The sequence below is a fragment of the Bufo gargarizans genome, chromosome 10, assembly GCF_014858855.1.
Source record: "Bufo gargarizans isolate SCDJY-AF-19 chromosome 10, ASM1485885v1, whole genome shotgun sequence".
Taxonomy (NCBI): domain Eukaryota; kingdom Metazoa; phylum Chordata; class Amphibia; order Anura; family Bufonidae; genus Bufo; species Bufo gargarizans.
Window position 1 is genome coordinate 128,575,643 of NC_058089.1, and position 112,283 is coordinate 128,687,925.

A 112,283-nucleotide genomic window follows, 5' to 3' on the forward strand; every position below is an offset into this window, starting at 1 on the left:
CACTATTTTAAATATAATAATAAAGTTTCTTTCTAAAGGGTTTCTACCACTTTGATTTCCCATAATTAGGTGTCAGACACTAGTGATCCGCTTGTGTCTGCTCTGCCCAACCATCCTAATATAATAGCTTTTGGGGCAGCCGTTTACCTAAAAAAAGAACTTATATAGATATGCTAATGACCCTCTAGGTGCTATGGGGGCGTCATTAGCACCTAGAGGCTCGGTCTACCTTCACAAGATGCCGCCGCCCAGCGCATCCCTCCAGCCCGCCCATCTCCTCCGGAATGCGATCAAACCGACGACTTCACGCGCATGTGCCGTGCGCGGCTGTATTCGGCGCATGCGCAGTGAATGTCCGACCGCTTCCCTGCTCAGACATCTCCACTGCGCCGATGGAGCACTATGACGTCATCGGCGCAGGCGCAGTGGAGATGTCTGAGCAGGGAAGCGGTCGGACATTCACTGCGCATGCGCCGAATACAGCCGCGCACGGCACATGCGCGTGAAGTCGTCCGTTTGATCGCATTCCGGAGGAGATGGGCGGGCTGGAGGGACGCGCTGGGCGGCGGCATCTTGTGAAGGTAGACCGATCCTCTAGGTGCTAATGACGCCCCCATAGCACCTAGAGGGTCATTAGCATATCTATATAAGTTCTTTTTTTAGGTAAACGGCTGCCCCAAAAGCTATTATATTAGGATTGTTTGGCACAGCAGACACTAGCGGATCGCTAGTGTCTGACACCTAATTATGTGAAATCAAAGTGGTAGAAACCCTTTAAGCGTTTATTCAGGCAGTAAAACTACTAACAATATAATACGCAAAATCATCCCTATAGTTAAAACTAACATACCCATCATCCCCTATACATTAGTTGTTGCAGCTCTGGATGTGAATGGAGTAATTATTATTGGTGATTGATGGTGTGAGCCTCATTGTCCATGTGTTGGGTGGAGTAGTCCGGATGTGGGTGGTGATGGATTCATTGTGCATGTGTCACTCCTGGTATGCGCTGTGTCTGATGGACCTGGGGCATCCAGTGACTGTGGACAATAATGTGGACTCCTCTGGGTAGTCAGATTCCTGGCAGTAACATATTCAGGGCATCAGTCATCGATACAGCTGAGACACTGTGACGACCCTGCGCTGTGCCAGGACCTCTGATCATCACCCTGCTAGGAAATGTGACTCTGTCTGCTGATGACTCCTGTGCTACTCACTGGGAGCTCAGCTTCTGGTCATCATGTAAGTGTGTACCCTGGGGAAGAACGACGCTCACCATCATGTAAGAGTGTGCCCTGGGGTGTATTACCATCACCATTATGTAAGTGTGTGCCTCTGGGGTGTACAATGGTCATCACCATCATGTAAGAGTGTGCCCTGGGGTGTATTACCATCACCATTATGTAAGTGTGTGCCTCTGGGGTGTACAATGGTCATCACCATCATGTAAGAGTGTGCCCTGGGGTGTATTACCATCACCATTATGTAAGTGTGTGGCACGGGGAAGAACTTCACTCACCTTCATGTAAGTGTGCCCTAGGGGTGTATGACAGTCACTATCATGTAAGAGTGTGCCTCTGGGGTGTATTACTGTCACCATCATGTAAGAGTGTGCCTCTGGGGTGTATTACTGTCACCATCATGTAAGAGTGTGCCTCTGGGGTGTATTACTGTCACCATCATGTAAGAGTGTGCACTGGGGAACAATGACGCTCACCATCATGTAAGTGGACCCCGGGGGTGTATGACAGTCACCATCATGTAAGGGCTCTTTCATACGAGCGGATCCCGTGCAGGTAATCCGCTGCGTGAAAGAGATCCTTTATCTCACTGTGATTTTGTAGTAAAAAGATCACAGAGAGGCTCGGAGCATTATCGTTAATTTCTAACGATAATTTGTTTTCCCTTAGTCCTAACAGCAGCACAGTTGGGGTATTACTGCCCCTGTGGACAATCAGGACAGGTGGAACTTTTATTAATTAAATCAAAATAAAGTGATAATTAACCAATTAGGCCCCTATAAAGGCCTCCCCAAACACACACACCGTGCGAAATGGTAAGTAATAAACCCACAATAAATTAGAGGGAGGGATATATACGTGTGCTGCTGTTAGGACTAAGGGAAAACAAATTATCGTTAGAAATTAACGATTCCCTTACGTCCCAACAGCAGCACAAGTGGGGACTTAGCCAGAAGAGAACCTATAAGGGAGGGTCCTCCAGCTGAACTGAATTCAAGACCGACCTGCCAAAGGCAGTGTGTTCTGAACTCCTTAACGGCTTACAAATGTAGAGTGGGAACTCCCCGAGGCCGCAGCACAAATGTGCTCCAAAGGTATTGGGCTCCTCTCAGCCGCAGAGGCAGCTACCGCTCGGGTAGACTGAGCCTGGACAAAAGCCGGGGGCGCCAATCCCTGAGCGACAAAAGCTTCTCTGACGGCTTCTTTGATCCAACGGCTTAATGTCGGTTTGGAAGTTTTAAGACCTTTGTTCCCTCCGGCAAAAAGAATGAAAAAATTCTCGGATCTTCGAAAGTCTTTAGTTCTTTCTAGGTATATTCTCATACTCCTGGCAACGTCTAGGGTCTGTAGGACCTGCTCTTCTTCCGACACTGGAGACGGATAGAAAACAGGTAAAGAAATGACCTGGTTTAAATTGCGGAAAGAAGGAACCTTAGGAACAAAGGTTGGGAGAAACCGCAGGAGGACTCTATCCGGTAAGAATAGAGCACATGGCGCCACAGCAGCCAAGGCCTGCAATCCTCCGATTCTCTTTGCTGCAGTAATGGGCAGCAAAAAACAGGTTTTATAAGATAAGAATTTTAAATCCACACTCTGAAGGGGCTCAAAGGGGGAGAGCATAACCCACTGAGCACGACTGACAGATCCCACTGAGGTATAGGGATCAGGATGTCTTTTGGCTCCTTTAACCCCTTAAGGACTCAGCCTTATTTCACCTTCAGGACCCGGACATTTTTTGCAAATCTGACCAGTGTCACTTTTAGTGCTGATAACTTTAAAACACTTTCACTTATCCAGGCCATTTTGAGATTGTTTTCTCGTCACATATTTAACTTCATGACACTGGCAATATTTTTTTTCCAGTAACAAAGCAAGGGTTAACAGCCAAACAAAACTCAATATTTATGGCCCTGATTCTGTAGTTTACAGAAACACCCCATATGTGGTTGTAAACAGCTGTACGGGCACACGGCAGGGCGCAGAAGGAAAGGAGCGCCGAATGGTTTTTGGAAGGCAGATTGTGCTGGACTGGTTTTTTGACACCATGTCCCATTTGAAGCCCCCTGATGCACCCCTAGAGTAGAAACCCCATAAAAGTGACCCAATTTTAGAAACTACGGGATAGGGTGCAAGTTTTGTTGGTACTAATTTAGGGTACATATTTGGTTGCTCTATATTACACTTTTTGTGAGGCAAGGTAACAAGAAATAGCTGTTTTGGCACCATTTTTTTTGTTATTTACAACATTCATCTGACAGATTAGATCATGTGGTATTTTTATAGAGCAGGTTGTCACGGACGCGGCAATACCTAATATGTATAATGTTTTTTTATTTATTCAAGTTTTACACAATGATTTCATTTTTGAAACAAAAAAAATCATGTTTTAGTGTCTCCATAGTCTGAGAGCCATAGTTTTTTCAGTTTTTGGGCAATTATCCTAGGTAGGGTCTCATTTTTTGCGGGGTGAGATGACTGTTTGATTGGCACTGATTTGGGGTGCATATGACTTTTTGATCGCTTGCTATTACACTTTTTGTGATGTAAGATGACAAAAAATTGCTTTTTTTACATTGTTTTATTTTTTTACGGTGTTCATCTGAGGGGTTAGGCTATGTGATATTTTTATAGAGCCGGTCGATATGGACGCGGCGATACCTAATATGTATACTTTTTTTAATTTACTTAAGTTTTACACAATAACAACTTTTTTAAAACAAAAAAAAATGATGTTTTAGTGTCTCCATATTCTGAGCAATAGTTTATGTATTTTTTGGGCGATTGTCTTAGGTAGGGGCTAATTTTTTGCGGGATGAGGTGACTGTTAGATTGGTACTATTTTGGTGGGTATACACCTTTTTGATCACTTACTGTTGTACTTTTTGTGATGTAAGGTGACAAATGGTTTATTTAGCAGTTTTTATTTTTTCCGGTGTTCATCTGAGGGGTTAGGTCATGTGATATGTTTATAGAGCCAGTCGATACAGATGCGGCGATACCTAATATGTCAACTTATTTTTTTTCCCTTATTTTTTCTTTTTTACTTTATTTGGAGAAAATGACGTTTTTGTTTATTTTTACTTGAAACTTTTAATTTTTGTGGGGGGGGGGGGACTTAATTTTTTCAACTTTTTTTACTTTATTTTTTGTCCCACTTTGGGACTTAAACTTTTGGGGGTCTAATCCCTTTTACAATGCATTCCAATACTTCTGTATTGGAATGCATTGGCTGTATGAGTAATACACAGTGTATTCCCTTACGTCCTACCAGCAGCACAGATGGGGTTAACTGCCCCCCGTGGACTGGTAGGACCGGCGGAATGTTTAATGAGCCCAAAGAATAAACCAATAAAAGAACTCCAGCTCCCTTAAAGGGAGGGGTTCATCCCCCAGCCCACCGTGTTTTTTTCTGTCCTTTGGACAGGTGGACTGGCGAGTTTTACTCTCTCCTTGTTGAGAATTGGGGACGTTTTTTGACTCTTTGAGCCATGAGTGTTCCCCTTTTTTTCCAGTTTGTTAGTGCGCTTATATTTGCGCCTCATTTTCTGCAAGTGGATTAGTTCTACTTGCCTCGGTCTCCCCCTGTGAGTCGGCAGCGCTCCGCTGCATGGCTGGTATGGGCGCCGCCATGACCGGAAGTGACGCGGGCCTAGCCGCGGCGTCACTTCCGGTCCCTCGGCCGGCCGTTCGGTCCTGACTGCAGAAATTCAGGATAAAGATTACCGGCCGGTTTTTTTCTTCTCCAGGGGGGATGGAGGTGTGGTGGTGATCACCACTTATTCATTAACCTTCTCTTTTAGGGAAGGCTACAGCTGATGAATGGCAGTATCGTTAGGGGGAGGATTATTTTAACAAAGACCACTCCCCTGGGCGGAGCTACTCTATTTAAGCTCCCTGCTTCCATTCAGTCGGTCTCTGGCTGCGCTGCTCTTACAAGCAAGCTCCAGAGTCTCCTGCATTTCTGTGATATTTCTCTATCCAGACGGGATTTTTTTGCCTTTCAGAGCCTATTACTGACTCCTCTGGTTCGTGCTCCTAAAATCATGGAGGGTTTTTTCCCTTATTTCTTTTAGGATGTTTTGATGTTTTAATTGTTTTCCCTTTCTATTTTCAGCTATGGCCTCTCCCCAAGAGCCCAATCAGCTACGGAAAACAGCTACCAAGAGGAAACACCTGGCTTGCTATGATTGCAATACGCCTCTTGATGAGAGCTGCCCTTTCTCCAGGTGTGACAGTTGTCGTTCCACCACTGCTACTGAGCCTTCGATGCAGGACATGTACCAGTGGGCCAAAACTTATGTTGACGATTCCATTCAAGGGGTCGTACGTCTCCTTAATGAGAGGCTACCTGTTCCCTCCCAAGCTCCTATGGAGGTGAGCGGGGGCCCCGATAGGCCTTTACCCCTTTCTGTGGGGTCATCTTCTTCTGAGGAAGAAGAATCGACTTCTGGCTTTTTTCCACCGGAAAAGACTCAGAAGCTTCTGAGGTCCATCAGGTCGGGGGACCATGATGTTGACGTAGGGGAGTCCTCCGATCCCGCCTACCGGACCCAGCGGGTCTTTAGGGCAGATGAGACCCTTCTCTCTGTGATGCGCACAGAGTGGAAAAAGCCGGAAAAAGGCCCAGTCCTTACCAGGAAATTCAAACAAATGTTCCCAATGGCTAAACCCTTAGTGGAATCGTGGGGTTCCATTCCTAAGGTGGACATGGCAATTGCCAAGTTGTCCAGGCGCACTCTGGTTCCTGCGGACGATGGGTCTAGCCTGCAGGACCCTCTAGATAGAAGGACAGAGTGCACCCTTAGACGAGGTTACTCGGCTGCCGCCGCTTCCGCCTCGACTTCCATTGCTGCCACAGAGGTCTCGTCCTTCCTCAGAGCCAGGTTGAATCAGATCCAGACGGATGGTCCTCAGATGGGGGATGCCATAGGAGTATCTCATGGCAACCGAGTTCAACGCCAAGGTACAGAGGTTTTGTTCCCTAGACAGGGAGGTCAACCCCCTGGCGATAGGCGCTCTGACAACACCGTGGAGGTTCAGGCTGGCGTACATCTTCCCTCCCCTTTCCATGATTCCGAGGGTATTGATGAAAATCCGTCAGGATCAGGCCTCGGTAATAGCCATCATACCATTTTGGCCCAAGAGATCCTGGTTTTCCCAGCTCATTCAGATGAGTCGGGGACAATATTGGAGACTCCCCCCGGAGCAGACCCTGGTGTCATGGGACACGCATCTCTGCCCAGATCTGCACAGACTCAACCTGACAGCCTGGAGGTTGATCAGTCCCTTCCCAGAGTGGATGGGCTCTCTGAGTCGGTCCTGAGAACTTTATCGCATTCCAGAGCAGAGTCTACTAAAAAGGCCTACTCCCGGATCATGAGGATCTTCACCTCTTGGTGTAGCTCCAACCAGGTGGCGTTTGCAGATCCGCCCCTCGCAGCGATCTTACAGTTCCTTCAGGATGGGATGGACAGAGGTCTCGCCCCATCTACCCTAAAGGTCCAAGTGTTTGCCATCTCGGCCTGTCTTAACAGACCATATTCTCGGGACCCTCTCATCAAGCGCTTCCTTAAAGGAGCGGAAAGATTGAAGCCTACAATACTGAAACCCGTCCCTCAATGGGATTTGTCAGTTGTTCTCAGGGGGCTAGCATCCCCCCCCTTTGAACCCTTGGAGGAGGCAAGTTTTAAATTTTTAACACTTAAGATGGTCTTTCTTCTGGCCATAACTTCGGCCAAAAGAATTTCGGAGCTACAAGCTTTCTCCGCGTTATACCCATATACCATGTTTCTACAGGATAGGGTCCTTTTAAAATTTCTACCTTACTTTAGACCTAAGGTTTCAACCTTTCAGAATATTAATCAGGTAGTCTCTCTACCTGTATTACTCTCTGCCTCCTCCTCTGATGTCCCAGTGCGACATCCACTGGATATATCTAGATGCCTTCAGATCTATGTGGATAGATCCAAAGAATTCAGGTTGGATGAAAATCTCTTTATCCTGTTTGCCGGTAAGTCTAAAGGCCGTAAGGCGTCTAAAACGACTATTAGTCGCTGGGTCAAGGAAGCTATCAGGGAAGCTTTCACCTCTCAATCCTTAGATCCTCCGGAGTTTGTGAGGGCCCATTCTACAAGGGCCGTAGCTACCTCTGTTGCGGAGAGAAGTCTTCTCCCCCTAGAGTTGATCTGTAAGGCAGCTTCCTGGAGCTCTGAATCAACCTTCATCTCCCATTATAGGATTGATGCTAGGGTATCAGAGTTTTCGGCCTTTGGGCAGACAGTTCTTGCTTCTGCCGAGCATGAGGACCCTCCCTAGGGGATTCTTCTTGCTATCTCCCCATCTGTGCTGCTGGTAGGACGTAAGGGAATCGTTAATTTCTAACGATAATTTGTTTTCCCTTAGTCCTAACAGCAGCACACAAATTTCCCGCCCTAAAGCATTTTTTTCTTGTGATATACACGGTGGGCTGGGGGATGAACCCCTCCCTTTAAGGGAGCTGGAGTTCTTTTATTGGTTTATTCTTTGGGCTCATTAAACATTCCGCCGGTCCTACCAGTCCACGGGGGGCAGTTAACCCCATCTGTGCTGCTGTTAGGACTAAGGGAAAACAAATTATCGTTAGAAATTAACGATTACTCATACAGATTCCAGCCTGAGAGATCCGGGGGGCTGCATCTCACAGGCTTGTCACCAGAAGGCATCACACTGCCTTCCATGGCATCGGGTCCCCCCTACAGCCGCGGGGGGACCCGATGACACCGGTGCCCGCCGCCGCTGCACCATTAAAAATCAGCAAACCGCAGGTCCGAATTGACCTGCGGTTTGCGGCGATCGCAGACACGGGACCCCCCCCCTCACATTTAGCCAAGGTGCCTGCTCAAATTTAAGTTTAAGCCAGTACTTCCGGTCCGGCACCGAACGGAAGTTCGTCAGTTCCCTGATCCCCACGCCGACCGGAGAAAGGCAGAGACGCCAGGATGGTGGCGGTGGAGCATTGTAGGTTTAAAAAAAAAAAACGCTACCTAAACTGCTGTACACAAGGTAAAGATAAGACCCAGCCTGCGTCAGGAACGGAGGACAGCTTAAGGTACAAGGGACCGTCGCCCCCAGCGGAAACCGCACGCCGGTCCTCACGGCTGAAACTGTAACAGAAATAGAATTAAAATACATATAGAACAAATTGGTCTCCAAGAGACGACCACCTGTCATACGGTGTGTGTTTGGGGAGGTCTTTATAGAGGTCTAATTGGTTAATTATCACTTTATTTTGATTTAATTAATAAAAGTTCCACCTGTCCTGATTGTCCACAGGGCAGTGATACCCCAGCTGTGCTGCTGTTGGGACGTAAGGGAATCAATCATGGTAATGCTTCGTGTCTCCGCTCTCCGGAATGGGGCTTGGCTCTCTTTCACGCAGCGGATTACCCGCACGGCATCCGCTCGCATGAAAGAGCCCTAAGAGTGTGCCTTTGGGGTGTACAACAGTGACCATCATGTAAGTGGTGGTTATAAGGGAAAATAATAGCATTCTTAATACAGAATGCATAGTACAATAGTGGTGGAGTGCTGGCCTCACCCGTTGGGGCACCGAAGCCCTCTTTTGCATAAAGAATAAACATCTATTTTTTTGAGAATGCCACAACTTATTTTTACAAAGGGGCATCATTGTAATCTAGCCGGTAGTGCGCCTGGTGTGATGGGGTGGATCCTGCTGACAGACGCTCTTTGTCCTAAGTCTGGTCTTTCATGTATCAGAAGAGATGGCAACCTTGGCACTGAATCTCAGCCCGCTCCACCATCCAGACCTTTTTAGGGGCTCTGGCATCTCTTTCTCCCCTCTCTGGACCTCCACCTGCCTTAAAATTGACTTCAGGGACCCCCAAGGTTCTAGATCAGGGATGGCCAACCTGCGGCTCTCCAGCTGTTGTAAAACTACAACTCCCACCATGCCCTGCTGTAGGCTGTCTGGGCATGCTGGGAGTTGTAGTTTTGCAGCAGCTGGAGAGCCTCAGGTTGGCCAGCCCTGTTCTAGAATAACCTGAAGGAAGTGATTCATATCAGACAAGGTGTCCATCATCTGCTGGACACCTACCCCACACCGGTTGTACCTGGTTAACATATTTGTTTGATTCTGCCAGGTTCTAATCCTGCAAGTGCTCAGGAGATGGCGCTTCACAGCCGAAAGCTGGACTGTCACCTAAACCGAGATTTACTGGTGACATCTCCTGGGGTGACATGAGGAGCCACCCGCTCACATTACACGTGAAGGGTCTGTCTGGTATGTACCCCAGCAGTGGCGGGTGCACTGTTTAATTGGAAGGAATGCAGAACAAGCAGATGTGCATCACACGCAGCTGCTCGTCTCTGGACAAGGTTTATCTTCCTCTAAACTCTTACTGGTCCCAGTTACAGGCGGCAGCCACAGTTTGTTATTGGAAACAGTCAGCAAGCCTTCACAAGACAACCTACTAACAGCTGAGCTGAAGGAACATAAGGGTCAGATGCCTAACCTACAGCAAAGTGGGTAAAAACACTTCCCAAAATGCAACTCACCTAGTGCAGGTCTCAGCAGACACTGAGCGAGTTTAGCTCTGAAGCTGCAGAATAGCAAGTGCAGCTCTGGAGTATAATACAGGATGTAACTCAGGATTAGTACAGGATAAGTAATGTATGTACACAGTGACTGCACCAGCAGAATAGGGAGTGCAGCTCCGGAGTATAATACAGGATGTAACTCAGGATCAGTACAGGATAAGTAATGTATGTGCACAGTGACTGCACCAGCAGAATAGTGAGTGCAGCTCTGGAGTATAATACAGCATGTAACTCAGGATCAGTACAGGATAAGTAATGTATGTACACAGTGACTGCACCAGCAGAATAGTGAGTGCAGCTCTGGAGTATAATACAGGATGTAACTCAGGATCAGTACAGGATAAGTAATGTATGTACACAGTGACTGCACCAGCAGAATAGTGAGTGCAGCTCTGGAGTATAATACAGGGTGTAACTGAGGATCAGTACAGGATAAGTAATGTATGTACACAGTGACTGCACCAGCAGAATAGTGAGTGCAGCTCTGGAGTATAATACAGGATGCAATTCAGGATCAGTACAGGATAAGTAATGTATGTACAGTGACTGCACCAGCAGAATAGCGAGTACAGCTCTGGAGTATACAGTGAGAGGACAGCATATTATACCACAAGAGTGACATACAATTAGTTTACAGAGTAGGGAGTGACTGGTTCCCTTTAAGGACAAATCTGCCCAATTCCATCCAGTGACTCCCATCCCACTGGGGAACTGGTCAGATCTGTGGTGGAGAAAAGCTGGGTGAGAACCCACTGAGCGATGTCACTCCGCTGTAGAACAGGTGACTGCAGGGTTAATGTATGGCTGCGCACAGAGTGTCCGTCTATGGAGCGTCCTATACGCTGCGCCCTTCAGCTGGAACAGGAATATATTTAACTGCAGCTTGAGATGAACATTCCCCTGGTGTAGGGAGCAGATCATATGATCGCCATAAAGGAAAGGGGACTTAAGGCTCCTGTTCACAAATAACAGCAGGACGAGTATTTATAACGGCGGCTGGATTTCATCACTCTGCTGCCTCACATACACCCGCAGCCACGCACGAGAGGCAATCGCCCAAGTAACAGTCTCCTAAATAATGCCATCACCAGGAAGGTCCAGTAACCTGTCCTGACAATGTAACAAACCCTCTGCTGTGTGAGCAGGTCTTTAACTGGCAGTGGTTTAAACAAAGTATATTAGAAGGTTAACCCCCAGTAAATGCTGGAAAGTGCACAAAAAACGTACACAATACATAGAAAATCTCATTTATTGCGCCCATCACAGGGCTCACTGACGAACATTCTGCCAAACGACCATTAAAAAAAAAAAATCATTTTACAAAACTATGTACAAAGCCGGACGTGGGATCTAAAGTGAAACTGCAAGTTTAAAATCGGGTGGGCTTCACTGGTTAGGCGAGATGAAGGCGAGACACGTCCCCTCCCCAGGATCCATCAGGTGCCGATGCGGCAGGAAGCCCTGGGGGCGCGAATCCAGCGGCCTCACTAGAAGGCGTATCGTGTACGGATGTCTTCCAGCTTCTTCGAGACCTCGGGTGGCGTCCTGTCCAGCTCCTCAGCCACGCTCTTCTGCTTGATTGGCTCCATGGAGTTGAATTGTTCACACAAGTCTCCATCAATCACATTCTGAAAAATGAAGCAGGGACGGCCAAGGTTAGCGGTCAGGAAGGCCATGCTTCCTATGCCGAGCAATGCGTCTCCATGGTTACAGATGACAAGCCCATTCCCTCTGCTGGTGGCTCCCCGATAATCACCAACCGTCCTGTTTTTAGTCAGCAGCCCAGTCCTGTGCCCTGGACGTACATTTACATGACCTACCTTAACAGGGAAGTAATAGGAGCGGAAGCTGAGGTGGTCTCGCCCACAGATGGGGGGGTGCTCGGAGCGCATGTGCATCTCTACGTGCTGGAAGAAATCATGATCCTGTGGGGAGAGGTGGGAAAGAACCCATCAGTAACCCTGCAAGATAGTCACAGACCCAAGTACCGCTGCTCATCAGGGGGCGTCATTCACACCAGCCGCCTGGTATTTCTGCTAGTTTACACGGAAGTGCAGCACCCAGACTGATCGTCTAGCAGAGCTTCTCAACAATGCTCATGCACTGCTCTGAAAACACGAGGGGTCCTCTGCCCGGTAGCCAGGAAGAGGGGTCCTCTGCCCGGTAGCCAGGAAGAGGGGTCCTCTGCCCGGTAGCCAGGAAGAGGGGTCCTCTGCCCGGTAGCCAGGAAGAGGGGTCCTCTGCCCGGTAGCCAGGAAGAGGGGTCCTCTGCCCGGTAGCCAGGAAGAGGGGTCCTCTGCCCGGTAGCCAGGAAGAGGGGTCCTCTGCCCGGTAGCCAGGAAGAGGGGTCCTCTGCCCGGTAGCCAGGAAGAGGGGTCCTCTGCCCGGTAGCCAGGAAGAGGGGTCCTCTGCCCGGTAGCCAGGAAGAGGGGTCCTCTGCCCGGTAGCCAGTCCTGACACAGAGCACCATGATGACATCATTGCACCCATCTGTAGCACTGTTAAGCAGACACTAGGCTCGGAGCTGCACATAAAGCCTCTTCTCTATCCTTGAATCAATGGTGGTCGTAGAGCCGAGCATGCCCAATCTGTCGTGGTCCCACAGAACCCTGGATGGGAAGCACTGGCACTCACCCTCTAGGGTACCACAGGTCGAGACCCCTAGATTGAGCTACGTAAGCACATCCATACCTCATGGGAAGTAAATGGGACAAGGATGCCAATGCCTCCAGATAAAGTAGTGTAGACCAGAGACTCGGAGCCCCCGGGGATAAGCGTCGTCTTCTGCAGCGACAGCACCGTCTCTCCTACGTGATAGTTCACAATCACCTCTGCCTGCAGGAGAAAAATATGGGTAAGAGCCAGATTCACAGATACAAGAAGCACGGCGGCAGCCCCCCCCCCCCCCCGATATACAGCACCTTCTGAGAGGCTCCGTTCAGCAGCCCTCGGTCCCACAAAGCCTTGTTACCAGTTGGATCTTCATCAACATCATCATTTATATTCTGAGGCAGCCGGATCTGCAGAAAAGACATTAGGTTGTCAGGAAGCTGCAGTCTGCACGGACCAACCACGGGGAAAGATACAGAAAGGACTGCGAGTCCATGTCCCATATCTACCGGGATGCCGGCTGTAGGGTAGAGTCATTGGGCAGATTTACTAATCCAAAAACAGTGTAACCTTGATTGGCCTATTCGTATATGTGCAAAATGCTGCATATTAGGCCACACCCTTTCCTGCTAAGCCACACCCCTTAGTGAGGTAGCCGCAGCTAATGTTTCTGAACCTAGCCGCACCTTCGGGCTGATACAAGGTCTAGGTGCGGTCACATTAGACGATCAGTGGTGGACGGCATTCACACCGACTACGGACTCACCACACAGATGTTCCCAAACTTGTCAGCGCCGGCCACGGTCTCGTAGTCCAGCAGGGAGGAGTGTGTGACCCAGCGAGGATACGTATCATCGGCGAATATGACCAGCTGGTTCTCGTTGCGTTTGTAGCGCACCCATATGAAGCTTTCCTGTACATCGGAGACGATGATGCGCTGCCCGATGGTCTGTATGCCCACAATGAAGTTTGCAATGTGCTGTGAAATGGAACAGATGAGCAGATTAATTAACCCCGGAGGAGCCGGCAAGCTGCTGCCTGGACTGCAGGATGGCGCACAACACCCACCTTGTTTTCACATTTCCTCAGAAGCTTCTTCTTCCCCAGATCGTAAACTCTCAGCAGTTTGCCGACTCCTATCAAGATTCGACCTTGGAAAGGAGCAATTGCAGCGGGGACTTCCTCCACAGGGGTCTGCGGGGATAAAAACGCACAGTTACGGGGTGACTGCCACATACCGCGCAGGTACCGGGCAGATGAGACGCCTGTACAAACCTTGTGCACAAACTCCAGCTTCTCTCCATTGTTCACCAGCTTGTAAGTGTAGACCAGTCCTCCGGCCACAGAGCGGGGGTTCAGGATCAGGTCTTTGGCAACGCCAACCAAGACGTACCAGTCGTCTCCAGTGTTGCTGAACCGACAGACCGCCACACTGCGCAGGGACAACAAGACATTAATTTCACACAGAAGCATAAAGGCCATGTCCACGAACAGGGAAGTCAACGTCAGCTCACCTAAAGGCTGCCTCATTCTGCTCCAACTGTACCAGGTCCAGGGTGGTCCCCTGGATTGGATTCATCACCCGGATGACGGACGCCCACTGCCCATTTCCAGCTTTTGGGGCTCCAAAAATGGACTCTGGCAGGTTCTCATTGAGGAATGCAGCTGCCATTTCTGCAGCCAGCTCTCGCTCATCTTCTCCTGCAGCTTCAACCATTTCCTGCAAGAATCCATTGGGATAAGGGGTTACCATGAGTTTCCTTCACCGAGGGCTCTGAAGATATGGGCTACACACCACAGTTGGGCAACGGTCCATTGCCGGCTGCTGCCCACCGCCTACCTCTGCCATCTGCTGCTTGCGCTGAGCCTTGGTGGCCTCTGTATAAGCATTGTGGTCTGTTTCAATGATAATCAAGTTATTACTTTCCGGATGGATCACAAACTTTCGTGGTGTGTACTGGAGAGGGAAAGCCACTTGGTTAAACACCGCACCCAACTTCTCCAGAGCCAAAATTCTGTCCGGAGAGAAAGAAATTTTATCTAGCTGACGCCTCGCCCATCTTCCAGCACAATTCTATAACAATCCAGCAAATGACTGACCTCAGGGTATTGGTGGAAATGGCCACTATGCCTTCTGGACACTGTTCTGAAGCGAAGCCGGACGCATACTCCAGAGTCTCGTACGATAGGGGAGTCAGGTGGAAACGAGACTGGTAGGAATAGCTGAGCCAGGAACGACTGGACATGGCCAGTACCTGAAACAGAAGCCAAGCGCTGACTACAACCCACAGACAGCACAGATCTTAGACATGCATCCCTCCACAAAGAGAGCCTTGTACTTACTGCCTCTTGACCCTGCATCCTCACACGAAACAACTTGACTGGCCTGGACCCTAGATAGCGAGTTCTGGTGTCAGACAGGTCACCGGTTACAGGATCCAGCACAGTTCTGAGCAGCACACCATTCTGTAGAAAGATTGCGCCTTAGTGGGGGGGGGGGGGGGGGGGGGTCGTCACCCCTGGACATTTATGGCATATTGATAGGATATGCTATAAATTTCCAATCTGGGATCCTCTCCTATCACAAGAATAGCGCCCCATCATGAACAGAGAGGGTCCCATTGATGTGTAAATGAGTACACCACAGCAACGTACGGATGTGCAGCCATTTCTCACCTGAAGTCCAATGTTGAGATAGAGAAAACCAATGGAGCCTCTCTCCCCAAGCTCATCCTGCCTCTCTGCACCTCCCATCTCCACGATACACAGGGCCTCCGGCTGTGCGGGGAGCGCCTGCATACTGAGTGGCTGCAGACAGTCCTACGGGAAAGGAGGGAGGCGATTATAAGAACATCAAGTGCAAGGTGCAGGAATATTACATGACATTTCCCGCTGCCGGCTTCAGAAAACCTGAGACAAGCAGACACTTACAGATGGGTCCAGAGAGATGATTCTGACAGTATTGTCCACCAGCCCAACTGCCAGGAAGCGTGATCGCTGCTCCCCTGGCGGCACGTTGGCCAGGCTCATGCACACGACATCTGCGGACATTTCCTTCCTCTCCGTGTACTCGTTTAGCTGCCCTGACTGGGGGAATACATGAACAACTGGTAAGATGCTGACTGCAGATAACACAAACTGACGTGAAGAGAGCAGGAACTTACAGGGTCCATCTCAAAGTAGACCAGCTCACCCCCGGTCAGAGCGATCACCACCTGCCGCTGGTTCACAGCACACTTCACTATTATCTTCTTCCCCGGTGTCTTCCACTCATTGACTCTCTTGTCTGCTCGAATGTGCCGGATTCCATCAGGATAGACCTAAGGAAGAAGGGGCATGAATAGATGGGCAGCAATGTCCCACACGTCCCTACTGTGAGTCGTCATTAGGACCTACCTGGACCAAGGCGTCTTCTCCCAACAGAGAACAGGACAGGGTTGGGGTTGTCCCCAGAAACCCAGAATCTGTCACTTCTTCTACAGTCTCACCAATAGAAAGTACCAGGGTGGCGTTCACGAAGGACACGATGATGTACGAGTCATACTCCTCTGCAAGAAGGACGGTTACCAGGATTGGTCAGTGCAGAATACGGAGACACGTCTCTATGAGCCGCATTGCACGGGCCATTAACCCCCCCCCCCACCCACTCCCCCCATGAGATGGTTGGAGTCAGCGAGAGCAAAGCAAAGTTACATACAGCCATAAAAACGGGCGATGCTACAAGACCCCACTCTGAGGAAACTGGTTCTCAGACAAGTCTGCTGCATGTGAATTCGCCCTGTTCTCTGTAGGTAAAGTCCCTCCCCATTTTCTGTCAGTAAACGGAAAGGCTATCTACACCCTGAGGCCGAGCCATGTCAGCTGGACGGGATCAGGAAGGGGTTCAGCCCCTGGATGTAAAGAATGCTAGCATTCACTGGCAGCAACCAGAGATCTTACAAAGGAAATGTCTGATAAAAGATTTTTCTCCTAGGAGTAAGGCCAAATGCACACGGATGTGAGCGGTCCGTGGTATCCCGGCCTGGCATCCTGCTGACAGCAGGAGCGCACGGCGTCATTGATTGCTATGACGCTGTGCGCTTCGTGTCGCCGCTGCACTACAGTAATCACTCGTATAGATCGTACCAGTATTACTGTAGTGTAGCGGCTGCGTGAAGCGCACGGCGTCATAGCAACCAATGACTCCCTGCGCTCCTGCTCTGAGGATGCCAGGCCGGGATACCACGGACCGCTAACGTCAGTGTTCCACAGCCGTGTGCATTCGGCCGAGCCCCTCTGCTGCCCTTGAATTAATACCCCCAAAGTAGAGTAGAAAATTCAGTTAAAGGGAACCTGTCACCTCAAAAGCACATATAAAACCGCCAGCGTTACCTTATAGAAGCCCCCAGTCTGTTCATAATTCGTGTTGAGCGAACTTGTTTCAAGTTCAGCGTCTAAAGTTCGGGTTATCGAAGTATCCAGTTATGGATTCTAAATTCCGTTATAGTCCGTGGTAGCGGAATCCATAACACGATTCTTCGATAACCCGAACTTTAGACACAAGTTCGCTCAACACTATTCATAATCAAATGTTTGATCCGGTAATCTGATGCTCGTTTGCTTAAAAAAAAAAAAATCCGATATTTTAAGCGCCATATGCGCTATCTTGCTGGTCAGCTTCAAGTCAAGGGGGCAGCGGCTTCCCCTAACAGTCCCCTCTCGTTTAAATGACAGCCAGAAGTCTCGCACATGCGCGGTGTGCTCCTTGGTAAGGCGCGATCCCGTCTCCGGCTGCCGCTGTTAGCCGGCTTTCAGCAGCGCACCGCGCATGCTTGAGACTTCTGCGATCCCGGACGCACTTCAGGCTGCCAATCAAACAAGAGAGGGGACGGTTATGGGGCGTGCTTACCTCGACTTGAAGCTGACTGGCAAGATAGCGCTTAAAATATAGTTTTTTTTTTTAAGCAAATGAGCATCAGACTAGCGGATCAAACATGATTATGTATAGACTGGGGGCTACTATAAGGCAACGCTGGCGGTTTTATATGCGTTTTTGAGGTGACAGGTTCCCTTTAAGATGTGAAAGTGGAAGCACATTCGGCCTCACATTTGCCAGTCTGTGGCACTGCTCACACCGGGTACATGTGTATTCACAGACTGTGCCCAGAGCGGCAGAGGCCGCAACCAACAAGAAGCACACATCTGATCAAAGGGACAGCCCTGCACCCACAATCCCAGACGACTCCGGCCACGCGTCTGTGTGTGATTTCATGTGGTTTGAAGCATGGTGGCGATTCTGATGTTTGTGCAGCCCCAGGGCTGAGGCCGGCTTCAGGAAATATTAAACTGGTTTCCATAGGCATGGCCGCCACAAATAGCAAGGAGACAGGACATCAGCAGATAGGACTGATACACACCTGCGTGTGTGGAGGGGGGTTATAGCAGCACCACCTCCACCAGCAGCCACCTGTGGAAGAAAAACAGAGGCTTGGTATTGGGAGTGTATCACCAAGTACCAGCCAGCGTTAGTATGAGCCGCCATAGATGACAAGAAAAATAAAAAAAAGGAAGCCGGGGCCCGTCAGGGAGGAGGCAGCTGGGGGCCCACTACAGAGGACACTCACCATTTGCCGGCACAATGCTGGGCGCTACCAGTGCCCTGAAAAAACAATCCAACACCCCGGCTACAGGAGAGGATGGAGAACGGCCACAGCACATGGGGCTTCCAGTAAATTCCTGCAAAGACCGCCATTATGGTGACTGGACCCAGGGTGTCATTAATGGGATTCTAATGTCCCGCCTCGTTCAGGCAGCTATAACCCCACACTCATCTACCACTGTTACTGCATATGGCGAGTGCAGGAGACGGGCTTTCATGAGCCTAGCACATTAAGTTTAGGACTGGGACTGTGGCTAAAGAGTGGGTGGGCCGGTCATGAACCCCAATAGGAGGGAACGATGATGCAGGCTACAATAGAAGGGAACGATGATGCAGGCTACAATGGAGTCAGTAGTGATCCACGAGCCGCATCGCTACAGACAACGCAGAGTCTATAGTGCTGAGGAGCTATGACTGCCCCCCGAACCCCCCACAGAGAGGGCACTACCAACCTTCAATGTGTCGCCTCACGGTCCACACAGCATTGGGGTTACCGGGCAGCTCTGAGACAGCCATTTCAGAGACCTGAGAAAAAGAAACAGTGGATCAACATCCAGGAAGGATGTGCCTCCTTCTCCGCATGCTACATGACAGCAACTGTCAGAATTCAATATCTTCTCCAAGATGGAGGTCAGAGAAGAGACATGAGAAATCATCATCACAGCGCACAAAAAGAAGAAGTCAGACAAGGTCACATCTCACCTCGAGCCCGTGCCTCAGGACCCTGAGAGAAGAGCGGGGACCCCGGCCAGAAGCCACGTACAACTGAGGAGTGTCTTCATTGGCCAAGTCAGCAATCTAAAGTATGGACAGAGCAGAGGTTTAGACCCGGGTCACCTCAGAAGGAGTCACTATACGCTTCAAACCAGAGATCTTACCTGGCAGGACATGATGGGGGACAGACTGTCCTGCTCATCCACCAGCACCAGGTTCTTTAGAGGACGAGGCTGAAAGAAGAACGTATCTCCTTCCTCTAGGGGCATGGCGGAGGAGAACTCAGGCTCCTCATCATCATCACCCAGATGAGCAATCTGATACAGGTAACTGTGGAAGAGAAAAAACATCAATGCCCCAATCACATCAGAATGTACCCCTTGACCATATCAGGGGGACACTTACTGGTTCCCAAACTCTGAAGCCACAAAGAGGAAGCCAGTCTTCAAGACGCTCATTGCCGTGGCCACTGGGACAGTATCAAAGTACTTCAGGCGGATTTCAGTAACCTGAGGAGGGAGGTGCAGACGGTCAGGAGACAGCATTACAATGCCTCACTTTGGGCAGGTTACAAGTAAAGCCGCAGTCCTCACCATGTCCTCGTCCGTCTCCAGCGTGATCTTGAAGATGTCGCCCTGCTCCGTCTGGGCCAGGAAGAAAAACATGGATTTGGTTTTATGTGTAGCTGAGCAGACGAATATCATCCCTCGCTCTGGGTCGTCCAGGTCGTTCTGTGTAGAGAAAAGGGGTTCAGAATCAGATGTTTTACCCCCCAAACAAACCCCACAATGAGCCCCGACAGCAGAGAATCAGATCTTCAGTCTTCTCCACGACATAGTCAGAGAAGAGACATGAGATGTCATCAGTAAATCCTGCTGAATATCAAGGGTGGCACATGTGCCCACTCACCCTCCGCCTCGGGATGGGACAGCGGATGTCCGGCTGATCGCCAAAGTTCTTGTATGTAATGTAGTTTTCTGAACAAATCAGCACCCCGCTGGGGCCATCCGAGCCTCCGGGAACTGGAAGGAAGAGACGATGAGAACATGGGGCAGTGATGTAGGACTACCCGCACAATACTGAGCAGACCCCGTGTCTGGGTGACTACAACACACCACCATTAAAGGGGTTGTGCAAAGCATTAGTTATCTGTGATGGGACTTCAGGAACGCTGCGCTGGACTCTGCTACCTCCAGTCCTATATATAATGAATGGAGCGGTAGTGCTCAGGCTCCACATGATGGCTGTCAGAACAGAGAACTGGGACTCTTCCTGAATTTGGTAGCGGCCAAGTGACTGGAACCCCAACAATCAGTCTTCCCCTGCGCTGTGAAAAGGTAAGACCTTTAATACTTGGCACAACCTCTTGAGATCCTCAGGGGTGCTCACCCAGCTTTCCCGGTTACTTACAGGTCAGATTTGCAGCAATATGTCACCTGTAATTAAGAAGTTGCCGTGCTCCTCCAAGGGTTCACTGTACTTGCGAACGACGTGGTTCAGACCGAGGTCCAGCTCGTAGAAGGTCAGTGTCTGCTGGGTGTTAGCAGCCGCTTCCCCGGTAGGATCATTATCAGCTTCCTACAAAAAAAAAAAAAAAAAAAAAAATAATCCTATCAGGAACCGGAACCAGATCCCAGCCCACAAGGAGAAGCCCCAGAAGGCAGCTCAACGTCAGAAACACAACTCTCTCCAGCCACAGAGTCAGAGAAGAGACATGAAGCTTCATCACAGTGAGCGCAGACCTGGACCACAACTCCCAACATCATCCTCACCTCATAATCCATCTCCAGGCAAGCAAACATGGGGTTCTCAAAGCCTACGTCCACCCCCACCACGTGGTACACCAGGGTGTTGGCCTTGTGAGCCTCCAGTGGTGAGGAGATGGTGAGCCGGGCAGCAGCATCTCTGTTCAGGATGTACACCAGCTTCTGCTTCTCTATGGCACCTGTGAATACAGAAACCGTGGGTGAGGAGAATCCACTGCATAGAACTGAGGGCCCCGCAGGCCAGTTGTCACAGAATCCACAGCCCGCCAGGTGAGGAGCCAACGAGGAGGAGATTCCACTGGATACAACCAGCTGAGGGGCCACACATGCATTCAGCCAGCCATAACTACTCACTTATCATCACAGCTCTGCCCTTGGGGTCTACAGCCAAGAACTGCCCGGGCACAATCCTGCGGCAGCCACTCTTTCCAAATGTCTCCTGATGGATCTTCTCAAACATGTTCTTGGATGGGTGGTACTCCAGGATGATGATGCGGCCGGAGTCGCTGCCCACCACAATGTAATCCTTGGTGCCACCAGTCAGACGGAAAGCCATCAGGGAGCGGATAATGCCAAACACCTCCACCGTCAGTAGCGTGTGCACTTTACCCGTGTTGGCATCAGGGCGCAGCAGCTCCAAGATCTTCCCTCGGGAAACAACAATCTCCTGGAGTTTCGTTCCTTTTTAAACAAGAGAATAAAATAAGCAGAAAACATGAGGAGATGCGGATCTGAGAGGGAGAGACAGAGTTGCCCCCAAGACCATCCAGGAGACAAAGGGGGGGGGGGGGGGGGAATAAAATAATTACCTGAGAAGTTTCCATGGATGGCAAAGCTGATGCCAGTGGCCCTCTGCAGGGTGATGTTGTAGAGAAACATGGCGGCTCAATATCAGCAGGACTGGAAGACAGAAAAGAAGCGTCAGAACCGGCGCCACCAGATCATGTGACCGCGGACCCGTCCTCCTCAGAGATTAACGTTCTCCAGAGACTGCGTCAGAGAAGAGACATGAGGACTCATCATTGGAGGGAGAAACCCGAGAAGCCCAATGTGGACTCCTAGTCACCCCACCACATCAGACCCTAAATCTCAATAATAGATTTAGGACCTAACCTGGGCAAGGTTAATAACAACTTTATTTACAAATGCCTGCTCGGGCAATAACAACCTATCTTGGCCCAAGTGCAAATTTAATACTTCACTTTTATTGTTTAGTTCATTAAAAAGTGTCACTGATATATGTGATTCACATGTGATGAGACACAGACACATGAACAGAATAGCCTACTAAAGTGTTAAAAACACAGTCACACGACCCACTGTGAGAGACGATGGATGTGGCCGATAAGAGGCGATGCATATAATCGCTTGCTCCAAAATAAGTGAAGAGCAAAGGAGAATGTAGTGCCACCAAGTCCCGCATATATTGTACCAGTGAAATTCTACTGGACTGTCGGTCCAAAAACCATGGTGGGAGAGTAATGCCTCAATCCCACTAGGTAGATCAAGAAAAATATGTTAAACCCACCCCTGTTTATTAATGCCAGGGTGTGTTTGCCACGTCCGCAGGTGCTGGTGACCTATCTGACTATCCAAATTGTTACCCTTTATTTGTAAAGGAAAGGGGGGGGGGGGGATTTGTTTCATCACCCCACTACTTAAATGGAAGTGCTATTTGGCACCAGTACTTTAATACAGACAGTGGCTTCACTATTAACCACCTAGAATGGTGGTACATTCAGGGTTAACATTAGTGTTTTCCTCTTAAATGGTACAGCCTGTTTGACATGCCAGGCACGTACCTATGGTACTGAGGGGACTGGTGACACTGCTCTCCCACTAAGTGCATCGCCTCTTATCGGCCACATCCATCGTCTCTCACAGTGGGTCGTGTGACTGTGTTTTTAACACTTTAGTAGGCTATTCTGTTCGTGTGTCTGTGTCTCATCACATGTGAATCACATATATCAGTGACACTTTTTAATGAACTAAACAATAAAAGTGAAGTATTAAATTTGCACTTGGGCCAAGATAGGTTGTTATTGCCCGAGCAGGCATTTGTAAATAAAGACCCTAAATCTCTACACACTCCCCAAAACCAAGCGACTACCTCAAGTCTAGACATACAAGTTCAGCGAGCGTCGATCCTGTCCACAAACGGAGCCAACAGGACCAGGTCCACACTAGTGAGAAGAGCGGCATCAGTTCGGAGGGGGTCCCCACTGTACAGGCGGCAGTTGGGGTTCGGAGGGGGTCCCTGCTGTACGGGCTTCGGAAGGGGGGGTCCCCACTGTACAGGCGGTTGGGCTTTGGAGGGGGGTCCCCACTGTACTGACATCTGGAAGGTTAGAGGTGACCACCAGTGAGGACCCCCCTCGTCAGTCCGCGCCGTCCCCTCCAATCCCTCGCTCTTCTATGTTCCTGTTAGAAGAGTCAATTCTCTGATCCCCGGAAATCTCCGCAGATTCCAGTCACTGAAATACTCACATTAAAGAAACGCTGGACGCAGACCTTCCGGGGCACGGTCAGCGAGTCCACCCCCCTATAGAGGAGAACCCAGTGGACGCCATTCTCTGGGACTCCATTTAACACATGTTCTTAGTGAGTGGGAAAATACAGAGGAGCCTCCGTCCTGCGCCTACAGGGTCTCCCTCACACCCCGGCGTGTGGCCTCTGCAGCTCCCCCTGCGCTCCAACCTTCCAGGTGGAAGAACCAACCGCCGGTAGTCAGGACGCCAGCTGTAGGCACCCATCCCCGTAACCTAGGCCCGGCACACGGCGGCTCCCCCACCACCACCACCACCTCGGCCCGGCACACGGCGGCTCCCCCACCACCTCGGCCCCGCACACGGCGGCTCCCCCACTACCACCTCAGCCCCGCACACGGCCGCTCCCCCACTACCACATAGGTCCCACCACCACCTCAGCCCCGCACACGGCAGCTCCCCCACCACCACCTAGGCCCGACACCTCGGCTCCCCCAGCACCTCGGCCCCGCACACGGCGGCTCCCCCCACCAGCACCTCGGCCCCGCACACGGCGGCTCCCCCACCACCACCTCGGCCCCGCACACGGCGGCTCCAGGCCTATGAGGCGGGACTCTCACCCACCCTGTGTCCGGCTCCGGGCCTCTGGAGGGGCAGATGGCGGAGATTACAGCCGGATTGCAGCGCGGATCACTCGGCCGCCATTTCGCGCCGACCACGAATAAACGAAAGGTCCCCGCAGCTGCCTGACACCCGCCTGAAACCAACCGACACTTCAGTGACCTCACCTGCCGCCTAATCAGCTCCTGTCCGTACAAGTCCTCGGAGCCCCGACCCCCGAGCCGACACCCTACCCGCGCTAGGTAAACTTCGTTATACCGGCACCGCTGCGGACAGCCCCGCTCACAAGTCCCAGGAAGTAATGCAGTGCCAAGGGGCCGGAAGTGACGTAGCCTATCAACATGGCCGACTCTGCGAGTTACCAAGGAAACGGGTGCTCAGCTTTGAGCATGGAGTATATTCGCTCCCTCACCGACCTGCAGGAGCTGGAGGAGGCCTATGCGCGACTGTGCGCCGAGGAGGTGAGCGGGGCTGACACTGTGACGACGCCGACCCTTTAGACGGCCACGAGACAGCGCCCCTAGCGACGGTGCGCACCATGACAGCTCGGGGGCCAGTGGACTGTCCCTCCAAATGACAGGACCCCACAGCCAGGGGCGTAGCTATAGGGGGTGCAGAGGTAGCAGTCGCTACCGGGCCAAGGAGCCTGAAGGGGCCCAAAGACACTTGTGCCGCATAAGAAGACACACAAAGCACTGAGGGAAGGGGGGTCCAAGCTGAACTCTTGCGCCGGGGCCCCTGAGCCTTTAGTTACGCCCCTGCCCACAGCCCATGTCTGGGCCCTGACTTGTTGCTGTTGCCTGGGGCCCTTCCAGCTGCCTGGTACCTGAGTAACGCAGACATGGCGGCAGTAGGGCTTCCCTCAGAGAACAGTGCCGCCACCTCACCACTCTCACGGAGAAGCCGCAGAATAAGTGTCCTCCGTGACATGTATTACGAGGCGCAGTCACGGAGGGCGATGCGGACAGGTATTACGAGGCGCAGGTCACGGGGGGCGATGCGGACAGGTATTACGAGGCGCAGGTCACGGAGGGCGATGCGGACAGGTATTACGAGGCGCAGGTCACGGAGGGCGATGCGGACAGGTATTACGAGGCGCAGGTCACGGAGGGCGATGCGGACGGGTATTACGAGGCGCAGGTCACGGAGGGCGATGCGGACGGGTATTACGAGGCGCTGTCTGCAGCTTTCAGTTATAAGTTACTCTGGTTTTGTAAATTGTATTGGCCTGTGGTGGCTCCATTCACTTTTAATCAAGTGTGGTAAAATAACAAATATTTGGAGTATAACCCCCATTATCTTTGTTTTCCAGATAGAGGTGGAGACGGAGCTGGAGGAGCTGTTGGGACAGCAGGGGTCGGTAGAGAAAAAGATGTTGGCCTTACAGCGGATGGGGTATGTATACATGGGCCGTGCTTTGTATATTGGGGTAAGGAGGGGGGGCTCTGCTATGTATATTGGGGTGAGGAGGGGGGTTGTGCTCTGTATATTGGGGTGAGGAGGGGGGGGGTTGTGCTCTGTATATTGGGGTGAGGAGGGGGGGGGGTTGTGCTCTGTATATTGGGGTGAGGAGGGGGGGGGTTGTGCTCTGTATATTGGGGTGAGGAGGGGGGGGGTTGTGCTCTGTATATTGGGGTGAGGAGGGGGGGGGGTTGTGCTCTGTATATTGGGGTGAGGAGGGGGGGGGGTTGTGCTCTGTATATTGGGGTGAGGAGGGGGGGGGGTTGTGCTCTGTATATTGGGGTGAGGAGGGGGGGGGGTTGTGCTCTGTATATTGGGGTGAGGAGGGGGGGGGGTTGTGCTCTGTATATTGGGGTGAGGAGGGGGGGGGGTTGTGCTCTGTATATTGGGGTGAGGAGGGGGGGGGGTTGTGCTCTGTATATTGGGGTGAGGAGGGGGGGTTGTGCTCTGTATATTGGGGTGAGGAGGGGGGGTTGTGCTCTGTATATTGGGGTGAGGAGGAGGGGGGGGGTTGTGCTCTGTATATTGGGGTGAGGAGGGGGGGGGGTTGTGCATGCTCTGGATGTGGGGGGGCTGTGCATGCTCTGGATGTGGGGGGGCTGTGCATGCTTTGTATGTGTCTGTATAACATATAATGCAACAGCTCTCTGCGAACCAAATAAAGTACAAAAACATACTATAATGCTTATGCTAATAAATTAGAGATGCTTGGCAGATACATTTTGTACAAAATTATTTGAGCCCGTCTGCCGCACGTCAAGGCGATCTCTGTAAGACCCGAACCCAACGCTAAGTTCTACCTGTTAAGTGCCATGACAGCGACCATGAAATTCAGGGGGTGTAGGTTCCACATGCATGCTCGGTCCCCTTTGGTTTTTATCAAAGCATGCATGTGGAACCTACACCCCCTGAATTTCATGGTCGCTGTCATGGCACTTAACAGGTAGAACTTAGCGTTGGGTTCGGGTCTTACAGAGATCGCCTTGACGTGCGGCAGACGGGCTCAAATAATTTTGTACAAAATGTATCTGCCAAGCATCTCTAATTTATTAGCATAAGCATTATAGTATGTTTTTGTACTTTATTTGGTTCGCAGAGAGCTGTTGCATTATATGTTGTGGTGTTTTAGGTTTCCAGTCATAGCAGCGTGCACCTGCGCATTGGGATGTGCTGACCAACCCCTTTTGTGTTTCCATTGTATGTGTCTGTATGCTATGTAACCCTTAGAGGTCTGGAATGTATTCTATAACACTGACATAATGCTGTCAGTGTTATCCAATACATTCCAGAACTAAAAGGGTTACATAGCATCATAAATCACTATAATGCTATGCGCCCCCCCCGGCAGCTCTGGGAGGTCAGGACGGGAGCTGCGGCATACTCGCAGTCTGGCGCGTGGGACTCGCTCGTGTGAACTGGGCCTTACATGGGGGAGCCTGTATGCACTGTGTATGGAGGGGGAGCTGTGCTCTATGAAGACTCGCATGTCACACGCATGACAATCCTTCCTTTCAGGCCGAACCTGCAGCTGATAGAAGGAGACGCTCAGCAGTTGTCGGGGATGATAACCTTCACCTGTAACCTGGCCGAGAACGTCAGCAGTAAGGTCCGACAACTGGACCTCGCCAAGGTAAGTCCTCACCGGAGGGTGAACATCTCCACTGCTTCTGCTGCAGCACCCACGAGCCAGAACATTAAAACTGGTTATGTGGGGGGTGGTCAGGCAGCGAGGAGTTGATGTATTGGAAGCAAAGAAATGTAAAGATCAGAGCATTGAGGGCCAAAATGTAGACGCCGGCTAAGATACGTGTTGTGGGGTGTTCCCGGTAGGTAGGGGTCAGTACCTACCCATGTGCTTCCACCCAGTGTAAGAGAGATCCATTGTGTGAAGCCTGAGGATGGAGCCGATCTCTGAGTGGATCCAAAGTTGCATTGTAATCGCCCATAATGATAAAGGGAGTTGCTGAAAACATTGCGATTTTGCTCAAAATGGAATCAAGAAGTTCCCTACAGATTGGGGATGGTGTATACAGGTGAAACTCGAAAAATTACAATATCGTGCAAAGTTCATTTATTTCAGTAATGCAACTTGAAAGGTGAAACTAACATGTGAGACTCATTACAGGCAAAGCGAGATATTCCGAGCCTTTGTTATAATCTGGATGATTATGGCTACAGCTTATCAAACCCCAACGTCACAATCTCAGGTCCCGGATTAATTCGCCGACTAGAGTCTGACACCTTGAGCCGAGAATATTCAACCTTTTCACAATATTCTAATTTCAAGCTGCATTACTGAAATAAATGAACTTTTGCACGATATTCAAATTTTTGGAGTTTCTCCTGTATATACCTATAATCACGAACTGTAGCCCTCTGACACTGTAATAACACTCATCTTCCAGAGACTTCTATTTGAACTGACATTCGCTGGAAAGGAGGCTTTTAGCAATTCAATGAGGCGAGGGGAGTTTCTAGTTTGAGTATACCGCATGATAAGTGGATCCCACCCATGGGCGTTTAGGAGCCAAGACTTTCTGACCTCGTAGATGTAGTACGACTATATCAGGGCTATTAAAGACCATTGAACCTTTGACCTTGTCGTTAAGACCCCTGACATTCCAGGACATCAACTTAACTGACGCCATACAACCACCAGAAAAATGGAGCTGCGTCCTTAAGTCCCGTGGAGGAGCAAACATTCATTCCCCCCACACACCGACACGAACTAACAGAAACCCACAACCACCCACCCCGCCCTGTCCGCCCTGTCCGCCCTTACATGGGTGAGCCTGAACCCTTAACTAAAACCACTTGGGTAAACTGCTGACCCTAGCAAACTAGGCGCATATTCACATCATACGCAGCATCCAGACACAATAGTGACAACACAATATCTCCACTGTGCTCCTGTCTAAGCGCCGTCACCCAGAAACCTATATGTGTAAACTGTCCCCATTGGCAGACCGGAGCAGAAAGTAGAAAATGCACTTAAGGGAAATAAGGAGTTAAAAACAAAAAAAAACACATATCTACTCCGATAACCATAACGTATCAGCGGCGAGGTCTCGCATCTGGACGCCTATCAAGCCAGTCCGCTGCTGCCTCCGAGGTTTCAAAGAAACAAACTGTCTCGCCATCTTGCGCTCGGAGCCGAGAGGGGAATATCATTGCATATTTTATATTCCGGAGCCGAGCTCGGACATCATTGAACTGCCTCCTTCTCTTTTGGACCTCCGATTGTGAAATTCGGGTAAAAAGATAACCGAACGTTCTCGTAGGTGATGTTGCCTTTCTGTCGGGCAGCCAGCAGGATGGCGTCTCTATCTCGGTAATTCAAGACCTTCATAATAAACGGTCTGTCAGGGGGTCATGCAGGCAGAGGCTTGGAAGGGACCCTATGCGCCCCCTCAATAACGAAGCAATTGGATAGGACAATAGGCTGCAAAACGTCCCTGATCAGTTGTTCCGCAAAGATCTCTGGGGTAAACCCCTCATCTCGCCCTGTTACGGTTCTCATCGTCTTCAGCTCTGGCTTGGCTGCTGCAGTTGTCTAGTGTCAGTCTCACCAGCTCGGGTCATATCTTCCACATCACTTAATCTGCGCTCTACTTCGGTGGTTCTTTCACGTATTTTATCAAAATCATGCCGCAGGCAACTAAGGTCGGACTGAATATGGTCGGTTTGTGCAGTGAGAGCGGCTTGACGTGTGGCTATTGCCTTCGTAATTTGGGATGCCTCTGTTGAGGGTTCCGAAGGATGAGGCTCTCCGTCTCCCTGCTCTGTTTGACTCGTGGCATCCAGAGGGAGCAACAGACATATAAAAGCCCACAGCTGCCGCCGCAATGGAGTGTAGGCAGAGACGGCACTTGTAGTGCAGCAAGCAATCTTTATAGGATAGTCCCCAGAGTGTTACCAACAGAAAGCGTACAGTCTATCTGCAGTAGGTGATACAAGAGAAGCCAGACGTATAAGGAGATATAGTGGTGGATTCAGCAGGAACAGTCCCTGAGGTCTGGGGTTCTATTCAGAAGTAAGGTTGGCCACATAAATGCAGACCTGGATGTTTTGCTCACAGTGGCCAGGAGAATAAGCCCCCTTCAACATACAGTATCTATATCCAAAAGTCCCCTACTGGGGAGATGCTTTCCTGGGACCCTCCTCACCTCGCTTCCACACAGCTGCTTTCCTTTCCTGACTGCTCACAGCAGCGGGCCCGGCGCGCAGCTCCCTGCATCCAAGATGGCGCCCGCCACGTGTCTCCCCTACCGCCTTCACCTCCGTCCCCTCTGTCCTGCGATCTGCCGGCAGGCGGTGCCACTCAACAGGTAACCCGGGCAGGCCAGGGAGCTATATATGTAGCTATGTATAGAGTTTGCTGGCTTTTTCCCCCGGCAGCGCAGCTCCCGCTCAGGCGCCACACTGCTCTGTCCCACTTCCCTGCGTGATGGCAGGATAAACGTAGGATGCCGACGGCGCTCTTCACAGTTGCTTCCTCACGCCATGTGAGCTAGGCCACGGCCCCCCAGGGTCAGAACTCTGCTTCAGGAGACAAATTGATTCACTCCTCTATAATTCTGCATCTTGGGCTTTCCTTACCTTGTGCTCATCCAGGGTTACGCCATGTCTTATACTCCAGTCACATCCAGAGCTGCAGGAGCTGTTCTGCTTTCTTGAGAGGCATTAGCTTAGTAAATCTCCCCGTTGGGCTGAGAGGGCTTGCTGTCCGCACCTGATGCCTGGAGACTTGTTCTCTTCTCCAGAGCCGGCTCTATCAAGCCATACAGCGAGCGGATGACATACTGGATCTGAAGTTCTGTATGGACGGTGTGCAGGGTGCGCTGAAGAACGAGGAGTACGAGCAGGCAGCAGCGCACATACACCGCTACCTGTGCCTGGACAAATCCGTCATCGAGCTCAGCCGGCAGGGACAAGAAGGTGACGTCTTAGAGCTGTGGGGTATGGCGGCAGTGTGTGTGTGTGTGTGTGTGTGTGTGTGTGTACTGTGAGCTGTGGGGTATGGCGGCAGTGTGTGTGTGTACTGTGTGCTGTGGGGTATGCCGGCAGTGTGTGTGTGTGTACTGTGTGCTGTGGGGTATGCCGGCAGTGTGTGTGTGTACTGTGAGCTGTGGGGTATGGCGGCAGTGTGTATGTGTGTGCTGTGGGGTATGGCGGCAGTGTGTGTACTGTGAGCTGTGGGGTATGGCGGCAGTGTGTGTGTGTACTGTGGGGTATGGCGGCAGTGTGTGTGTGTACTGTGAGCTGTGGGGTATGGCGGCAGTGTGTATGTGTGTGCTGTGGGGTATGGCGGCAGTGTGTGTACTGTGAGCTGTGGGGTATGGCGGCAGTGTGTGTGTGTACTGTGAGCTGTGGGGTATGGCGGCAGTGTGTGTACTGTGAGCTGTGGGGTATGGCGGCAGTGTGTGTGTGTACTGTGGGGTATGGCGGCAGTGTGTGTACTGTGAGCTGTGGGGTATGGCGGCAGTGTGTGTGTGTACTGTGAGCTGTGGGGTATGGCGGCAGTGTGTGTGTGTACTGTGAGCTGTGGGGTATGGCGGCTGTGTGTGTGTACTGTGAGCTGTGGGGTATGGCGGCAGTGTGTGTGTACTGTGCGCTGTGGGGTATGGCGGCAGTGTGTGTGTGTACTGTGGGGTATGGCGGCAGTGTGTGTGTACTGTGCGCTGTGGGGTATGGCGGCAGTGTGTGTGTGTGTGTGTGTGTGTGTACTGTGAGCTGTGGGGTATGGCGGCAGTGTGTGTGTGTGTGTGTGTACTGTGGGGTATGGCGGCAGTGTGTGTGTACTGTGAGCTGTGGGGTATGGCGGCAGTGTGTGTGTGTGTGTACTGTGAGCTGTGGGGTATGGCGGCAGTGTGTGTGTGTGTACTGTGGGGTATGGCGGCAGTGTTTGTGTGTACTGTGGGGTATGGCGGCAGTGTTTGTGTGTACTGTGGGGTATGGCGGCAGTGTTTGTGTGTACTGTGGGGTATGGCGGCAGTGTTTGTGTGTACTGTGGGGTATGGCGGCAGTGTTTGTGTGTACTGTGGGGTATGGCGGCAGTGTTTGTGTGTACTGTGGGGTATGGCGGCAGTGTTTGTGTGTACTGTGGGGTATGGCGGCAGTGTTTGTGTGTACTGTGGGGTATGGCGGCAGTGTTTGTGTGTACTGTGGGGTATGGCGGCAGTGTGTGTGTGTACTGTGGGGTATGGCGGCAGTGTGTGTGTGTACTGTGGGGTATGGCGGCAGTGTGTGTGTGTACTGTGGGGTATGGCGGCAGTGTGTGTGTGTACTGTGAGCTGTGGGGTATGGCGGCAGTGTGTGTGTGTGTACTGTGAGCTGTGGGGTATGGCGGCAGTGTGTGTGTACTGTGAGCTGTGGGGTATGGCGGCAGTGTGTGTGTGTGTGTGTGTGTGTACTGTGGGGTATGGCGGCAGTGTGTGTGTGTACTGTGGGGTATGGCGGCAGTGTGTGTGTGTGTACTGTGGGGTATGGCGGCAGTGTGTGTGTGTACTGTGCGCCGTGGGGTATGGCGGCAGTGTGTGTGTGTGTACTGTGAGCTGTGGGGTATGGCGGCAGTGTGTGTGTGTCTGTACTGTGGGGTATGGCGGTAGTGTGTGTGTGTACTGTGGGGTATGGCGGCAGTGTTTGTGTGTACTGTGGGGTATGGCGGCAGTGTGTGTGTGTGTACTGTGGGGTATGGCGGCAGTGTGTGTGTGTGTACTGTGGGGTATGGCGGCAGTGTGTGTGTGTGTACTGTGGGGTATGGCGGCAGTGTGTGTGTGTACTGTGCGCCGTGGGGTATGGCGGCAGTGTGTGTGTGTGTGTGTACTGTGCGCCGTGGGGTATGGCGGCAGTGTGTGTGTGTGTACTGTGAGCTGTGGGGTATGGCGGCAGTGTGTGTGTGTGTGTACTGTGAGCTGTGGGGTATGGCGGCAGTGTGTGTGTGTGTGTACTGTGAGCTGTGGGGTATGGCGGCAGTGTGTGTGTGTGTGTACTGTGAGCTGTGGGGTATGGCGGCAGTGTGTGTGTGTGTGTACTGTGAGCTGTGGGGTATGGCGGCAGTGTGTGTGTGTGTGTGTGTACTGTGAGCTGTGGGGTATGGCGGCAGTGTGTGTGTGTGTGTACTGTGGGGTATGGCGGCAGTGTGTGTGTGTACTGTGCGCCGTGGGGTATGGCGGCAGTGTGTGTGTGTACTGTGAGCTGTGGGGTATGGCGGCATTGTGTGTGTGTATATACTGTGGGGTATGGCGGCATTGTGTGTGTGTATATACTGTGAGCTGTGGGGTATGGCGGCAGTGTGTGTGTGTATATACTGTGAGCTGTGGGGTATGGCGGCATTGTGTGTGTGAATATACTGTGAGCTGTGGGGTATGGCGGCAGTGTGTGTGTGTGTGTGTACTGTGGGGTATGGCGGCAGTGTGTGTGTGTGTGCTGTGGGGTATGGCGGCAGTGTGTGTGTGTGTACTGTGGGGTATGGCGGCAGTGTGTGTGTGTACTGTGGGGTATGGCGGCAGTGTGTGTGTGTACTGTGGGGTATGGCGGCAGTGTGTGTGTGTGTGTACTGTGGGGTATGGCGGCAGTGTGTGTGTGTGTGTACTGTGGGGTATGGCGGCAGTGTGTGTGTGTGTGTACTGTGGGGTATGGCGGCAGTGTGTGTGTGTGTGTACTGTGGGGTATGGCGGCATTGTGTGTGTGTGTGTATATACTGTGGGGTATGGCGGCAGTGTGTGTGTGTGTACTGTGGGGTATGGCGGCAGTGTGTGTGTGTGTACTGTGGGGTATGGCGGCAGTGTGTGTGTGTGTACTGTGGGGTATGGCGGCAGTGTGTGTGTGTGTACTGTAAGCTGTGGGGTATGGCGGCAGTGTGTGTATATACTGTGAGTCTCATGGTCTCTTCCTTGTGTTCCAGGCAGCATGATTGATGCCAACCTACAGCACCTGCAGGAGGCCGAGAAGCAGCTGAAGGTCCTTGTAAGTGAGAAGTTTGATGCAGCAACTACATCCGGAGACTTGCCGCAGGTGGAGCGATTCTTCAAGATCTTCCCACTGCTGGGGCTGCACGAAGAGGGCATCAGCAAGTTCTCTGCATACCTGTGTCAGCAGGTGAGAGGATCATGCTTTTCTTTATTGCCTCCCTCACTGCTCCTGCACCTCTCTTCTGCCTCCCTTGCCGCTCCCACTCCTCTCTTCCAATCCCCCCTACCCCCTTTGTGGCTCTTGTTCCTCTTTCCACCCCTCTCACCACTCCCTCACCTCTCTTCTGGCCCACTCTCCGTTCCGGAACCTCTCTTCTGGCCCACTCTCCGTTCCGGAACCTCTCTTCTGGCCCCCTCTCCGTTCCGGAACCTCTCTTCTGGCCCCCTCTCCGTTCCGGAACCTCTCTTCTGGCCCCCTCTCCGTTCCGGAACCTCTCTTATGGCCCCCTCTCTGTTCCGGAACCTCTCTTCTGGCCCCCTCTCCGTTCCGGAACCTCTCTTCTGGCCCCCTCTCCGTTCCGGAACCTCTCTTCTGGCCCCCTCTCCGTTCCGGAACCTCTCTTCTGGCCCCCTCTCCGTTCCGGAACCTCTCTTCTGGCCCCCTCTCCGTTCCGAAACCTCTCTTTTGGCCACCCTCGCCGTTCCGGAACCTCTCTTTTGGCCCCCCTCGCGGTTCCGGCACCTCTCTTTCTTTTGGCCCCCCTCGCGGTTCCGGCACCTCTCTTTCTTTTGGCCCCCCTCGCCGTTCCGGCACCTCTCTTTTTTTGGCCCCCCTCGCCGTTCCGGCACCTCTCTTTCTTTTGGCCCCCCTCGCCGTTCCGGCACCTCTCTTTCTTTTGGCCCCCCTCGCCGTTCCGGCACCTCTCTTTCTTTTGGCGCCCCTCGCCGTTCCGGCCCTCTCTTCTGGCCCCCTCTCCGTTCCGGGACCTCTCTTTTGGCTCGTGCACCCTGGCTGATTTTGGCCTCTGTTTGCAGTTGGCTAAGAAGGCTGAAGAGAACCTGGCGATGGCTCTGGAGTCAGAGGGCAGTGAGCGTCGGGCAACTCTCTTATTTGCAGATACACTTACCCTGCTTTTTGAAGGTGAGTGCAGACAGTGATTCTCCGTTGGGCACCCCCCAGCTGTCGAGGCAGTTCTGACAGAAGTGTTGCTGCACAGACTGCGGCTGCTCCAGTCTCTGCTTTAGTGCCAGGATATCCAGGAGTTGATAATGAAGTCCTGTCCCCAGTATAAGTCATCATTATCAGGTTGGCAAGGATCTGAGTCCCGACACCCCCGCCGATCAGCCACTTCAGGGAGCCACCTCGCTCACCGGAGCTCTGGGGAGTGCAGCCGGCTCCCGCAGCTTTCCGAGCACAGCGCCGTACATTGTAGAGTGGCTGTGCTTAGTATTGCAGCTCAGCCCCATTGACTTGAATGGTGCTAAGCTGCGGCCATGTGACTATGTAGGGTGGCGTCACATGGCCTAGGAAGAGGCCACAGTGCTCACGGAGGATAGGTCAGGGATCAGCAGCCTCCAAATGCTGTGCAACTACAACTCCTGGCATGCATAGTTACTTGGCTGTTCTTGTAACTCCCATAGAAGTAACAGGAGGATTCTGGGAGTTGTAGTTTCAGAACAGCTGGCGTGCCGAAGGTTGCTGATCCCTGACCTATCCTCCATGAGCCCTGTGGTCTCTTCCTTGGCTATGTGATGTCACCGTGCATGGTCACATAGCCGCAGCTTAGCACCGTTCAAGTCAATGGGGCAGAGCTGCAATACCAAGCACAGCCGCTATAAATTCCGGGGTAACCCCTTTAATGATATTCTGGGTCCAGACATAAGTGGAACATGCGACCTCAGCAGAAGTGACGGGGCACAGCGCCGTGGGTAAGTACTGTGTAGTCATGTGATCCCTATTTCAGGTATCGCCCGAATAGTGGAGACTCATCAGCCCATTCTAGAGACGTACTACGGGCCGGGCCGACTCTACATGCTGATCAAACACCTCCAGGCCGAGTGTGACCGCCAGGTGGAAAAAGTGGTGGACAAGTTTACACAGCAGAGAGACTATCAGAGGAAGGTGAGGTGCCGCTGTAGCACGGGCGGGATCCAGATTACTAGGGATTAGGATGTGTACTTGTATATCATACATGCTGTGATGTCATTTCCTGCAGTTTCAGCGGGTGCAGAGCTGCATGATCCGAGCGTCTACCTCTGACAAGATTGAGCCCAGGTGAGCGTCCTGCTCCACACAGCCTCAGAGGAGGACGTCCTGCCTGTCAGACCCCTGAAGCCGCAGACTTCAATGATGAGAGCCGCGAGCATTCCCAGTACCTCACCATGGGGTCGCCATCTTAGCTTCAGGGTCAGGAGACCCCATTTTCTTAGTAGCTGGAGCTTCCATTTATCAAAAATGTGTTGTGTATCCAGTGGACTTCACATACATCACTGAAGCGGTCATTTGGCTTTGGAGCTTATGTCAGGTGCCCATAAAGAATGAGGGGGACAGAGCGCTCACAGGGGCCATTATAATGGGGTAGTCCTATTGTAAATGATGAGGGTGGCAGTGCAGAGCGCTCACAGGGGCCATGATAATGGGGTAGTCTTGTTGTCTTGAACATTCTTCATGCTGTTTAGGGACCTGGACCCTATACTGGCCGAGGTGACTTTGATGAGCGCCCGGACTGAGCTTTACCTCCGCTTTATCAAACGGCGCATCACGTCGGACCTTGAGATTGGAGACTCGATGGCAGCAGAAGAAGTGACCCAAGGTAATCTCGCCCTCACTATTGAGGGATGTTCGTGTAAGCCGCTTTCACACTGCCGTCTGCAGCCTCTGTTGTGGGTTCTGTCATGGTGTTCTTGCTGTCAAAACTATAGAAAGCCTGATGTCAGCCCGGTAGTCGGTGGATCCATCAGTGGCCCAAGTACAGCATCATGGGATACCTTGACTCCCGTGTGAACAGAGACCATCTAAGGGATGGTGCTGACATCCCTGGACCTCTGTACGGGCGCTGTGAGGTCATCATGTGTATCATAACTCCCATCATCCTACTCCTGGATTATCTGTTCTAGAACATCAGCAGAATCTGGACAAGCTCCTGAAACACTGTCTACTGAGTCGCTCCATGCAGGAGCTGATCGGCTACTACATCACCATGGAGGAATACTACATGAGGGAGTCCGTCAACAAGGTGACCGTGGGAAGGAACGGCTGCGCTACAGATATAGGGGGACCGGGCAGCCATTCCAGATATCACACAGTAACGTTCTCTCCTCTGCAGGCTGTGGCCATGGACACGTGTGAGCGGGGGCAGCTCATATCCAGCATGGTGGATGACGTGTTCTACATAGTGAAGAAATGTATTGGGCGTGCTCTGTCCAGCTCCAGTATTGACTGTCTCTGCGCCATGATCAACCTGTCGACAACCATGATGGAGTCTGACTTCAGGTGATATTACTGTTGGAGCAGAATGTATTACCAGATGCTGGCATCACGAGGTCCCTCCGATTCATTGCACCCTTTATTACAGGGAGGTTCTGTGTAACAAGCTGAGGATGGGTTTCCCGGCCACTACACTACAGGACATCCAGCGCGGCGTCACCAGTGCGGTCAGCATCATGCACAGCAGTCTGCAGCAGGGCAAGTTTGATACCAAGGGCATCGAGAGTAATGACGAGGCCAAGATGTCGTACCTGGTAAGATGCAGGATCTGGGGTGAAGGGAAACGAGCGCAGTCACCACCACTCACACACTGCTCCTTTCCAGGTCTGTCTGAACAATGTGGAGGTGTGCAGCGAGAACATCATGACCCTGAAGAAAAATCTGGAGGTAGGAGGGCAGTTTATACACGAGTGTCCAAAACGGCCAGTAGACCCCCGCTCCCAATGTAGGGTCTCCTTCGGCTGTAGCCCAGTGTTGTGGGCCTCGGCTGCAGCGCTGCTACTCTAAGATGCACACCTGTGCAATATTCATGCTGTCCTATCAGCACCTTGCTGTGCCACACCTGTGGGGGGGGGGGGGGATTATCTCGGCAAAGGAGAAGCGCTCACTGACACAGATCTAGACAGCTTTGTGAACAATATTTCAGAGTAACGGGTCTTTTGTGTCTGTAGAAAATGTTTCAGATCTTTGAGTTCAGCTCATGCAAAATGAGAGCAAAACCGAAAGTGTTGCCTTTATATTTTTGTTCAGTGTATGTATGTAACATAACATTAGGTGTAATAAATCCAAAAAAGAGCAAATTCCAGCTTCTTAATAAAAACAAAGGTCTTTATTAAAAACTCCCATGGAAAAAAACACTTATCTGCGCGCTTCAGATTAGAACATCAGAATCCTTACTCACGCTTTGGTCATGAGTACGGAGTCTGATGTTCTAATCCGAAACGCGTAGATAAGTGTTTTTTCAATGGATTGTTTTTATCGCTTGTTTAATAAAGACCTTCGTTTTTATTGGAAAGCTGGAATTTGCTCCTCTTTGGGCTGTTTCACACGAGCGGGTGCCGTGCGTGACATCCGCTTCGTGAATGACAGCCAAGACCCGATGCAGACTGCAGAGGCACGGAGCATTAACATGATTGATAACGCTCCGTGCCTCTCTGTGACCTCTTTACTACGAAATCACAGTGACAACTTTATCTAACTGTGATTTCGTAGTAAAGAGGTCACAGAGCGTTATCAATCATGTTACTGCTCCGTGCTTCTGCTGTCCGCATCGGGTCTTGGCTGTCATTCACGGAGCGGATGTCACGCACGGCACCGGCTCGTGTGAAACGGCCCTTTTTTTTTTTATTTACCTTTGCCGTGTTCCAAGCACCTTCATGCCTTCCAAACGATGAGCAGGTGAGGGCTGTGCTAATATTTTACACAGGTGTGATAAATCTATTGTAACATTTAGTATTTTATATTTATATAGATGTTCTGGATATGGCTCCATAGTGGCATGTGTTTAGAGAAGACATGGAAGTTTGTGAATTATAAGTATAGGTATATTTTGTGTGTAAGAGACTTTTGAGATTTTCGGGAACTACGGTATTAACGCCTCCCCTAAAGGAGCGCTGGAGTAACGCCGAGAGTCTTTTAGCCAGGAAATTGCCTATTTTTGGTAGTAGTTTTATGATATTAGAATGTTGCGGTCTGTAGTGTCAGAGCGTAGCGAGCGATATTATCGCTTAGTGTTTTGTAAAGTTGGCTCTTTTAGCCGTTGCTCGGTAAGTAATCCGTGTGCGACCATGTTCGATGCACCTGTGAAAAATGGAGCATTCTCTTCTAGATATAGTAAACGCCGCGCCTCCGTCAGTTTAATCTTGGGTTTCTAAATTTGTCTCTTGTAAGAGAGTAATATCTGGAAAAAAACATTTAGGTGATGTAAAACTTGTTATCTTTTATTTGGTGATTTTTACATTCCATGAAATTATTTTTGTGTTATTTATATATTTTTTGTTTGTATCTCATTATGTGCGAGAGAATATTTATAATCTGTAAGAATGGTCTAGAGTTTTCAATTTTAAGTTCTGTATTTTTCACCCTATAAGACGCACCTAGGATTTAGAGGAGCAACATAACAAAACAATATTTTTCATTAGACGTCAGATCAGAACCCCAGTGTTAATAAAACCCCCAATCAATCCTCGGCTCCGACCTCCAATGTGAATAAGACTCTCATCAAGACCTCAGATCAGAACCACAATGTGAAAAAGTTCCTCCTTTCAGGCCTCAGATCAGACCCCCATGTTAATCAGAGCTCAAAGCAAAAAATAAAGAAAAAAAATGACCTTACCTCTCCTGCTCTGGACGCCGCTGCTCCTGCTAGCGCTCTTCCTGCCGTGCCCCGACGTCACAGAGCGCACCGACATCCTCAAACTGTGCGCATTCACAGCACAGCGAGCGCAGCCCTGCAGGAGAAGACCAGGAGGCGGTGAGTACAGCGCCCGAGGAGCGCGGCATTCACCACCCCCCGGTCCTCCTGTACTAATGAGGGTCTCCATAATGGTAGTCTTACAAGGCGTACATCGTTTCTTCTACCGTGTTTCCCCGAAAATAAGACTGGGTCTTATATTAATTTTAGTCCAAAAAAACACACTAGGGCTTATTTTCAGGGTAGGGCTTATTTTCTTTTCTTAAAAACCTGTTAAAATCTAGGGTAAAAATTCTGTGTCCCGAGCCCCCCCTTATCAGGTCAGGAGTTCGTTTTTTATATCATTAGGTATTTCTGGTACTGTAAAAATACCTGTTTAACAGCGTTTACAGTACGGTACTCTTCTCTGAGGTGATGATTGGTCCCTGTACAGAGAGGTGCGTCAGCCAGCTCCGTGCAAAAAGGGTGGGGGGGGGGGGGCGCAGACGTCAGCGGGAGGAGGGGAGGAAAATGAAGAGCCGAGATTGCCGCTGACGTCAGCGCGCCGAAGACGGCTTCTGGAGGGAGGAGATCCACGGCTGACGTCAGCGGCAATGAAACAGGGAAGCAGCAGCAGACATCAGCCAGGAGGAGAGAAGAGAACCTCCGGCGGGACAGCAGTGAGCGAAAACTTCTTTTTTTTAAATATACGGTAGCAGCAAACGGAGACACTAGGCAACATTTACAAAGTGTTTTTAAGGAGATTTACTAGGTCTTATTTTCGGGGTAGGGCTTATATTACAGCCCGTCCTGATAATTGAGATAGGGCTTATTTTCGGGGTAGGGCTTACTTTCGGGGAAACACGGTAGATCAGGTTTTAAGATCTTCTAATTTATTGTTATTTTTTTTATTTTCTTGTTGGAGTTTCATTTGTTAAAGGTGTACATTGTGTAAGTTGTCAGTTTGAGACGCACTTGTCTCTACTTCCGATATTTTTATTTCTTGTAGGGTTATGAGGGTGGAGTGTTCTGCATCTTCCAATGTTTTTTCAATATCTGGGTTAATGCGTAAGGCAACGTCAACTGCTAGGCCTTTATAGTCTAGGATCTTTTCAGTATTTTGTCTGTAGTTGTGTCTTGAAATGTTTCGTCCATGGATGAGGCCGATCTATGGTATTTCTTTGGTTAGAATTGGTGGACGAGTTGATCTCTCTTCCTGTTTTTCATTGCAGGATTTTTTTCCCCCCCACTTTTTTCAGTTATTATACATATTACTTCTCCTTTTATATTATGTAGCTGCCTAATTACAATTTTCTGTTATTTATCATAAGATAGTTGTTACTTTTCCATGTATTTCCCGCACATATAAGGGTGCATTCACACGACCGTATAAATGGATCCGCATCCACTCCACAGTTTTGCAGAAGGGGTGCGGACCCGTTCATTTCAATGGGGCTGCAAAAGATACGGACAGCACACCGTGCGCTGTCCACATCCGTTGTTACGTTCCGCGGCCCTGCAAAAAATATGGAGCATGTCCTATTCTTGTCCGCGGTCGCGGCATTCTCTATTCTCGTGGGTGGATGTTATATTTTTCTCTCTTGTTCCTTTTATATTAGTTTGCTATATGTTTATCTTAGATTTAGTTTCTCTTTTTTTTATTTCATTTGGTACTCTGTTTGGATCTGTCTTATTTTACGGTCGCCGTATATGAGCTCGTCTGTTTAGAACTGCGTCGGCGGTCTCGTCGGCAGTTACTTAGCGTTTCTTCTTCTTGTAGATCGCGCTGTCTTTATTGCTCCCTCTGGTCTCTTCTGTCATTACCTGGATGTCTTTTCTAGTCTTCTGTTTCTTATTACCTTTCTCCTTATCCTCTTCTTCGGAGTTTCTTCCTTCTCGTTATTTTTTGTCTCTTCTCCATTCTCCCTTCCCGGTTTTCTCTTTTGGTCGGCCTCCTCCTCCGTCATGGCTGCGCCCGTTCTCCCTGACACCCGCGGCTGGTGATGGCGTCCTCTGTTGCCTTCTTCTGCCTTCACCTCCTGCTCGCTCTTAGGTCGTCATCTCTTACAATATGTTTTTTATCTTTGTGGGTGATTTATTGCTGGTCTATGGGGATGTGTATCGGGAGCTCTTCTCTTAAGCTGGATTTACAAGGCATGATTATTGGGAACGGACGATCCTACAAACACTCGTTCCTGATAATCTGCCTATCTAGAGGTGCCGCAGATGACCCGATGAATGAGTGCAACGCTCGTCTATTGGGTGCAATGATCGGAGGTGCGGACGCCTCAATCATAGTTTCCGGACAGCAGATTGTGCCATCTAAACAGCCTCCACTGTCCTGGAGCAATGGTTTTGTATGGGGATGAGCGCTAGCAGCGGCGGTGATCGCTCCTCCTCATATCTGCGTCTGATATGCAGTTTTCAACTCTAGGTTTGAATCTCTTTTACACCTGTTTCCCAGCGTAAATGGCTGATGGCCCAACCTCCACCTTTCCTCCGTGGCAAGGATGGCACAAAAACTACCTTGTCACAGGGGGATATAAAAAGTCTGAAAAGGGAGTCTTGCGACATTTGCTATGCCAAAAACTGGGGTAGCCGTCTTAGTAAATGACCCCCATTGTGTAAATCCCGCTTATGGGTACAACCACGCGGAACGGAACACAAAGCAACTAAATCCACTGCGGATCCAATGCAAAAACGCATGAATCTGATGCAGCTATTGCCATAGTGTGAACATACCCTAAGGCCTCGTTCACACTTCAGTGTTTGGTCAGTGATTTCCATCAGTGATTTGTGAGCCAAAACCAGGTGCTGCTCTAAACACAGAACAGGAGCAGATATTTCCCTTCTACCTCATGTCTGTGGAGGCTCCACTTCTGGTTTTGGCTCACAAATCACTGATGGAAATCACTGACCAAACACTGAAGTGTGAATAAGGCCTAAGTGTTGTATCATTTGTTCCAGAATGACTGCAAGAAGATGTTCAATCAGGACTTTGGAGGAGACCAAGCAAAGGCCAAGATTGACAGCTGTCTCTCAGATATGGCCTCGGTTTCAAACAAATTCCGAGACCTCCTCCAGGTGAGTCCGGGGGTCCCGACTGCTCTCTGTACGGACGGTTAACGCTGGGGGCGCAGTGACCTTTCTTTGTGTCTCTCCGGGCAGGAAGGTCTGGGGGAGCTGAACAGTATGGCCATTAAACCTCAAGTCAAGCCGTGGATTAACCTCTTCCTGTCTGTGTCGCACAATATTGAGGAGGTGAGGGCTACGTGCCTGGGGGGGCTCTGGCGGTTTGTTTAATTACAGGTCTAAATGATTTCATCTCCTTATTTGTCCCAGGAGGAATTCAATGACTACGAGGCCAACGACCCCTGGGCACAGCAGTTTATAGTGAACCTGGAGCAGCTGATGGCCGAGTTTAAGGTGCGCGCTGATCGCCGTGTCCACTCGCGCGGCCTGTCCCTGCGCGCACGCTGTTTAAATCACTGTTATCTATCGGTGTGTCTCTCTACAGTCCGGCCTCTCCCCCATCATCTATGAGAACCTCACCAGTCTGCTCACCAGTCTTATCGCTATGGAACTGGAGAAGGTGGTTTTGAAATCCACATTCAGCAGGGTAAGATGAAAGATTGGCCACCAGGTGGCGTCGTCGAACCATCACACGGAAGAAGAGACCACGGCGCTGGTCTGAAGTGAATAAGCAATAAACGTGCTCCACACATTACAGAAAAACCGCCAACGCTGGTGTGTCTATCCTCCCAGGACCCTGATGACGGACATGAAGTAAAGGGAGCTGTGACTGTCAGGTGCTGGATGTGCCATACTTTAACTAACCGCAGCTCTCTTTACTTCATGTCTGTGGTCGGGGTCCCGGGAGGATAGAAACACCAGTGTTGGCCGTTTTCTGTAATGTGTGGAGCATGTCAATAATGGGTGGTCTCTTCTTCAACATCTGGTGGATTTCCTTACCCCTAACCAGAGTGCTGGCCCTTGTGGATTTACTGCATATGGCTGCCATGTGTCTGACGCTACAAAATATATAAATGCTGACGGCAGGAGTTGCCTTTCATCATAGCTTTTAACTAGGAAGGTCTAGAATGATGTCCACCATTGCCGTTCCTCAAACATGGAGGCTGACTATACTATGGGTCTCTCCTGACAGCTCGGAGGGCTGCAGTTTGACAAGGAGCTGCGCTCTCTCATATCTTACCTCACTACGGTTACAACATGGACCATCCGGGACAAGTTTTCTCGACTCTCCCAAATGGCAACAATCCTGAACCTGGAGCGGGTAAGTACCAGTCTGTACATGGGTATTACATGGTATGTGTACGCGCCGCTCACACACTCTCTACTTTTAATAGGTGACTGAAATACTGGATTATTGGGGCCCCAACTCTGGACCACTGACGTGGCGCCTCACGCCTGCTGAGGTCCGTCAGGTACTGGCGTTGCGTATAGACTTCCGCAGCGAGGATATTAAACGTTTGCGGCTGTAGATCTCGGACTGAAGGCCGCCCTCGAGTGAGGAGCTTTGATCAATGTGGAGAGGAAGACGACTTGTAAATATCCGCAGGACACAGAATCCGCACTTTATCTCACAACTTCTGGGACATTTATTGATTCGGTAAGAAAATATAATCTACGGTGTAGAAAATGCCCAAAATTGGACGCTTCTGACCCTCCCCCATTGAATCTGATGTAGCAGCTTTTTCATCCCTTATCTCAGGGCTGGTACAATCTGAATAAATCTATACAAAACCCATGTTACAACTTGTCCAGGCACTAGGGGGCGCCATTATTCACACCTGATTGTGTCTGGTCACAAAATATCTTCACAGGGGGCTACAGACCAATCACTGCTGTACCCCTGCACCACCACAGCCCCTCATCCCAACCCTTCACATCCTGGGCTCCATGTCTCGCCAACCGGTTGTCATCTGGCCCCCTCTCCATTCAGACGCCTCCATCAGACTCCAGCCGAACCGCGAAAGCCTCTGTCTCCACCTGTACAGTATGGATGCTGCATCGCTCCAGGCCCTAGAAAACAGCAGAGGTCAGAGGCGATGCTGATGGAGGTGCGCGGACTCCTCCATCGCTGTGTGGGGTCAGATACCTGTGTCCCCTCCAGCAGGCTCTGCAGAATGGCCCTCTGGTTTGGCTCTTTGGTCAGTATATAGAGGAAGCCGCCTCCACCAGCCCCTGCCAGGCTCTGCCCGTGCACGTGAGGCTCCAACAAGTCCATTATCCTCCGTACCGCCAGCGGCTCACAGCCGGGCGCCATGCACTTCTTCTGCTGCCAGTATGTGGAGAGGCAGCGTCCAAGTAGCTGCATGTCCCCTGCAGACAGACACCATACACAGAATCCATTACAAGACACAGGACGGGGCTGCCCCCCCCATAGCTGTGGTGGGACGCCTCACCTCTTTGGAAGGACTCCGCACAGAGTCCCGCGTTGTTCACCAGTGCGTCCACGTTCTGCAGGATATCGGGGAGGCGAGCATACCAATTTCTGAGAACATCCTGAGGGAAAGATGCAGTAGACACAAATCTGAGACTTCCTACACGAGGTCACCTGCCAGGTAACATAAGATGGCACGGGGTCAGGGTGGCAGATGCACATTACCTGCAGCAGATTGCGGGCGAGGCGGGTCTTTCCTGTATACACAAGTAGGAGATGTTGGTTCAACTTCTCCAAGAACCCATCAGGCAACTGGAGCTGCTCAGCCGTTACATGAAGAGGAAGTTCTGGTGCTGAGCGGCCGATCTTCACTCCCGGAATCAGCCCCCCAACCTGGTCCTGCCAGCCGCCCCCTGACACGAAATAGATGGAGATGGACCCTAATCCATGCAATGTAGCCATGCACAGTAGACGCCATACCTGTCGTAAGCACCTGCTCCAGGTGAAGAACGGCATGGATCAGAGATTGGGAGTCCACTGACCTCCCCGATACCTCATACAGCACCGCCATTACTGCCCCAGCCAGGATGCTGCTCGTTCCTGCAGGAGAAGCACATGGGAGATGACCGCATGGACCCCGGAGAGCGCAGTACAGGTAAATTCACATGCGGCGTAATTTTACACCACAGCGAATGTGCCTTGATATCCACTTGTGTGGCCTGCAGATTTGGCTGCTGATTTGCAGCGCAAAGGGTGAAATCTGCATGCAACGTGGACAAACCTGAGGCGTGAAATAGCAGAGCAATGGTGGACGCAGGGTCCGGTGCATCACTTACCCAAACCAGATCCGTGTGGCAGGTTAGACCACGTCTGCAGCTCAAACCCACCACCGTACCTCTCAGCAAGTTGTTCAGACAAGGGCTTCTCGCACGTCAGGTTCACCGTCCCCGAGCAGATGAAGGCGGCTTTCAGTAACGCCCCTGAGCAGACAGAGACAACATGACAAATGGCAGCTCTGGAAATGTCAGCTCCTATCAGGATGTCTGCGCCTTGTGTCACCTGGAGCCTGAGGCTGGCAGTAATCCTGCAGCTCGGCCAGACTCCCACATGTCAGCTGCGTGCGGATTTCAGCTCCGGGAGGGCCACTCTTACTGTGGAGACGAAGCAGGGGCTCAGGGATCCGTCGAGCTCGAGCGCCTATGGGCCTCTGACCATCCACCAGTATGGCCACGTTGACTACCGCCCCACCATGCTCATATGTGATCGGAGGGGTGTCGCTCCAGCCTCCTAACAACAAACAGAAGCAACGTTACTGGTCCTGTGACTATACAGGCAGCTGAGAGGGGGGTCACTCTCATAACTTACCTGACATATCGATGCGCGCTGGACACTCTGCAGTCAACCACCGACCCTGACGAGGCAGCTCCTTATCACCAACAGATATAAACTTAAAAGAAGACATCACTGCTCTGCGAATTAAAATCTGCTCCGCTCCTTCATAATGACGAGCAGCGCGGATCAGCATGGCCGGTCTGTGGGGAGGGAAGCTCATAAAAGGCATATGACAACTACACCAGAACAGTGCAGTCTACAGAGTGATGAATGAGTCCTGCGGAGCACCAGAGGCGAACAAGAGCCCTGCAGAACACCACAGCTGACTATCAGCCCTGCAGAACACCACAGCTGACTATCAGCCCTGGGGAGCGCCACAGCCGAGCCTGAGCCCTGGGGAGCGCCACAGCCGAGCATGAGCCCTGCAGAACACCACAGCTGACTATCAGCCCTGCAGAACACCACAGCTGACTATCAGCCCTGCAGAACACCACAGCTGACTATCAGCCCTGGGGAGCGCCGCAGCCGAGCCTGAGCCCTGGGGAGCGCCGCAGCCGAGCCTGAGCCCTGGGGAGCGCCGCAGCCGAGCCTGAGCCCTGGGGAGCGCCGCAGCCGAGCCTGAGCCCTGGGGAGCGCCGCAGCCGAGCCTGAGCCCTGGGGAGCGCCGCAGCCGAGCCTGAGCCCTGGGGAGCGCCGCAGCCTAGCCTGAGCCCTGGGGAGCGCCGCAGCCGAGGAGTGGTCCTGCAGAGCGCCACAGCTGAGCACGAGCCCTGTGCAGTAACAGCGTTGAATTTGAGCCCTGCGGAGCACCACAGCCGAGTATGAGCCCTGCAGAACGGCAGAGCTGAGTACGAGCCCTCCTCAGTATAAGCGCTGAATCTGAGTCCTGCAGAGCGTCTGACTGTTGCAGGTCACCCTTGTGTTCTGCAGCTTTCTTCTTCAACCCCTGTAAGACTGTTACCTGTGCAGCCACCTTCCGCGCTCTTCGGCCAGCAGTGTCACACCCTGCGTCACATTGCCTTTTTCCAGCAGCAGGTAGGCAGCAGCCCAGGCCTTGTTAGCAGCCGGCCCACTCCTCAGTCCTCCTTCCCTGCCCGCCATACAGCCCAGGAGGTCAGCCACACAGGCGAGGGCCCGGGCAGCCACGCCAGCATCACCTGTCACAGAGGCCACTGCAATAAGAAATATTAGCAGTTTTCCGCTGGCATCTTTCTGTCTGGGGGGTGAGGTGTCGGGGTCTTACCAGTGTCCAATGTGTCTAGCAGCTTGTGATGGGTGCCCTCCACCACTGCCGCTCGGATGATGGGCATCAGACTCCTCTCCTCCCTGCCCAGGAGGATCCTCTGCACTTTGTCCTGAGCCTGGCTGAAGAACAGCTCCCTGCGAGCCTGTAATGTTCCCTCCTGGTCAAGATGCCGCCGGATCTGCTGCCAAGACATGCGCCAGGAGCTGCGCCAGCGCTGAAGGTGCTGCTGAGTGCTCTGGGTCTTTGGACTGAGGAACCACAGGACATCCCCCACTCCCAGTGTGTGAGAGGGGTGAAGGACGGGGAACAGGGGAGCAGTTAACACGCTCGGCTTACTGCTGCCCTCATAACCCCACAGGTCGCTCTCGCTGCCAACAAAGCAGAAAACACTCAATATTCACCGGGGGCGGCAGATGCCCGGGAGCCACAAGCTGCGCCCACCGCTTACCAAATCCCGGTACGCTGAAAGAATTCACTCCAAGGTATATTGAGAAATGAGGGCGATCCCCCCTCAGCTGGGAGCTGCAGCACACAACATACAGTGGCATCAGGTGTCATCTACAACTACTACCCTCAGCCGGCAGGAACCAGATGTTGGTCAGTACCTCGAGGTGGTCCTCTGTCCCCAGAAGACTGTACACCATCAATGGCAGGGACTGCACTCGGATGGAATGTGCTTGTAGAATAACATCCTTCAGGTGACAACCTTGAAGAGCTGAGGAGGCCGAGGGGTCAATGCCAGTCAGGAGGCACCCGCTGCCCACACCCAGGGGACCCTGCCAGATGGGAGAAAGGATGGACATGACTCGAGGGGCGGCAATAGGGGGGGGATGTGGACTGGAGAAAGGGTGGCAAGGAGTGGTAAGTGGGTGAAGGGACCGCGAGTGGTGACAAAGAGTGAAGATACCGCCAAATGGGAGGAGCCATTAGAACCAGAGGAGGCGTGGTGACATGAAGACTGGTGGCAGTGGTGGGTGCTTTACCTGTAGGTGACAGTTCTGAATCACACTTCCCCGGGACACGGTGACCTCTCCGCGCAGGCGGCTGTTGATCACGCAGCTTCCATCTTCTACCAGCTCTGGATGCTACAGACACAACATCTGTAAACCCTCTGCACGTTACACCACAAGCAATCAATCCATTCCGATATATTCAGCTTAAGGGTTAAAATGCCAGCCATACCGTAACCGAGCAGTGCGCCATCTTTAAGTGGTTGCCCCCGGATGAGGCCAATCTGACCATATTAGCAATGTGATCTCGGGCGCACGGGGACAGGTACTCGTAGCTGCCGTCTGGGATGTAGACTGCGGGCAGAAACGCGTAGGAGAGCGGTCATCACCTGCGCCGTTCCCCCTGAGGGGCCCTCCTGGGGGTCCTGCCTGAATGTTCCACCTACCCATACTGAGGGGGAGGTCATGCAGCTCCCTCCACAGGACAGACCGTGCGTTCCTTAACTTCTGGTTGATGGGACGGCCTCCGCACAGGAAGGTCTCTTCAGTGACATCGTGACACATGCTCATCAGAATGTCCAGGAACAGAGACACCTGTGAACGAGTGTGACTGTCAGCTTTGAGGACCCCCTTCACCCCCGGGCATGAGACACACGTCACACACAAGTCCACACAGTCACCTCAAGGGGCTCGGCCCCAGAATCTAGACCTTGGTATGTACAGCCATCCAGAGGGGCCACAGCGAGAGTGCTGAGGAAACTCTCTGCAGTCTCTGTGGAAAGGAAGACGATGCCGGAGACCTGCGAGAGAACAGGAAACGGGACGAGAATCAGAGAGACAGCTGAAACTAGAGAGGTGAGAGACTGCCGTGGACAATAAGAGACAGCTGGGAATGGAGCGAGAGAAAATAAGACAGCGGAGACTAAAGAGTGGACAGAGACAGTTGATATCAGAGAAAAAGGGGGAGAATAAGAGACTGCTGAGATCAGACAGAGGGGAGATAGTCTAAGCTGGCAGATCATGCGAGACTGTGGCACTACCAGTGGAACGTGCTGCGAGTCCTGGAGACAGGCCAGGATCTGCTCGGTGGAGCCGCGGTACACAATGTCTCTCACGATCCCCTGTAAGAATGAAATGGACAGTCAGACCGTGGTCACTAAATATCGGGAGACGGAGGGTGCACCTCCACTTACCTGCCCATCCGTCCGGTACACACCATGGTTCCTGGCATATTCTGGGGTTCCTGGCAGCGAGAAGACACGAGCCCCCCGGAAATCCGTCCAGTTAATTCCTGCACAATGAGGTCTGATGAGAGACGAGGAGCGGAGGCGCCAGTGTCGGGTGGAGAGGAGGGGGCTGAGGGCAAGAAGCAGGGGGAGCAGAAATGGAGGCTGGGGGTGAGTGCAGCTGAAAGGGGTCCGGAAGTCTGTAGGGGAGAGAGGTTTCGAGCGATGGTTGGAGGGGAGGTCAGAGGCCAGGGTTGATCAGTGGTTGGATAGGAGGTCAGAGGCCGGGAGCAATAAGTGGTTGGAGAGGAGGTCAGGGGACAGGAGCGAGCAGTGGTTGGAGGAGAAGTCTGATGACGGGGGGCAAGTAGTGGTTGGACAGAAGGTCCGAGGACGGGGGGGGGGGGGGGCAAGTAGTGGTTGGACAGGAGGCCCGAGAACGGGGGGCGAGCAGTGGTTGGACAGGAGGCCCGAGGACGGGGGGCGAGCAGTGGTTGGACAGGAGGCCCGAGGACGGGGGGAGAGCAGTGGTTGGACAGGAGGCCCGAGGACGGGGGGAGAGCAGTGGTTGGACAGACGGGGGGCGAGCAGTGGTTGGACAGGAGGCCCGAGGACGGGGGGAGAGCAGTGGTTGGACAGGAGGCCCGAGGACGAGGGGAGAGCAGTGGTTGGACAGGAGGCCCGAGGACGGGGGGGAGAGCAGTGGTTGGACAGGAGGCCCGAGGACGGGGGGGCGAGCAGTGGTTGGACAGAAGGCCCGAGGACGGGGGGCGAGCAGTGGTTGGACAGGAGGCCCGAGGACGGGGGGAGAGCAGTGGTTGGACAGGAGGCCCGAAGACGGGGGGAGAGCAGTGGTTGGACAGGAGGCCCGAGGACGGGGGGCGAGCAGTGGTTGGACAGGAGGCCCGAGGACGGGGGGCGAGCAGTGGTTGGACAGGAGGCCCGAGGACGGGGGGGCGAGCAGTGGTTGGACAGAAGGTCCGAGGACGGGGGGAGAGCAGTGGTTGGACAGAAGGTCCGAGGACGGGGGGTGAGCAGTGGTTGGACATGAAGCCTGAGGCGAGCAGTGGTTGGACAGGAGGCCTGAGGACGGGGGGGGGGAGCAGTGGTTGGACATGAGGCCTGAGGACGTGGGGCGAGCAGTGGTTGGACAGGAGGCCTGAGGACGGGGGGGGCGAGCAGTGGTTGGACATGAGGCCTGAGGACGTGGGGCGAGCAGTGGTTGGACAGAAGGCCCGAGGATGGGGGGTGAGCAGTGGTTGGACATGAGGCCTGAGGCGAGCAGTGGTTGGAGGGGAGGTCTGAGGACAGGAGCGAGCAGTGGTTGGAGGGGAGGTCGGGGGATGGTCTCGGGCCAACCATGGGCAGTGTGTGGAGGGGATCAGAGGATGGCGGTTAGATAATTAGACTGAACTCACGGGGCTTGGTGTGAAGGGTCAGTGTCATGTCCGTGCTGCAGATCCACACACCGGGAGGAGACTCTGGACACAGCTGGGGGAGCACAAGAATACATCCGAGGTTATGGACAATTCAGTTACATCCAAGGACCACTCAGACCTCGTGCCTCACCTGGTGCCTCAGTGTGCTCAGCAGGCTGTCCATGTTACAGGTGACAGAATCCACTGCCGTCAGGGGATCCTCCACAGGGAGGGCGGTTAAACCTCGTCCACAGTCATCAAAGAGGAAATCCCGGCCCTGGAACAGAAGGGCAAGGTCTCCTCAGGCTCAGCCGGGCGGTCACCCTCCCAACCTCAGCACTCACCGTGTGCAGGATCAGCAGACGCGCCCCCTGCAGGACATCAGAGGAAACTACCTGCAAAGAAAGAGGCATCAGGAACACAGGAGCGTGTGTCTAAAGGGCGTGACCCACAGACCCTCCACCTCACCGTGTATCCAGCCCGGGCACTCAGATGCTCTGCAGCCACCAGGAGCGCATTCAGGGTGGCACCCCCACTCCCCACGTGACCCTGCGGGTCTTCCACAGTCAGTATGAGCGTCTCGGCGGGCAGAACACCCCGGCGCTGTCTGATCTCAAGTTCTGGGAGGAAAAATGGAAGATGCAGGGAAGATTTATCAAAACTGGTGCAAAGGAAAACGGGCTTAGTTACCCATAACAACCAGATTCCACTTTTTATTTTTCAGAACTCCTTTGGAAGATGAATGGTGGAATCTGATTGGCTGCTTCTCTTTACATCGGTTTTAATAAATCTCCAGCATATTCTGCTGGTGCAGTCACTGTGTACATACATTACTTATCCTGTACTGATCCTGAGATACATCCTGTATTATACTCCAGAGCTGCACTCACTATTCTGCTGGTGCAGTCACTGTGTACATACATTACTTATCCTGTACTGATCCTGAGGTATATCCTGTATTATACTCCAGAGCTGCACTCACTATTCTGCTGGTGCAGTCACTGTGTAAATACATTACTTATCCTGTACTGATCCTGAGTTACATCCTGTATTATACTCCAGAGCTGCACTCACTATTCTGCTGGTGGAGTCACTGTGTATATACATTACTTATCCTGGACTGATCCTGAGCTACATCCTGTATTATACTCCAGAGCTGCACTCACTATTCTGCTGGTGCAGTCACTGTGTACATACATTACTTATCCTGTACTGATCCTGAGTTACATCCTGTATTATACCCCAGAGCTGCACTCACTATTCTGCTGGTGCAGCCACTGTGTACATACATTACTTATCCTGTACTGATCCTGAGTTACATCCTGTATTACACTCCAGAGCTGCACTCACTATTCTGCTGGTGCAGTCACTGTGTACACACATTACTTATCCTGTACTGATCCTGAGTTACATCCTGTATTATACTCCAGCGCTGCACTCACTATTCTGCTGGTGCAGTCACTGTGTACACACATTACTTATCCTGTACTGATCCTCAGTTACACCCTGTATTATACTCCAGAGCTGCACTCACTATTCTGCTGGTGCAGTCACTGTGTACATACATTACTTATCCTGGACTGATCCTGAGTTACATCCTGTATTATACTCCAGAGCTGCACTCACTATTCTGCTGGTGCAGTCACTGCGTACATACATTACTTATCCTGTACTGATCCTGAGCTACATCCTGTATTATACCCCAGAGCTGCACTCACTATTCTGCTGGTGCAGTCACCGTGTACATACATTACTTATCCTGTACTGATCCTGAGTTACATCCTGCATTATACTCCAGAGCTGCGCTCACTATTCTGCTGGTGCAGTCACTGTGTACATACATTACTTATCCTGTACTGATCCAGAGTTACATCCTGTATTATACTCCAGAGCTGCACTCACTATTCTGCTGGTGCAGTCACTGTGTACATACATTACTTATCCTGGACTGATCCTGAGTTACATCCTGTATTATACTCCAGAGCTGCACTCACTATTCTGCTGGTGCAGTCACTGCGTACATACATTACTTATCCTGTACTGATCCTGAGCTACATCCTGTATTATACCCCAGAGCTGCACTCACTATTCTGCTGGTGCTGTCACTGTGTACATGCATTACTTATCCTGTACTGATCCTGAGCTACATCCTGTATTATACCCCAGAGCTGCACTCACTATTCTGCTGGTGCAGTCACTGTGTACATACATTACTTATCCTGTACTGATCCCGAGTTACATCCTGTATTATACTCCAGAGCTGCACTCACTATTCTGCTGGTGCAGTCACTGTGTACATACATTACTGATCCTGTACTGATCCTGAGTTACATCCTGTTATATACTCCAGAGCTGCACTCACTATTCTGCTGGTGGAGTCAGTGTGTACATACATTACTTATCCTGTACTGATCCCGAGTTACATCCTGTATTATACTCCAGAGCTGCACTCACTATTCTGCTGGTGCAGTCACTGTGTACATACATTACTGATCCTGAGTTACATCCTGTATTACACTCCAGAGCTGCGCTCACTATTCTGCTGCTGTTTTGTGTATGCTGCTCTCACCTCTCTGGAAGGCCTGGGCGCTGTCCTTGTGCTGACAGGTGAGCAGCAGCACCGTCCATTCCGTGTCCATCCCGATCCTGCAGCAGGGCTCCGGTCACCGGTGGTGAGATGTCGTCTGCCGGGGCTCCAGGCGCACAATCACAGCCCGCTCCCCGGTATCACACAGGCGGATCTATCACGGGTCAGCACCCGCTCAGTAAGACACCTCAACTCGGAGATCAGCTGCAACTTGCAAGTGATCACATGACCGCGTGAGGCCTCCTGGGAACTGTAGTTTTTTTTTTTCTTCAAACATTACTACGCATGTGCAGTGATCAGTCTCTGCTCTTCATCCGGCAGAAATACATGACAGAAAATCACCCCGGTATAATGAGCGGTCACAGGCAGGTGCGATACCGTCTGCTGAGCCACTGTATCTAATTCTATAGTGTGATACTGTCTGCTGAGTCACTGTATCTAATCCTATAGTGCGATACCGTCTGCTGAGACACTGTATCTAATCCTATAGTGCGATACCGTCTGCTGAGTCACTGTATCTAATCCTATAGTGCGATACCGTCTGCTGAGACACTGTATCTAATCCTATAGTGCGATACCGTCTGCTGAGCCACTGTATCTAATCCTATAGTGCGATACCGTCTGCTGAGCCACTGTATCTAATCCTATAGTGCGATACCGTCTGCTGAGCCACTGTATCTAATCCTATAGTGTGATACCTCTGCTGAGACACTGTATCTAATCCTATAGTGCGATACCGTCTGCTGAGCCACTGTATCTAATCCTATAGTGCGATACCGTCTGCTGAGCCACTGTATCTAATCCTATAGTGTGATACCTCTGCTGAGACACTGTATCTAATCCTATAGTGTGATACCGTCTGCTGAGCCACTGTATCTAATCCTATAGTGCGATACCGTCTGCTGAGCCACTGTATCTAATCCTATAGTGTGATACCGTCTGCTGAGCCACTGTATCTAATCCTATAGTGCGATACCGTCTGCTGAGCCACTGTATCTAATCCTATAGTGCGATACCGTCTGCTGAGCCACTGTATCTAATCCTATAGTGCGATACCGTCTGCTGAGCCACTGTATCTAATCCTATAGTGCGATACCGTCTGCTGTATCTAATCCTATAGTGTGATACCGTCTGCTGTATCTAATCCTATAGTGCGATACTGTCTGCTGAGACACTGTATCTACTCCTATAGTGTGATACCGTCTGCTGAGTCACTGTATCTAATCCTATAGTGTGATACCGTCTGCTGAGACACTGTATCTAATCCTATAGTGTGATACCGTCTGCTGAGCCACTGTATCTAATCCTATAGTGTGATACCGTCTGCTGAGCCACTGTATCTAATCCTATAGTGTGATACCGTCTGCTGAGTCACTGTATCTAATCCTATAGTGTGATACCGTCTGCTGAGACACTGTATCTAATCCTATAGTGTGATACCGTCTGCTGAGCCACTGTATCTAATCCTATAGTGTGATACCGTCTGCTGAGCCACTGTATCTAATCCTATAGTGCGATACCGTCTGCTGAGCCACTGTATCTAATCCTATAGTGCGATACCGTCTGCTGAGCCACTGTATCTAATCCTATAGTGCGATACCGTCTGCTGAGCCACTGTATCTAATCCTATAGTGCGATACCGTCTGCTGAGCCACTGTATCTAATCCTATAGTGCAATACCGTCTGCTGAGCCACTGTATCTAATCCTATAGTGCGATACCGTCTGCTGAGCCACTGTATCTAATCCTATAGTGCGATACCGTCTGCTGAGCCACTGTATCTAATCCTATAGTGCGATACCGTCTGCTGAGCCACTGTATCTAATCCTATAGTGCGATACCGTCTGCTGAGCCACTGTATCTAATCCTATAGTGCGATACCGTATGCTGAGCCACTGTATCTAATCCTATAGTGCGATACCGTCTGCTGAGCCACTGTATCTAATCCTATAGTGTGATACCGTCTGCTGAGCCACTGTATCTAATCCTATAGTGCGATACCGTCTGCGGAGCCACTGTATCTAATCCTATAGTGCGATACCGTCTGCTGAGCCACTGTATCTAATCCTATAGTGCGATACCGCCTGCTGAGCCACTGTATCTAATCCTATAGTGCGATACCGTCTGCTGAGCCACAGTATCTAATCCTATAGTGCGATACCGTCTGCTGAGACACTGTATCTAATCCTATAGTGCGATACCGTCTGCTGAGCCACAGTATCTAATCCTATAGTGCGATACCGTCTGCTGAGCCACTGTATCTAATCCTATAGTGCGATACCGTCTGCTGAGCCACTGTATCTAATCCTATAGTGCGATACCGTCTGCTGAGCCACTGTATCTAATCCTATAGTGCGATACCGTCTGCTGAGACACTGTATCTAATCCTATAGTGCGATACCGTCTGCTGAGCCACAGTATCTAATCCTATAGTGCGATACCGTCTGCTGAGCCACTGTATCTAATTCTATAGTGCGATACCGTCTGCTGAGCCACTGTATCTAATCCTATAGTGTGATACCGTCTGCTGAGCCACTGTATCTAATCCTATAGTGCGATACCGTCTGCTGAGCCACTGTATCTAATCCTATAGTGCGATACCGTCTGCTGAGCCACTGTATCTAATCCTATAGTGCGATACCGTCTGCTGAGCCACAGTATCTAATCCTATAGTGTGATACCGTCTGCTGAGCCACAGTATCTAATCCTATAGTGCGATACCGTATGCTGAGACACTGTATCTAATCCTATAGTGCGATACCGTCTGCTGAGACACTGTATCTAATCCTATAGTGCGATACCGTCTGCTGAGCCACTGTATCTAATCCTATAGTGTGATACCGTCTGCTGAGCCACTGTATCTAATCCTATAGTGCGATACCGTCTGCTGAGCCACTGTATCTAATCCTATAGTGCGATACCGTCTGCTGAGCCACTGTATCTAATCCTATAGTGCGATACCGTCTGCTGAGCCACTGTATCTAATCCTATAGTGCGATACCGTCTGCTGAGCCACTGTATCTAATCCTATAGTGCGATACCGTCTGCTGAGCCACTGTATCTAATCCTATAGTGCGATACCGTCTGCTGAGCCACTGTATCTAATCCTATAGTGCGATACCGTCTGCTGAGCCACTGTATCTAATCCTATAGTGCGATACCGTCTGCTGAGCCACTGTATCTAATCCTATAGTGCGATACCGTCTGCTGAGCCACTGTATCTAATCCTATAGTGCGATACCGTCTGCTGAGCCACTGTATCTAATCCTATAGTGCGATACCGTCTGCTGAGCCACTGTATCTAATCCTATAGTGCGATACCGTCTGCTGAGCCACTGTATCTAATCCTATAGTGCGATACCGTCTGCTGAGCCACTGTATCTAATCCTATAGTGCGATACCGTCTGCTGAGCCACTGTATCTAATCCTATAGTGCGATACCGTCTGCTGAGCCACTGTATCTAATCCTATAGTGCGATACCGTCTGCTGAGCCACTGTATCTAATCCTATAGTGCGATACCGTCTGCTGAGCCACTGTATCTAATCCTATAGTGCGATACCGTCTGCTGAGCCACTGTATCTAATCCTATAGTGCGATACCGTCTGCTGAGACACTGTATCTAATTCTATAGTGCGATACCGTCTGCTGAGCCACTGTATCTAATCCTATAGTGCGATACCGTCTGCGGAGCCACTGTATCTAATCCTATAGTGCGATACCGTCTGCTGAGCCACTGTATCTAATCCTATAGTGCGATACCGTCTGCTGAGCCACTGTATCTAATCCTATAGTGCGATACCGTCTGCTGAGCCACTGTATCTAATCCTATAGTGCGATACAGTCTGCTGAGCCACTGTATCTAATCCTATAGTGCGATACCGTCTGCTGAGCCACTGTATCTAATCCTATAGTTCGATACCGTCTGCTGAGCCACTGTATCTAATCCTATAGTGCGATACCGTCTGCTGAGACACTGTATCTAATCCTATAGTGCGATACCGTCTGCTGAGCCACTGTATCTAATCCTATAGTGCGATACCGTCTGCTGAGCCTGTGTATCTAATCCTATAGTGCGATACCGTCTGCTGAGCCACTGTATCTAATCCTATAGTGCGATACCGTCTGCTGAGCCACTGTATCTAATCCTATAGTGCGATACCGTCTGCTGAGCCACAGTATCTAATCCTATAGTGCGATACCGTCTGCTGAGCCACTGTATCTAATCCTATAGTGCGATACCGTCTGCTGAGCCACTGTATCTAATCCTATAGTGCGATACCGTCTGCTGAGACACTGTATCTAATCCTATAGTGCGATACCGTCTGCTGAGCCACTGTATCTAATCCTATAGTGCGATACCGTCTGCTGAGCCACTGTATCTAATCCTATAGTGCGATACCGTCTGCTGAGCCACTGTATCTAATCCTATAGTGCGATACCGTCTGCTGAGCCACTGTATCTAATCCTATAGTGCGATACCGTCTGCTGAGCCACTGTATCTAATCCTATAGTGCGATACCGTCTGCTGAGACACTGTATCTAATCCTATAGTGCGATACCGTCTGCTGAGCCACAGTATCTAATCCTATAGTTCGATACCGTCTGCTGAGCCACTGTATCTAATCCTATAGTGCGATACCGTCTGCTGAGACACTGTATCTAATCCTATAGTGCGATACCGTCTGCTGAGCCACTGTATCTAATCCTATAGTGTGATACCGTCTGCTGAGCCTGTGTATCTAATCCTATAGTGCGATACCGTCTGCTGAGCCACTGTATCTAATCCTATAGTGCGATACCGTCTGCTGAGCCACTGTATCTAATCCTATAGTGCGATACCGTCTGCTGAGCCACTGTATCTAATCCTATAGTGCGATACCGTCTGCTGAGCCACTGTATCTAATCCTATAGTGCGATACCGTCTGCTGAGCCACAGTATCTAATCCTATAGTGCGATACCGTCTGCTGAGCCACTGTATCTAATCCTATAGTGCGATACCGTCTGCTGAGCCACTGTATCTAATCCTATAGTGCGATACCGTCTGCTGAGACACTGTATCTAATCCTATAGTGCGATACCGTCTGCTGAGCCACTGTATCTAATCCTATAGTGCGATACCGTCTGCTGAGCCACTGTATCTAATCCTATAGTGCGATACCGTCTGCTGAGCCACTGTATCTAATCCTATAGTGCGATACCGTCTGCTGAGCCACTGTATCTAATCCTATAGTGCGATACCGTCTGCTGAGCCACTGTATCTAATCCTATAGTGCGATACCGTCTGCTGAGCCACTGTATCTAATCCTATAGTGCAATACCGTCTGCTGAGCCACTGTATCTAATCCTATAGTGCGATACCGTCTGCTGAGCCACTGTATCTAATCCTATAGTGATACCGTCTGCTGAGCCACTGTATCTAATCCTATAGTGATACCGTCTGCTGAGCCACTGTATCTAATCCTATAGTGTGATACCTCTGCTGAGACACTGTATCTAATCCTATAGTGCGATACCGTCTGCTGAGCCACTGTATCTAATCCTATAGTGCGATACCGTCTGCTGAGCCACTGTATCTAATCCTATAGTGCGATACCGTCTGCTGAGCCACTGTATCTAATCCTATAGTGCGATACCGTCTGCTGAGCCACTGTATCTAATCCTATAGTGCGATACCGTCTGCTGAGCCACTGTATCTAATCCTATAGTGCGATACCGTCTGCTGAGCCACTGTATCTAATCCTATAGTGCGATACCGTCTGCTGAGCCACTGTATCTAATCCTATAGTGCGATACCGTCTGCTGAGCCACTGTATCTAATCCTATAGTGCGATACCGTCTGCTGAGCCACAGTATCTAATCCTATAGTGCGATACCGTCTGCTGAGCCACTGTATCTAATCCTATAGTGTGATACCGTCTGCTGAGCCACTGTATCTAATCCTATAGTGCGATACCGTCTGCTGAGACACTGTATCTAATCCTATAGTGCGATACCGTCTGCTGAGCCACTGTATCTAATCCTATAGTGCGATACCGTCTGCTGAGCCACTGTATCTAATCCTATAGTGCGATACCGCCTGCTGAGCCACTGTATCTAATCCTATAGTGCGATACCGTCTGCTGAGCCACTGTATCTAATCCTATAGTGATACCGTCTGCTGAGCCACTGTATCTAATCCTATAGTGATACCGTCTGCTGAGCCACTATCTAATCCTATAGTGTGATACCTCTGCTGAGACACTGTATCTAATCCTATAGTGCGATACCGTCTGCTGAGCCACTGTATCTAATCCTATAGTGCGATAGCGTCTGCTGAGCCACTGTATCTAATCCTATAGTGCGATACCGTCTGCTGAGCCACTGTATCTAATCCTATAGTGCGATACCGTCTGCTGAGCCACTGTATCTAATCCTATAGTGCGATACCGTCTGCTGAGCCACTGTATCTAATCCTATAGTGCGATACCGTCTGCTGAGCCACTGTATCTAATCCTATAGTGCGATACCGTCTGCTGAGCCACTGTATCTAATCCTATAGTGCGATACCGTCTGCTGAGCCACTGTATCTAATCCTATAGTGCGATACCGTCTGCTGAGCCACTGTATCTAATCCTATAGTGCGATACCGTCTGCTGAGCCACTGTATCTAATCCTATAGTGCGATACCGTCTGCTGAGCCACTGTATCTAATCCTATAGTGCGATACCGTCTGCTGAGCCACTGTATCTAATCCTATAGTGCGATACCGTCTGCTGAGCCACTGTATCTAATCCTATAGTGCGATACCGTCTGCTGAGCCACTGTATCTAATCCTATAGTGCGATACCGTCTGCTGAGCCACTGTATCTAATCCTATAGTGCGATACCGTCTGCTGAAACACTGTATCTAATCCTATAGTGCGATACCGTCTGCTGAGCCACTGTATCTAATCCTATAGTGCGATACCGTCTGCTGAGCCACTGTATCTAATCCTATAGTGCGATACAGTCTGCTGAGCCACTGTATCTAATCCTATAGTGCGATACCGTCTTCTGAGCCACTGTATCTAATCCTATAGTGCGATACCGTCTGCTGAGCCACTGTATCTAATCCTATAGTGCGATACCGTCTGCTGAGCCACTGTATCTAATCCTATAGTGCGATACCGTCTGCTGAGCCACTGTATCTAATCCTATAGTGCGATACAGTCTGCTGAGCCACTGTATCTAATCCTATAGTGCGATACCGTCTTCTGAGCCACTGTATCTAAACCTATAGTGCGATACCGTCTGCTGAGCCACTGTATCTAATCCTATAGTGCGATACCGTCTGCTGAGCCACTGTATCTAATCCTATAGTGCGATACCGTCTGCTGAGCCACTGTATCTAATCCTATAGTGCGATACCGTCTGCTGAGACACTGTATCTAATCCTATAGTGTGATACCGTCTGCTGAGCCACAGTATCTAATCCTATGTAATACTGTCTGCTGAGCTGTGTATCTAATCCTATGTAATACTGTCTGCTGAGCTGTGTATCTAATCCTATCCTGTGATACCGTCTGCTGAGCTGTGTATCTAATCCTATCCTGTGATACCGTCTGCTGAGCTGTGTATCTAATCCTATCTCCCCTCGGTCTATGGGTCGGCGATCTCCCCTCGGTCTATGGGTCGGAGATCTCCCCTCGGTCTATGGGTCGGAGATCTCCCCTCGGTCTATGGGTCGGAGATCTCCCCTCGGTCTATGGGTCGGCAATCTCCCCTCGGTCTATGGGTCGGCGATCTCCCCTCGGTCTATGGGTCGGAGATCTCCCCTCGGTCTATGGGTCGGCGATCTCCCCTCGGTCTATGGGTCGGAGATCTCCCCTCGGTCTATGGGTCGGCGATCTCCCCTCGGTCTATGGGTCGGAGATCTCCCCTCGGTCTATGGGTCGGACATCTCCCCTCGGTCTATGGGTCGGACATCTCCCCTATGTCTATGGGTCGGACATCTCCCCTCGGTCTATGGGTCGGACATCTCCCCTCGGTCTATGGGTCGGAGATCTCCCCTCGGTCTATGGGTCGGCGATCTCCCCTCGGTCTATGGGTCGGCGATCGCCTTCTTCCCCCCCGGTATATGGATCAGTGCTCTCACCCTCAGTATATGGACGGAGATCCTCCTCAGTATATGGACCGGCGATCCCCCTCAGTATATGGACCAGCGATCTCCCTCAGTATATGGATCAGTGCTCTTCCCCTTAGTATATGGACCGGCGATCTCCCTCTCGGTATATGGACCAGCGATTTCCCTCTCGGTATATGAACCGGCGATCTCCCTCTCGGTATATGGACCGGCGATCTCCCTCTCGGTATATGGACCGGCGATCTCCCTCTCGGTATATGGACCGGCGATCTCCCTCTCAGTATATGGACCGGCGATCTCCCTCAGTATATGGACCGGCGATCCCCCTCAGTATATGGATCGGCGATCTCCCTCAGTATATGGACCGGCGATCCCCCTCAGTATATGGATCAGTGCTCTCCCCTTGGTATATGGATCAGCGCTCTCCCTCTCGGTATATGGACCAGCGATCTCCCTCAGTATATGGATCAGCGATCTCCCTCAGTATATGAACCGGCGATCTCCCTCAGTATATGGACCGGCGATCTCCCTCAGTATATATGGACCGGCTATTTCCCTCTCGGTATATGGACTGGCGATCCCCCTCAGTATATGGATTGGTGATCTCCCTCAGAATATGGATCAATGCTCTCCCTCTCGGTATATGGATCGGCGATCCCCCTCAGTATGTGGACCAGCGATCTCTCTCAGTATATGGATCAGTGCTCTCCGCCTCAGTATATGGACCGGCGATCTCCCTCAGTATAAGGATCGGCTCTCTCCACCCCGGCATATGGACCAGTGATCTCCCTCAGTATATGGATCGGCAATCCCCCTAAGTATGGATCAGCGATCCCCCTCAGTATGGATCAGCGATCCCCCTCAGTATATGGATCAGTGCTCTCCTCCTCGGTATATTGATCGGCGATCTCCCTCAGTATATGGACGGCGATCTTCCTCAGTATATGGACCGGCGATCTTCCTCAGTATATGGACCGGCGATCTTCCTCAGTATATGGACCGGCGATCTTCCTCAGTATATGGACGGCGATCTTCCTCAGTATATGGACGGCGATCTTCCTCAGTATATGGACCGGCGATCTTCCTCAGTATATGGACCGGCGATCTTCCTCAGTATATGGACGGCGATCTTCCTCAGTATATGGACGGCGATCTTCCTCAGTATATGGACGGCGATCTCCCTCAGTATATGGACGGCGATCTTCCTCAGTATATGGACCGGCGATCTTCCTCAGTATATGGACGGCGATCTTCCTCAGTATATGGACGGCGATCTTCCTCAGTATATGGACGGCGATCTTCCTCAGTATATGGACGGCGATCTTCCTCAGTATATGGACGGCGATCTTCCTCAGTATATGGACGGCGATCTTCCTCAGTATATGGACCGGCGATCTTCCTCAGTATATGGACGGCGATCTTCCTCAGTATATGGACCAGCGATCTTCCTCAGTATGTGGACGGCGATCTTCCTCAGTATATGGACGGCGATCTTCCTCAGTATATGGACCAGCGATCTTCCTCAGTATGTGGACGGCGATCTTCCTCAGTTGATGGACGGCGATCTTCCTCAGTTGATGGACGGCGATCTTCCTCAGTTGATGGATGGCGATCTTCCTCAGTATATGGACGGCGATCTTCCTCAGTATATGGACCGGCGATCTTCCTCAGTATATGGACCGGCGATCTTCCTCAGTATATGGACCGGCGATCTGCCTCAGTATATGGACGGCGATCTTTCTCAGTATATGGACGGCGATCTTCCTCAGTATATGGACCGGCGATCTTCCTCAGTATATGGACCGGCGATCTTTCTCAGTATATGGACGGCGATCTTCCTCAGTATGTGGACCGGCGATCTTCCTCAGTATATGGACCGGCGATCTTCCTCAGTATATGGACCGGCGATCTTCCTCAGTATATGGACCGGCGATCTGCCTCAGTATATGGACCGGCGATCTGCCTCAGTATATGGACGGCGATCTTCCTCAGTATATGGACGGCGATCTTCCTCAGTATATGGACCAGCGATCTTCCTCAGTATGTGGACGGCGATCTTCCTCAGTATATGGACGGCGATCTTCCTCAGTATATGGACCAGCGATCTTCCTCAGTATGTGGACGGCGATCTTCCTCAGTTGATGGACGGCGATCTTCCTCAGTTGATGGACGGCGATCTTCCTCAGTTGATGGATGGCGATCTTCCTCAGTATATGGACGGCGATCTTCCTCAGTATATGGACCGGCGATCTTCCTCAGTATATGGACCGGCGATCTTCCTCAGTATATGGACCGGCGATCTGCCTCAGTATATGGACGGCGATCTTTCTCAGTATATGGACGGCGATCTTCCTCAGTATATGGACCGGCGATCTTCCTCAGTATATGGACCGGCGATCTTTCTCAGTATATGGACGGCGATCTTCCTCAGTATGTGGACCGGCGATCTTCCTCAGTATATGGACCGGCGATCTTCCTCAGTATATGGACCGGCGATCTTCCTCAGTATATGGACCGGCGATCTGCCTCAGTATATGGACCGGCGATCTGCCTCAGTATATGGACGGCGATCTTTCTCAGTATATGGACGGCGATCTTTCTCAGTATATGGACGGCGATCTTCCTCAGTATGTGGACCAGCGATCTTCCTCAGTATATGGACCGGCGATCTTCCTCAGTATATGGACGGCGATCTTCCTCAGTATGTGGACCAGCGATCTCTCTCAGTATATGGATCAGTGCTCTCCCCCTCAGTATATGGACCGGCGATCTCCTTCAGTATAAGCTTCGGCTTTCTCCACCCCGGCATATGGACCAGTGATCTCCCTCAGTATATGGATCGGCAATCCCCCTCAGTATGGATCAGCGATCCCCCTCAGTATGGATCAGCGATCTCCTCCTCGGTATATGGATTGTTATCTCCCCTCAGTATATGAATCAGTAATCCCCCCCCCCCCCGATATGGATCGGCGATCTCCCCTGAGGTATACTGATCGGTGATTGGCTCCTGTTAGTATATTGATCACTTCTTATTGACGGGATCTTCTGCCTCTCAGGAATCTGTCTGAAGTGACTTCCTGTCAGTTCTGCAGAGCTGTGTGCAGAGTCCCGGTTACGGTGTGTGCCCTCCGCCTCCCGCAGTCCGTGCTCTTGCTATGAATGGACGAGCTGTGCGCCAGATCCCCGCGCTGGGTCCCGTTATCCAGACCAGCCAGAATTCCTTCAGTCTCGGGCGCTTCTGGGATTTGTAGTCCGGTCTTCAGTGGATAATGTGGGTTACAATAGGGATGTTCGCGTAGTGGACTACAATGACCAGAATGCAGCGCGCAGCAGAGCACGGCGCCCCCCTCCAGAAGAGTTGGGAGTCGTAGTTTTATCTGAGCGCAGTGCTCACTGGTAGGATGCCGTTGTCAGGGAGGCGGGACTACATTTCCCAGAAGTCCCGAGGAGGCCGCGGCTCGCTGTTCGCGGAGCTTGTGATGTGCGCCGCGGCTGGACGGAGGGGGCTGGTGTGGTCCAGGGATGAGCCGGAGATAAGAAGAGGAGGGACGGACAGACAAAGGCCTGAGCGGCGGTGCCGGTACCGGGGAGGGTCCGGCTGCTGTGCGGTACGTGCTTTTATATGTCCCCCCATATATTCATACCCCCCCCCATGTGCCTACACGCCACCGTATATACCCCCCATATAGCTACACCTCACCGTATATACCCCCATATAGCTACACCTCACCGTATATACCCCCTTATAGCTACACCTCACCGTATATACCCCCATATAGCTACACCTCACCGTATATACCCCCCATATAGCTACACCTCACCGTATATACCCCCCATATAGCTACACCTCACCGTATATACCCCCCATATAGCTACACCTCACCGTATATACCCCCCATATAGCTACACCCCACCGTATATACCCCCCATATAGCTACACCTCACCGTATATACCCCCCATATAGCTACACCTCACCGTATATACCCCCCATATAGCTACACCTCACCGCATATACCCCCCATATAGCTACACCTCACCGTATATACCCCCCATATAGCTACACCTCACCGTATATACCCCCCATATAGCTACACCCCACCGTATATACCCCCCATATAGCTACACCTCACCGCATATACCCCCCATATAGCTACACCTCACCGCATATACCCCCCATATAGCTACACCTCACCGCATATACCCCCCATATAGCTACACCTCACCGTATATACCCCCCATATAGCTACACCTCACTGTATATACCCCCCATATAGCTACACCTCACCGTATATACCCCCTTATAGCTACACGCCACCGTATATACCCTCCATATAGCTACACCTCACCGTATATACCCCCCATATAGCTACACCTCACCGTATATACCCCCCAGATATAGCTACACCTCACCGTATATACCCCCCAGATATAGCTACACCTCACCGTATATACCCCCCAGAGATACCCCCGATACACCTCACCTTATATACCCACCAGATACACCTACACCCCAGTGTATACCCCATATACCTACCCCCTACCATATATACCTATATCCCACCGTATATACTCCCCAGATATTCCTACAACCTCACCGCATATATCCCAAATTTACCTACACCTCACCTTATATACCCACCAGATATACCCCCGATACACCTACACCCCACTTTGTATACTCCCTATATTCCTACACCCCACCGTATATACTCCCCAGATATTCCTACACCCCACTGCATATATCCCCAATTTACCTACACTCCACTGTATATACCCCCAAATATACATACGCCCGCTGTGTATACCCCTAATATACTTTTCGACCCCACTGCATATATCTCTGATTTACCTACACTCCACTGTATATACCCTCAAATATACATACCCCCATATACCTACACCTCACCTTATATACCCACCATATATACCCCCCAGATATACCTACTCCCCACCATATAGACCCCTGATATACCTACACCCCACTGTATATATCCTCAGTATACCTACACCCCACTGTATGCACCTCTGCCTTCCTCCAGAGCTCAAATCCTTCCAAAGGATCCCCATAGATCACATCTTTTCTTCCCCAGGATTCTACTTGGATTGCTCTTTCTCCCAAGGGATCCCAATAGATCCCAGCCTCCCAGCCCAGGTGTCAAAAGAATTTTCTTTACCAAGGAAGGATCACGATGTCGTCTGAATTTAAGGTTAAAAGGAGGTAATTTCTCTTTGCTCTTATATAAGTAGATACGGACGCGCTGTATGGCGGTGCAGCCGAATGTCTGCCGTATGTCGTCAAAGACGAGTTTATATAGAAAATCTTAAGGCATAATGAAAACTGGTTTGAACTAGATTTATTACCATATTCGCAGTTCAGGTGCTTTCACACTAGCGTCGCGGGATTCCGGCAGGAACACCGAATACGGATCGCTGTAGGAAACACGGTTTATTTAAAACTTTTCACTCCTCGTATTTCTATAATCAAATATAAGCTGAGTACATAGAGTAAAAAACAAAAAAAATAAACTACACCTCTAATAAAATCATGGATAACGAAATCTCCCCAAGACCAAAAAGAAGGTTATGTAAATATACGGTTATTTCATATCTGCTGGATACAGAATAGAACACTATCTGTGTATCGTATATAGGAGCCAGTAAGGTAATGTAAAGCCGCCTCGCATACGCTTCACACAGATCAAATACATGAATACTCGGTCCTCAGGATATCCTCAGAGTCCAGATATGTTGGTCTTGTGTGTGTGTGTGTGTGTGTATATATATATGTGTGAAAATGGCATCCAACACGTCCTTAAGGAAATATAATATCTAATAGGATCAAACCACGTAGCTACCGGCCGTATACTAAATGCTCAGTGTTCAGATGGCGTTCAAATCCCATTATTCTGATGGCAGATTCCAACTGTTTGCGGATACATAATATATGCCCCGGCTGAGGCTCTGACCGCACTCCTGTATTTGGGGTGGACGCCAGAGAGCCGTGTATGCCGCAGTGTTTGTTTCTGTATCTCCGCGCGCTGTTTGGTGCGATCACGTGATCGCACCGGAGGTCAGGTGATTAGTGTTCCGTGCACAGAGGATGAGCGGTAGAAGTATTAGCGCTATTATAGCAAAATGTCTGTGTGCTTCACTTGGTCCGGACTTCTAGCTGGAAGACACAGAATAACGCCAAACGCTTTTTGCTTCTTGCTCCTTCATCAGTGGCTTAAAGTCTGTCATTTCCAGTTCCCCTTTCATGTAGGTTGGCTCTAAAAAGTGGAATCCGAATCTTCAAAATTAGGTATAAAACCAGAACTGGATCCTGAGAAAGTGTCCCTTTATTAGTATTTATTGCTTCCATTAGCATCTAGGCAAATATGGTGTCCCAATTCTGATGTTGTCCTAAAAAGGGTAGAGCGTCTTTGTTGCGTCTTTGTTGCGTTTCTTGTTTTATTTTCATTCCTTACAGATTTTGAATACAGTAAGTCCTTCATTGACTATTTTTCACAGAGATATATTGTTAATAAGGTGTATATATAATGTATTTATAATTAAATATACATTGGGAAGTACTAATAAAAATATAAAATAAGGATATAAAAAATAATAGAAATGAAAATACATAAAGCAAAAGTGTTGAAATGTCCCATATAGTTTCATTCACCCGTATAGTAAACAAATGGAAAACAATAATTGCTCTTACCTGTAATTGTTTTTCTTGAAACCCATGGCGGCACACCCAAATTCCCTCCCCAAAAATAATATCTGATGTGTGTGTGTGTTTTTTTAATTCCCCTAAGTCAGGGATGGGCAAACTGCGGCTCTCCAGCTGTTGTAAAACGATAACTCCCAGTATGCCCAGTCAGCAGTCTGAAACATAGAAACCTAGAATGTGTCGGCAGATAAGAACCATGTGGCCCATTTAGTCTGCCCAATATACTAAATACTATGGATAGCCCCGGCCCTATCTTATATGAAGGATAGCCTTATGCCTATCCCATGCATGCTTAACCTCCTCCACTGGATTTGCAGCTGCCACTTCTGCAGGAAGGCTATTCCATGCATCCACTACTCTCTCAGTAAAGGAATACTTCCTGATATTCCTGTTAACCCTTTGCCCCTCTAATGTAACACTCTGTCCTCTTGTAGCAGTTTTCCTTCTTGTAAATCTTCTCTCCTCTTTTCCCTTGTTGATTTCCCTTTATGTATTTAGCAGTCTCTCTCATCTCCCCTCTGTCTCGTCTTTCTTCCAAGCTCTACATGTTAAGGTCCTTTCATCTTTCCTGGTAAGTTTTATCCTGCAATCCATGGACCAGTTTAGTCGCTCTTCTCTGAACTCTCTCCAAAGTATCAGTATCCTTCTGGAGATATGGTCTCCAGTACTGAGCACAATACTCCAGATGAGGTCTCACTAGTGCTCTGTAGAGCGGCCTGAGCGCCCCCCTCTGTCTACTGGTAATGCCTCTCCCTATACACCCCAGCATTCTGCTAGCATCTCCTGCTGCTCTGTGACATGGTCTGCCTACCTTTAAGTCTTCTGAAATAATGATCCCTAAATCCCTTTCCTCAGATACTGAGGTTAGGACTGTGTCACTGGTTGTATATTCTGCTCTTGGGTTTTTACGCCCCAGGTGCATTATCTCGCACTTATCAACATTACATTTTAGTTGCCAGATTTTTGACCGTTCTTCTAGTTTTCTAAGTCCTTTTCCATTTGGTGTATCCCTCCAGGAACATCAACCCTGTTACAAATCTTTGTGTCATCAGCAAAAAGACCCACCTTACCATCGAGGCCTTCTGCAATGTCGCTGATAAAGATATTAAACAATATGGGCCCCAGAACAGATCCCTGAGGTACCCCACTGGTAACATGACCTTGGTCTGAATATACTCCATTGACTACAACCCTCTGTTGCCTGTCCCTCAGCCACTGCCTAATCCATTCAACAATATGGGAGTCCAAGCCCAATGACTGCAGTTTATTGATAAGCCTTCTATGTGGGACAGTATCAAAAGCCTTACTAAAGTCTAGATAAGCGATGTCTACTGCACCTCCTCCATCTATTATTTTAGTCACCCAATCAAATAAATCTATAAGATTAGTTTGACATGATCTCCCTGAAGTAAACCCATGCTGTTTTTAATCTTTCAATCCATGGGATTTTAGATGTTCCACAATCCTCTCCTTAAGTATGGTTTCCATTAATTTCCCCTCTATTGATGTCAGGCTTACTGGCCTATAGTTGCCCGATTCCTCCTTACTACCTTTCTTGTGAATGGGCACAACATTTGCTAATTTCCAATCTTCTGGGACGACGCCTGTTGCCAGAAGATGCCAGTAGCGCAAAGGTTAAGAAATGACAAGCTCAGAGTCTTGTCTACAAATGCTCGCAGTCTAGGGAATAAGATCAATAAACTTGAGGCTATAATGGCATCTGAGAATATAGCTGTAGTGGCTGTTACTGAGACGTGGTTCAAGGGGAGTAATGACTGGGATATATCAATACCAGGGTTCTCTCTATACAGGAAAGACAGAGAAGGCAAGAAGGGGGGAGGGGTGGCCCTGTATGTGAAAATAGCATAAAATCTAATTTGATACAAGTTAGCGAGAACAATTTAGAGTCAGTTTGGGTTACCTTGCAGCTTGATAATCATAAGGTAACTTGTGTAGGTGTGATATATAGACCACCTAGCCAAGTCAAAGAATTAGATGCTAGCGGTAGCACCAGGGAGACATCTCACAACACCATTCTCCTCAAACTTCACACCTCTTATGATGGAATCGCCCACCAACAGCTGCTTACTATCAGTCCTCACATTCTCCTTTTAGTCTTTGGCTGCAGTCTTGCATACTTTAGGCATGGGAGATGATTGTTTCTCACCCACTGTGCCTGAGCCATCCTCCATGTTGCTCTTGCACTCTAAAAGTGCTGCAAATAAATTGTGGAGAGCCACAGACTGTGGGACATGTCTTCTATCCACAACTCTCAGTCTACCAGAACCTACAGTAGCCCATCTTCCATTTCTAGGAGGCCTCTGTGGCAGTGGCATTGCAACGTTCTCAGCCTGAGTTTGTTTAGTGGTTAATTAAAAAATCTCATATTTCAAAAAGGTAATTTCCTGCTGCATTATGGAGAGCGGTCTACAGGTGAGACAGCATCCAAACCTCTGAAGAGTGGAACCTGAAATAAAAGCACAACAATTCCTGCACAGAACCAGGTCTGCCATTGTAAAGCGGGGAAAGATTTTAAACAAACAAATCTTACTCGTTTAGATTGTGTCCACCTCCAGATAGCCTCCTGAATATCTCCAATGCTCTTGTAGATCAGCTCTTGGTAAAGCAGCCTCTTTTGAAACACAGTGTCTGAGTATCCACCAGAAACACCACTGAAGTTCTGCTACAGTGGAAAAACTCTGAGTTAGATTAAGTTAGTCTCCTGCCTACAGCTATCAGCCTACAGCAGGGCATGATGGGATTTGTAGTTTTACAACAGCTGGAGAGCCGCAGTTTGCCCATCCCTGCCCTAAGTCTTAGGGAGTTACTGAATTGATTCCTTCTTCTTCTTCTTGGTGGTTGGCTCGCCCTCGGAGTTCGGTTATTATAATCACTCAGGTGTGGTGGGGGTGCGAACCTCTTTATCTCGTCAGGTTTCCTCTCCTGGATGGGAGGTCCCGCTCGCGTGGGTGCCGTCATGGGGTTCAAGAAAAACTATTACCGGTAAGAGCAATTCTAGAAAACAGAGTAAATTTAACAGTCCCCCCCCCCCCCCTCCCCCTTTTATAAATTTATCATTCGAGAAAGTAGCAAACATCTTGCAGACCCCTCCGCTCTCAGTAACACATCCAGGGCCATCCTGTTCTGCCACGCCACCGGAGAAGAGGGACCCAGTTGGTCTTCCATGCCCTTTATCGCATCTCTTGTATAATTAACAAAGCTTTGTTGATTATAATAGATATAATTAATCCAGTCGACATTCCTATTTACTGTTACCCACCAAACGAATACAGATTAAACCCTGCTGCAATCGGATTTCGGGCCTTAAACTCATTTGGCACCCCGCGAGGTACCCCTATTTCATCAATGTATACCTTAGAGCAGGCATGCTCAACCTGCGGCCCTCCAGCTGTTGTAAAACTACAACTCCCACAATGCCCTGCTGTAGGCTGTCCGGGCATGCTGGGAGTTTGTAGTTTTGCAACAGCTGGAGGGCCGCAGGTTGAGCATGCCTGCCAGCGAGTCAAAGGATCCTCTAGAAAGTGATCTCTTAGGCCCCTTTCACACGGGCGAGTTTTCCGCGCGGGTGCAATGCGTGAGGTGAATCCGGACCCATTCATTTCTATGGGGCTGTGCACATGAGCGGTGATTTTCACGCATCACTTGTGCGTTGCATGAAAATCGCAGCAAGCTCTATTTTGTTTTTCACGCAACTCAGGCCCCATAGAAGTGAATGGGACTGCGTGAAAATCGCAAGCAAGTGCGGATGCGGTGCGATTTTCACGCACAGTTGCTAGGAGACGATCGGGATGGAGACCCAATCATTTTATTATTTTCCCTTATAACATGGTTATAAGGGAAAATAATAGCATTCGGAATACATAATGCATAGTAAAATAGGGCTGGAGGGTTAGGGTTAGGGTTAAAATTTAACTCTCCTTAATCCAATTGATCGCGCAGCCGGCATCTCTTCTGTCTTCTTTCTTCAGGACCTGGGTAAAGGACCTGTGATGACGTCACTGCGCTCATCACATGACCCGTCACATGATCTATCACCATGGTAAAAGATCATGTGATGGACCATGTGATGAGCACAGTGACGTCATCACAGGTCCTGAAGACAGAAGAGAAGCTGGGCTGCGCGAACAAGTGGATTAAGGTGAGTTACATTTTTTTATTTTATTTTTATTTTTTAACCCCTCCAGCACTATTGTACTATATATTCTGTATTCAGAATGCTATTTTTGTTCCCCTTATAACCATGTTATAAGGGAAAATAATACAATCTAAAGAACACCGAACCCAAACCCGCCGATTTTTCTCACGCGCGTGCAAAACGCATTACAATGTTTTGCACTCGCGCGTTTTCCCGCAGCACACCCGCATCTGAGGCCTTATAGCGATATATTTGGCTTTCAGGACTTTTCCTCACCTTCTCAAACTCCATGGCTGAAAATAAATGGAAGGGCATAAGGAGCTGATTCAGCGGGAGCCTGGGCCTCAGCTTCCTATCTCCACACAGCCGCCAAATATCAGTCCTGGCACTTGTCGGGTTAATAAACCAGCTGGAGGAATAATTCTTATTGTCGTAATCCATCCTTATGGTCCTTTCACCGTATTCTTCAGTAAGGTTCCCTGATTCCCTACCTGGTCCGTCTCTCGTGAAGCAGGTGTAGTTACCTGGGGAGGCAACCACTAAAGGAGGTGGATACAGTAAAGTGTCTGCACAAACTATCATCTGGATCATGTCTCGGGCATTAGATGAAGACATTGCAGACCTTGTGGGCTTTCCATCTCGGTGTAGTACCTAGATGTGGTCTCGCCTTAGCACAAGCTATACAGTCCGTTCCATTGATCTGTATCGCAGTGCATCTCATCCAGGTTAACCATTCATTTTTATCACTATATCCTGTTTCTAAAGCAAATTTATCCTCATAGGTTAAATTGGACGGGTATCTTATTCCTGGGCTAGGTTCTTGATCGGGATTGTTAATCTCTTTAGTTTCAGTTTTTTTTATACCAATTTTCCCAAGGAATCGGTTCCAGGGATGTATGTTCCCATCTCTATCTCTCCAGGGTCCTTTATAGGATTACATTCATCTGTTACACCCTGGGTTTATCATGGTCATTCTATGTAACACGTTGCGACCATACCTTATTTCCTTTTGGGCTATATCGGTGCATACCCCCAGCTTAGGGATCCCGTGCTCCATCCTACAAATCCACATTTCTCACAATTTGATCCAAATCCAGTTGTTGCTTCAGTGACGCAGATACATTTATCCGCCCGCTGTAGATGTTCCTGCCTGTGGTCGGGGCAAATGGCAACTGTACAAAAGTCTATTCCTATGACAAGCGGGTTTCTAGTTCTATCTACCCGCATTGTGGTAGATCCCCAGATACCGTGCTACAATTATTATAACTCATATTACCAAAGACACACATATATTACGATAACATATTTTATTGAATGACCTCATTTAGAAGACGACATATACATGAATAAATATATAAATAAGTACATAGCAGCAATGCGGTCAGCGCTGCGATAAAGCATATCCCCAAGGTTAGAAATCCCCCCTAGGAGTAACCTCTATGACTATTTCCATAATGCATAAAGAGGCATAAGGGACTCCTCCAAAGAAGGAAGGAAGGAAGTACATTCCAACAAATAATACAGGAAAGACGGCAAAAGTTACATAAACCCAATATGTGAGAGAAGCTACAGCACGGAAAACCACATGCCTGTGTACCAACCTGATAGCAGCAAATACCTGGAGGATTATGGATAGGGAGCTGAAACCTGGACCTGCAAGGAGCGCACCCTGCAATTATTAGGGCTTGTGTCATCCTGCCCGGTCTCCCTCCCAGACTCTGGATGGTTCTTCACTAATACCAGTCACTTCTAACGAGTGACACCCTTTGTAATCGGACTTCTGTAGCCCAGGAGCATGTTGGCAGTTCCCGAACTATCTTGCCGTGTGATAAGTGTATCCAAGAGGCACGCTCAGCTATTAATACTGCAGTAGGTGCGGTGAGTAAATCCTGATATGGTCCCTCCCGACGAGGATGATGCCGGTGTTTCCGCTGTATGACTCTGATCAGCAGCCGGCCTCACAGTCTCGCCCTCGGGTGTAGGGTCACCTGGAATACAATTAGAAGCAGCAACTTCCTTGTTAGTTAACATCTTTGCCGTATATTCAGCAAGTGTAAAATCAGATTCTTCATCTATTCTAGAAAATGGTTTTAACTGTGGTATTACCATACATCATATCAGTGGGTGTCAGTCCTGAGGCTGTAGGAGTCGCCCAATTCTTACCGGTCTCTTCCATGGTTTTCTTGAGTTTGTTTTTCAATATTGCTACTAGCCCTGCTGATTGTGGATGATGCGGGCAGTGATTATTTTTATTTTATTTTTGTTTTACTCTATTTGTAAACATTGTGCTAATAAAGATATAACATTGTTTACACAATGTGATCCGTTATCACTATATGTTATTTCCGGTATCCCACACCTAGGTATTATCTCCCTCACCAGCCGCTGTGACTGCATCTGGACTTGCTGTAGGAAACTCCTCTATCCATTTAGTAAAGGCATCCATGATGAACAAACAATATTTATTTATTTATTTCCTTCACATTTATTTAGTTCAATAAAATCCATACAAATGTGTTTGTGGGAACTGTCCTCTTCTTGGTCTGACGTTCCCCTGTGGATTAGGTTTAGCACATGTTAAGCAGGCTAAGCAAATTTGTTTGCAATAATTAGTAAAGCCATATGCTGTAAATACTCTGGATATCATCGCTACCATCCCCCCCCCCTGTTAAAAGTAATATCAGGAAGTATTACTTTACTGAGAGAGTAGTGGATGCAGGGAATAGCCTTCCTGCAGAGGTGGTAGCTGCAAATACAGTGGAGGAGGTTAAGCATGCATGGGATAGGCATAAGGCCATCCTTCATATAAGATAGGGCCGGGGCTATCCATAGTATTCAGTATATGGGGCAGACTAGATGGGTCGAATGGCTCTTATCTGCCGACACATTCTAGGCTTCTATATGGCTGCATACCCAAATAAGTTACTAGGCAGAATATATTTGGTTTCTGTTGATACATAGAGGCCATTTTGGATAGTAGCTCCTTTAGTTTCCCATTTTAGCTGTTGCTGCTTCGGTGATGTCTGTTGCAGATCTATAATTTGTGGTGTTTGTTGTAACAATATATTTTGACCTGTAGCTGCCCGTTTTGCTGCCCGGTCAGCTTTTTCATTTCCCTTTGAAATGGTGTCGCCTTCTTCGTGTGCGCTGCACGTTCTGGTGATTGAATCGCTTCTAGAAGTTGTAGTATAAGTTGTTTGTGATTTAATTTCTTTACCCGCTGAGGGGATCATTCCTCTGTTTTTTTTCCATTGTTGTGCAAACACCTGTGTAGTTGACAATGCATACGACTATATACTGTATATATGAAGTGAAGGACCGGCGCTCGCAGTAAGGTACGATCTGCTTCAATCTTTCTTTTCCTGCGAGTGCCGGTCCTTTACTTCATATTGATTTATGGGACGCTGACGCTGGACGCGAGCACCGCGAGGCTGATAATCGGAGTGCCGGCTGTTTCTATATACTGTATATAGTCACCTTCTTACCTTTCGCCAGTTTACACGCGTCTGTATTAATTCAGCTGCTTGTGCCGATAAATGGTTTGGTAGAGCTTTTGCTATAAATACCTCTTCCTGGGTGACGACTGCCATAGCCGGTGGCGTTAATTCCATCTGGGTTCTTTTTACATGAACCATCTACAAACAGCATTAACCCCTTAAGGACCGGGCCATATTTCACCTTAAGGACCAGGGCATTTTTTGCAAATCTGACCAGTGTCACTTTATGCGGTGATCACTTTAAAACACTTTTACTTATCCAGGCCATTCTGAGACCGTTTTCTCGTCCCATATTGTACTTTATGACAGTGGTAATATATTTTTTTAATTTGGAAAAATGTGCAAATTAGCAAATTTCCATTTCTCTACTTTTATAATGCTTAGTAATACCTCCAAAAATAGTTATTACTTTACATCCCCCATATGTCTACTTCATGTTTTGGGTCGTTTTGTGAATGCCATTTTATTTAATGACTGTGGAGGACGGAGCGAAGCTTTAGCAGCCTCTTCTGTTAAACCACTGTCAGGCCTGTATAGATGAGCTGGTTCTGGAAGAGTCTCACAGCTCATCTAGAAATATTAAGGCCTTGGTACGGTCAGAATCAAAGCACTCGCCCAAGGTCTCCTAAGGCCTCCTGCACACGACCGTTCAGTTTTTTTTGCAGTCCGCAAAACGGACAAGAATAGGACATGCTCTATTTATTTTATTTTTTTTCTGTGGGGCCTTGGAACGGAGCAACGGATGCTGACAGCGCACGGAGTGCTGTCCGCATCTTTTGCAACCCCATTGAAGTGAATGGGTCTGCATGGGGATGCGGACCCGAAAAACGGTTGTGTGCATGAGGCCTTATAATAAGGACTCTGATTCGGATTTTTCTGGGGAGGACGAGGATAGAGAATCCGGCCAGGCCTTATCAGACGATTTCTTCTCTTCAGATGAGGATTCAGCGGGGAGGGCTGTTTTTTCCACCGGAAGATACCGAGCCTTTACTTAAAGCCCCCATGCAATAAAAAAATGTAAAACAGCCTAAGGCTACATGCACACGAACGTTGTTTGTTTCTGTGTCCGTTCCGTTCTTTTTGCGGATAGGATGCGGACCCGATCATTTCAATGGGTCTGCAAATAATGCGGACAGCACACCGTGTGCTATCCGCATCCATATGTCTGTTCCATAGCCCCGCAAAAAAAAATAGAACATGTCCTGTTCTTGTCTGTTTTAGGCATTGTTACAATGGATCCGCCCAAAAAAACTGTCATCCGTTTTTTTTTTTTTGTTTTGCGGACCGCAAAACACATCCGGTCTCGTGCATGTAACCTAAATCTATTGCTGACCAGGTTTTTGAGGCCCTAAAAGCTGTAGAGTTTTCCCTGTTCATAAAAATATGGAAGCCCTTATCAGAAAAGAATGGAAAAATCCTGATAGAAAATTTTTCATTCCTAATTCTGTAAAAAGAAAATATCCTTTTGAGGATTCGGTAGCGGGCGTCTGGGGCAGAGCCCCCACGGTAGATGCCCCAGTAGATAAAATAGCCCAAAAATCGTCTCTACCTTTCGATGATTTTAGGCTGCTTAGGAGATCCTCTAGATAAAACGGCAGACGTTTATCTTAGGCTACTTTCACACTCGCGTTTGGTGCGGATCCGTTCAGATAATGCAACAGTCTGGATCCGATCAGGATCCGTTTGAATTATCTTTAACATAGCCAAGACGGATCCATTTTCTATTGTGCCAGATTCTGTCATAGAAAACGGATCTGTCCCCATTGACTTGCATTGTGTGCCAGGATGGATCCGTCCCCATTGATTTGCATTGTGTGCCAGGATGGATCCGTCCCCATTGACTTGCATTGTGTGCCAGGATGGATCCGTCCCCATTGATTTGCATTGTGTGCCAGGATGGATCCGTCCCCATTGACTTGCATTGTGTGCCAGGATGGATCCGTCCCCATTGACTTGCATTGTGTGCCAGGATGGATCCGTCCCCATTGACTTGCATTGTGTGCCAGGATGGATCCGTCCCCATTGACTTACATTGTGTGCCAGGACGGATCCGTTTGGCTCAGTTTGTCAGACGGACACCAAAACGCTGCAGGCAGAGCGGAATGGAGACGGATCGGAGGCGAACTGATGCATTCTGAGCGGATCCTTTTCCATTCAGAATGTATTAGAGCAAAACTGATCCGTTTTGGACGCTTCTACTAATGCGATCCATTTTTCTGCCAGAGCAGTTGCCATGTCTAACGCTGCCAGACGGGCTATCTGGCTTAAATCATGGAAGGAGGACCAGGGTTCCAGATCTAGACTCTGCTCTCTTCCATGTTCTAGGCTGTTTGGCTCCTCGCTTCGGATAAAAAGAAGGGTTTCCTGGTTCCTCAGAAAAAGTCAGTCATTTTTTTTTCGTAAATCCCAGTCTTTCTCTGCCTTCCCTCCCTATACTACCATTTTAGAAGACAAGGTGATTATTAGACCGCTGCCATCCTTTCAGCCTAAGGTGGTCTCCGATTTTTCAGGATGTGATTCTGCCCTTCTTCTGTCCAAATCCAACTAATCTGTTGGATGAAAAATGCCATTGCCTTGACGTCAGAAGGTGTTTAATTGTTTACCTAGACTCCACATCATCTTGGAGAATAGATGACAATCTCCTTATTCGGTTTTTGGGTAGAGCTAGAGGTCGCAAAGCCTCTACTGGTGTGACAGCTGGATGGGTTAAGAATTCTATTTCCCTGGCTTATTCTTCCCTTAGCCTAACTCCCCCTTCGGGGTTCGGGGCTCATTCCACTAGGGCTGTGGCGACCTCTTGGGCGGAGAAAGCGGATGCGTCTGCGGCCCAGATACGCAGAGCTGCTACTTGGAGCGCTCCTCATACCTCTTGTAGACATTACAGACTGCGTCTTGACTCAGATGCAGCCTTTGGGAGAAAAGTGCTACAAGCTGTAGTCGCCCCTAAATGCTTTAGCTTATAGTTCATTCTCGCATGGGTGAGGGGAAAACCAGTAATTACTCTTACCGGTAATTGTTTTTCTTGAAACCCATGACGGCACCCCAAAAAAATAGCTGCCGAAGGTATTAGAAGGGATATAACTTACCGGATTGGTTCTCTTCTTTGCCACTTTGTGGGTGGGTTTCTGTTTTCCACCTTCTTGGTGGTTGGCACGCCTGTTGCCTGTTTATTACAATCACTGAGGTGCGGTGGGTGTGTGAACCATTTTATCTCTGCAGGTTTCCTATCCCGGATGGAAGGTTCTAGTCGCATGGGTGCAGTCATGGGTTTCAAGAAAAATAATTACCGGTAAGAGTAATTATTGTTTTCCTTTTAACGGGTAAATGCAAACCAGAACTGATCTGGATGTATTGGGATACAGAACAAAGCGTTACGGACGCCAACAACAGTGACATATTTGCTTTCTGGATGTAGTTCATCTAGGAGTGTCTGTGGATCTGGTATTACTGGTTGTAGGTCTAGGACCATTCTCCACCCCACAGAGGGAGAAGCCTTCTTGGCAGGAAACCAAGGAGCATTGTATGGAGGATCTGGGCAAAAATATTCCAGCTGCCAACAGAGCCTCGATAATTGGTTCAATACTCTTTTTCTGCTTCTGTCTCTGATGTGTCCTAAACGTAGATTTAGGTGTTATCATCACTGGGTCCACATCTGCTGGCCACGGAGACCACAAGGAGTCAGGGTATTCCTTGAGTTGCTCATTCTGCTCCTCTGTCAGAAGTAACAGCGGCTAGCTTATTTCGGAGGTTTGTCTGATATGTGCACTAGGGACAGATATTGTAAGGCAATTTAATGGTTTTGTATTGATCGTATACCTTCAACAGGAGGTTCCCAAGATACACTGTCCCACCACAAATTCTCCTACATCCCTCCAATCACAGTTTTTGTTCTTTGTTACTGAGACATGGAGACAAGTACCTCGAAAAGCTTTTTTCATACTTTCAAATATTTTACAACTCGCTCCAGTTTCCTTTTTTATCACAATAGAGAGTTTTAAGAAATAACCTAGAAGATGATTCTTTAAAGGGAACCTGTCATCAACTTTAAGCTGCCCATACTAACAGCAGAATAAAGTAGAGACAGGTGAGTTGATTTCAGCGTCTGTCATTTAAAAGTTAATAGTAAGTGGTTGCCGAGAACCAACATCTGAATCCTTGCAGACTGGGCCTGGAAAAGAGTCCCGGCCTCCTGAGAAGAGTCCTGGTTACTCCTGCTCTCCTGCTGATGACTGACCGGCTTCTCCCTTTCTCTCTGGGAGAGAACTGCCAATCATAACCAGGACTCTTCTCAGGCAGATTTGACTCTTTACAAGGCCTTTGGCTGCAATGATTATGATGCTGGTTCTCAGCAACCACTGACGTTTAGCTCATGAGTGACACACGGCTGAAATCAGCATTTCTGTCACTATTTTATGCTGCCCTCTGTGCGGTCACCATAAAGTTGATGACGGGTTCCCTTTAAGGAATTTTTCCTTATACCTTCTATCTGGGCACTTGGCGTACCTATAATTATCTGAAGTTCATCTGCTCGGTGGAATTCAGCTGAGGGGCTTTTTTTGTTGTTTTGTTACTGCGGAGGGACCTTCTGTGACCAAATCTAAGGCTACTTTCACACTAGCGTTCGTCGGTCCGCTCGTGAGCTCCGTTTGAAGGGGCTCACGAGCGGACCCGAACGCCTCCGTCTAGCCCTGATGCAGTCTGAATGGAGCGGATCCGCTCAGACTGCATCAGTCTGGCGGCGTTCAGCCTCCGCTCCGCTCGCCTCCGCACGGACAGGCGGACAGCTGAACGCTGCTTGCAGCGTTCGGGTGTCCGCCTGGCCATGCGGAGGCGTGCGGATCCGTCCAGACTTACAATGTAAGTCAATGGGAACGGATCCGCTTGAAGATGACACACTATGGCTCAATCTTCAAGCGGATCCGTCCCCCATTGACTTTACATTGAAAGTCTGAACGGATCCGCTCAGGCATCTTGCGCACTTAGAAATTTTTCTAAGTTATTAATGCAGACGGATCCGTACTGAACGGAGCCTCCGTCTGCATTAATATGATCGGATCCGTTCAGAACGGATCCGATCAAGCGCTAGTGTGAAAGCAGCCTTAGCTGTAATAATATCTTGGCTCATCCATTTCCTGTACCACCATGTTCTTACCCTCGCACTTTGCTCGTACCCCTTTCTTTGTAGGGACAACTCCTATCCCTGCCTTTGAGATTACATGGACAGACTCTAGATAAGACCATCTGACCATTGGCCTTTCTTCCTGTCTCTAAGTCTATTATGTCAATAGGGGCAGAAAGGGGCTCACGATGAGCAGTGCCATTCGCTCGTTTATTAACTATGAAGAAGGCCGTCATTGCTAATGATGGTACATCATCAGGGCGAGTCAATGTATGGGTTGCACCAGAGTCAACCAAAAAAGTCCCCTTGTGAGGGCCTACCTGCAGAGTTATTTCAGGTAAATGAACCTTTTGGAGAGAAACATGAATGTCAACTAAGTTTATCAGATCAGACTGTAGGGTTTGGTCTTTACTCATAGGATTGACTGCCTTCTGATGTTTGTCATGGTCAGAGAGCTGGGTGTCTAGTCATTGTTGGGGGTCTTTTTCGGTACATTCTCTAGCAAAATGTCCTTCCTCACCACAATTCCAACCACCTTTCTGATAAGTGTCTCGGTCACCACTCCTTCCTCTTGCCCTGGATAGAAGAACATACACTTCACTCTCTTCCTCAACCACCAATGTATTGTCCTTTTTCTGTTTCTTTTTATCTTTAAAATGTCTTTCTGCGTGTCGGGAAAAATCCAATCCTTCAACAGGTCTGCCCGTCCTAGGAGTCACCATATGTTTGGTTTCTAAACTACTGATTTCAGGCAGACATCCTTTTTACAAAAATCATTTTTTAATTGCTGCTCATATGAAGTATTCAAATCCGTATTGTCTGGTGGTGTCAATCCACTATGGCAGTCAAAAATCTCTTTTGGACTACATGCACACGAACGTATTTTGTTTCTGTGACCGTTTCGTTCTTCCATTTTTATATATATAATTATTATTATTATTATTATTATTATTATTATATTTTATTTTTTTTTGCGGAAAGGATGCGGACCCATTCATTTCAATGGGTCAGCAAAAAATGCGGACAGCCCACCTCGTTCCATAGCCCCGCCAAAAAATAGAACATGTCCTATTCTTGTCTGTTTTAGGCATTGTTACAATGGATCCGCAAAAAAAAACGGATGCCATTTAACCTGAAACTCTGATATAAGCCTCTCACTCATCTCTCAAATTCCTGTCCTTTTACTTTTGGGTGAGGGATGCCTTCCGTGGCTTTCCTGACAATCCTCAGCTGTCCGTGGCCAGTAGACATACATGGTTGGTCCCCTTTCTATGTTGTTTATTATTTGCCCAGCTTGAGGATCTGGTACTTCAACCATAAGCAAAATCCAGCAGTCCCTGATAGCCGGGCCCCTGCTTTATCCATCGGCATTGCTGTACAAGCCGATGCCAGCAGATTAACCCCTTCTATGCCGCGATCATCGCTGACCGCGACATAGAAGAGATTTGAGACGGGTGAGGGAGCCCATGCTGTCCGGGTGAGGGAGCCCATGCTGCTGTGGCGGGGACCTGATGGGTGAGAAGGCAGCCCGATGCCATGCATGGCATCAGGATCTGCCTTCTACGGGTGCCCAGGAGATCCAGCCTCAGGCCCGTCTCCTAGGCAACCTGTCCAGCCTCAGGCCCGTCTCCTAGGCAACCTGTCCAGCCTCAGGCCCGTCTCCTAGGCAACCTGTCCAGCCTCAGGCCCGTCTCCTAGGCAACCTGTCCAGCCTCAGGCCCGTCTCCTAGGCAACCTGTCCAGCATTACTCTGTGTAATACATTAACAGACAATGCATTACAATACAGATGTATTGTAATGCATTGCAGAGGGGATCAGACCCCCAAAAGTAAAGTCCCAGAGTGGGACATAAATTAAGTTTAAAAAAAAAAGTTTTTAAAAATAACGTTTTAAGTAAAAAAAAAAAAAGATTTTATATAAAAAAAGAAAAAAAAAAAGAAAACACACACATATTAGGTATTGCCACGTCCGTAATGATCTGTTCTATACAAATGTCACATGACCTAAACCCTCAGGTGAACGCTGTAAAAATAAATAAATAAAAACTGTGCCAAAACAACCAATTTTTTGGGGTCGCCTTGCCTCATAAAGTGTAATAATGAATGATCCAAAAAATCATATGTACCCAAATATGGTACCGATAAAAACGTCAACTCTTCCTGCAAAAAATGAGGTCCTGCACAAGATGATTGGCAGAAAAATTAAAAAAAAATATGGCGTTCAGAAAATGGAGACACACAAACATATATTTTTTTTCCAAAAATGCTTTATTATGTAAAGCTGAAACAAAGAAAGTAGACATATTTGATATCACCGCATCCGTAACAACCTGCTCTATAAAATAGCACATGATCTAACCTGTCAGATGAACGTTATAAAAAATACAAACAGTGCCAAAACAGCCAATTTTTGGTTACCTTGCCTCACAAAAAATGTAATATAGAGCGATTTAAAAATCATATGTACCCCAAAATAGTACCAATAAAATGGTCACCTTATCCCCTAGTTTCCAAAATGGGGTCACTTTTGGGAGTTTCTACTCTAGGGGTGCATCAGGGGGGCTTCAAATGGGACAGCAAAATGTGCCTTCCAAAAACGATGCGCCAGTCCTTTCCTTCTGTGCCCGTACAGCAGTTTACGACCACATGTGGGGTGTTTCTGTAAACATCAGAATCGAGGTAATAAATGTTGAGTTTTATTTGGCTGTTAACCCTCATGTGTTAAAGAAAAAAATTGATTAAAATGGAAAATCTGCCAAAAAAGTGAAATTTAGACATTTTATCTCCATTTTCCTTTAATTCTTGTGGAACACATAAAGGGTAAACAAAGTTAGTAAAAATCAGTTTTGAGTAACTTGAGGGGTGTAGTTTCTACAGGGGGGTCATTTATGGGGGGCTTCTATTATGTAAGCCTCACAAAGTGACGTCAGACCTGAACTGGTCCTTTTTAAAAAGTGGGTTTTGGAAATCTTCTTAAAAAATAAAATGACATTTGCAAAATGATGCCAACATAAAGTAGACATATGGGGAATGTTAAGTAATAAATATTTTATGAGGTATCACTTTCTGTTTTAAAAGCGGAGAAATTGAAATTCAGAAAATTGCTAATTTTTCCCAATTTCTGTTAAATTTTATGACTGTCGTGAAGTACCATGTGTCACGAGAAAACAGTCTCTGAATGGCTTGGATAAGGGTGTTCTAAAGTTATTACCACATCATTTGCAAATTTGCAAAAAGATTTGCAAAAAATGGCCGGGGCAGGAAGGTGAAAACTGGCCCGGGGTAGTAGGGGTTAAGCAATTCTCATCTTTTTTTTATCACACATTTCCGGTCTCCTCTGCCATGTTTTTTTAGATTCTTTCAACCATTTTCTTGCACAATAAATACTATACTTTCTTCTCCTTTTCTCATCACACTTTTTTCTATTTCCTTTACTAATTTGTCACTTCCAGCCACACTCGGCTTCCCTTTACACTTTTTACGCCGCCTTTCCACGTACTTTACATTCTCTGGATCTAATTTGTCCAATTTGCTCTAATTTGTGCATAGACTTAACATCACCTTCTGACGACAAGACAGACTTCCGCATCCTAAAGCTTCCCCCGATACGTTCCCCATGGTATGTATCCCTGACTTAACCCGTCTGGTTGTTAGGATCTCCTTCATTCTGTTATCTACACTATTTTCAAGTAAATATAACTTGCCTTAAATAATGAAAAAAAGAAAAAAAAAAGTTCCTACAATTGTTGGTACTATTAGAAACACGTATATTCGACCTATACACTATAAAAATTAGGTATTTGGGTATTAAAGTGCTGTATCCGGTATATATTTCATCGTACCCTTTGTCTACAATTTTCAAAATCCTCCCTCCTTCTAAGGAAATGCCTGGCGTTGACCCAAATTTACATCATTGCAGTGGGTGGAAGATTTTTCTTTACTTCTGATGAAGGCTCAAATATACAGTGAATGCCAATGGACCTGTGATGATTAAACCAGTCCCTCCAGTCCCGTGGGCATTGGCCGAGAGGCAGGCTCAGTAATATTCATTAATAACCGGGATCCTCAGAAATATTACTATGACCTAAATATCTTCCTCTCTGTCTTTCTATTTCCTAAGGCTCCATTCACACGTCCGCAGAATGTGTCCGCATCCGTTCCGCAATTTGGCAGAACGGGTGCGGACCCATTCATTCTCTATGGGGACGGAATGGATGCGGACAGCACACAGTGTGCTGTCCGCATTTGCGGTGCGCGGCCCCGATCTTTAGGTCCGCAACTCCGCAAAAAGATAGAGCATGTCCTATTCTTGTCCGCAGCTTGCTTTCTATGGGGGTGACGGGCGGGTGTGTTGCGGACGTGTGAATGCAGCCTATTAATGATAAAGGAATGACCTCCTAACAACACAAGGTAATTACAACCTGATTTCTCCAATAAATTGTGTTTATGGAAAACTTGGTCTCTGACAGATCTGAGATCTATTTGACCTGGAGGCTTCTCAGAGTTATAGTACAAATGCACTTTTCACACTATGACATGGGACGGGTGTTATTATTTGGGAAATGTGCCGGGATGTGTTTTTTACCGTTTTCCACCTATCGTTTTGTCGTCAGACCAAACAATGACCTCAGACCACACCTAACTGATCTCCTTTACCCATTCAGGGTTTTATTTATTTAACCCTTATACATTCCCACAAATCACTCCATCATATGTATACACAAAACTTATATTTTATGGCCAAGTGCGATGACTCGAAGAGTCGTGAGTAACGTTGCTCGCTGCACTATGATTCGGACAAGAATCAAAGCTGCTTTCCAAAACGTTACCCTCCCGGGACTGTAATGTTCGCCGCCCTCCGGACGCCCAGAGCCGCTAGTTGCAAAATAGACAACTTACATACAGTACAGACAAAATAAACACTTTACATAAAGATATGTTCTGGTTCTGGCCAAGCTGCCAGTTCGGTTGATGTACTGCTCCAAATTAATTAAGATACGTGCACGGAGAGATCAGACAGACAACTCACTACATGGAGTTAAAAAGGATCTCTGGTTTATTTCTAAAAAAACAGACAATACATAGTTTTCACGAGAGGAGGGAGGGGAAGGGGGGTGAAAGATAAAGTATATATTTTCTATTGGCTATGAACTCTCTACTTTTCTGTAACCTTGACGGCCAGAGGAAATTCCTCCTCACTCCCCCCCCTTGTTCCTGGGTGAAACCGTTACTACTTCTTTCTTTGTAACTGCTTGCTTGAGCTGAACGGAAACCACAAAGAAACACATGATAAAAACACAAAGTAAGATTCTAGTTTATAGGCGTTGGCTGAATGCCTGGCCGCCATCTTGGCTCAACAAGCAAGTGTCCATTTTGTATCTATAGTCCATAACAGTCCCCCCTTGGAGACTTGATTGTAGACTTTCCCTTCGCCTAGCGAATCCCCTGGGCATACCATTCGTATCCTCTTCACCCGCAGTGGCGACAACCTACCCCTTATAGGTAGGCTCCCGGTTGCTCGGACTTGTGGTAATACCCTGGGATTCATCTCACCCTATCTCAGCCAGGCATCATTGTGAGGAGGGGGAGCTGTGTGGAGCGATGTTTCCTTCTGTCCTTCCTCATCGTAGAGGAGCATAATAGGTTGCTCATCAGTTTTCTTCATTCTTTTTGAAAAGCGGGTCTCACAAATAAGAACGAGCTTAATCACTACATATATCACCAATATTATTAGGGCTACCTGCAATATTACTTGGACAATTCCCATGAGCCAACCCCCAATACCTTTGAACCAGTTATTGGGGTTAAGGGAAGAGAAGGTATCAGACCACCATGTATCTTTATCAGCTTTATGTGCGTCCAGCCACTTATCTCTTAAATCCGCCATCTTCTCTATATCCACCTTAACTTGCAAATTACCCTGCGGGTCTATGTAATGGCAACAAGAGGGTCCCACAACCTGGCACATACCTCCATCTTTAGCTGTAACATAATCTAGAACTAATATGTGTTGGTTGGTGACAATGATTAACTGGTTTTGCACAATGTTTGAGGTATTCATAAGTCTCATCACTCCCCATATTTGGTCATCCAGGTCGTCTGTTGCTACTACCAGATGATCCCACATCTGCGCTATCATGGGATATATGAAGATGGAACTAACAATTTTGTTGGTAATGCTCGTCTCTACTACATGTGGCTTGCCATTTGGTCTGGGTGTGTTATCTTTGGCCCTACGATACAAGGTGTGTTTAGGTACTGCATTTATGTCAATTTCAGAGTGTGGTCCTATAAAGGTGGCAGGAGTAAGCTTGGCGATGGTGCACAGTCCTGTGACATTCTCAGATAACCATTTGTACACTTTGTGTCCACAAACTAAGTATATGTCGTCTGGAACTGCCACTGCTGTGCCATTTAATAATCGGGTAATTAGTTTGGCTAATTGTGTCCCTTTCGCCAACTCATATCCTTTTGACTGACTTTCGGTGTCGTTAGCTAATATACCTGTCCGGAGATCCTGTACAGTACGGTTGTTACAGGGCAGATCCTTTCCGTTCTCAGCATCTACACCAATACACTGCACGTGGCTGTCTGTTTTTGAATCATTGTAACCTGAGTGTATGTGTGGACTAAATGTCATACCTTTGGTTTGTACTTGGAGGCAATAACAGTGTGTCCAGCTAGGAAAACATGTGACATTAGCCCAGTGTCCCATTCATTACCCAGTGGCGTGAACACTGCAGATATGCCCACTGTCAAAGTCATGATCAGTATGTGAATCCTCATGGCTTATTGTTCCAGGGTCGTCGGGACAGCCTTTACTCTTTTACAATGTGAGGCGTGGATCCAGGTAAGCCTCCCTTCGAGTTTCACAGAGGTCGGGGTAGTCAGCAACACCTGGTACGGCCCCTCGTATCGTGGTTCGAGGGTGTTTCTGACGTGTTTCTTGACCACCACCCACTCTCCAGGTTTGAGAGTGTGTATTCCCTCTAGGGAGTCAGGATCTGGAATGGAAGAGAAAACTTGTGCACGTGTGTTAGACAATTGTTTACTATGGGCAATCACATATTTAGCAACAGATTCATAATGCATTTGCAATTGCAGTGGGAAGTACTGTCCCATCCTAGGCCGTGTCCTAATCAAAATTTGGTGTGGAGGCCTAGGGGTGTGTCTAACTGAAAATAGTGCTATTGGCAGGCATTGTACCCAACTGAGCCCTGTCTCCCCAGTCATTTTCAGCATCTTGGACTTCAGTACCCCGTTCAGTCGTTTGACTTTGTCGCCGCTTTGGGGTCTGTAGGGTGTGTGATAGGCTAAGTGTGACCCTACCATCTTCCAGACTTCTTGGGTTAATCTAGCAGTGAATGCTGGGCCCTGATCACTCTCAATGACCTCAGGTACTCCGAACCTACAGACAAGCTCCTGCATCAGTTTTTTTGCAGTAGTGGTTGCTGTCTGGTTTCGGACGGGGTAGGCTTCTGGCCACCCAGAGAACAAGTCTATCACTACTAGCACATATTGAAACCCTTGGCACATTGGCATCTGGATGTGGTCAATTTGAATCCGTTGGAACGGGTACTGGGCTTTGGGGAGACATTTGGTTGGTGTAGGCTCAGGTCTTCCCGGGTTGCACTGCGCACAGATGAGGCAAGACTGAGTATGCCTCACCAGGACAGGGGTTATCCCTGGGGCCATTGTCTATTAGTTCTTTCATGATGGTCTTAGATTGGTGGGTGGGCCCATGAGCTATTGAAGCTATCAGAGGATAGAGAGCTTTGGGCAGAGATGCTCTCCTTCCTTGGGTCCACAGTCCAGATTCTTTCTCTTCTTGGGCTGACTCTTTTAGCCAATCCAATTTTCTTGTGGCGTGGCCTGTTTCTGTATTTGTTTCAGGAGGTCCCATGTGATTTCTTCTTGTTCCAGGTCTTCCTGTGTTATCATAATCTGGTCTGACTGGACTCTTTCCTCTTTCACTGCTGCTTCCTTGGCCGCTTGGTCAGCTAGGGCCTTTCCTCTGGCTTCAGAGGTGTCAGCTCGAGTGGGCCTGTAGATCAATAAAATCTTCAGAATCTCCAGTATACTCCCCCCTTGGAAGAGGAAGGAGTGCAGCAGGATGGAGGATGTGGCACCTCTGAATGGTGACATTATCTGGCAGAAGCAAACTACACGGAAGCCGGAGGTGGCGCTGTGCAGTGAGGTGTTCAGGTTGAGTCTGCTGGAGGATGGCAGAAACGTCATGGAGAGCCAGAATAGTGAGGGGATGACCCAGCACAACGTCAGATGTGACGTTTAGAAGAGAGCTGGCAGCATGGATAGCTCTGACACAGGAAGGGGCTTCTCTGGCTACTGGGTCCAGTCTCTTTGTATGGTAGGACTTTGGGGTCCTTCAGGGTCACAGTGACTGGTGGGACATTGAGGTATCCAATATCCTGGGGTCCTCTGGCCCAGAGAGTATTGGGGATGAGGTGCAAAATGGTTTGCAGCGAATCCCCTTGCTCATATAAATCAGTGCAGAATTTTATTGTCAGACATCCGGCAGCCGTGGGTGTCACATAATTTTGAGTGAAAACCACAAAGACCAAGAAGCGAGACAGTTTCTTATCAGAAAGAGGAGCTTAAACTAACATTTCTGTGAAAAGAAAAAAAGGTGGGGGTCAACTGATCCCCGCAGCTGTCCTGCAGTGTGGTGGAATGATCTGCTATTTTAGCTTTTGTCCATTTCTGTAGTTGTTCTATAAAGAATTCTCCCGACTCATGATCCCGGGGGTCAAAGTTAGCACCTTTAAGTTCAGGGATGTGGATTTGATCCATTATCAGTGTGGAGTATTCACCTGTCTTGTTTTCCACTATACTTTGCAGGTCCGACCATGTGCACCCATAGGTTTGATGCACTTGGGACAGTTTCCTGAAAAAGGGCATGGGATGGGTCTCAGGGTCAGGCAGTAAATTCACTATGGTGAATAACTGTTGTGGGGTGAAAGACACATATTTTGGTGGTCCCTGTGGCCGGTTAAGTGCTAGGGCTTCTTTCAGTGTCTCAAAAAAGTTCTTTTGTAACTCTGTAATCTGACCCTGCAGTATTTGATCTTGTGAACGTCGTGATGGGCGCACGGTCATGGGTACAGTCCACTGTGGTGCCAGGGGTAAAGTTGACGGATCACCGTAGTCTGTCGGGGTACCCCGCGAAGGAGTCTGCATATTACCCGGTGCATTTTGTATGCCCATTGTGGATTCTGCAGCACCGTCTGCATCCCCCTGTTCTGCTTCATCAGGTTGCCCCCCTACCATTATAGGAGTAAGGGAATGTACCGTCCGGGTTAACCATGGGGTACAAGGTAGTAGGAAGGGGCAAGGGTGACATAGGAGTGACGGGGGGGTCCGGACCGAATGATATTAAAGGTCCGTTCATGGGCGTTGCCTGGGGACAAGATGGCGCTGTAGCTAACACGGGAAGTGATGGGACGTGCCGGGGAGTAGTTACCAAGGTGTGGTTTTGTGGGTGGGGAACCCCACAGGGAAGGCACGTATCACGGGAGGAGGGATTCTGTTGACCACGTGTTTTGCAGGTCCACCCACCTGCTTTCTTCCCGGCGCCATTATAGGGTGGTGGCAAGTCATGTATCAATGCAACACCAGGCTTACAGAAATATCTCTGTCTTTTCTCATCAAAATTTAGTTCCCCCCCCCCCCCCCCCCCGGTCTGTTCAAATTCTTTACTACAGTCCAACCACACACGGACCATGTCTGTCAATTTATCATCTTCTAACTTCCCCCTCTTCTCGTTTAACAACACTTGCCAGGTAGCACTACATAGGATGCCTCCTTTACAGACACCTTTAACTCTTCTCCAACTTACTTAATCCTTTTATGAAACGTTTGCCTCTCCTGTCCGCCACGTACTGTTCAGGTGAACAGTAACCCTTCGGGACACTTTCCTCATTTCCCATTATCTCTCGTACCTACTGAAGCCGCCTAAAGACCTCCTGTATAGAGTAATCACTGGACGCGAAGACCTTTGAGTCCCGGTCAGCACACTCTGGGCTACCGCGAACCGCTCTCCACCCATCTGTGATCGTCCCCTTTATGGAGATTTGAGTCAGACACCGGGCTGAACTCCGATACAGGAACACAGGAGAACTCCGTGTCTCCGTCAGTGATACTTGTCAACAGGGTCTTCACAACTTATAGGCACAACACAGTACATCAAGACTTTAAAAAAACATATGGGGTTCTTACTTTCATGCCCTCGAGGACGTCCCAGACTGCTTCCGCACCCCTCCCTCAGACGAACACCAAGAGGCTACACCAGGGGACACTTTATAGGCAAGATGACTCAATTTTCCTACCTCATATCACGGGTTGCGATCCCGGTGTCCGTTAGTGCGCCTCTCCCCGTCTGGTCTCTGGGGGTACGGGAACAGAGGGTCCAATCCTCGAGCCCCACGATTGGCGCCAAAATTGTTCTGGTTCTGACAAAGCTGCCAGTTCGGTTGATGTACTGCTCCAAATTAATTAAGATGCGTGCACGGAGAGATCAGACAGACAACTCACTACATGGAGTTAATCAGGATCTCTGGTTTATTTCTAAAAAAACAGACAATACATAGTTTTCACGAGAGGAGGGAGGGGAAGGGGGGTGAAAGATAAAGTATATATTTTCTATTGGCTATGAACTCTCTACTTTTCTGTAACCTTGACGGCCAGAGGAAATTCCTCCTCACTCCCCCCCCCTTGTTCCTGGGTGAAACCGTTACTACTTCTTTCTTTGTAACTGCTTGCTTGAGCTGAACGGAAACCACAAAGAAACACATGATAAAAACACAAAGTAAGATTCTAGTTTATAGGTGTAGGCTGAATGCCTGGTCGCCATCTTGGCTCAACAAGCAAGTGTCCATTTTGTATCTATAGTCCATAACAGATACTTGGACAACAGTTGGTTACATAAACAGTTACATGTCCCTAAAGTCCCTACCTACCCGGTACCGGTCATCTACAGGCTCATAGTTATTTATTCCTTCTCACACAGGCTATGGCCTTTACCCCCTTGAGAATCCCATCTCAAGTGCTCAAGACTCTAGTTTTCGTCGTCACTAAATCTAATCTTCCTAAAACCCCAAGGCCCCGTCTTGTATCGGTAACCACAGTAATAACGATATCTATCTACCAACAGAAATGGTTACTGTCTTACCTATATTCAGATGATACCGGATCCGCGATTCTCCATACTAAGTTCTTTGAATCCGTCTCTCCCCCTCGTCCTTCCGCCTGCCGGCCTCTGTTTAACAGCAATTCAGCCGGAGGTCTTTCCTAATCAGGGAGTCGGGGGACTCCCCTCCGTGTTCAGCCGCAGATGATCACATCCTCCCACTCTTAGGACCCCCATAGATCCCAGCCTCTGTCTCTGACCCCTCCATAGATCACATCCTCCCACTCTTAGGACCCCCATAGATCCCAGCCTCTGTCTCTGACCCCTGCATAGATCTTATCCTCCCACTCTTAGGACCCCCATAGATCCCAGCCTCTGTCTCTGACCTCTCCATAGATCACATCCTCCCACTCTTAGGACCCCCATAGATCCCAGCCTCTGTCTCTGACCCCTCCATAGATCACATCCTCCCACTCTTAGGACCCCCATAGATCCCAGCCTCTGTCTCTGACCCCTGCATAGATCTTATCCTCCCACTCTTAGGACCCCCATAGATCCCAGCCTCTGTCTCTGACCCCTCCATAGATCACATCCTCCCATTCTTAGGACCCCCATAGATCCCAGCCTCTGTCTCTGACCCCTCCATAGATCACATCCTCCCTCTCTTAGGACCCCCATAGATCCCAGCCTCTGTCTCTGACCTCTCCATAGATCACATCCTCCCACTCTTAGGACCCCCATAGATCCCAGCCTCTGACCTCTCCATAGATCACATCCTCCCACTCTTAGGACCCCTTATAGATCCCAGCTTCTGTCTCTGACCTCTCCATAGATCACATCCTCCCACTCTTAGGACCCCCATAGATCCCAGCCTCTGTCTCTGACCCCTCCATAGATCACGTCCTCCCACTCTTAGGACCCCCATAGATCCCAGCCTATGTTTCTGACCCCTCCATAGATCACATCCACTCTTAGGACCCCCATAGATCCCAGCCTCTGTCTCTGACCCCTCCATAGATCACATCCTCCCTCTCTTAGGACCCCTTATAGATCCCAGCCTCTGTCTCTGACCCCTCCATAGATCACATCCTCCCACTCTTAGGACCCCCATAGATCCCAGCCTCTGTCTCTGACCTCTCCATAGATCACATCCTCCCACTCTTAGGACCCCCATAGATCCCAGCCTCTGTCTCTGACCCCTCCATAGATCACATCATCCCACTCTTAGGACCCCCATAGATCCCAGCCTCTGTCTCTGACCCCTCCATAGATCACATCCTCCCACTCTTAGGACCCCCATAGATCCCAGCCTCTGCCTCTGACCCCTCCATAGATCACATCCTCCCACTCTTAGGACCCCCATAGATCCCAGCCTATGTCTCTGACCCCTCCATAGATCACATCATCCCTCTCCCAGGCAGGGCAGTGCCATTGATGACCTCACTGGTTATAATGGCTCCATCTCCTGTATTCTCCCTTCTCTGCTTTCCCCTTTGCATGTCTGCGTCTAGGGGCCAAATGCGGCCCCCAACCATCTGGTGACAGACATGTATGTCCATGTCTTGTGGCAGCTCACAAGTATTTTTCATGTATTCTCCCAGTAGATGGAGCCATCACAGGGGGGCAGTTACTGAGCGGTATTTTGTGGTGCTATATGGTTCTGCTGGCTCTGCCTACTTGTATTGGTCCCGCCTTCTGTCAGTTTGGACCCGCCTACAACATAAGGCACCATTTAGTATTTTTTCCAGGGTCCCCTGGCTGCGGCTCTCCACGTGTTGGGCTGCGTTGCGCCATGTACACCACCCTGTCCCTCATTATACCGTATGTATGTGATCAGGACCCCTCTAGGGGCCAGAATAGAGAGCCACCAACCTAGAGCAGCTCCAAAAAGTTGGCTGCTGATCTCTGGACAGGACCTGGACTCCATCACCTGTGCTGAGGCTGAAAAGACCATCTCCTAGAGAGTCCGGCCGTCCATCAGCCGCCCCCCCCCCCCCTCCCCCCATTATCTTGTCTGTGTTTGTGGGATTGCTTCCTTCTCATTGGGCAGATGTTCAGGGGCAGCCGAGGCGCTGGCACAGCTGCGGCTATTAATGTGAGGTTTGTGCCACGGGAGGATTAAGTGTCATGTGACCTCCTTATCGCAGAGCAGGAATTTAATATCGCATTAACTTTCCCCGGGCATCCTGAGGCTCTGCTGGTGCCAGCTGCAGGGGTTAAAAGATATGGCCGCTGTGGGGGATGGGTGCAGAATTATAGGTGAGTGCTGTAGTGGAGGGGTACAGGGTTAGAGAGGTGGGGGACGAGTTCAGGTTTGAGGCGTTGGCACTGAGGGGGAAGGGTGCAGAGTTAGAGAGATGGGCATTGTGGAGGACTTGTAAAGGGTTAGAGACGTGGGCGCTACAGGGAACGAGTGCAGGGTTAAAGAGGGGGGCACTGCAGGGAATGAGGGCAGTGTTAGAGAGGGGGGCACTGTGGGGGACGAGGGCAGGGTTAGAGAGGGGGGCACTGTGGGGGACGAGGGCAGGGTTAGAGAGGGGGCACTGTGGGGGACGAGGGCAGGGTTAGAGATGGTGCTGCAGGGGGTTGGAGCAGGATTAGAGAGGGGGGCACTGGGGGACGAGGGCAGGGTTAGAGAGGGGGGCACTGTGGGGGACGAGGGCAGGGTTAGAGAGGGGGGCACTGTGGGGGACGAGGGCAGGGTTAGAGAGGGGGGCACTGTGGGGGACGAGTGCAGGGTTAGAGATGGTGCTGCAGGGTGTTGGAGCAGGATTAGAGAGGGGGGCACTGTGGGGGACGAGGGCAGGGTTAGAGAGGGGGGCACTGTGGGGGACGAGGGCAGGGTTAGAGAGGGGGCACTGTGGGGGACGAGGGCAGTGTTAGAGATGGTGCTGCAGGGTGTTGGAGCAGGATTAGAGAGGGGGGCACTGTGGGGGACGAGGGCAGGGTTAGAGAGGGGGGCACTGTGGGGGACGAGGGCAGGGTTAGAGAGGGGGGCACTGTGGGGGACGAGGGCAGGGTTAGAGAGGGGGCACTGTGGGGGACGAGGGCAGTGTTAGAGATGGTGCTGCAGGGGGTTGGAGCAGGATTAGAGAGGGGGGCACTGTGGGGGACGAGGGCAGGGTTAGAGAGGGGCACTGTGGGGGACGAGGGCAGGGTTAGAGAGGGGGGCACTGTGGGGGACGAGTGCAGGGTTAGAGATGGTGCTGCAGGGGGTTGGAGCAGGATTAGAGATGGGCGCTGTAGAGATGGGGCAGGGTTAGAGAGGGGGGTGCTTCGTGGGACAGGTGCACGGTTAGAAACATGGGCGCTGCGGGAGACAGGTGCAGGATTAGAAACGTTGGCACTGTAGGGGACTGGTGCAGGGTTAGAGACGTGGGCACTGATGGGTGCAGGGCTGAAGTGGGCGCTGTTGGTAAAAGGCGTCAGTGTGAAGAGGTTGTCAGCGGTCTTTACACCTCTTCTCTTTTCTGCAGGTGATGTTGCCGTGAGATGCAGCGGTGACGCTCGGTGACTGGGAGGCGCCAATCCCTGCAGTGTGGACTTCATGTTGATAGCGCAGCAGGCGTGTGGTGGAGGGGCTGAAGACAGAGATAAATGTGCGGATCTGCTGGCCCCGGGTCCCGTAGCTGACTCTTACTCACATCGGCACATGGTTCTTGCTTTCTCCAGTGTCAGCTGCCAGCCCTCCTAGGTGTGCCAGGGTGGAGGCCCATGCTGTGGATCTGTGGGACTGGGGGTCCCTGGGAAGGATGAGGTGCTCCCTGCGAATATGGCTTCTCAGCACCTCCGTTCTGCTCTTCATCATGTCTCTCCTCTTTACCTTCTCTCACAATGGAACGGAGGCCCCGCTGTACTTAGAGCTGGGGGGATGGGCATCAGCAGAGGGGCACCCGGTCCGGCTCGTGCCAGGTTACCCCGGGGTGAGGCATCGCCCCCAGGCTCCTCAGCTCTCCAAGGACTGTGCCTGCCGCCACTGCCTGCGCCAACCTGGGCATTCCACCTGGTTCGACGGTCACTACGATGCGGCCATCTCTCCTGTGTGGACCCTGGAGAACCTGGAGCTGCCGGCCGATGTACAGCACTGGTGGATGGTCAGTAGGCCTGAGCAGAAAAGGAATCCTCCGCTAGAGGGAGCTCACTACATACAGATTATACAGCAACCACTAGAGGGAGCTCACTACATACAGAGTATACAGCCACCACTAGAGGGAGATTACTACATACAGATTATACAGCCACCACTAGAGGGAGCTCACTACATACAGATTATACAGCCACCACTAGAGGGAGCTCACTACATACAGATTATACAGCAACCACTAGAGGGAGCTCACTACATACAGAGTATACAGCCACCACTAGAGGAAGATTACTACATACAGATTATACAGCCACCACTAGAGGGAGCTCACTACATACAGATTATACAGCCACCACTAGAGGGAGCTCACTACATACAGATTATACAGCCACCACTAGAGGGAGCTCACTGCATACAGATTATACAGCCACCGCTAGAGGGAGCTCACTACATACAGATTATACAGCCACCACTAGAGGGAGCTCACTACATACAGATTATACAGCCACCACTAGGGGAGCTCACTACATACAGATTATACAGCCACCACTAGGGGGAGCTCACTACATACAGATTATACAGCAACCACTAGAGGGAGCTCACTACATACAGATTATACAGCCACCACTAGAGGGAGCTCACTACATACAGATTATACAGCCACCACTAGAGGGAGCTCACTACATACAGATTATACAGTCACCACTAGTCTAATAACAGGTGTAATTACTGGCAGGATTGGTGGAATCTGATTGGCTGTTTCTGTTGCCCTGTCCTTTGCCCAGAATCCATGTTGTATGTTATTTGTCCTTCATCAGATGCTGCAGCCTCAGTTCCGGTCACAGAACACCCTGGAGGTCCTGACTCAGCTTTTCCAGATCATTCCTGGGCACAACCCCTACAAGCTGCAGGATCCCCTTTTGTGCCAACGCTGCGCTGTGGTTGGAAATTCCGGCAACCTGCGAGGATCTGGCTACGGAAAAGACATCGACAGCCACAGCTTCATTATGAGGTAGTAAAGGGCCAATATACCCCTCTGTGTGCCTATCCCTATGGCTGATAACAGGGAGCAATAGACTGTATTCTCCTGTCCTACAGTCATCCTCCCCTGAAATGGCTGATAACAGGGGGCAATAGACTGTATTCTCCTGTCCTACAGTCATCCTCTCCCCTGAAATGGCTAATAACAGGGAGCAATAGTCTGTATTCTCCTGTCCTACAGTCATCCTCTCCTCTGAAATAGCTGATAACAGGGGCAATAGACTGTATTCTCCTGTCCTACATTCATCCTCCCCCCTGAAATGGCTGATAACAGGGAGCAATAGACTGTATTCTCCTGTCCTACAGTCATCCTCTCCCCTGAAATGGCTGATAACAGGGGGGGCAATAGACTGTATTCTCCTGTCCTACAGTCATCCCCCCCCCCCCTGAAATGGCTGATAACAGGGGCAATAGACTGTATTCTCCTGTCCTACAGTCATCCTCTCCCCTGAAATGGCTGATAACAGGGAGCAATAGACTGTATTCTCCTGTCCTACAGTCATCCTCCCCCCTGAAATGGCTGATAACAGGGAGCAATAGACTGTATTCTCCTGTCCTACAGTCATCCCCCCCCCCCCCCCCCTCTGAAATGGCTGATAACAGGGGGCAATAGACTGTATTCTCCTGTCCTACAGTCATCCTCTCCCCTGAAATGGCTGATAACAGGGGGCAATAGACTGTATTCTCCTGTCCTACAGTCATCCTCTCCCCTGAAATGGCTGATAACAGGGAGCAATAGACTGTATTCTCCTGTCCTACAGTCATCCTCTCCCCTGAAATGGCTGATAACAGGGAGCAATATACTGTATTCTCCTGTCCTACAGTCATCCTCTCCCCTGAAATGGCTGATAACAGGGAGCAATAGACTGTATTCTCCTGTCCTACAGTCATCCTCTCCCCTGAAATGGCTGATAACAGGGGGCAATAGACTGTATTCTCCTGTCCTACAGTCATCCTCTCCCCTGAAATGGCTGATAACAGGGGGCAATAGACTGTATTCTCCTGTCCTACAGTCATCCTCTCCTCTGAAATGGCTGATAACAGGAGGCAATAGACTGTATTCTCCTGTCCTACAGTCATCCTCTCCCCTGAAATGGCTGATAACAGGAGGCAATAGACTGTATTCTCCTGTCCTACAGTCATCCTCTCCCCTGAAATGGCTGATAACAGGGGGCAATAGACTGTATTCTCCTGTCCTACAGTCATCCTCTCCCCTGAAATGGCTGATAACAGGGGGCAATAGACTGTATTCTCCTGTCCTACAGTCATCCTCTCCCCTGAAATGGCTGATAACAGGGGGCAATAGACTGTATTCTCCTGTCCTACAGTCATCCTCTCCCCTGAAATGGCTGATAACAGGGGGCAATAGACTGTATTCTCCTGTCCTACAGTCATCCTCTCCCCTGAAATGGCTGATAACAGGGGGCAATAGACTGTATTCTCCTGTCCTACAGTCATCCTCTCCTCTGAAATGGCTGATAACAGGAGGCAATAGACTGTATTCTCCTGTCCTACAGTCATCCTCTCCTCTGAAATGGCTGATAACAGGGGGGCAATAGACTGTATTCTCCTGTCCTACAGTCATCCTCTCCCCTGAAATGGCTGATAACAGGGAGCAATAGACTGTATTCTCCTGTCCTACAGTCATCCTCTCCCCTGAAATGGCTGATAACAGGGGGCAATAGACTGTATTCTCCTGTCCTACAGTCATCCCCTCCCCTGAAATGGCTGATAACAGGGGGCAATAGACTGTATTCTCCTGTCCTACAGTCATCCTCTCCCCTGAAATGGCTGATAACAGGGGGGGCAATAGACTGTATTCTCCTGTCCTACAGTCATCCCCCCCCCCCCCCCCTGAAATGGCTGATAACAGGGGCAAAATAGACTGTATTCTCCTGTCCTACAGTCATCCTCTCCCCTGAAATGGCTGATAACGGGGCAATAGACTGTATTCTCCTGTCCTACAGTCATCCTCTCCCCTGAAATGGCTGATAACAGGGAGCAATAGACTGTATTCTCCTGTCCTACAGTCATCCTCTCCCCTGAAATGGCTGATAACAGGGGGCAATAGACTGTATTCTCCTGTCCTACAGTCATCCTCTCCCCTGAAATGGCTGATAACAGGGGGGGCAATAGACTGTATTCTCCTGTCCTACAGTCATCCCCCCCCCCCTGAAATGGCTGATAACAGGGGCAATAGACTGTATTCTCCTGTCCTACAGTCATCCTCCCCTCTGAAATGGCTGATAACAGGGGGCAATAGACTGTATTCTCCTGTCCTACAGTCATCCTCTCCCCTGAAATGGCTGATAACAGGGGGCAATAGACTGTATTCTCCTGTCCTACAGTCATCCTCTCCCCGGCCTGCAGATACTGCTCCCTGGTGGTCACTGAGGGGAATGCGTCTAACATCTTGGAGTTTTGAGGTGTAACATTATACGGTGCGCTCCGCTCCCAGCATGCGCTGCAGGGTGATTGAGCCGCCTGCTGTGTACTGAATCTAACCCCAGGTCTTTTCTGTCAGGATAAACCAGGCTCCGACACTTGGCTTTGAGAACGACGTTGGCTCCAGAACCACCCACCACTTCATGTACCCAGAGAGTGCAAAGAATCTGCCTACCAACGTCAGCTTCGTGCTGGTGCCGTTTAAAGCTCTGGATCTCCTGTGGATCACCAGCGCGCTCTCTACCGGGCAGATCCACTTGTAAGTCCTTGGGGTTGTCGAGATGTTCACTACTTACTGCTTGGGATCTGTTCAGCGGACCATTAATAGTTTGTATTGCGTCCTGCCCCCGTGCCTTCCTCTGTTGGTGCAGTGCGGGGGCTGCCCGTGCGCAGTTACCCTGTCCAGCTACCACGGGTCAACCTCATACAGATTCAGGTGTTTATCTGTTCTCAGAGCCCTCCACCCGGGCCATGCAGCTGTTCAGACTAGAGCACACAGCATGGGCCCACATCATAGAGGAAAGAGACAAAGGTCTGAGAGAAAGCAGAGCATCCATAGCGGACTGCAGGGAGGGGGGTCACATACCTCTTAGCAGAGCATCTATAGCAGACTGCAGGGAGGGGGGTCACATACCTCTTAGCAGAGAATCCATAGCAGACTGCAGGGAGGGGGGTCACATACCTCTTAGCAGAGCATCTATAGCAGACTGCAGGGAGGGGGGTCACATACCTCTTAGCAGAGCATCCATAGCAGACTGCAGGGAGGGGGGTCACATACTCCTTAGCAGAGCATCTATAGCAGACTGCAGGGAGGGGGGTCACATACCTCTTAGCAGAGCATCTATAGCAGACTGCAGGGAGGGGGGGTCACATACTCTTTAGCAGAGCATCTATAGCAGACTGTGCAGGAGAAGGGAGGGGGGTCACATACTCCTCCACAGAGCATCTACAGCAGACTGTGCAGGAGAAGGGAGGGGGGATCACATACTCCTCCACAGAGCATCTACAGCAGACTGTGCAGGAGAAGGGAGGGGGGTCACATACCTCTTAGCAGAGCATCCATAGCAGACTGCAGGGAGGGGGGTCACATACCTCTTAGCAGAGCATCCATAGCAGACTGCAGGGAGGGGGGTCACATACCACTTAGCAGAGCATCCATAGCAGACTGCAGGGAGGGGGGTCACATACCTCTTAGCAGAGCATCCATAGCAGACTGCAGGGAGGGGGATCACATACTCCTCCACAGAGCATCTACAGCAGACTGCAGGGAGGGGGGTGACATACCCCTTAGCAGAGCATCTACAGCAGACTGCAGGGAGGGGGGTCACATACTCTTTAGCCGAGCATCCATAGCAGACTGCAGGGAGGGGGGTCACATACTCTTTAGCAGAGCATCTACAGCAGACTGTGCAGGAGCAGGGAGGGGGGATCACATACTCCTCCACAGAGCATCTACAGCAGACTGTGCAGGAGAAGGGAGGGGGGATCACATACTCCTCCACAGAGCATCTACAGCAGACTGTGCAGGAGCAGGGAGGGGTTTCACATACTCCTCCACCGAGCTTCTACAGCAGACTGTGCAGGAGCAGGGAGGGGTGTCACATACTCCTCCACAGAGCATCTACAGCAGACTGTGCAGGAGCAGGGAGGGGGATCACATACTCCTTCACAGAGCATCTACAGCAGACAGTACAGGAGCAGGGAGGGGGATCACATACTCCTTCACAGAGCATCTACAGCAGACTGTGCAGGAGCAGGGAGGGGGATCACATACTCCTCCACAGAGCTTCTACAGCAGACTGTGCAGGAGCAGGGAGGGGGATCACATACTCCTCCACAGAGCATCTACAGCAGACTGTGCAGGAGAAGGGAGGGGTGTCACATACTCCTCCACAGAGCATCTACAGCAGACTGTGCAGGAGAAGGGAGGGGTGTCACATACTCCTCCACAGAGCATCTACAGCAGACTGTGCAGGAGCAGGGAGGGGGATCACATACTCCTTCACAGAGCATCTACAGCAGACAGTGCAGGAGCAGGGAGGGGGATCACATACTCCTTCACAGAGCATCTACAGCAGACTGCAGGAGCAGGGAGGGGGATCACATACTCCTCCACAGAGCTTCTACAGCAGACTGTGCAGGAGCAGGGAGGGGGATCACATACTCCTCCACAGAGCATCTACAGCAGACTGTGCAGGAGAAGGGAGGGGTGTCACATACTCCTCCACAGAGCATCTACAGCAGACTGTGCAGGAGAAGGGAGGGGTGTCACATACTCCTCCACAGAGCATCTACAGCAGACTGTGCAGGAGCAGGGAGGGGGGATCACATACTCCTCCACAGAGCTTCTACAGCAGACTGTGCAAGAGAAGGGAGGGGGATCACATACTCCTCCACAGAGCATCTACAGCAGACTGTGCAGGAGCAGGGAGGGGGATCACATACTCCTTCACAGAGCTTCTACAGCAGACTGTGCAGGAGAAGGGAGGGGTGTCACATACTCCTCCACAGAGCATCTACAGCAGACTGTGCAGGAGCAGGGAGGGGGGATCACATACTCCTCCACAGAGCTTCTACAGCAGACTGTGCAGGAGCAGGGAGGGGGGATCACATACTCCTCCACAGAGCTTCTACAGCAGACTGTGCAAGAGAAGGGAGGGGGATCACATACTCCTCCACAGAGCATCTACAGCAGACTGTGCAGGAGCAGGGAGGGGGGATCACATACTCCTCCACAGAGCTTCTACAGCAGACTGTGCAGGAGAAGGGAGGGGTGTCACATACTCCTCCACAGAGCATCTACAGCAGACAGTGCAGGAGCAGGGAGGGGGATCACATACTCCTCAGCATCAGTCTGTCTGATGTAAAAGCAGAAATACAGTAATGAAGCTGCGCTGATACATGAGATCTAGTGAATACAGCAGCATCCTGAGCACACCGATACAGCATAGATTACTTGGGGGGAGGGGGCACAGACCTCGCATCCAGCATGTATTACTGGGGGGACACACAGACCTCACATCCGGCATGTATTACTGGGGGACACACAGACCTCACATCCAGCATGTATTACTGGAGGACACACAGACCTCACATCCGGCATGTATTACTGGGGGACACACAGACCTCACATCCGGCATGTATTACTGGGGGACACACAGACCTCACATCCGGCATGTATTACTGGGGGACACACAGACCTCACATCCGGCATGTATTACTGGGGGAGACACAGACCTCACATACGGCATGTATTACTGGGGGACACACAGACCTCACATCCGGCATGTAGTACTGGGGGGACACACAGACCTCACATCCGGCATGTATTACTGGGGGACACACAGACCTCACATCCGGCATGTATTACTGGGGGACACACAGACCTCACATCCGGCATGTAGTACTGGGGGGACACACAGACCTCACATCCGGCATGTATTACTGGGGGACACACAGACCTCACATCCGGCATGTATTACTGGGGGACACACAGACCTCACATCCGGCATGTATTACTGGGGGACACACAGACCTCACATCCGGCATGTAGTACTGGGGGGCACACACAGACCTCACATCCGGCATGTAGTACTGGGGGGCACACACAGACCTCACATCCAGCATGTAGTACTGGGGGGCACACACAGACCTCACATCCAGCATGTATTACTGGGGGGCACACACAGACCTCACATCCAGCATGTATTACTGGGGGGCACACACAGACCTCACATTCAGCATGTATTACTGGGGGACACAGACCTCACATCCAGCATGTATTATTGGGGGACACACAGACCTCACATCCAGCATGTATTACTGGGACACACACACACACACACAGACCTCACATCCAGCATGTATTACTGGGGGACACACAGACCTCACATCCAGCATGTATTACTGGGGGACACACAGACCTCACATCCAGCATGTATTACTGGGGGACACACAGACCTCACATCCGGCATGTATTACTGGAGGACACACAGACCTCACATCCAGCATGTATTACTGGGACACACACACACACACAGACCTCACATCCAGCATGTAGTACTGGGGGGAACACACAGACCTCACATCCAGCATGTATTATTGGGGGGCACACACAGACCTCACATCCAGCATGTATTACTGGGGGACACACAGACCTCATATCCTGCATGTATTACTGGGGGGCACACACAGACCTCACATCCAGCATGTATTACTGGGGGGCACACACAGACCTCACATCCGGCATGTATTACTGGGACACACACAGACCTCATATCTGGCATGTATTACTGGGGGACACACAGACCTCACATCCAGCATGTATTACTGGGGGACACACAGACCTCACATCCAGCATGTATTACTGGGGGACACACAGACCTCACATCCAGCATGTATTACTGGAGGACACACAGACCTCACATCCGGCATGTATTACTGGGGGACACACAGACCTCACATCCAGCATGTATTACTGGGACACACACACACACACACACAGACCTCACATCCAGCATGTAGTACTGGGGGGCACACACAGACCTCACATCCAGCATGTATTACTGGGGGGCACACACAGACCTCACATCCAGCATGTATTACTGGAGGACACACAGACCTCATATCTGGCATGTATTACTGGGGGACACACAGACCTCATATCCTGCATGTATTATTGGGGGACACACACAGACCTCACATCCAGCATGTATTACTGGGGGACACACAGACCTCATATCTGGCATGTATTACTGGGGGACACACAGACCTCATATCTGGCATGTATTACTGGGGGACACACAGACCTCATATCCGGCATGTATTACTGGGGGGCACACACAGACCTCACATCCGGCATGTATTACTGGGGGACACACAGACCTCATATCCGGCATGTATTACTGGGGGACACACAGACCCCACATCCAGCATGTATTACTGGGACACACACACACACACAGACCTCACATCCAGCATGTAGTACTGGGGGGCACACACAGACCTCACATCCAGCATGTATTACTGGGGGGCACACACAGACCTCATATCCTGCATGTATTACTGGGGGGCACACACAGACCTCACATCCGGCATGTATTACTGGGGGACACACAGACCTCATATCTGGCAAGTATTACTGGGGGACACACAGACCTCATATCCTGCATGTATTATTGGGGGACACACAGACCTCACATCCAGCATGTATTACTGGGGGACACACAGACCTCATATCCTGCATGTATTATTGGGGGACACACAGACCTCACATCCAGCATGTATTACTGGGGGGCACACACAGACCTCACATCCGGCATGTATTACTGGGGGACACACAGACCTCACATCCGGCATGTATTACTGGGGGACACACAGACCTCATATCCGGCATGTATTACTGGGGGACACACAGACCTCATATCCGGCATGTATTACTGGGGGACACACAGACCTCACATCCGGCATGTATTACTGGGGGACACACAGACCTCACATCCGGCATGTATTACTGGGGGACACACAGACCTCACATCCGGCATGTATTACTGGGGGACGCACAGACCTCACATCCGGCATGTATTACTGGGGGACACACAGACCTCACATCCGGCATGTATTACTGGGGGACACACAGACCTCACATCCGGCATGTATTACTGGGGGACACACAGACCTCATATCCTGCATGTATTACTGGGGGACACTCCAACACAAGAAGTTTGATTCTAGCTGCTGGTTGTAAGCTAAGATCGAATGAAGTTTGCTCTTACTGTGTGCTATTCCTTTCTCGGCCATCGGAGAACCCTTTTAAGTTAGGGGGGGGGGGTGGTAACATGTGAATAGATCGCCACCTGCTGGCTGGTATATTGTAAATTCAGTGTGTAGTAATTGTCCTGACGCTTATCTAGTCACTGACCGCCGCTTGTCTCCTCCTTACAGCACATACGCCCCGGTGAAGGCGTTCCTGCGGGTGGACAAGGATAAGGTGAGGGTCCAGAGTGTCTGTTCTATTACTGGACGGCACATGAGAAGTTGCAGGAGGTGACGCCCCCTCTGGTCCGGGAGAGGGCAACGAGGAGGAGGATGGGAGCAGCAGAGGGGCTATCCGGAATGGTTTGGGGGTGCAGCTAGGATTGTGAGGTGGGTGGAGCTTGGTAAAGAGCTTTAAGTAGGTGGAGCCTGGGGAACAACAGTGAGTGGGTGGGCTCAGGGAGGGGCTCAGTAATTGGGTGGAGCCCAGGGAGTGCAGTTAGTGGGTGAAGTCTAGAAAAGGGGTTGGGACCTGGGGAGGGGATCAGTGAGAGGGTCTGGCAATGAGTGAGGTCAGGAGGGGGGGGGGGGCACAGTGAGTGGGTGGACCCACGGGGGGGGGGGGGGGGGGCAGTGTATAGGTGGGGCTATGGGGATAAGAACTGTGAGTGGGTGGAGCCGGGAAGGGGCAGCTGTGGGAGGGGCACTGTGATTGGGTGGAGCTGTGGGAGGGGCACTGTGATTGGGTGGAGCTGTGGGAGGGGCACTGTGAGTGGGTGGAGCTGTGGGAGGGGCACTGTGAGTGGGTGGAGCTGTGGGAGGGGCACTGAGTGGGCGGAGCTGTGGGAGGGGCACTGTGATTGGGCGGTGCTGTGGGAGGGGCACTGTGAGTGGGTGGAGCTGTGGGAGGTGCACTGTGAGTGGGTGGAGCTGTGGGTGGAGCTGTGGGAGGGACACTGTGATTGGGTGGAGCTGTGGGAGGGGCACTGTGATTGGGTGGAGCTGTGGGAGGAGCACTGTGAGTGGGTGGAGCTGTGGGAGGAGCACTGAGTGGGTGGAGCTGTGGGAGGGGCACTGTGAGTGGGTGGAGCTGTGGGAGGGGCACTGTGAGTGGGTGAAGCTGTGGGAGGAGCACTGTGAGTGGGTGGAGCTGTGGGAGGGGCACTGTGAGTGGGTGGAGCTGTGGGAGGGGCACTGTGATTGGGTGGAGCACACTCACTTTCTTGCATTTCCTCCACAGGTTCAGATCTACAATCCAGCGTTCTTTAAATACATCCATGACCGCTGGACGGAGCATCATGGCCGCTACCCCTCCACCGGCATGCTGGTCCTGTTCTTCGCCCTCCATGTCTGTGACGAGGTGAGTGGCGGGCGTGCGCCCTTGGCAGCTCTGTCCTGTCCGTGTGTTGCCAGTAACCCCTGTGTATATTTTTGGTTCCCCCTCAGGTGGATGTTTTTGGTTTTGGTGCAGACAGTCGGGGAAATTGGCATCACTACTGGGAAAACAACCGCTACGCCGGTGAATTCCGCAAAACTGGCGTCCATGATGCCGACTTTGAGGCGCAGCTCATTGACACACTTGCCCGGGAGGGAAAAATCAAGGTGTATGGTGGGCAGTCTCTGTAAGCTCCGCCTACATTTCATAGACGGCAGAGGTCCCGCCCCTGCAGAACTGGCCAAGCCGCTATTTTTCTAGTCTCGCCCTGATGGCGGCTTCAGAGTTTGACTTTTGTTGTAATATTGGATTCTGCCTCCAGCGTGGATTTGGGGGTGACCAGACGGGGTGCCCTCCATGTGCACTGACGACTAGAAGACTACGTATTACTACGTGCTGTATCCCCGCCGAGCAGCCTCCTGGCACTGAGGGCCTCACTAACGACAATCTCCGGTGACGTACGCCTTGTTCAATCCTCTTCTTGCATCAGCCAATCATGTTTGAGACATTTTCTGACCCTGTGTCATGAGCTGCTCCGACCCCTGGGGGTCAGCACTGAGTCCTGGGGCCCCCTTCCTAGTGCCACCATCTGCTTGCTGTCAGTGAATAGAGCGGTTCTCACACAGGATTGTCTGTGTACAATGTAACAAGAACTCAGCCGTGAGCGCAGGACAAGGTCAAGATGGAGTTTTATAATAAGCTTTCCCTTATGCTGACAGCAAGCAGAGATATTGAAGACTATGGAGCTGAAACATATCAGAAGATTGCAGAACTTTGCTATCCACATAAATCGATCCCTTAGTTTGTGGGTGCGGTGATCACCCCACTTCTTCCCAGTCCTTTTTTTCCCCCTCCTCCGCCCTTTTACATGGCTGCGTGTGGAGCCAACTTCTGAGCTGACAATGGACTAAATGTTTTGGGGTTCCTGCACATGACGGAGGCTGGTGACGCCATCATGATCTGTCGTACAAGATGTCCGCCTGCACAGAGGGCCACACAAGGGTCCAGGGGGAGGGGCCATGCTATCCAGAGAAGCCAATCACAGCTCTGCTTTTTAAGTCTAAATGGCAATGAAATAAATGAATGATGGATTCTGATTGGTTGCTCTGGGTCACATGGTCTTTTGCCGACTGATGTTGTCAGGGGCCCGATCGCGGCTGTGCAGGCGTTGAGACGATTTCAGTGTTTAATAGAAATGTGACTTTGTGAATTTTCTTTGCTTCAACCCTTCAGTTTCCTCCTCCTTTGTGGCTCTTTGGGGGTGGGGCTTATCAGTATTCTTATTCTTTGTGCACTTTCTAGAGGGATTGTCTTTATGGCTCTGCCCCCGGGGAACGTACAGCGAGGTTTGTTATAATAAATGCAAAACACTCATCTCCTGCTTCTTATTCTCCTGCAATCGCCGCTCAGCATGCAGAATTGTCACGCTGGAGGCGTTAAATACCATGCGATTTTTACCATATGATGTATCACATCTTATGGCGCCGCCTGGAGTTCATATAATTCATAATATGGCGCCACCTGGTGTTCACGTTAGGGTTGCATTGAATTTCAATATTTTTTCAGTACTTTGATACCCGGTTCGATGCGATACTATATATTTTTTTTTTTTTATACCAAACCTTGCACAGCTCCGTATCGGCACCTGCCAGTGAACAGGGCGAGCAGAAAGCGCAGTGCATACCGTGTTATCATAAGCGGCTGCACAGTGGAGGAGGAGGAGGGAGCGTGCGCCTCTCCTCCCTGTGACACGGCCGGCCACTGAGTGGCCCAATGTGTGAGGGAGACTAGGAGAGGAGCGGAAACTCGCCAATAACATGGCTGTTTGTGGGCTGCAATATGGGTGCTGGCTGTTTGTGCACCACATCACGGATGGGTCCGCAATCAGGAAGGTGCGGAACAGAGGCATGGAAGCATTACAAAGTGAGTCTGTGGGGTATCTGTCCGTGCCTCTACAACGCAAAAACATAGAACATGTTCTATTTTATTGCGGTGCAGACGGATCACAGACCCATTCAAGTTGAATGGGACTGCATCCATCTGCAGCAGCTGCACGTTTGGTGCATCAGCTCTTAGTACCTTCATGTGCCTCACATTAATAGTACATGATGGGGTCATTTGCTAACTCGTATAATGCACAACATGGGGTTAATTATGGTGTCACTATTTATATAGACAGATCTCCGGACACCATTAATCCAAAGTTTTGAGCAAAGCAACTTTACATCTAGGATCCGTATCTCACTTCACTCATCACTACTTACATAGTTTGGCTCCACCTGGTGTCCAGTTACTGACATAGTATGGCTCCGCCTGGTGTCCAGTTACTGACGTAGTATGGCTCCACCTGGTGTTTAGTTACTTACATAGTATGGCTCCACCTGGTGTTTAGTTACTTACATAGTATGGCTCCACCTGGTGTTTAGTTACTTGCATAGTATGGCTCCACCTGGTGTTTAGTTACTTACATAGTATGGCTCCACCTGGTGATCAGTTACTGACATAGTATGGCTCCACCTGGTGTTTAGTTACTTACATAGTATGGCTCCACCTGGTGTTTAGTTACTTACATAGTATGGCTCCACCTGGTGTTTAGTTACTTACATAGTATGGCTCCACCTGGTGTTTAGTTACTTACATAGTATGGCTCCACCTGGTGTTTAGTTACTTACATAGTATGGCTCCACCTGGTGTTTAGTTACTGACATAGTATGGCTCCACCTGGTGTTTAGTTACTTACATAGTATGGCTCCACCTGGTGATCAGTTACTGACATAGTATGGCTCCACCTGGTGTTTAGTTACTGACATAGTATGGCTCCACCTGGTGATCAGTTACTGACATAGTATGGCTCCACCTGGTGATCAGTTACTGACATAGTATGGCTCCACCTGGTGTTTAGTTACTTACATAGTATGGCTCCACCTGGTGTTTAGTTACTTACATAGTATGGCTCCACCTGGTGTTTAGTTACTTACATAGTATGGCTCCACCTGGTGTTTAGTTACTTGCATAGTATGGCTCCACCTGGTGTTTAGTTACTTACATAGTATGGCTCCACCTGGTGATCAGTTACTGACATAGTATGGCTCCACCTGGTGTTTAGTTACTTACATAGTATGGCTCCACCTGGTGTTTAGTTACTTACATAGTATGGCTCCACCTGGTGTTTAGTTACTTACATAGTATGGCTCCACCTGGTGTTTAGTTACTTACATAGTATGGCTCCACCTGGTGTTTAGTTACTGACATAGTATGGCTCCACCTGGTGTTTAGTTACTTACATAGTATGGCTCCACCTGGTGATCAGTTACTGACATAGTATGGCTCCACCTGGTGTTTAGTTACTGACATAGTATGGCTCCACCTGGTGATCAGTTACTGACATAGTATGGCTCCACCTGGTGATCAGTTACTGACATAGTATGGCTCCACCTGGTGTTTAGTTACTGACATAGTATGGCTCCACCTGGTGTTTAGTTACTGACATAGTATGGCTCCACCTGGTGTTTAGTTACTGACATAGTATGGCTCCACCTGGTGTTTAGTTACTGACATAGTATGGCTCCACCTGGTGATCAGTTACTGACATAGTATGGCTCCACCTGGTGATCAGTTACTGACATAGTATGGCTCCACCTGGTGTTTAGTTACTGACATAGTATGGCTCCACCTGGTGTTTAGTTACTGACATAGTATGGCTCCACCTGGTGTTTAGTTACTGACATAGTATGGCTCCACCTGGTGTTTAGTTACTGACATAGTATGGCTCCACCTGGTGTTTAGTTACTGACATAGTATGGCTCCACCTGGTGTTTAGTTACTGACATAGTATGGCTCCACCTGGTGTTTAGTTACTTACATAGTATGGCTCCACCTGGTGATCAGTTACTGACATAGTATGGCTCCACCTGGTGTTTAGTTACTGACATAGTATGGCTCCACCTGGTGTTTAGTTACTTACATAGTATGGCTCCACCTGGTGATCAGTTACTGACATAGTATGGCTCCACCTGGTGTTTAGTTACATAGTATGGCTCCGCCTGGCGTCCAGTTACCGACGTAGCATGGCTCCGCCTGGCGTCCAGTTACCGACGTAGCATGGCTCCGCCTGGCGTCCAGTTACCGACGTAGCATGGCTCCGCCTGGCGTCCAGTTACTGACGTAGTATGGCTCCGCCTGGCGTCCAGTTACTGACATAGCATGGCTCCGCCTGGCGTCCAGTTACTGACGTAGTATGGCTCCGCCTGGCGTCCAGTTACTGACATAGCATGGCTCCGCCTGGCGTCCAGTTACTGACATAGCATGGCTCCGCCTGGCGTCCAGTTACTGACATAGCATGGCTCCGCCTGGCGTCCAGTTACTGACATAGCATGGCTCCGCCTGGCGTCCAGTTACCGACGTAGCATGGCTCCGCCTGATGCTCACAGTGTAAACCAATTTGCTTTCTCTCATGCGGCGCTCAGTCCTCCGGCGGGCGCTCAGTCCCTCCTCACAGACAGGTCTCTGCAGTCATCCTTCATGCGCTGTGGCCAATACAAGTAACTTTCTGCTTGTCAGAGAGGATCAGGGGACAACCCTTTTGTTGAAAACCTTCTCTGCCCAGTCCTGCTCACATATCTGAGGGTTTGTGGCAATGTATCAGGGGAGAAAATCCTCTGAGCTAAACTTATTAGCACAAATCTCAGGTCCTGTCCTCCAGGCGGGTGGCTCTGACCTGCACCGATACATTGTAACAAACAATGGAGTGAGGAATTAGAGTCATGGCTGCAGTCAAGGGGCCCCGACTCCTTCCCCTCCCGAGAACCGGGACTTGCGCTTAGTCCAGCCCCTGCCGGACTAGCGGGAGTTCTGGATTACTGATGGGGCAGATCTTGCTGTCTGAACGTTCCTGTGTGTAGACAGGCGCCGGAGCGCACAGGTAATATGCTGTTACCATGGTGATGTATCCATTGGCACCAGACCCAGTTTTTGGGAGGCTGAGCCGCGGTAAGTTTTCTGGTAATGGCCATAAGTCACCACAGCGATGAGTGGTAATTGGTACCTGCAGCTAGAGCCCCACCATCTGCTGTGGCCAAAGCCTGCACAATATTGCGGGGTATAACAGCCACCACAATGGCAGTGTGTCTGCTGTGTGCGTCCCTGAGGAGGTCCTCACACTGGCTGCCTGACATTGCCAGCGTCCTGCCCTCTTATGATATCCAAGCAGATTATGGAGCTGCTGCAGTAGACGGGGGCATCTGGCAGAAGTTAGGACCCAGAAGACTCAGGAGGTTTTGGCTCTTCCTCCTCCATGGATGGAGACTTCCAGAAGTTCTAGACTGATGCATACTCCACCCACCCTGCAACCTGGCACTCTCCAGCTGTGGTGAGACTACAACTCCCAGTATAGATGCCCAGGCATACTGGGAGTCATAGTTCCACTACAGCTGGAGGGCCACTTTGACCTCCCTATATCTGCTTCAGAGCAGCACTCATGCTTCTGCTCTTCAAATAGTCCTGACCTTTTAAGAGCCACTTCATCCTTCTGCTGGGATTCTGGGGACCCCATCTCCTGGCAAAGCTTTACCCTGGGGCAGGTGACCAGCACAGATGAGTGCCACGTTCAGTCAGGTGGTGGTCTCCATATACTAAGGGGTCCTCTGCTTCAACTTTGTAGAGATCTCAATTCAACTGGAATTACTGTAAGATCCTAAATCA

The 112,283-nt window shown here is 49.9% G+C and overlaps 4 protein-coding genes across 8 annotated transcripts; 2 read left to right on the plus strand and 2 right to left on the minus strand.

Moving 5' to 3' along the window:
* Nucleotides 1-11,069: 11,069 nt before the first annotated feature.
* SF3B3 (splicing factor 3b subunit 3) lies at nt 11,070-23,932 on the minus strand. 2 transcript variants are annotated; one of them, XM_044270471.1, is made up of 26 exons: nt 23,839-23,932; nt 21,374-21,464; nt 20,919-21,245; nt 20,571-20,743; nt 20,235-20,376; nt 19,708-19,820; nt 19,392-19,529; nt 19,204-19,307; nt 18,963-19,128; nt 18,787-18,882; nt 18,537-18,609; nt 15,843-15,994; nt 15,611-15,766; nt 15,378-15,533; nt 15,123-15,266; nt 14,790-14,912; nt 14,547-14,701; nt 14,287-14,461; nt 13,961-14,166; nt 13,722-13,878; nt 13,515-13,640; nt 13,213-13,425; nt 12,758-12,856; nt 12,528-12,671; nt 11,657-11,761; nt 11,070-11,464 (listed from the first exon to the last, which is right to left on the minus strand). In XM_044270471.1, the coding sequence occupies exons 2-26, from the start codon at nt 21,441-21,443 to the stop codon at nt 11,324-11,326; spliced, it is 3,654 nt and encodes a 1,217-aa protein (XP_044126406.1). In that variant the 5' UTR covers nt 21,444-21,464; nt 23,839-23,932; the 3' UTR covers nt 11,070-11,323. The 2 variants fall into 2 exon arrangements, with proteins under 2 accessions (XP_044126406.1, XP_044126405.1); XM_044270470.1 differs by lacking the exon at nt 23,839-23,932 and adding an exon at nt 23,675-23,806.
* A 44-nt stretch (nt 23,933-23,976) lies between these two features.
* On the plus strand, nt 23,977-43,692 carry COG4 (component of oligomeric golgi complex 4). The gene is made up of 19 exons (XM_044270473.1): nt 23,977-24,132; nt 24,984-25,066; nt 26,648-26,762; nt 29,896-30,070; nt 33,039-33,232; nt 34,081-34,186; nt 35,010-35,167; nt 35,262-35,320; nt 35,725-35,858; nt 36,163-36,281; nt 36,372-36,538; nt 36,621-36,786; nt 36,857-36,919; nt 41,892-42,008; nt 42,093-42,185; nt 42,267-42,350; nt 42,442-42,543; nt 43,090-43,218; nt 43,292-43,692. The coding sequence occupies exons 1-19, from the start codon at nt 24,013-24,015 to the stop codon at nt 43,424-43,426; spliced, it is 2,319 nt and encodes a 772-aa protein (XP_044126408.1). The 5' UTR covers nt 23,977-24,012; the 3' UTR covers nt 43,427-43,692.
* Nucleotides 43,693-43,825: 133 nt separating this feature from the next.
* Nucleotides 43,826-53,302, minus strand: FCSK (fucose kinase). Its single transcript, XM_044270472.1, has 23 exons — nt 53,070-53,302; nt 50,969-51,120; nt 50,845-50,895; nt 50,652-50,777; nt 50,501-50,573; nt 49,050-49,147; nt 48,897-48,977; nt 48,537-48,656; nt 48,303-48,450; nt 48,089-48,210; nt 47,890-47,991; nt 47,512-47,682; nt 47,355-47,428; nt 46,904-47,274; nt 46,622-46,832; nt 45,694-45,860; nt 45,388-45,615; nt 45,165-45,308; nt 44,809-44,928; nt 44,554-44,741; nt 44,351-44,450; nt 44,044-44,267; nt 43,826-43,967 (listed from the first exon to the last, which is right to left on the minus strand). Exons 1-23 carry the CDS (start codon nt 53,137-53,139, stop codon nt 43,884-43,886), a joined length of 3,225 nt encoding a protein of 1,074 aa, XP_044126407.1. The 5' UTR covers nt 53,140-53,302; the 3' UTR covers nt 43,826-43,883.
* Nucleotides 53,303-64,654: 11,352 nt separating this feature from the next.
* Nucleotides 64,655-107,957, plus strand: ST3GAL2 (ST3 beta-galactoside alpha-2,3-sialyltransferase 2). 4 transcript variants are annotated; one of them, XM_044269666.1, is made up of 9 exons: nt 64,655-64,798; nt 66,282-66,409; nt 84,228-84,297; nt 95,301-95,918; nt 96,727-96,920; nt 99,474-99,653; nt 105,338-105,383; nt 106,389-106,508; nt 106,595-107,957. In XM_044269666.1, the coding sequence occupies exons 4-9, from the start codon at nt 95,577-95,579 to the stop codon at nt 106,772-106,774; spliced, it is 1,062 nt and encodes a 353-aa protein (XP_044125601.1). In that variant the 5' UTR covers nt 64,655-64,798; nt 66,282-66,409; nt 84,228-84,297; nt 95,301-95,576; the 3' UTR covers nt 106,775-107,957. The 4 variants fall into 4 exon arrangements, with proteins under 4 accessions (XP_044125601.1, XP_044125600.1, XP_044125602.1 ...); XM_044269665.1 differs by lacking the exon at nt 84,228-84,297; XM_044269667.1 differs by lacking the exons at nt 64,655-64,798; nt 66,282-66,409; nt 84,228-84,297 and adding an exon at nt 73,632-73,940.
* Nucleotides 107,958-112,283: the final 4,326 nt, after the last annotated feature.

Excerpts from the sequence above, each read along its gene's own strand:
- SF3B3 (XM_044270471.1), bottom strand. The coding sequence starts at position 21,443 with ATGTTTCTCTACAACATCACCCTGCAGAGGGCCACTGGCATCAGCTTT. Across the intron at positions 14,913-15,122 it reads ATCTCAACATTGGACTTCAG|AATGGTGTGCTGCTCAGAAC; the intron begins GTGAGAAATGGC and ends ATCTTTCTACAG. Across the intron at positions 13,879-13,960 it reads CAGAATGAGGCAGCCTTTAG|TGTGGCGGTCTGTCGGTTCA; the intron begins GTGAGCTGACGT and ends GTCCCTGCGCAG.
- COG4 (XM_044270473.1), top strand. The coding sequence starts at position 24,013 with ATGGCCGACTCTGCGAGTTACCAAGGAAACGGGTGCTCAGCTTTGAGC. Across the intron at positions 25,067-26,647 it reads TTGGCCTTACAGCGGATGGG|GCCGAACCTGCAGCTGATAG; the intron begins GTATGTATACAT and ends CCTTCCTTTCAG. Across the intron at positions 42,009-42,092 it reads AATTCCGAGACCTCCTCCAG|GAAGGTCTGGGGGAGCTGAA; the intron begins GTGAGTCCGGGG and ends CTCTCCGGGCAG.
- FCSK (XM_044270472.1), bottom strand. The coding sequence starts at position 53,139 with ATGGACACGGAATGGACGGTGCTGCTGCTCACCTGTCAGCACAAGGAC. Across the intron at positions 51,121-53,069 it reads CGCCCAGGCCTTCCAGAGAG|AACTTGAGATCAGACAGCGC; the intron begins GTGAGAGCAGCA and ends TTTTCCTCCCAG. Across the intron at positions 44,742-44,808 it reads GGAGCAGGTGCTTACGACAG|GGGGCGGCTGGCAGGACCAG; the intron begins GTATGGCGTCTA and ends ATTTCGTGTCAG.
- ST3GAL2 (XM_044269666.1), top strand. The coding sequence starts at position 95,577 with ATGAGGTGCTCCCTGCGAATATGGCTTCTCAGCACCTCCGTTCTGCTC. Across the intron at positions 95,919-96,726 it reads ATGTACAGCACTGGTGGATG|ATGCTGCAGCCTCAGTTCCG; the intron begins GTCAGTAGGCCT and ends GTCCTTCATCAG. Across the intron at positions 105,384-106,388 it reads TGCGGGTGGACAAGGATAAG|GTTCAGATCTACAATCCAGC; the intron begins GTGAGGGTCCAG and ends TTTCCTCCACAG.